Source organism: Falco punctatus, assembly GCF_963210335.1.
Source record: "Falco punctatus genome assembly, chromosome: 5".
Lineage (NCBI taxonomy): Eukaryota > Metazoa > Chordata > Aves > Falconiformes > Falconidae > Falco > Falco punctatus.
The window spans coordinates 10,247,376-10,391,554 of NC_137584.1; the positions used below are offsets into that span (position 1 = coordinate 10,247,376).

At 40.8% G+C, this 144,179-nt stretch overlaps 1 protein-coding gene across 2 annotated transcripts; it reads left to right on the forward strand.

Moving 5' to 3' along the window:
- The first annotated feature begins 23,741 nt into the window (after positions 1–23,741).
- Positions 23,742–74,306, forward strand: HTR1B (5-hydroxytryptamine receptor 1B). 2 transcript variants are annotated; one of them, XM_080388133.1, is made up of 3 exons: positions 23,742–25,582; positions 26,550–65,072; positions 70,236–74,306. In XM_080388133.1, the coding sequence occupies exon 1, from the start codon at positions 24,386–24,388 to the stop codon at positions 25,517–25,519; it is 1,134 nt and encodes a 377-aa protein (XP_080244259.1). In that variant the 5' UTR covers positions 23,742–24,385; the 3' UTR covers positions 25,520–25,582; positions 26,550–65,072; positions 70,236–74,306. The 2 variants fall into 2 exon arrangements, with proteins under 2 accessions (XP_080244259.1, XP_080244258.1); XM_080388132.1 differs by having other exon boundaries at positions 26,550–74,306.
- Positions 74,307–144,179: the final 69,873 nt, after the last annotated feature.

Consider the following 144,179-nt stretch of genomic DNA (forward strand, 5'->3'; position numbering starts at 1 on the left):
TCATGGTGCTTGATGAAAGGGATTGTATTATTTTAGATTCCTTCTTGATGCTATTCTCATGTTGACTTCACTGAAAGCAATGTTTGTCAGTAGACAATTGACAAATTAAATGTGTTCCTAAAGCAAAGCAACAAATGACACTAGCCCAGTTATATTATACTTAAAGCAATTATAATTATTGATAAAATATTTAGGATGCAATGCTTCCTTCTGGCTCAGATTTCACAGGCCCTGAAATCCATCCCATTCTGTGAAGCTCAATTCAATTTCATTTTTTAACTTCACTTGCAAATAAATATTTTGTTGTCCCTTTGAGTGTGAGTCAATTTAATAACCTAATCAAAGATCAGAGCTTTCTGCGTATATGGAGTATAATAAATGTATGCCATTTTCCTGAAAAAGTGTACCAAAAGAGAGTAACACTTCAAGACAGACACTGCTATATTTCATATCTGGACACTATATAAAATAGCAAGACACCCACTCTCATTAGACAGTTCTGTAAAACAAATACCAGGCAATAACATTATTTCCTTGCATCTTCAAAAATGCAAGCTGGCAAGCTCTCCTGGGATGTGATTAGCAGCTTGTCAGCTGGGGGTACTTACAAATGAAATTATTTCTTTAGCTATTAACCTTTGATGACATCAGTAATTCCCACATCTAGGACACAACATGGTCTGGTGACGGACATGGAGGAGGAACGTGCACTGACTCATGCTGCAAGCAGCCACACTGAAACACGGCTTTTTGGATGGGTTTAGCTTCCATGTCAACAGCTAAGCAAAAGCCATGTTTTCAGTCACAGTCAGTAGCTCATGGCTCCTGCAGTCATGCTATTGGGAGATTTTCAGAAATATTCAGGCACCAGCTCCTCTGAAAAACCTACGTATTGCTTTACGTGCTAGAAACAGCTGCAGTCTTCTAATGAGCTGCCCCTTACAGACATTTCTCAGCCTCAGGGAAGACTGACTCAAAGGCACTGCCTTACTCTGCGATTCCTCTGCCATTATTTTCACTTACCCCTTCCCTCACAAACCTTTGCTGCCTGTGTTTTACTGCTGTCACAGCTCATCCCTATTTCAACGGTAAGTGTGGACTATTTTATTTTGTGCCTGCCCAGCAGAGTGGCATTCCCTTCCTGCTTGAATCCTCTGGGCATGACTCCAGTGCAAGGAATGTCTGTTTGCAAATTACCCTAGCACTGGGAGACAATGATATACGACCTTTCACAATATTGGGCGAGGTATTGATGAAAGTCATTGATCCCACGTTTGAGTGACTGTTTCACCCAGGAAGAGAAGTGAAACAAAAAATCTGACAGTGCCTGCAAAAGCCTGTGCCAGTTCAGAGACATCGAAAGCTTTTCGTAGTTCTTTTGTTGACCTTTTGGCCTCAACAGAGTTAACAGGTATCATGATATTGTTTGTCTGCTTTGTTAAAAGAGCCTTCATCTATGCAAATAACTTGTTTGTTTGCTTGTTTGGGCTTTGCGTAGAGAAGAGACAATTGAATTTCAGGAAACCTTTTGCTCATGCGAGCAGCCCTCAATGACAGGGCCACTGCTCCCCCAGGTAGGAAATACTTTGCAGATGAAACAACGGGATCTGTGGGTATGTTTTCTCAGGCTACGTCTGCACATTACATAGACAGTTTTCTGTTTTGGAAGAAGCCTTTCTAGTTTTTAAATGAGTAATCACCTACAGGAATCAGCTGTTACTTCTTGGTGTTTTTTACTGAAACGTCATTAGTGGCTTGTTTTCTTATCGTTAAAAAACAACTAAGGCTGGCTCCCAAACAGCAAGTGAAAAACATATGACCTTGTAAGTCAGCTTTTAATACTTTCAGATTTACAACTGTAACATACTATGTTACCTGAAACTAAATGTTCCATAAAAATGTTTTCATTTCTTTTTGAGCTGCGCTGCGTACACATACCGATAATATTATAGCTGGTTAGGTGAGGTTATGTAACGACAACCTATTTCTGAAGGAGCACGTAGGCAAATTTCTGCCAATGACATACAGATAGTCATTGGCAGAAATTTGCCTATAAATAATGGAATCAGCATGCATGCATGCTAAATTGGGGTAATGAAGATGCTGGCCTTGGCAGCTGAATTCGTGTTAAAATGCAAAAATAACTGTGTTTTGCTCTTAGATCTGCAAAGCCAAAGCGATCTCTGGTATCACCTGGGCAGGGAGATGTGTGTCAGAACAGGTTGCTGGCAGGATGTAACAAAGCAGCAGTTAAGGAGATAGCTGAGAAATTTAAGTATCTGCTCTGCAAAAAATGTGAATATTGAGAAAATATTTTCATACCAAAGCCAAACAAACCAGTCAACACTGATTATGTGCAAGAGGTTTCCCATGCAGGAGATGCTCCGTTGCCCAGTACACTCCATCTTCCAAAGAATAATTCTGTTTTCCCACACATCCATAGTGCTTAGTGACATCTGCTATACTGTTTCTGAGAAACACTGTGCAGCATTTCTCCCTTAAATCAAAAGATACGACATTTCATATTTTTTTCTCTTTAAAATTTATTTTCCACATTTAGTATGGTATAAAAAAATCCTTCTTTCTTAAGGTCAGCAACTTCACAGTTGGCCTTCATAAAACACTTCCCTTTCCTGGATAATGCTGTGCCTCATTGTTCCCCTTGCCAATACTTCAGACTGCAAACTATTGCTCAGGTTACTGGAGCCAAACCGGTCACATCTTTGTGTCCAGTCAGCATTTCCCTTTTAGCCTCATCCTTAGGCTCCCGGCTCATGGTTATTCTTGGTTAGTTGATGGCAATGGAAAAATTAAAACGTTTTAAGGGCTGAAGCATGTCTTACTGGAGTCCTGCTTTCTTTCAAATTCTGCACCTTTAGAACAAAACCAAGCAAGCCTCCCACTGTAGTCCCATCATTTGAACATTCACATGTCTGGAATTAAGCCACAAACAAGCCCACCCAGGTCCATATAGAAACGCTATAATCTATATTCTCTCCCCTCTCCTGCTATTGCCCCCTAACGCTTGATTAAACAGGCACAACAGAAATGAACAGCAAGTTAATCAAGTTTCTCTCTAGTAAATGCAGAGACACATTTTACTTATCATCTAGTTACCAAGGTGCTAAGCAGGAACTTGGGACTCCTGTGCCCCTGAAATCCCTGATTTTTAGCCTTGTTGATAAAAAAAGAGAAAGGTGGCACAAGGCATGGTTCAAGCCGAGCCTCCCCAGCCGGGACACCTCCCAGGTTTCCCATCTCAGAGCTCTGGCTCCAGAGCAAAGCCTGGACTCACCCATCCTGCCACCTACAATGCTTAAGCAGCACCAGCCCATGCAAACTTTACAAAAATTGAGCACACTGGCAACCCATCCTCCTCGGGAATGACTGCAGGCTTCCACTCACCTCTGCCGAAGAAGAAGGAAAAAGATTCCCTGCGTAGGCATCTGCACGGTCAATGAACTCATCCGGTCACCTCTCACATCACTGTCAGGGAAATATGCTGGCACCAAACACACAGAAATTAAAGCAAAAGCCTTTCCCTGCTGGACCAATCAAGTCTGACAATTGTCTTGTGGTGGATGCCAGAGGGATTCTGAATATTTTGGCAGAAACGCTGGCTTTTTCTAGGTGAGAATCTGCCTACATAGGATTTATGCAAACATTTCCTCACTTGGTTTGTAACCACCCCTTCACAGCTAAGCAGTTCATCATTATCGCCAATTCTTTACATAGTTCTGAGTTTTAAATACTACCACTGCCTAAAATAAGAGGAATTTCAATTACAGTGCTCTCTGAAATGAAAGAGGTGGAAGCCAGTTTGACAATTTAAGCTGATAGCTGAGATACTGCCTCACCAGCATTTTTGGCACCTGGCCTAGGGAGGAAGTAACGAGAGGACGGGAAGGGACGAAGAGAAAGAAGGAATAAAGAAGGGTGTGAGCGATCCAGTCCACTTAATATAATGACATATATTCCCTGTAAAGGGACCTTCATACTCAGTGGAAAGAGAGCTGTGCTTCTTAAACACTACAGAGAGTGTTCTCATCCATGGAACAGAGGCATCTCTTCCTTTTCATTGACAGCACAGGGGATTCGGGTGTTTTCAGGGAGTGATGAAGCACTAAAATGAATAGCCTCTCTTCCTTGGAGAGCACAAAGAGGTAGTGGGAAATATCACTTTCACTCACTTGGAATACGGTCCGCCTCATGCTCTTCTAAGAATGGCACCCACTGGAGCAGAGCATACTGCTGAGGGATCATAAAACTTGACTTGGAGGTGTGGGGGAAGAAATCAAATGAGACCAGAGTTGCAAGAAAGCCCTGGAGGGGACACTGATTTACACCTACTCAGAACAGGCACTTCAGAGCTGGTATTAATAACAGGATAAATTATTCAAAACAAGCAGTCCATGGGAGTGGTTGGCAGGTCAGAAACTGCATAATGACAGTTACAAATAGGACTGTGAGACCCTAATGATGATGCTCTGCAAAAAACAAAACAACCCCAAACCAAAGAAAACACCCCAACAGATCACAGCTGGGGAGTCCCAGGTTGCAGCCCTGAGCTCCTAACTGAAGGAACAACATTGCCAGCCACACGGGGAGCAGGTACCCAGTTATACAACTGATACAGCTGCTCAGAGAGAGAACGTGATGTAAAGAATTATACCTAGCATGATAAAAACAATCAAGCCTGCAGGTCACAAATGAAATGTACCTGCTAAGCCAGAAATGACTGCCTTGGCTGGCAGCCAATAAAAAGGGTAGGTCATAACTCTACATGCAGGCAAGGTAACACTCAGGTAGGAAATAGGTATTTCTGCATTCACACCTGAACTGAAAGCACCAGCGTGTGAAAATTGATTCACCATCCAGGCAAGTATACAAAGTGCTTTAGAAAAGGATTCCTGAGCCCCCCGCGAGCACAAGATCAGGCATACAAAAGAACAACATTAGCATCAGCAAACCATCTCTTGTAGGTGCAGGTACAAATTGCTGAATTAGGCACTAGAAGAATTGTCTTGAAAAGTCCTCAAACACCCCCTCAAACTGAAGCAGAAGCCGTGCTCTCAGACTGAAAAAAGTGTTCTGCTGCAGGGAGAGGTGTGTAGGGGTATCAAGCATTCAGAAAGTTAACTAAGGCACAAAACTTGTAGGCATTGCTGGGCTGCCTAAGCATCACGTGAATGTAGCTGAAGCAAGAACATTACAGAAGCTGAAGTACACAGAAGTATAAGAAAGCCAGTACACTTCAAATCAGTATTTAGCTCACAGTTACACCAAATCTAGCAGCACATTATGGAAAATCTAGAATGCCATGCAGCGTTACTGTTCACAACAATGAGATTTGCTTTATCATGGTGGATATGACAAGCTCTCCCCTCAGTGCAAACAGCCCTGTGGAATCAAATGGGAAAGCAGTAAGACCGTATTTGTAAATGCATCAAGCAACGTTTGTCTGAAGCCGAGGGAAACATTTTGCTACAGAACTCAAACTGGCCAGTATAAAGAACTATTAATAACTGCAAAACATGTCATTTAGAAAGCTAAATAAGAATCACTTCTGGATTATACTGTCAAGACCAACATATTCAGGGCCAAGATGGCAAACAGGAATCATTTGCAACTGATCCGCAGGATGATGGGGAGGGCAGAGCCCAGCAGTGGTTCCAGATTTATTATCCTCTGTTGACATAGACTTCTCATTTCCAATATGCAAGAATTAGAGGCAGAACAGAAGGCGCTGAAGCTCCTTTGGCCAAGCTGTAAAGATTGCCAAGTGCCAGCTGTGGTCTGGTCTTTCAGTCCTTTGAATAAATGGCCACAGCTAATGCAGCAAGTCGTCCTGGTATTCAGGACTTGCTTTGTGACCAAGAAGTGATGTGTCCCTTCTGGAATTGAAATGGCCCAAAAGAAACTGGCCTGTGGAAGAAAGGCCCACATGTAATCTCTAAGGAAAGAAGGTTTGCTTGTCAACTACTTTAAATGTCATGTATTCAAACAACGTATGTCATAACATAGAGACAGTATCTTTCAAACCATCAGTTTTCTCATTTTTCTCCAGTAATTTCCAGGTTTCCCTCTGTGATATCAGATATGCTGCAGTTCCTATGCAGGCGGTTGATAGGGACACCATGGATAAATGCTTGATTCTTCTGGAACAGCCATGGCAATCTCTTTCTGTTCTTCTCCCTCACATTTCTAGGGGATTAAAACCCTGGGAAATGTCTGTTTACCTAGTGGGTAAGCATATTACATACCATGAACATCAGTGCCATGACAAAAAAACCTTCAAAATGTAAACTCAGTGAAGGCAAGCTGTCCACAGAAACGTGCCATGCCACTGGCAGGCTTCAGTGCCTCTGTGGACTGGAGTAAACTATGCAGTTTTCAGTGACTTCCCCTGCTGCCTTTGCCATTACTGTCTCTTCTAGTAATTTCTCTCCGATATTTTTTAAGAAGAATTAATCTCCCAGAGCACCTTCCCTTGTTTTTACAAATGCAGATCTTCAGATTCAGTTTTAGCAAGCTGTCAGTGCACTGTGCAGAAGACAGTTGATAAATTCTGTATCTTTATCATAATTTGAATCACTGTAGACTAGTGACTTAATATTTCAATGTAATCCTCTACACATCTACAATCAGAAAATGCGCATTTAGAAATAAAAATTGTTTCAAAGTGCCACCAACTGTTGTTTTTGCAAACTGCAATTCAAAGATTGTGTTTTTTAAATGCTTCTACTGGATGTTATCACATTTTCTGATATATAGCACACAACTTACAAGAACAAGCCTACATTATCCTTTTCCCAACTAGACAAGCAGCACATTCCATTGTAACAGGTCCCCTATGGCTAGGTTTCAAAGGCAACACAATACAGTACACCAGGCACACCTTTTCTGTCATTTGTGAAATCATTTTTTTCAAATGTGTGTGTTTTAGCGACAAGCAGATTTCCAAAACTCTCAAGAAACCTCCAAAATTATCTGAGAGAACCAAGTGCTAAAAGTCTGGTTTGTGTTTTAAAAATGTCTCCTATTAATGATGTGTGAGTTCCTAAGCATTAAGTACATGCTGAAAACACCATGCTCCAGTGCTTTGCCTTCACCTCCTCCAGACTTTAATTTTCACTCTTCTCAAACTTTGCTTTTCTCAGTTCCCTCACCCCCTGCATTTTGATTTCTCCTGAATTAAGCTGGACTCCCCACAAGAAGAAACTCTTCTATGATCTGCTGACAGTGAGCAATGAAACAGTCCTATAAAGTTTAGCAAAAAGGCATAGCGGTACTGATCTGTTGGTGCCATGAACAGGGTAAATAACCACAGTTTGCCAGTCTGCACTGCACATTAGTAATCCAGCTTGAGACAGTCTTCCAGGACACTGATGGTTACAACTTCTGGTGAGCTGATCTTCATAAACTGCAGCTCTAAATCAATTCTGTTTGCTTGCTGTGATCATATGAAATGCATCAACTGTTAAATAAATCAACGTGACCCCAAAGATTCCTTGGCTTTACATCTTATTATTTTGTGGCTATAGGCTGATTAGGCATTTAAATAATTTCCTGTGATAGCATCTGCAGTATTTGAATATGCCAGATTCTGAACACAAACCTTTAGATTTCTCCAGTACTTTAGTTGCCAGCAATAACAATAATTAAAATAATAACAACCCTCCCTTAGTTTTGTTGATACCATTTAGTTTTTTCCAGAGAGGACAAAGTAGGCATTTTACTGGTTTGAAATAAAATGTGTTCTGCAAGGTCTGAGTTATTCAGCTATTGACTGGTGCAAGCATTCATTTTGGAGAACGGTAAGCTACTCCAATGTTCTCAGTTCAAATTGATCCAACAGAATGAGACCCCCTTTGAAGTCTGAATTCCTCTACATTTTTTCTTTCAAAACTGCAGCTCTGAACCCCCTGTAGATGTAGCAGGTAATCAGGGCTGATTGATTTCTGAGTGTGTGTATGGGGAACAGGGAGAGAATCAACGCAGTGACAGGAGAGGATGCAAAGTTCAAGAACGTCATAGGCATGTGCCAAGGAGACCTTTCATAAAAGCAATAGAGTGACTGCGGAAAAGCCAGTGAGAAAAAAGAATGAAGGATACAGCTGAAAGGTGAAACAAGGAAATTGTAGCTTAGAGGAAACTGCCCGTGCGACGACTGGGGGAAGGAGAAGTTTTCAGCAAAACAGAACATGGTTAAATGGAGGAGACAAAGGAGAAGAGGGTGCAGATTTGCAGAAGGTCCCAATGACATGGAAAGTAATCTGCTCAGTTTTCTGTTCTGAGAGATAAGGATCCCAAGGCAGCAGATACTGACAAAACACTAGATGTCTGAGATGTGTGCCAGTTCCTTTTTCTTAAAAAAAAAAAAAAAAAAGTAAAAAAAAATTGAAAGAAACACATTAATAGTTTGATTAAGAAAATCACTGACTTATAATGCCAAGAATTTTCCTTATAAGAGGAATTCTGATTTTCAAGATTATCTCAAAGATTTATAATATTTTTTGACTGTTTCAAATGAATAGAAATATCCAGATCCTCAAAGCTGCCACTGCCTTATTGGTAGCTGGCTTTATCTCTGAACTTTCTGGTATAAGAAAAACAAAACAAAACATAAGACATTAAGAAATGCCTTTATTTTCATTCAGTGTTTTACAAGCGACCATGTTATTATCAGCTGGATAAATCTCAAGTGCTGTGCAATAAGACTTCCTACTTTTGACTGGTCTGACAGATACAGTTTAGACTACATAACATCCACGATTACCACTGCCACAGAAAAGTATGACATTAAATAAAAATAAGGCTGGATTTTGCAAGTAGCATTGCACAAGCAATGGAGAACAGAATGACAATTGGCAAACAAAACAAAATCTTGAGAATTTGCAGGGTAAAATATCAGGTTTCTATGCCCTACACTACTGAGGTCCTGCAATATTCTTTTCCTTTCTGGTTTAGATCTAGGAAAACCTAATTATGATTCATTAAATGACTCTTCTGGTGTCAACTTAGGTGACAACAAATAAAAAGTATATCCTTTTCCTTAATGAGGAGTAAATTTGAATTTGTAGAGCTGCAGCCAAAGCCTACTGTCCATGTTTAACATTGGTTGGCAGAAAATATATCTTTTCAATTTTCCTTGCTTCCTAATCAACTGCTTCAGCATCCTTTCCCCACAGTGCTTTCAAGACGGATATGTCTCACCATTTCATTAACACAGAGTTGAATAGCAGTGCTTCCTTTTGTAACAAATTAGCATTACTGTAGTGTGCAATATGAGTTTGAATCTCATTTACATTAGGATCCTTCATACCATTCTGACAAAAAGAGACATTTTTATAGGGAAAATCTAATGTATGCTGCAAATATTTAGTTGCAGAGGCAACTAGGCTAAGGCAGCCTCCCTGCTTTTTGCTGCGGCAGAGACATGTAGCACCAAATCCTCTATCCTGCCCTGGCACAGCCTGCAAGGCTTTTAACAGCGCTCATCAGCGCGGGCCAGGCTTTCCGCATGTATCGATGGCTGAATGTTGACCCCCAAATTCCTCTTACCAGAGAAAGATTGTGAGTCTTTTATTCTCACTAATGAGGGACAAGACGGGGTGAACAGGTTTGGGATTTCGCTGAGACTCCCACACCACAAAAACACATTTTGCACCACACAATCACATCACCCATCAGAGGTGGTTATCAAAGAGAAGCTGAACTCAAGTGCGTTACTACAGGCTGATTTCCAAGCTTGCTGAAGACTTGAATTTCTGACTCGCCTGCAACAAATGAAGTAATTCCCTATTCTTTACTTCATCACCCTGATTATTACAAACCCACTTCTACTGAAGTGGTCAGGTGTCCTTTAAACCCAATATTAATCTCAAACTGCAAACCTCTTCATTTGACATTCCTCGTGGCTGTTTGAAGAATGAATAAATATCCTTCTGCTTTTCAGAAAAATGCCTCAGCAATTGAACTTCTTATTAAATCCTTAGATTAGTAAGAGCTGTCCTGTCATACAAATACTCTATTAGCATGTAAAAAAAAAGAAGCCACTGAGTGTTCCTTCTAAATGAAAATCATTATTATGAAGATCATAAGATCCACAGGATTTGCCTAGCACAAAAGTAATCTTTAGCAAGTTGCACTGGGTAACTAATAGGAACAACAGTCAGAGTGACAGAATTCTAACACTTCGCTTTCATATGCGCTAAGGACAAACTTTGCCTTGGTCAATGATCTAAACAGATTGGCTTTAGTGCATCAGTTTTGCTTTCTAGCACATTATATCCCCCCTTTATCTTCAGTCAGACCAGTGAAATGCTGCTGTTTCCTGTTCTATGCCTTTTCTCTCTTCCACATTCCCGGCGATCCCTCATAGCTCTTACTTCATTAGTTTGGTCCCTATTTTCTCTAATTCCTGTAATTTTACAGCAATTCATTCTGAAAGCCAAACAGCACGCTGTCAGAATCAGGTCACCCTTATTTTGTTAACACATGGTGTTGGCCAGTGGCATGACAAGGCAGGATCCAAATCATGGTATTTTAACCCAAACGGTGATTCTCCCCACTCCCATCCACACACAATACTTAAAGTGGCAAGTCTGTATCAAGACTGACAAAATCTTCATGGCCTTAATAGCTAAAGCTACCTTTTGAAAATTCAGTCATTACTATTTATTAACCCCTTGTGGCTATGTCCAGATGTCCTGCTGCATTAATGGAGAAGGATCCTCTGGAAGTCATCCAGCCTGACCTCCTCTGAGGAGCAGACCTGTGCCAGCACTGGGTGAGGTCAGCCTGTGACTTTGCCTCTCCAATGCAGCAGGTGTAGACGCAGCTTCTCTTTAAAGCTTGCTTCCTCTGGTTAGTTTATAAAATGGTACGGTACATCTGCAATTTACTAGTGAACAGCTATGTTGCATATTTATATTTTAAAATAAAATGTGCAGCTCTGATTTTATAGCAGTTCTGTTTTGTGTTTCTCCTAAAAGTAAGACAGCTTAAGAACTTCGCTATTCTCAAGGTGAACTAAAAAGTTTTCCAAATGTATCGTAAGAATTTTCCTGACTGCAGTTTCCCACTACTTCTTATACTAACCACCATGGTCATAAGCAATAGACTCTTCCCTTGTTTTCTGTGATTGCCTTTCTCGTATATTTATATAAATCACACATAAACATATATCCATATACATGTATATATTATATAATATATAAAAATCTATTATATATGTGTCAACATATATATATATAATATAAACATATATCATTTTATATCATATCTGATATCTTTCAGTCTTCATACACTAACTTCAAGTAACATAAGGGAAACAACTTGAGAGTGGTGTAGGAAGAACTAATGGGACTGAGAACTCAGACATCACAAAAAGTAGGAATGGGGGTACAAAGAGCTGAAGACGGCAAGTCTGTTCTACCTGTGGAAAGAGGTTAAGAAAGCAGCTTGATGGCAGGCTACAGAGAGCGATACTGGCAGAAGCCATTGGATACCAGGTACTCTTTCCCTGAACAGACAAAACATGGAAGTACCAACTGTTGAACACTGAAAGTATCCACGTTAATGTTAGAAAGAAGACGGAGATTGTTATCAGAGGAAGCGGTTTACCAGTGGAGTAGACTAAAAAGGGATGTGGGAGAATGAGTTGGGATGGGTCAGCATTCAAATGGGTGACCTGCTGAAGACCTCCCTCTTGTGTCCCTGGGGATTTGTCTGGTTTTCTTCCAGTTACCTCAGCTGGGCTGATAAAATATATTGCATGCTTCCCTGCTCTATGGCCTGATTCTCACTCCAGTCACAAACACTTAAGTCAAACTAGGGTTGGTGAAATTGTGTGGCCTGTGATTATGGTAGAAACCCCTAATACTCCTCGGATCTTTAAAAATCTGTTACTTGACTATGGGTTGCAAGAAGCCTCAGATGGGTAGATGTATTTCCCCAACTTTCATGTTGTTTCTGTAAATAGACAGCTCTTATTTCTTAGAACAGGTTGTAGATACGCTCAGTCTGCCATTCTGTTCTACCATCCTGTTATGTTAGCATTATATTGCTTTTCCCAGAACTCTTTGCCATTATAATTGCTCACTTCTCAACAAATTACATTTAATACTTACTTTATTAACATTGTCTGCATTGATCTCTGAATATTTTATGATCAAGAGGATTCCCTCCTTGAAGAATTATGTTTACTTAGCTTTTGATTTCTGCTATATAATTATGACAACATTTAACTATGGTGACCTTTGATTACCAGAGTGAAGGAACTTGCATCCCTAGCAGCCCTTCTACTCTGTCATTTTTGATCATGGATAAGTAGGGAAGCATGCTACCATAGGAGTACCTAACCACATTATTTATCCTGTGTATGAATTATGGTTATGGATAAATGGTAGATGTATTGGTTGTGGGCTTCTTTATCCAAACCTCTTAAAGCATAATTTCCACCAGCCTAGTTATGTATGACCTCCAGTATTAGTGTTTGGTTTTTGTTTTTTCACATTTGTTGTATTTGTTCTTAACAATCTCTTCCCATGTTCAATTTGATCCCCGCCTAAAAAAATTGTCTGTCAGGATATTGCCACTATCTCAAACTTTTTTCTGCTTGCAGTAGGGAATGCTCAAATTCTTTAACAAGTTTCAATTATTCAAAAAATGCTATCTAGTATGTAAGTAGTGTAGGTGGAATTTAACTGCAAATGTACATAGCTATATTACTTAAATGTTAGTGGGGTTTGATCCTTATTTTGTCAAAATCGGGTTTCGGTCCCTGAGATCATCTGTTGTTCTTTTTCTATACTTCCACATTCCTAGCTTTCAGAGTAACCCACACAAACTTTTCCTGCTGAGATACATCCATTTGCAAATAACCTCCATCTGAATATTATATAATTTAGTGAAGCTACTGCTTGTATAATCTACTGTTGTCAAGACGCAAAGACTTAAATTATCTAAAACAGTTGAATAAATATCTTCTAAATTCCCTACTGCTTTCCTTCATCTGGCTGTGCCCACCAAGTGTTCTTTAAATTACAGAGAGTAAAATTGTGCCCTTTAGCTTCAAATATATCAAAACGTTGAAACTTCACCAGAGCCCTAGAAACATTTTATCTAGTCCTCTCTTTTCAAGGTCACATTAAACATGCTTATGGTTAGACATCCAAGTAATTTGTTCTTTATTTCTCTGGTCTTTGGTAAACCTGATAAGCATTTTGATGGAAACTGCTGATACATCATGGAAAGTCAGAGGGGTTGGAAATGGTTAATGATTGGACTCAATGATCTTAAGCGTTTTCCAGCCTAAATGATTCTATGAATTGAATTATAAAAATTCAATTATGAAGGGGTAATCTATGAAAAGCTGTAGTCTGGCCCTTTTAAATGAAAGCACCATCGGGTCCAGAAAAAGGAGTGAAGTACTGAGAAGACCGCAGATGATTTTAAAGTGCGCTTAAAATCTCCAAAATAAGCTTACAGTCTCCCTCCATGAAAGAAAAAGGAGGGTATCTAAACATGCTCTAATAATTTTCATGTATCAAATCCAAGAATGGGAGTGCACATAACCATCAGGTCCCGACAATACCTCTCCTCATATTGCTTCAGCCAGATAATATTAGGCTGTCAACATCTGACCGACCCATGTTTCACTGCTCCTCAGAGGATGAGGTCTCACAGAACTTTGTGTACTTAATGGCAATCAAAATGGCAAAGGCTGAATAATGTTACCAAAATGCTGGTTTTGAAAAGGGAACTACAAAAATCATACAGATCTCTTGGAGAACATGAAACTAAGAACTTTTTTTGCAGGAATTTACTAAGTGTTCGTGATGTAGGAAAGGAGACCACTGCTGAGATCTGACCAGATTCATATTGCATCAAGCAGAAAAGCAACCTACGTTACTGCGTTTGTCACCACTGGTTCAAAGGCCACTGACAGGCCAGCACAGTGGAAGACACGAGTGCATTAACACCTAATGTATATTTAGTGCTAAGCCAGTAAGAAAGTCTGCCTGGCTCAAGCAAGAAACATACCCCTAGTGAAAGATTTCCTAGAATAAATGCCAGTCTTTGCACTACAGCCAAAGGAGAGAGGAAGAGGCCTGGAAAGCCTCTGAGAATTGAGATCCTGTCTGCCATGACCAGGTGCCTAAAGTTTCATTTTAATTGTATACACTTTAGGCAGAGGTTAGGCAGGATCACTTAAAATGAAACGCCTCGTTCTTATGAACAAACTTTAAGTGAGAAATTGTCATCTGGGGAGACTTAGGAGAAATTGATCTCTTAGGAAAAGTAAGGAGCAGATGCAGAAGGGAAGGGGTAATCATCCTCTGCTTCCCAACCCCCCAGTCTTTGGGAACAGCTTTCCTAGCAGGTTTGGGGTGGGTTTCCCCCCCCCCTTTTATCTCTACAGCTCAGAACTCAGAGCTGCAATAGAAGTGAACAATCAGGTGTGCATTACATCTTAATAGCCTGCTCTTTTACTTTCTTTTATTTCTAGCTAGTTGCATAAGGGAAATAAGGGACAGTTCTTACCTTTTTTTAAAAAGCAAAATATCCCAGTTTTCCTCAAACCGAAAATGAGGAACTTTTACATTTTTTTTTAGGTCCTGGCTGATCTTATTTTGAGCTCTCTTCTGCACAGATCATGTCAGTCTGTGGGGATCAGTCACATGTTGCTGTATTGGGTTTGCATGGCAAGGCTTTGGTAGCAGGGAAGCTACAGAGATGGCTTCTGTGAGAAGCTGCTAGAAGCTTCCCCCATGTCTAATGCAACCAATGCCAGTCAGCTCCAAGATGGACCTGCTGCTGGCCAAGGCTGAGCCTATCAGCAATGGTGGTAGCACCTCTGGGATAACATATTTAAGAAGGGGGAAAAAAAAACCCTATGCAATAGAAACTGCAGCCTGAGCAAGGAGTGAGAACACGTGAGAGCAGCAGCTCTGCAGACCCCCAGCCCAGTACAGGAGGAGGGGGAGCAGCTGTTCCAGGTGCCGGAGCAGAGATTCCCCTGCAGCCTGTGGTGAAGCCCATGGTGAGGCAGGCTGTGCCCTGCAGCCCGTGGAGGTCCATGGTGGAGCAGGTATCCACCTGCAGCCCGTGGAGGTCCATGGTGGAGCAGGTATCCACCTGCAGCCCGTGGAGGTCCATGGTGGAGCAGGTATCCACCTGCAGCCCGTGGAGGTCCATGGTGGAGCAGGTATCCACCTGCAGCCCGTGCAGGACCCCACACCGGAGCAGGTGGATCCCGAAGGGGGCTGTGACCCGAGGGAAGCCTGTGCTGGAGCAGGGTCCTGGCAGGACCTGTGGCCCCTGCAGAGAGGAGCCCAGGCTGGGGCAGGGTTGCTGGCAGGGCTTGTGACCCCGTGGGGGACCCAGGCTGGAGCAGTGAGTGAAGACCTGCAGCCCATGGGAAGGACTCACATGGAGCGGCTCATGGAGGACTGTGTCCCCATGGGAGGGACCCCAGGCTGGAGCCGGGCAGAGTGTGAGGACCCTGCCCCTGAGGGGGAAGGGGCGGCAGAGGCAGCGTGTGATGGACTGACCCCAGCCCCCATTGCCCATCCCCCTGCGCTGTGGGGGGGGAGGAGGCAGAGAAATTGGGAGTGAAGCTGAACCTGGGAAGAAGGGAGGGGTAGGGGTAAGATATTTTAAGATTTGGGTTTATTTCTCATTATCCCACTCTGGCTTCTAATTGGCAATAAATTAATTTCCCCAAGTTGAGCCCGTTTTGCCTGTGATGGTAACTGGTGAATGATCTCTTCCCATGCTTATCTTGACCCATGAGCCTTTCATTATATTTTCTCCCCTGCCTGGTTGAGGAGGGGAGTGACAGAGCAGCTTTGGTGGGCACCTGGCATCCAAGCAGGGTCAACCCACCACAGTTTCCAAGGGCATGCCTTGTATCATTCCTGGATTAGACAGTGATTTCTTAACTGTAGATGAAAAACAACACAACAGAAGATGTTGTTAATAGTTACTATTGATATAAAACCAGTTTATTGCAAGCCACTCAAAGCCCAGGATCAGGACCCTCAACTCTATTTTCAAGGCTCTGCAAGCACTGAGAGCAAATATGTAGCCTCTGTTCTAAAGAGCTGCAGTCTAAGATTAGCACTAGCAGAGGCACACAGGTGGGAGAACATTGGCAAACAAAATACTACCAGGAAGAATAATAGGTAGCAGTCATAGCTTAATCAACAGCCTGACTCTTGTCAAGTGTGTTTTGTAGGCATCACAGCAAAGGAGGATTCTTAGGTAAGATAATGAGGATATCGATGCCTGTTACAGAAAGCTCCTCGCAAGCCTGGGAGGGCATGAAGATGTCTGACTGAAATCAAATAAGACTCTGGGAGGGGCCAGCATGAGAGGCTAGTGGGAGGCAGTAATTGGCCTGAGCATGTGAGGAGAAGTGGATAAACTACCAGAGGTTTTGAAAGTCATGTAAAGAAAAATTGTTTGTTACTGAGTTATTAGTAGAGGAATGAGATAAGGGAAGGGATGCACAAGGAAGGGATAAAGAGAGAAGGGGGTCGTGACCACAACAGCAGGCTGTGGAAATGTGTGGTAGCATTTGGGTGGGTATGGTGCAGCTTCCAAGGCTAGAAAAAAGTAACTGAAACATGATAGAAACCAGGCCAGTAGTTTTAGCTACTAAACCTCCCTAGCTCGTTCTTAAGCAGAGGCAGGTTCGTCAATGAGATCACCTCACCTGAGGTTTTTTCAGCTTCTCACATGGGGCTTAGGGTTTTGGAGTGCAGAAATCCACCATTATTTAGTTCTGGTTTTAAACATGAGAGAGGCTTTAAGTCTTGGAGGGATATGCAAGAATGTTCTGGATGTTCTCACTCCTCCTTTGCAGTGACAGGAGTGTAGCAGGGAGGGGGAACAGAAGATCGGGCTCCTGTGCAGAGGTGTGCCCAGCTGCAGGAGCCAGACATGGAGAAGGCAGCTTGGAAGCAAGGAGAAGAAGGTTCATGACTAGGATGAAAAGTCATGAACTTAGGGGATGCAGGGACAGATCTGGACCAAGTCCAAAGGATGTTTGAGAGTGATGAGAAAACCAAGGAGAACCCAGAGACCTCTACAGGTTGCTTTTTTTTTTTTTTTTTTTTTTTTCCTTTTAATAATAGATGAATATTACTCTTGTACTTGGTAAGAAGTTGACTGCTTGGGTATGGAAGCCTTGGCTTGCTCTTAAAGAGGTGAACTGTACACTCCATGTGCCTTTGCAGACCTCCTGGAGCGTAGAGACAGGACTATGAGGAGAATAAGCACTGGGGAAGAGGTATAACAAAATTTTCCCGAGAAAGGAAAGGGAAACCCATGAAACTCACAACTGAAATATAAAAGCTACAAAATAACATTAACCGATTCTGCTTCCACAAACAGACATGATCTTGCAAATGAGGACAAAACCATGTCTCAATTTTTAAAATCCATTAACGATTTAAAGGCTACACCCAGAAGCAAAGTATTTTTAAGATCACCTCAGAACCTCTATCTGGGCATGTTCTACCTGAGACCTGAATCCTTAAGACTGACTTCTTCCTTCTAATGAAAAATAAAATGTACCTTTCTAAATAGAGATCACGTCTATGTTTTACCAATTAAGTATTCCCTTCCCCAGTAAACACACATATGGAGAAATGCAGTTTTACAGGCTTCAATGAGACCTCTCAGTTAAACAATCTTTGGATAATGAAAATTGGAAAATAATAACAGGCCACATCCTTCAACGGCATTGGCTACAGCATCCTTAAATCGTTGGGTCAATGCTGTAGTTTTACTTGGTTACTTTTCTCAGAGTCAGATGAGATACAGTTCTGCTTCCAGCCAGTAAGACATGCCACTGGCTTGTATTTGTCAAAAGCTTAAAGTAACAGAATTTTATTTACCTACCTCTTCTGAGACTTTTGCTTCTCAGAGTCTCTGTCATCTTCCTCAAAGAAAGAGCTACACAGGTAGCAGTGGAGATACCGATGCTTTTGCTAGCTTGATTATTCTTTAGTAGAGTGGATTTCACACTTTGTAGCATCTCAACCAAGTTTCCTAACAGCCTCACTCCAAGACCAGATTATGTTTGATTTGTTTACAGCAACTCTCACTTGTCACCAGAATGAGATCTTCAGCTGTGCACCACCTTGCAAAGTGCTGCTGAGAGTAATGGCATGTATCCTGAATCCCTGAAAGGGCCTCCTGACCTCGCAAAGCTTTTGGATGATGCCATAACCACTTGCTACTGCTTTAGTCTTGCTGCCCTACTCTGTTGATGAAAGCAGGCCTACAACACCTTTGCGGCCTTCAAAATTTCTTCCTTTACTGATTTTCAGCGCATTGTAAACATCCCTCTCTAAGCCTCCTGCTAAGCAGAATAGACAACTACATTTTGCAATTAAGTCTCATACTGCAGGAAGAAACTGTCAACTAGTAAACACTGACATTCTAAAAAGAACTCAAATTAATGGATAATGTGTTTTATTAAATTAGCAGCCCAAATCTGCATGCCAGCAAAAGCTCCTAGCTTCTGATTACCTCCAGGAACAAAGACAACTAGAGCATGCTTATAAATAGTGGCAGTGGGCTTAGCATATGTTACCTCCTTTCCTAGATAAATATTAATTAGCCCTGCAGAAGAACCAGATTTTTAGTAGAGAGAAATTTTTGTAGCTCCCCTTAAATCAATGTTGACATGCTGATTTCACAAGGAAAAGATTTCATTCTTAATTTTCAGCAATTTTACTTCTTTACTGTGATTCACTGCATTGCACAAGTTTCCATCAAGCTTCCTGCATTAGTAGCTTGTTGCTTTAAAATGTGTGGAGACTTTTCTTTTTAAAAACAGAACTCAAATGTTTCATTTCTGAAAACTTGGTATTTGGGACCTGTTTGAAATCAACTCCGGATCCTGAAAGGAAACCCTTACAGATTTCATCCTCTAAAGCAGAAAGAAAGATCTGAACGTACTAATGTGGGCCAAAGCTTTAAACCTGATGCAGGTCCATATCTGAAAGTGGATGACTTATCTTCTGCCAGGTCTCAGCACAGAACATGAGACTTTTCATTTGGATCCCTACAGAGTGTAAACGCAGGGTCCTTTGCCTTCATGCTGAACAGGTGCTCTTCTCTTTTTTTGTGTGTGATAGGCAGGAGTTAAGGGTTATGCCATTGAGTTTCAGTCCTGGTAGACAGCTGTACATTTATATCATACTGTCACAGCTGTTTCCTATGGTTCATTCCCCAGTGGATCTGCATGTATTTCATTGCAGACAGGTCCTGCTGGGTTAAAATCCCTTCAGGTGGGCAACTGGAGACAACCTCTGAACTGTAGGGATGATTATTCAGCCAGACCCTCTGGCAGCAAAACAGGCATTTGCACTGATTTTAGGGTGAATTAGAGGCTCCAGCAGCCTCAGATGGAAACCACAACAATGAGGAGGCAACAGCCCTTTTCATACAAGTGGTTATTTCTTCTGCTTCATAATGAAGCAGGAAAATAATGGGCAGAGTGGAAGGAGAGGAGATGGGGCAGGACTGAAGTAGTTTCCTGTGGAGCATCTCCAGGAACATCATTAAAGAGCGAACCCCTTGTAGATGAATGACAAGTCACCAACCCCAACTGCTGCCTCCATGAACTGCAGTGTGTCAGGGTGGGTGCAGTGTCTGGGTGATGAAATTGAGAGAGGCAGTGTAAGGGAGGACTGCAGTTTCTTTTTGCTTGACCTCAGTTGCCTACTTAGAGTAACTGAATACTCTTCAGAAGGTATCTGAGTCACTTTTCAGCAACTGTGCCTGATCAGCATGAAGAATAAGGAGATAACTTGATCTAGTTTTATTCTCTTGGGTCGAGAAGCTCGGTGTGTTTGTGTGCCTATTGAGCCCATGTGCTCGTTTCTTTTTCTGGGTCCTTGGAGTCAAAATCAAAACCAGGGCCAGCTGTTCCTTATAATTAAATTTCATTAATTCAAGCTGGGTGGTTTTATTTTGACTAGTGACTTGAAAGTGTTGGCATTTAAATGGCCTCAGCTATATTTCAAAGTTAACATTGAGAAACTTCACACATACATTAGTGTTATTTGTCTGTTGGCAAACTCAACAAAATACCACTGTGTTGATTTACATAGTGAAGGTTATCTCTGCTAACAGAAGGACTCAGAAGTCCATTATTTAAAATATGAGGATGAATCTCATGGTGTTACGCACAACTTGCCACCTGAGTCAAGGGCAGAGGTGAAGTTTATATTGTGCACTGAGCCCCGTGTTCAAACATATCTCAAGGATCCAAAAGTCAAAACCCACACAACATCATCTGTAGCCAGGACAGATCTGACTGCAGGATGAAGACTTTCTTTCTGGTACCTGTGTTTGTTTCTATGTGTCTTAGGATGAGGACTTTTCCTTTCTGGTGGTTAGGTTTGTTTCTATGTGTCTGTTCTCTCTCTAATTTATTTATAAGTCATTGATGACATTTATGCCGTACATGGGCAGTTTGTGATGCAATAAACCAGTAATAGGCTTGGTTTTCATTGCAGTTTCTATATTTGGATATTTTAGTACATCAGAATCTAGATATAAGAAGTATTAACAGTCTTATGCTAGCAGAAAGAAATTAATTTTATGCCTGCCTCGGCACAGAAGCCAAAATCTTCAGGAAATAGGATCTCTTCCCATAAGCATCTTTTCAGATCCAGTTAGGAGAGGGGAAGTAAACTATGAAATGCAAGCTTCAGTGTGACAGTACAGCAGTGAGGTATTATCACATGAACGATCATCTATATGATTCACAATATGTTTCTGACTGGAATTCTGAGACTCCAATATTTAGTGATGATCTAGGTAGAACCTAGTTCCTGCTTTCATCGAGCCTTGGCCCGTGGGAGCCCAGCTGTGACACAGGACTATGTGCAGCCTGGCTGGGCAGAGAGGAAGAATCATTTTTCAAAATCTGAGCACCTCTTGCTCTGACACAAATCCTGGGAACCAGTATGCACAGCCTAAAGAGAGCATCAGTTCCTGTGCCTGGGTGGGGACACATCATCTGCGTGGCCCACCAGCAGTGATGCACAGTACCAGGTCCATGAAATGGAACACTATTTGGAAGATAGCTTTACTTTCTTGCTGCAGCTATTCCTAACCCAAGACTGAAGTCCCTGAGAGAAGCATGGGGAATGCTTACTGAATCTGCCTGGGAGGACCAGGTGATCCTTGTGGGAAGTCAAGTGAAGTCACCACAGCTAGACCTGGCACACCCTGTCTGAATGTTTTCCTGACCACTGGCAGCAGTACTACATAACTGAGTAAGAAAAGAGTGAGCACAACAGAAGAAAACAAACAAGGGAGGAGAAAAGCATCTCCCTGCCAAGATAAAGAGGGAAGCGATGAATGATGATTACTGATGAATAATAACCCAGAATTAATGGAGAAGGGCAACAGCAAAAACTGTGCACAGAACACAAACATTTTATAATGAGGGTAAACACTGACATTAGTAGGGTGGCCAAAACTCATTGCCCATTCACATAGTACTTGTCTGCATTACATGACAAGGCTGATGGCAGTGGCTAGGGTTGGAACGTTAGCCTTGGAGGCTCTACAATTTTATCAGAAGAACCTTTCCACAAGAGGCAAGCTGTTCCAAAACTGAAGGACTAGGTTTTCCTTTTATTATTAGTGTTTTAAATTTAAATCAGCCTCAGCTACGTAGCCCTATTTGGGAAGAATCTTGAACTATGGAGGCTCAAGGGCAGCTGCCAACTTAAGCACAACTAAATTAAGCCAGAAATGTTGAGCATAAGTGGATGCAATAGCACACTGTATTAGAAACCAGGATTACAAAATCTTTGCCCATCAAAGGGACGAGAAGAATGTAGATAGCTCTGTATTATTTTTAATGCAGTAAAGCCTAGAGGCTCCAACCAATTACCAGACTCCACTGAGCACGAGGCACCACAAAATAAAAACATGGAAACAGACCAAATTCTATCCCAAGCCCTTCTGGGAAAACAGAAAGGCTTACTGACATTTTCTCTTTCTTTCAGTTTGGTGAATATAGGCAAACTTTGACTACCACACTTTTATTAACCCAAGGCAATCTTCTCCCTACCTTGCTTCTTGAGAGTCTAACTAAAAAGCAGATCTGGGACTGATTTTACAAAATCTCAAGCACCGTCACTGCTTTTTTTACCTCAGGGGACCTGCGAATGCTTAGCGCATCCCAACATCAGGGCACCTTGCCCAGTACTGAAATAGGGAGGGAAAGGGTTGTCCCTGCAGGGCCCTGGCTCTCCTTCGGTTCAATGCTTCTTTTCCCAGAGCTTCCTCACCCCTCTGGGCCACTCCAGCCTTCTCTTGCTGTCCTTCCTTTGCATGCGTCCTCGCAGGTTCACCAGTCCCTCTTGCTCAAGGATGACCAACAGAGTGATGTGGCTTCCCACCCTGCCCATGAGCTCCATCTCCCAGGCAGAACAATGCAGTGCCTGTCCCTGCGTGTGCCGAGTGGCCCTGTAAGGACAGGGGCACAGGGAAACTGCTCACCTTCTCCGGCCACAGAGGAAACAAGCCAGGGGGAGGTGGCCAGAAGAGGAGTGCTGAGACTCCTCAGGGAGCTGAGGCAGGTAACAAGATGTGCAGGTGTGCACAAACATGCCTGCAGACTTCAAACCTTGCTTCCTCTTTGCTGGGTTTGCCGTGGCATCTTTGGGAGGTTTATTCGAGGGCTGGAGCACAGGCACTTCACTGAGCTTGGAATTACCCTGACCCAGCAAAAAGCAAGCTCGCCCTTCCCTTTCCGTGCAAAACTCTCCTGCGGCTGCGGAGAACAAACGCCGGCAGAAGCTGCAGGATCTGGCCAAATGTGTGCTCCCGGTGCACCTCCTGCCCGACCCCCCCCCCGCCCCCCCGCCGAGCACTGAAGGATCCTGCAGGGCACGTCAGGGCTCTTCAGTCACGGATGTGCGTTTCCAAGCACACCAGGAAAAAAACCGAATAGAAAGAAAAGGGAGGAAAAAAGGGTAAGAAAGCCTAAGCCCAGGAGGCGCTGGATCGCTAGAAGTTCAAGTTCAATAAAGCAGGCGATGTGTCCCGGTGGGACATGCATCCCCCGCGGCAGCGGGACCCGCCGCGCTGCAGCGCGCAGCCCCGTGGCTCCCAGCCCCCACCCGCCGGCCCGGCCCCGCTGCGCCCCGACCCTGCCCTTCCCCGCCCGCCCGGCTCCGGCTCCGGCACCGGCACCGAGCGGCACCCGCAGCGCCGCCGTCGGAGGGCCCGGGGGGGCACAGCCGCCCCCGCGCGGCCAGCGGGCTCCGTGGGGAGCGGGGCATCGCCCGGCCCCGCGGCGTAGCGGGCACGGTGCAAGAAGGGACGGGGCCAGGCGGAGGATCAGGGGGACGCGCACCCTAAGTGCCGTGGGGCGCCCCGTCGGGCTGCGCCGTTGCGGAGGGCGGCTCCCCCTCCGCGCTGCGGTGGGGCCGAGGCGGGGGACGAGCCCGGGCTCCTCCTGACGCCTGCGGAGGCAGGGGCGGGGGACGGCGGTAGGGCGGTGCGCGGAGCCGGGCCCCCCCCGTCGGGCGGCGGGTGGGTGCGGGAGGGCGGGCCGGGGGAGGCGGTGGCTCCTCCTCCGCGGGCAGGCGGGCAGCCCGCCCGGGAGCGGCACCGGTTGCTCGGTGCCGGCGGAGCCGCGCCGCGCCGCCCGCTATATAAGGGGCGGCGGCTGCTCGCCGCTCCCTCACACCGGCCCCTGCCCGTGGCCGCCGGCGCTGGGCCGAGGCCGGGCCCCGACAGCATGGCCCGCGGCGGGGCACCATGGGAGGTGGTCTCCCCCCCTGCCTCCCGCGGACCCTCCTCTTCCTCCTCCTCCTCCTCCTGCTCCTCCCGCACCCGCGGCGGCGGCTGCAAACTTGCTGCGGCGGGCTGCGTGTGAAGGCAGGGCCCGGCGGGGCGGCTCCGCTGCCCTCGCAGCCCCCGCCGTCGCACCCGCAGCCCGGGGGGCGAGGCCGCTTCCCGCGGGCATGCGGCGCCGCCGCTGCGCCCGTCGAGACGCGGTGCGGAGCCGCGGGCGGCGGGGCTGCGCCTAGGGGTGGCCGGGGCGGGAGCCCCATGCCCGGGGCTGGCGCTCCGCGGGGAGGCGGCGGGGAAATGAGCTGGAGGGGCGAGCGGGCACGCCTGGCCCCGGGTTTGCCCGGCTCCCTTGCCCGCGGGGCGTGAGGCTCCGCGGAGCCCGCTCGGTGCTCCCGGAAGGGCGGGCGGGAGGTGGTGCCGGCGCGGGGATGCTGCAGCCCTCCCCCGGCGCCGACGGGGTCCTGCCGGGGTAGCGGCCCCGCCGTGCCGCGCCGCGCCGAGCCCCGCCGTCTGCGGGGGCGGCGGCCGCGGAGGGATGGAGCCGGCCGGCCCCTGCCAGGCGCCGCTGCTCCCCGCCAACGATTCTTACCGAAACTGCAGCGCCAAGGAAGGGATCTACCAGGATGCCACCCCCCTCTCCGGGAAGATCGTGCTCGCCGTCGTCCTGGCGCTCGTCACCCTGGCCACGGTGCTCTCCAACGCCTTTGTCATCGCCACGGTCTACCAGACGAGGAAACTCCACACGCCGGCCAACTATCTCATCGCCTCGCTGGCCGTCACCGACCTCCTCGTCTCCATCCTCGTCATGCCCATCAGCACCATGTACACTGTGACCGGCAAGTGGACGCTGGGCCAGGTCGTCTGCGATATCTGGCTGTCCTCGGACATCACCTGTTGCACGGCGTCCATCCTGCACCTCTGTGTCATCGCCCTGGACCGCTACTGGGCGATCACCGACGCCGTCGAGTACTCCACGAAACGGACTCCCAAGCGGGCAGCCGGCATGATCGCTCTGGTGTGGGTCTTCTCCATCTGCATCTCCATGCCCCCTTTGTTTTGGCGGCAGGCAAAGGCCGAGGAAGCTTCTCGCTGTGCGGTGAACACGGACCACGTCCTCTACACCGTGTACTCCACGGTGGGAGCCTTCTACTTCCCCACTCTGCTGCTGATAGCCCTCTACGGGAGGATCTACGTGGAAGCCAGATCGCGGATTTTGAAGCAGACGCCAAAGAAAGCGGGTAAAAGACTCACGCGGGCTCAGTTAATCACGGACTCCCCGGGCTCGTCCTCCTCCGTCACGTCCATAAACTCCAAGGCCCCCGAGGGATCCAGCGAGACGGGCTCTCCCGTGTACATGAACCAGGTGAAGGTGAAGGTCTCGGATGCTCTGTTGGAGAAGAAGAAGCTCACGGCCGCTAGAGAGCGGAAAGCTACAAAGACTTTAGGGATTATTTTAGGAGCCTTCATCGTCTGTTGGCTGCCCTTTTTCATCATCAGCCTGGTGTTGCCTATTTGCAAGGACGCTTGCTGGTTCCACATGGCCATCTTTGACTTTTTCACGTGGCTTGGATATCTCAACTCCCTCATCAACCCCATCATCTATACCATGTCTAACGAAGACTTCAAACAAGCTTTCCACAAACTCATACGTTTCCGATGCACAAGCTGAACATTTTGAATGTGATGTGTTCTGCGGGGCTGCCCTCATGCACGCCCGTGCCCGACGCCACAGGTAGGTGCGCGCCCCCGCCCCGGCGAGCCGCGGTGCTCGGGGCGGGAGGGCTTGGGGGGAGGGGGGGAGCGGGAGCCGGGGGGGGGGGGAGGAGGCAAGACCCCCCCCGATCTGCTGGTGTGCAACCCCTTTGCAAGCGGCGGCGAACAGCGGCGATGCTGCACGCTCGTGGCATTTCAGTGTGTGTGTGGTTCCCCCCCCCCCCCCCCCCAGCTCGCAGGGAGTGACTCACGGCAATCTGCTTTTTATTCCACCGATTAAACCAATCTGCCTCCATTTCGTATGCTAATGCCCGTGTTTAGACCAATTAGTGCTAAACGGCACTTGCTTTCCAACCCGGCTGCCGAGCGCCGGGCCGGGGCACGGCCCCCCTGCCGTGCCAGCGCCCCCCCGGTGCCGCCCCCCCCCGCCCCCGGCAGCGAGTCGGATGCAGCCCTGGCTCCAGGTCGCGTTTGGTTTTGTTTTTTTTTTTTAATTTATTTTGTGGTTTTTCGGGTTGTTTGGTGGGTTTGTCTTTTGTTCTGTTTGTTTGTTGGGGTTTTTCTTCCTTGCTTGGGTGTGGTGTGGTTTTTTTTTTCCTGGGTTTTGGTGGTGCTTTTTGTTTGGGTTGTTTTTTGTGGGTTTGTTTTTTTTTTGTGAAACTAAGGAAGATAGGACAGGCCCCAGGTTAAGGCTGCTTGTAAAGTTCAGCCTACTTTCTGGCCTCCTTACGGCTGCGGCTGCTCCTGATGGAAGCAGAGCCGGCGGGGAGCGGGCATCCCGAGAGGAAAGCTGCCTCTTGGCCACCGTGGAGGACTCGACACCTCTCCGTTTCTCTCCGTTTCTCTTCGCAGGCGAAAGGCAGCGCCTCGCCGCGCCTCTGGCAAAAGCGGCTGCCAGCTCTTTGCTGAACTCAGCGCCACGTTCTGTACTTGCCTTTGTTGTGATACTTTAATAATTCTGCCAATCTTTTGCTTTTTGTCTGCAGAATCAAGTTGCTATTGTAAAGACCCACTGCTTGAAACTTCCCCAAGCCCAGTTGCCAGACTCATGATGCTGCAAAAACGTCAATACATACTGCCACCAAACTGCTCAGCTCTGCATTTCAGTGTAATGACTCTGGCAGAGATGCTGTTCCAATAGTCACGCAGATCAGTTGCAAAAAAAGAGGGCAGCCTCGAATCAAGGTCTATAATTCATCTGGACTGAAGAAAAAGTTTGAGAGTAAACTCCATTTATTTTGCAGGCTTAACTTCTTAATTTGTTCTCCGGCCGGTTGTAGGGGTGTGCACAAGAGCACAGTTGTCTCTGTCTGTGTTGGTAGCATAGTTGTACTTCTGCACACCTGTAATTTCTTTCTTTCAGTGGAAAGAGTTGCTCCCCTCACTTAGGAGGCCAAGAGGAGAAAAAAGAAGCATTTAAAATAGGAGCGTTCACAGTAAATTCTGTAAATGACTCCTTCAGCTGAACATATGTGAGAAGTGACAGTGTGCAAAAGTTAGTGTTTCAAAACAATAGCAAATGCTGTAGAAACAAGACTTGTAGACCTGTTCAACTGCACTGCATATCTGTAGTCTGTCCTCATAGTTGCCTTTATGAAATAAATACTTCTTGCTTCTACTCTGTAACACAAGAGCAGAAATCAAGAAGTCCAATGACCTCTTCCATAAACCAGCTGGGAATAGAAGTAGCAGTTTGATGTTGTAACCATGTTTTCCATTTTGTGTCAGTTGCACACCCTTACTGCATGAACCACTGCGAAATTTAGAATTCTCTAAGTAATTACATTATTTAGTGTATTTCGTAAAGTGAAGTTCTCTTCTGATCTGTTTCGGAAGAGATATCACCTGCAAAATAAATACCCATGAATCATGAATTAACTGATGCTAGTGAAATTACTCTCATCCCAACTTCCCATTTTTTTTTTTTTTTTTTTTTTCTCCTTCTCCGATCAGACCTTAAGACAGGTCTATGCCTATTCAGCAGTCAAAGTTAGAGTTTTGGAATATGGTCCACCTGCTGTGATAGAACTGCATTGATTGTTCTTCCTATGTGTAAATGAAAATGAGTATAAACAATAAAATGCTTTACTGTGTTCTCAAGAGTGGTAGCAATTGTGTGACTGAAAGGACTATTTATTGGCTTACCTGGTTTCTCAGTATTGACTTTTTGGGTAAGGCTGATTTGATGAGTCACTCAAGAAAGCGGTTGATGAAGGCTGAAATGGAAAGCTTTGATCAGTGGTCAGATTTTTAACAGGCAGATTTGCTTTCATCCTGACCAGTACTGTTGGGTATAATTCTTACTACTTTGATATAATCCTAGATTAAATTTTTAGGTGTGTTTTACAAATATTTTTTCTTACTCTATTAACTCCAAACAAAACTTATTTTAGCACTTAGATATTGCAATCGTTTTCTTGTAAGACTATGCATGTATTCTAGATGGGCGCTATTATCAAGATTGGAAAAATCTCACATGATTGATCTACTTGTTATTCTTCAGTGAATCATTAAAGTAATAAGGATTTATCTAATTGAATAGTAAAGAAAGGCACCTGACCCTCTATGCCTCTGAAACTCCCATTAGCTGTAAAGAGGAAGACATAGTCACGAGCAGGAAAGAAGTCTCAAGATACAAATTAAAATAGTGGGAAATAAACACTTTCAGTAATTTGAAGAAATCCAGAAAAGCCTAAAAATTGCTACCTTTAAAAATATATATATATCTACTATACTATGCTTCTAGAAAGTACCCTCTCAAACTGTTACAGACAAATGTGATTGGAGGAATTTTCTAACACACTATCATACTTAAGTGCTTATATTCCTTCAAAATTTTAGTTTTTTGCATATATGAAGTGAAAAAAGCAAGGAAGATGCCATCAAACAATGCTTAAGCTATTCTTGTTTGTGGTTTTCCAATCTTGAAGAATTAATTTTGTTTACCCCAAATTCTCCGTGAAATCACTGGGCTTCTTACATGTCTAAAAAATGGAGAATGAAACCGTAAAATGAGTATTTTCAGCATTGCCACAGAGAATTGAGCCTTCTGTCAGTTTTACAAAGTTACGTGACTTGGAGAGCAAGAGTTTCAGGAGTTGGACTTTCCTAGTCCTCACATGGCTGGAGTATACCTTCATCTTCAGCAGCTGGCAGCAAATATTCCTGGCTCCCTGTTGTGATGTGTGGATTTTGCCGAGAAGCTAGTTCATCAGGAAATTATCCTTCCAAGTTTATGCTGAGGCTCTGAACTTTCTGCACAAACAAGCGTTTCAGGTAACCATGCTCACTGTTGGGAAGACAGTTGGTGTGAAGGCTGCGCTGAGTGACTTGGGGCTAGAGGAGAGGAAGCTAACTGGAGCCCTGCTGAGATACCTGCTAGTTAAAGGCTTTGTGTTACCCCAGCAGCAGCATCTAGTTCAGAAAAACGTTCCTGCAGGGAGATAGGTAGAGTGAGGACATGCATCTGTTCACAGTGAAAGAGAAGAAATGTAGGGCAAACATCACTCAGTGCTGGAAAATATAAATATGTAAAACGTGTTCTAAGATTCATGTAGTGTGGTTTTGGACAGGAAGGGTGGCCCTCGTGAGCTTTAGTTCTTTGTGACTGGCAGAGTATGTCCTGGTTGAACTTAGGTTTTAAAAGATGTTAGGGTTCAGGGATGTCGTGGTGAGGTTTTGACTCTGGAGAGATCTGAGGACGTTGCCCTCCTGCTTTTTCGCTCCCTTGCTGCGCTTGCTTACTGTGCTGTGCCTCTGGAAGGATGGAGCATCTGAAGTTTTCAGTAGGAGAGGGCTGTCCTTCTGTCCACCGTGTATCTGTACTCCCGTGGAAGGGGCTCAGAGGACCCCGACTCCTGCCCTTGTTTTGTCACGGGAACCTCTTCATGACTGCAGGTAAACTCCAAAGGTGCCTCAGCCCATGCTGTTTCAGTCTTTCATTACAGAAGCAGCACGGCTTCCTCTTACCTATTTGTTGTGTCGGGTTCAGACACTGTTAAATGGTGTTGTTGAGACAAATCTCTCCTGAGTGCTGAGATCTGAAGCTGATCACACATTTGCAAACCTCATGCTTCCCATGTTTCATGGTAAGGGATGCGTGGATGATAGTGTTGCTGACTGCAAGCGCTGCGAGACATATGACTGTTCAACAGTATCTGCAGTTGTGGGAACAGCTGTGTGCAGCCCCATAGCTGCACTATTTTCCTAGTATGCCTCAATTTTTCTTGAGGCATTTCTCACTTCTCCAGGTAATAAAACACAGATGCAGAATATAGAAATTGAGACGGGCAATCCCTTGCAGTGAACCTTCATACAGCCATGCAGCAGCCTACAAAGTTCTACCTCCTCTGCATGCATAACAAGAAAATGCCTTGACTGATGTGCCAAGGCTCCATGGGACAAAAGGGATTTCAGCTAACGTTCTGGATATTTATACCATATTCACTGCCACAGCACAGCGTTTGAGGAAGCTGGTCTGGCCTTTAGTCTCCAGCAAGGCCACGTAGAGTAGGGATGACAGTTAACAGCCCGTTTGGAGTAGCCAATTTCCATCCTCCTCTGCCTGCAAAAAGCCAATCTGACTTCCATTAGCAGAGCATTCCCATGGCTTTATGGTTTACAGTTGCTGCTTCCATGCTCTTTTGCTCAGAAAGCACTGGATATTGTCGGAAGTAAGCACTTTTACCTGAAAATCCAGCCCAGTCTCAAGCTATTTTTTCAGGGAATAAAATGGCAAAAACAAGGAGTAGCAGCAGTGGAGAACAATCATTATGATTTGCAGCAGCAAAGTGTAAGCAGTGTGGCTGAGGGCAACTCTGTACACAAATGATGAAATCCTATTCAAACTGAAATGTAGCAGAGACTGAAGAACAGGTTTCTCCACCAAAGAGAGCCTGTAGCAAAGAGGGCCAGGGAGTCCTCCAAAATCTCCAAGCCTTGACCTGGCTTTAAGGAAAAAACCTCAGGATTACAACTCCTGGGTCTCAGGACCACAGCAGACAGGTGGGCAAACAGTTTCGGAGAGAAGCAGCATACCCAGAGACATGTAGGAACGTTACAGGTGTGCATTTGTTCAGTAAAGTGGATGCTAACTTCATTTCATGTGTTAGGAACCTTTCTGTGTTTAGGGGAGTGACACATATTTGAGATATATCCTTAAAAACCTGTCTACATCAGGACAGAAAGGTTTGTGGTTCATATGAAGAGGTTTTTTACATACTCCAACAATTAGTACCTAAAACTAAATACAGATGCAGTTTTAAGTGAACTGTCCTGCAGCAGTGAGTCTGGCCAATAATAATAATGAGCATGAGACATTTAAGCCCAGAATAATCATATAGAAAAGGAAGCAGAAAATGAAACCTTTTAATCAATCACATATTAAGCTTGAAAGATGTAATATAACAGGCAACTCAATAGGTGAGGTGAAGAGGAGATCCACAGGATATCAAATTTACAATATAGAGATCAAAATCTCTTACCGAGTCATTTTCAGGAGCTGCGGAAAGAAAATCTTTGCTGTTCTTCTCCAAGATCAAACTCCTTGCAGTCACCCTTATAAAGGAATAAGACTTTTTTATTGTCTTTATACAAATAATACTTTGAAGGCTACAAAATAGATTTCATGGCTGCAGGGCTTTCACTGAGTTATCATATGTTCTGTCTTTTAGGCTGAATGGTCACAGAAAAATAGGAAAGGCAGGAACAAGGGACGATTATGTAAAATAACTCCTTTTCGTCATCTTTCCTTATACAGAACCAAGGCAAAAACTAGAATAACAGGAAAAAAACAAGATCTGGAAAATTCAGGCATTAATGAGGTTACATTAGATTTCAGGAACATCTTTGAGGTAGAACAGGAGAAAAATAAAAACATTTCCAGAATCCAGAGAAGTGGAAATGAAATTAGACATTTCCTTCCATCCACATACCTCAGGGGTTCCACAATCCTAATATTGGTTTCATAATGCTATTTCTAAAAATCTTGATATTCCCAGATATGTTGAAATTAACATTTATTAATGCATTCATAGCTGCTTTTATATTAAGGCATACTCTTCCCGAGCTTATTCACTCTTTTTCCGGTAGATTTCAATTTTCAATTACTTTGTGCTCTTTTCTACCTGTGCACTGTGTTTAGAATAGGAATCTCATTTGGACCCAGCCCTCTAAAATCCAGTCCCTGAAAAGATGAGAAACATTGTTTTCAAAAGGAACGTTAGAATTACTACATTTAAGAGAATAAGTGCAAAAAGACCCAAGCAACGTCCCTGTTCCCTATCTACAGGAGAAGGCTGTCCTTCCCTGAACTCCTTTCCTGGAAAAATCTGCTGTAGATTTGAAAGAAAAAGATATGACATAAGCCAGACCATAAACCAGGCAGACATACAGAACAGCCAGGTGCCTGGGCAGCAGAAGGAAAGCATCAGTGCTAAGCTCGTACTGGGATGGGTCTCTCTGACCCACGAGGGACATACCAAACCTCTGCATTTACTGGAGTCCAGAAAGATTCAAAGGATCCGCCAGGGAGCGAAGGGCGAGAAGAGCTTCAGGAGTAGTTTATAGGTAAGAGATGGTGCAGCTCTCTCTCCCCTGAGGCTGGGTGGCCCTGGCTCAGGGCAGCTCAGACACCAGAGCCACATGGCCGTGGATCTGGCTGCTGGGAGGGGTGTGTTAGGGGAGCCGAATCCAGTAGCCTGGTAGAGGTGAGGCTGCACAGCGCCATGCCCCAGACCCAGCCAGGAGTGAGGCTGGGCGTGTGTTCCCAGGTACATGTATACACGTGTGCAACACGTATGTACACATTGCCAGCCTCACAGACAGATCCACGCAGTGCTCACACCAACACAAACAGCCCTGATGCCCTCATAGTCCTTGCCTCTCTGGCTAATAAGGATGGAGGTCCACTAGTAAGAATATATACATATAGGTATATATATATACATATGTACAAAGTGGATCCATCCAGCAGCTGGGATCAGACACTGGATCCCAGCATCCACAGTCGTTTGTACCTGGACATATAAGCCCCCAGTTCTGTAGCCCCACTCCAGCTGCTGGTATAGACCATCGTACACACAGGCACACGTGCATGCGTGCACATACACCCACTGAGGATGCTGCAGTAGGGTGTGCATGCGTGCGCGCACGCACACACACACACATGCCTGGCTCCCAAGACACTTCACCAACTGTCCAGCTACTCTGACTTGAATTTCGCGAGTGATCACACACTCACTCTTGCTAGTATCTCCAGTTTTTGCACCACAGACATGCAGCCCCTTGCACCCATGATCCCACTGCAGTTAGTGGCTCTTAGACGTCCAGCCGCACACATGCACACAAAATCCTCACCCAGGAAAAGTTAGGAACAGAGTTTAGTAAGAAGACACAACAAGAATGCACTGATCAGGCACAAGGTATGTCCAGGCAACCACACCAACCAGCCTTGTTTACACAGGGCCAGCCCCTTTTATCCCTTTATCACTCCATCATGTCATTTGTTCCTACACTTATTCCTCCCCAAACCACCTTGAGCCCTCCCTTTCCCCACCTCTGGTTCCTCCACTAAACATCCCACCATAAGTCTTCTGCTATCCCTGAATGCTCTCCCCTTGCATCTCACAATGTGTCCCATACCCATAGGTAGTAGTCTCCCGTGATTCGAAAGATGCTCCTGTTGACTCATCGTGATGGGTTTCATGCCTGGACATGGGCTGAGGCTCCCCTGGGACAACTTTGAGAAGGACCTAGACTGGCTCTACCTTCCTCAGTTCTTAATTTGTATCCCCCAGAACCACCTGCCGTTGTGCCCTGAGCTCTTCTGGGCTTGCGGAGATGGGCCTTTGGTGGCCCTTTGGCCCTTCTGCGATGGGTCTGGGAGGAGCTGAGGGAGGGTGTTATTTGGCTTCCCCCACCTGCCATTATCTCTGTGCGCCTTTGTAGGGTGCAGATAAGCTTTTTAACATGTAACCTAACATTTTATCTCTTTCCAGAAAAATTGAGAAGGGATATAGCTGGCAGCCACTATTCCAGATTTTGGAAGCCTAAATGTCTAATATAGATTAAACTAATTAGAATTTCAGAAACTGCCCATCAAACTATAGCAAGAGCATTACAAAAATATGCTGTGAAGTCTTCATGCTGAAGGAATGAATAGATAACCATAGACTAAGTGTGATTGTTCAGATGTCCACTAGGCAATCTTGAACAGCTCACAAACAAGTATTTCAGAGCTATTCTCTGTTTCAGGACCTTGAAGAATAACAGTATCTGTGTGTTATATCAGAGCTAGATCTTGCACATCCCAAGTTTAGATCTTACATATCAGACAGTTCTGAAGTGCCTTGGTGCAAGCTTTCTGCACTTTGATTATTTCTGCACTAATGGAAAAGATGATCGAAGAAGTCATCGTGGTAAGTTAATCAGTCTCTTTCATTTATATAATTGTGCTTTGGCTAAAATTTTAACAGAAGCTACCACTGAAGATTGCCAATAAGGCACTGGACAAGTATTGGTGCCTGGACAATATAGTCACATACCTAAGCATACTTCTGAGCAGTATGTTTACAGATAACTAAATCAAATTACCAATAACTTCCTTGTTTTCAGAGTAAGAGGTGATCTCTGAAGTCTGTGATTCAGGGCCTCACAGGAACCCTGGGGAGAGGCACTGTCCTCCTCTTGGATGACAGCCGAGTCCCACAGATGTGCATGAGACATAGACTGGTCAACATTTTCACCAGGCAGGTTGGAAAACAAGTGAGCAAAGGTGAGTGATGCTAAAAAGGGCAAATAATCCCACCAATGAATGCACAATGAAATCACAAAAAGACTTCTTCTTTTAGACACAGTGAGGACACTGTTCTGTGAAAACAACTGCAGTCAGAGAAGCAGACAAAAGATGGCACATAGAAAACAAGGCAGAAGACAGCATTGTTTCATCTTGTAAATTCCTGTGTCCTGCATCCTGCATACTATGAGAATATGGTATACTATACTATTCAGACCTGCCTCTGAAATAATACAGTAGAACTAGAAAACAGTGAGGAAAACAAAGAGTATTATCAGGGTGTGTCTGAAGCCTCTTTGGGACACAAGCAATCCGGCATTTCTTCCTCTTTGCACTATGCGAGGACAACTCAACAGCAAGGCAAGGGAGAGCAGGCACGTTCAGAGTGCCGCCGTTATTGTAGCAAACAACACATTTCTAAATGCAGTGCTGCTCGGTCTGGTTCCACCGTGCCTGAAAATCCCCAGGAAGCATTTCTGATGCTTTTCTTGTTTCTAGTTGTATCGAGGAATGTTGATTCCCCAGCCCGTGACCCCTAGCTATTCTGCCAGTTTCCCGGCCACGACTCCTCTACTAGGTGTTAATTTGCAGCTAAAAAGGGACACTGAGTGGTGCAATAATGATTGCATTCAAAGGAAGCATCACACAGGTCTTTCAGTGTGGGCATCCAATGAACGAGGTTTCTGGAGCTGGTGGACAGCTTTTGAAAATCTGGGGCCCAATTCCTGATGCTCTGGGTTGTTGAGTGGGTCTCTACACATACAGAAGAACGGAATATTTGAAAAAAATGATCATCCTACAGTTTCACGGAACTGGGAACTTCAGGGTGTTGTAAGGAAAGAAGGCTCACACATGCTTCTCTGTATTCTTCCTCATATATACAATTCGAGGGCATTAGCTTTCATTTATGAAGGAAGGATTTTATCTCCTCTGTCTTTAATTAAATCACTGGTTCATAAATTGGCACTGCTATAACTCAGCTTCACAGAAAGCAGTTGGGTGTCAACACCCTGTAGGATACCCTTGCACAACTAGTCTTTTAAACTCTTGTACTTATTTCAATTAAATAAGAGTTAATCGTTCTGGGAGTATTACATTTTGCTATAGGAACAGTGAACTGATTTCTGCCTGAATGACAGGTTTCAGTCACACCCTTCAGTTCCAGTACACAAAATATTCTGAGAGTTTTGTCAGCAGACATAATTGAGTTCCTTTAATCAGGCTTAGAGAAAGATCCTAAAGGGATTCCACCAGGCTTCTTCCAAGCTGCGTGGCTACTAATTTGTTTAATAGAAGGAGGTTCTTCACATTCTTTCAACTTCCTTTATATATGGGATTTTTGCCTGAGGAATGTATGTGGATTAAATCCTTGAATTGTCTAGAGACAATACCCCTGCTTAAAGGGTGAGAATTCAGACCCATCCTTAAAAAGACAGTAAAAAGAACAAACCAGTGTTTCCCCTTGCATTTAATGAAGCAGTTGTTCCTAAGCAGAGGAGCAGCACTGGGGTCTGTATAGCTGCAGATTAGTTTTATAGGAAAAAAGTGACATTTTAAATGCTTTTAAAGTAATCTTAAGTGTTCTTTTCAGTTGTTTGAAAAGCTGAAATTTTCCAACACACCTTTTTCAAACTCAGGCTTTGTACCCTTCCCTTTCCAAATGTCTTATGTATTCCTAAAAAATTGGTTATGAAACCAAAAATTATAGGAAAGGAATATCAAAAAGGACGGTCAATACTGGCAAGAAAAATGGTATATTCTCTAAAAGATTACCTGAATGTGGCGGTAGCTCTTTTTCTGAGGGACCTGCATTTATCAACATGAGTGCTTCTAAATCCCAAGGAAAACCTTCAGGGCTAAAAGACTCATTTAGCTCAAGACTTCACATTCTCTGATCTACTAGATTAGTAAAGAAGTACAGTTTTTCAGTACTGTTGCAGAGCTCATGTTGGCAAGTATTGATTTCCTTTAATATCTGAGATTACTGTAATTTTGCTTTCATGTAATGCATAAAAGGCTGCTGGAGGGAGTGGAGGGGATACCGGTCCCTTTGGCTGAGGGACCATGTGCTCCATTTGTGACCAAGTATCACTATTTGCTAATGATTTTAGGCCCATGACTGCCGGTAAACAATGATATTACAGCTGTAAGTCAGTCAGCTTTCTGGCCAGAAAGCTGTGGACTTTCAGGAGTAAACCCAGTCACACATGTCCATCAGTTGCACTTGGTCTATGCGTTACACACCACAGAGGGGATGACTTGACTGCTCAGCCAGCCAGCTCACTTTGCTGAGTGGGACTGCTGGAGTTCAGGATCTGGTCCACAGAGCCAGGCAGCCCCACACAAGGCTGGGAAGGTCCTATGAAGTGCTGTCAGGGGCTGCAGTGGGACTGAGGGGGCTACTCTCCTGCCCCCTGCCATGGTAGCCCATCTTGGGTCAGCAGGGGTGCCTGAGATGGCTCCTGCTGCTGCTGAAGAAGAGGTGTGACCAGCTCCCATTTCCCAAAAAGAGAGGCACAGGGATTTGGGAAAGGAGCTGGCAAGCAGCCCAGGAGTAAGGAAGGTAGGGGAAAATGCTTTTTAAGTCAGCATCTGGCAGAGGCAGGGCAGGGTGCCTGTCTGAAGGACAGCTGATGTTTAGTACCAGCCACGTGTTTGAGTGTCTGGACACTTATTTCATGATGTTTTCATCTAAAGAAACAATAGATAAATAAATACATTTTTATTGCCTGACCTCTGTGAGCATCTTAACAGCTTGTTTTCCCATCCTCGCTGCATATAAGAAGTTTCATGAATTTAATTTTTCCTTGAAACGCTGAAATTCAGTGCAAGGCAATCTCTCAGCATAACTGCTGAGACCAGCTGCCCCAGGGAAAACCATTTTTGCTCTGCTCCCTGTGTTTAATCACTCTTCACCTTCACAAGGAGAGCTGAGGCTTTGCTAGCCCCAGTGGTTGCCCACGCTGTATTTTGCAGTGCTGCTCCCCTGCGCCAAGCCGTGTCACCCACCACAGCACCTGCCTCATGGCACTGCCCCACACCATGGCTGCCCCGGGCCCTGTAGCAGTGTGCTGCCCAAGAGGGAATAACGAGTGGAGGTAGGAGCAGAAGAAAGGCTGGGTTGGTCTTGACCTATTAAGTGTCCCTGAGTTACTCTGTGCCTTAGACCCTCTCTGTTAAGAAAGACAATGATGCTGGTCTTCTTCCTTTGCAGAAAAAAAAGCATTATTATCATCCTATACTCTTCAGAACATGTTTGTGCCAGTCCTAGGAGAGACGATTTCCAAGAGAGTAGGAATTCGTCAGAGTACTCACATGATTTGGCCCTTAGTGTTTCAGAAGCAAAATGATGACAGTTGCAGCCTCCCACCCCATGCTCAGTTGCAGAAAACGTGATACAGGATGACAGACAGGATTTTTAATCCTTTTGGCTCTCAGATGGTGGTGTTGTCTTCTGGCCTGTTGCAGGCCAGTCCTAAAGGTTCAGAACCCACAGTGCTCTTTTCAGTTCCTATCACATCCCTCTTTTTTGTATCTGAGAATGAATTCTCTGCCGTGAGCTGCCTTTTTCCATGTTTCAGGATACAGTGCAAAATGATGCTGAGAGCAGCTGGTGATTTACCTACAGTGTGACAGAGAAATAGCAAAATACAGGTGATATCAGAACCCAGACCTGTGCGGATTTATATATCCTTACTGCACAAAGTGACAGAAAACACAGGCCTGCTTCATTACCAGGAAGAGCAGTCTGCTGGTCCTCTAGCTTGCAACTCCATGGCACTGCCACCAACCTTCAGGTGTGAGTGCCATATGCTGTCTCAGGGCTTCTGGGGTCTGTGCACACTCTCGTCTACGTTGCTGTGTGCTACAGAGCTTTCATAACTATTTTTCCGCTGTTGCCAGCTCTCAAATCATCCTTAAAGTGTCCCAGGATCCTGATTTTGAGGAATGGAAAAGCTGGAGGGATAAAATGTGTTGCCATTAGAGTTACCTTTAAAACTCTTTCAGTCAAGTTAAAAAAAAAACAACCCAGAATTATTTTTATACATATGTCAACATTAGACAATAGAGTGAAAGAAGCTTCACAAGAATGCATGCATGCAGAAGTGCAAAGAAATAGTTCCACATGTACCAGCCACTTCTATTAGCTTTAGCACTCTTCCTCACCTTGCACATTTCAGCCAGGAGTCTCACAACCATTCTTGCTGAGGGCTGTGATCTACTTGCCTTTTGTCAAACTCCAGAAGTCTCAGGTCCCACTTTTCATTTGTGTTCCAGACATGGATCTAGACTTTGCAGTCAGATCTAACTCTTTGGAGTTAGACGAGTGCCTGTCATTCCCAGCAGTTGCTTGATGTCCAACTCAGCCAGGAAAGAGTCCTGACTCCCTTGTTACTTCCTGACAAAACTATTATCTATTCCCTCTAGCTTTGTCAGTGCTACTCTCTTTTGGTTACTGAGCTGGTGTAGTTCTTTGCTTGGTCTAGAGAGTAAGTAAAGACAGTTCACTGGGACTTCTGTGCTTGAGTAAACCACTAATGAGTCATGAATCCACTGAGAGTACGTCCTATTCAATAGGGTAGCCTGTAGAAGGAAGCCTTTTCATTCATTGATCCTTATTTTTCATAGATATACATCAACCATCATACTGCGCACAAACAAAACTTGATATGGTAGAAGAAAATCCATGCAACCAAAAACATGCAGATGGATTTGCATTACTCAAATTGTTAGCTATTTTTATTCATTCAGCATTAGACCAATAGATCTAAGATGTACCTATAGTATTTCTGGTATTCATTGGTTTACATACATGTTTAAAACTGGTTGTTAAACAGGCAGGCTGAATGTCTTAATTGAGGGATACTGTGGCAATCTTAGAAGATTTGGGAGGACAGGTGGGAAGAAAGTAAAGTAATTCCTTTTTCCTCAGTATTGTGTGGCATCACTCACAAGCAAGAAGGAGGAAAGCTTTCTTCCAGAGATGAGACATTCTGCTTTGAGATGAGTCAGAAAGGGGCTCTCAGCCTTTGTCCTGTGCTCTTCCATGCCCAAGTGGGTGTGAGTGTGTGGAAGGAAGGCCTGTGCCAGATGTAAGAACCGTCATGACAAAATCATTCCATTTTAACTCATTAGCAGCAGATAAGTTTCCAACTACATCTAAGAGAATATGATGTACAGCATAGCTCCTGTTGAATTCACTCAGGGAGAACATGTATTGTTAAGTGTAATCGTAATGATGCCATTATCATTTTATATTTTGCAACTTTATTCCATTATGAAAACCTATGTTTCTCAAGTAACTTTCTTTTAATCTATAATCTTGTCTAACAATAAATCTGGCTAGTCATCTGACATATAGCAAAGCATTCCTTACCCCAGCTCGTTACAAATCTTAGAACTGAGGCACTGGACACCTTGAAAAACTGCCAAGTTACCCAATATATTATGTTTCTCTTATCTAAAGATAAATCCCCACAGATGTTCCATAGCAGTTTATCATGAGAATAAGAAGAGGAAGAAATGTTTTCTTGGGAGCAGTAATCACAGAATGGTCGGGGTTGGAAGGGACCTCTGGAGATCATCTAGTCCACCCCTGCTAAAGCAGGTTCTCCTAGAGCAGGTGGCACAGAATCACGTCCAGGCAGGTTTTGAATGTCTCCAGAGAAGGAGACCCCCCGCCTCTCTGGGCAGCCTCTCCCCATGCTCCATCACTCCTCAAGTAAAGAAGTTCTTCCTTATGTTCAGATGGAACTGCCTGTGTTGCAGTTTGTGCCCATTGCCTCTTGCCCTGTCACTGGGCACCACTGAAAGGAGCCTGGCCCCGTCCTCTTGACACTCACCCTTAGGATATTAGTGGACATTGATCAGATCCCCCCTCAGTTTTCTCCTCTCCAGGCTACACAGCCCCGGCTCTCTCAGCCTTTGCTCAGCAGGGAGATGCTCCAGTCCCCTCATCACCTTGGTATCCCCCCCCCGGGCCCTCTCCAGCAGTTCCCTGTCTCTCTTGAACTGGGGAGCCCAGAACTGGACAGGGCTCCAGGTGCAGCTTCACCAGGGCAGAGCGAGGGGGACGATAACTTCCCTCGACCTGCTGGCCACGCTGCTCCCAATGCCCCCCAGGGTCCTGTTGCCCTTCTTGGCCACCGGGACACACAGCTGGCTCATGGGCAGCTTGCTGTCCCCCAGAACCCCCAGGCCCTTCTCCGCAGAGCTGCCTTCCAGCAGGTCACCCCTGGCCTGTGCTGGTGCATGGGGTTGTCCCTCCCCAGGTGCAGGACCTTACACTTGCCTTTGTTGAGCTTCATTAGGTTCCTCTCCTCCCAGCTCTCCAGCCTGCCCAGGTGTCACTGAATGGCAGCGCAGCCTCCTGGTGTGTCAGCCGCTCCTCCCAGCTTTGTACCATCAGCAAACCTGCTGAGGGTGCGCTCTGTCCCTCCATCCAGGGCATGGATGACTAGTAAAATTCTCTAACCAGCAGTAAAAATCTGGGAGTATGACTGGTGGGCTCCGTAATGGCTTTTAACTGAGACCAGACATGACAGTAACCAGTAACTTTGGGGTAATGGTGCATTTGGGGTTAACTGTGCACTCAACCTCGTCTTTGAGAAATACTGTAAGAGTCATAATGTCACCTCTGATCTCGATAGCTCTTCTTGCTTGCCAACACTTTATTTATTATGACTGCAAAATCTTTTGGTGTGTCCAGTCTCTTCTGTACGTTATTACAGAGGTTAGCCCAACTGGGGACCAAATTTTAAGTGGAGATTTTAAGGGCCACAGTAGCGTAAAGTCAAAGGTCCATCCATTGGAAAGCTGTTGATCTGGTGTGCCAGTTCGTGCAGTCAGTAGTGACAGGAGAATGCAATGCCAGAACTGTGTTTAGATCCCCCGACTGCACAGCCTGCATGGCCTTGCAGCTGTTGTCAGCTGGGGGCACAGTGTGCGTTCTTGGGAAGAGCCCAACTCTTGAACCTGGAGTCACAGAAGGAAGCCAAAAGGGCTTTCCCTTCTCACTCCTAGAAGAGCAGTGTTAGTAACAATCTGTACAGAGTATGAAGGTGGAAATAAATAAATAATAATAAAAAGAACATATTTTCTAACTTTTAGTAAAGAAAAAAGAATCAATTACAATTTAAAGAATCATTCAGGATGTTATCTGAAAATAATTACTTGGACAAGAACTTATTGCAGCCAGACTACAGACACACACCAAAACTAAAAGATGAAGTATTTTATCAGTGAGTAAAACATCTTGTTTTGGAACTCATTGATAGCACTCAGGTTTTGCTAGCTGCTACACCCCCCTCAAAAACTATGATAGAAGATCTATGGAAGATAAAAAATTGATAGCAAAGAATTCATGTTCTGGAAGAGCATCATACAGACAGGAATGGGTGACAACATGTGCCTGAATGAACCTCTGCCTGTGAATCAAACCCTGATTATGTGCAAGCAACAGATGGCTTATACAATTTTGTTATTCTTTTTTAGTATCAATACTTATAGTTTACTTTTTTTCTGCTATCTCTTTGTATTTAGCCTTGGCCAGTCCTTCCTTTCTATCTTTGTACAGACTTTAAATTATCTTCCCATCAATTTTATGTTAAAATACGCCTATTAATAAAGAACCCTCTTTCAGTTGAGTTCTTGATTTATTTAATTTTTTTCCCATCAAATATAAGATTATTTTAACTTGTTGTCTCATGTTTGTATTCACCATTTGGTTTTGTAATTATCAGCTAGAGGAACAGCTACTCCCACTGAGTCAATGGAAGGCTTGATTTGTATCACTGGAAAGACGTCATGTGCTTAAACCAGGGAAAATACTGAAAACTGATAGCTGGTCGTGGGGAATGGAATTCTGATGGCTGAAATGAGTTGATTCCAATGAAGACAAGTAATAAGAGAAGACTTAAAGTGTGGGACAATCTGATGGTTATTGGCTCTGGGAGAGGTCTGGACCTCTGTACCCCAAGGAGTTGAATGTGGTGGCTATTAACATGTCACACAATAGAAAATGTCAGTTAAAGTGTGATCGAGAGAAGACTTGTCACTGTCAGGAAGTCTTGGTTCCTAGCAAAAAGGCTGCCCCTTCTCGCACAGTGTTCTAGGGCACAGGTTTTAATTCTAACCCAAGTTTTAAATACACAAATCCATCGTAGTCCTATTGATGTCACTGGTGAAACTCTCACTCACTTGCATGGTACAAAGCAGGCTCCTCAGTAAGAGTATGTCTGACTCTTCTTTGGGTAACAAGAAGAAAATATGTACCACAGCTGGAAATGTCAGGAATGGGGCAGGGGGATTGAGATTAAATCAGGCCATTTATACTGTGGCTGGTTTACTGAGGCATTTGTATCATTCATTAATAATCCTTATCACAGCCTTTGGCTTGGCCAGTCTGGTATCACATGGCTTGTAGCTGAGGTGGAAAAGATGGTTCCACACTCTGCAGAAAAGAGCAAGCAAGCAAGCTGGGTTTGGATGTTCAGTTGCTAGAAATCTGGCTGCAGATATCAACGGGTATTTGAAATTGATACATTTAGGTGGCATGTGGAGGGGGAAGTCTGAGGTAAAGTTGATGACATGAATGTGGCCTTTAAATATGAAAATATAGTAAACGAGAAAGGATTGATCAGTTACAAAGCCCTGAAAACACTCTGAGCAGCTTATGTTTGTTTTTACAGAATACAAGGAGAAGAATGGCATAGTCAAAACAATGAGCTAAGAAAACTAACTTTGCAGCTGACAGGCTAGAAGCAGTGCAAGATGGTATTTGTCAAAGCCAGAGAAAAGAATATTGTGGGAATCAAGTAATGAGATAGTGAGTGATGCGGTTATAAGTTTCTGCTGTGAAGAAGTGTTATGCAGAGAGAAGTGCAAGGCAGGCAGGGATAAGGAGTTCAAATCTAAGATGATTCCTGATCATAAGTCTTTGTGGCATTTCCCACAGTGGTAAAGCTAAAGGAAATGGGAAGAAAGACAGGATTTTGCTTTGGACATGTTGCACTTAAGCTCAAGTCTGAAGTCAGAGCACTGAGAGGAAATGTCAGTGCAACAGACTGTTGGTTTAGTTTGAGTTAAATGAGAGACATCTATGGATGGGTAAGAAATGTGTTGGTCAGTGACCTCAAGAGGATAGATGATTTGTTATTTACCAGTATGGCTTATTTACAGGCAAAAAGCAGAGAGGGAATAAGACTGCAAAGCTTCTGCTGAGTGCTGTGTCACAGAGAAGATCAATGAGCACCTTCAGAGCTCTGCTGTGGGAGCAGTTGCAGAGTGAGGAGGTTAACTGGGAGAAGAGCAAGTTAAAGACACCAAGTGAGAATCATCTATTGTTGATGAGAAGACAATAATAGGATGGGTTAAGCACTAGTTTTGCCATTTGACCAGGAAAATTATTAGAGGCTGTCTAGAGAGGATTTTGAGAGGAGCACAAAAGGCACAAATTAAGCTGTAGGGAAAGTGAATCTCATCTAGCTAGGTATTGCAGACAGAACTGGAAAGATGGACCACTCATGATGAAAATGTTGGAGCAAAGAGTGAGTTTCACCAAGGCAAGAGAGACTAAAGCATGGAGGCAAAAGCACTTTTATCTGTGTTGTCTCTGTTGCACGTATGCTTGTTTGACAAAGGTTTCTTTCCATGTGCACGTGTCTCTCTTAAATGGAGATCTTAGATACTGCTTTAATGCACATAATAGTAAGGCTACCAAAAATCTGTTTCATACCTCAAGAAACTATCTACCTTATATCTATATGTGCTGTCATCTGCACAGAGTATTCTCAAAATTAAAAAAATTACGAAGATATGTCACCGTTCATTTAAAATAAATATTTAATCTCTCAAGTTCTATTATATCATTTCACTACTGACGTAATCTAGATGTGGCCTTAATGATGGGTGGTGGACATATCCTAGTAGCACCATAGTATCAAAGGCATGGAACTTCAAAGGATACCAGACCTGTGAGGCCATACTACTGAGGATTTTGGTATTTGCAATGGCAGCCTTGTGCCCTGTTCTGCACAGACAGAGCTTTATCCTATCTTTGCCACTCCCCTACCCTGTCAGAGCTAAGTCAGCAGGCTATCTGCAAGGTCTCTCTGCTCCACGAGGCTATGAGCAGACACTGCAAACTGGCCATGCTTCCCTTTGCTCTCCATCTGATAGTGCACCTAGCTCTCCTCCGCAGAGGGTCAGAGGTATTGCAAAGGAGCAGTGCGCAGAAGGGGGGCGGCTTGTGCTGGGGCAGGGAGTCATATGGGGCTGGGAAAAGCAGAGTCCATCCTCCTGCTCATGACCTTCAGCACAGGGTCAAAGGCTTGTAGGAACAGTAGCTCCTCCTCCGTCACCAGTGAGCTCCGAAGGGCAGGGAAGCTGCGTGAAGCCCTACTTATTGCTCGTTCAGGAAGTTCAATAGTGTCAGGAAAGTTGCAATACCTTTTCCTTCTTTTTGTGTTGAAGTCATGAAAGAGTGAAATGCTGCCCTGAGAAGAGTCCTAGCTCAATAATTCTCAGCAGGTTGGTTTCTTTTGGAGTGGAGACACCACATTTTTTTTTATTATTATTTTGATTTGTGTATACTGAGTATAAACCTATTGGCAGCAAGCTTGTCTTTCTTAAGTATTTTTTTGTGAAACCCTTAGAAGTAATCACCACAGCTGCAGGAATCTACAGCTTGGAGGCTGAACAGTACCAGCCTATACAAAGAGGTGGTGTTCCTCTTGCAGCTCCTGCCTACAGAGGAGGTGAACCTATCATTATGCTTTTGCTTTGGGGATGACATGCTTTGTCTGCCAGCTGCGTCTGCTGGGATGGGTAGCACAGACCTACAAGGTGATCATCTGGACCATAGCGTCAGAAGACTCAGGAAAGGTGAACAAGGTATCACATGGTGCCTGTTCCTGTGAAGTCCCTGTGGAGGACTGCAAACTGGACTGCTGTTTTGTTTGACTGTTCACAGGGGTGAAAGCAGGATTCCTTACGCACCCTCCTCACCACTGTTTCTAAGCACAATCTGGCGTCCAAATGTGCTGTGAGTGCATAAGGAAGAGCAATGAAGTGAATTGGAAACTGGACGTCAACTCCATATGCTGCATTAAGTTTGACCTGACCTAAACTGTAAAGAGCTACTGGCATCCTAAATCAATCTGTTCCCCTTTTAACAATCAGTTCCCTGCACATGTCTATAGAATCATGTCTATAGAGATATAAATGGCCTTATTCTGTTTCTGATTTAAAAGAACAAGAGCTTCTGTGTGTCTGTTTCACAGGAACAAACCAAGTTTATAGCTTAAGTTGATAATATTTAAAGCATCATTAACAAAGACAGTAGAACTATAAACCAGATTTAGAGGGATTAAAATACAGGTTTTGAGGAACCCACCTTTCAGGCCAAATATTTTACAAGTACAGATTTTGAGGTACTGGATTGTCTGATCCTACGTGTGCTTCTGGCCCTCAGGTCCTGCATTTTTGGATCTAGACACAAGACAGTTCAGTGGGTTTTTTTTTTGTTGTTTGTTTATTTTTTTTTAAAACTGTGATTTTTCATTTAAACAGTGACTGATTGTGAAAAGGATATGACTTGTGTCAGAGCACTCAGTGAGGTGTTTCTCTTGGGGATCATTTTGAAGCACTGTAGGAAGTACTGCCCTCAGGTAAAGCTGACTCCCCTAAAGTCCAGATGCCACAACGGATGATGTGCGTGCCTATTTCAACAGAAAGCCATCTGGGTCAGCTTAATCACCAAGGAAGGTTGTTCTTAAACAAGTTCTGTAGGAGGACACCTGCCCAGGCCCCAGGGGTGTGTGTTTAGGATCATTTTTAATTTAAATTGATTTGAAGGAGAGCTAATCAGAATCTGAAAATATTTGATGGTGATTAAATTTAGAATTCATGGATAATTAGCCAGGTTAAAAAAAAAAAAATAAAGCTGTCTGCAGATGCTGAATTCAGCATGTGTCAGTAGAGCTCCAAAGGCACATCCTTCCTATAGTTTTAAGAGCTGCTTTTCTGGGGTTGTCATGCAGTATTTTGGGAAAACACTGCCTGAGCACAAAGTAGGGTGAGTAAAGATAAGGCAGAACATCAGGGCTGTCCTTAGAGATATCTCTTATTCCTCTGGCCTTGTGAAGCCATCTTTACAGAGCTGTTCAACTTTTCAGAAATCCATTGCCAGGTAGAAAAGAACAGTTCCTACTGGGAGTTTTGCTGTGCTCCAAGAAACTTCTGTCCATTTCCTGAATAGTGAGGACGTTCCTAATTGCTTTTAACCATCTCTGTCCTCCTCCCTGCTTTGTCACCTTTTCTCTGCTTTTGACTCCTGAGATATCGGAAGAGCCTCTCAGCTCTCAGAGGAAGTGCTGGAGCTGGTACAAAGATCTCCACAGACAGCACTATTTGCAGTGTACATGCTTTATTGATCTTTACCTGAAGATTCAAGCTGCACATTCTCAAGCTCTACCTCCTGTAGTCTATCTCTAGTTGTTTATATAACTACAAATTAAAAGAATTCCTGTCACAGTTCCTGTTTTTGCCCCCACTATAAATGATTGTATTTTTGTTTAGATGGGATGCAATTCTGACCATGTTGTAGTCGGCAAGCAGCACTACAGTGGCTGAACTGCTGTTCTGATGGACTCTGTAACAACCTCTGTACAGGTATAGGTGTTGTGGAGCTAGCTAGCCCCACTTTGAAGCTGCTGAGCCTTTACACTGCTCTGGTCTGCAAACTGCTTCTTTGTCTCTGTGGTAGAAGGAATCGGCAGCATTAGCTTCACCAGAAGAACAAGCAAATAAATACAAAAGGCTTTTTAGATATGATACATCCATATACCGGGTTGAGGTGGCACTTAAGAAAGTGAGGTATCAATAAATTACCAAAATAAACATGATTTCCCTGCCTGATACTGAAGAAAAAGGGGTTAATTCTCTTTTAAGGTGAAGGTGAAGTCTCTTTAGTTACATGGGCAGAGGAGGGGCAGAGGGGCAATAATGACCCTGTCTGCAGGGTTAGTGGTGCTACTACTAGAGGACTGCCTGTGCTTCAAAAGCACAGTGAAGAACTGGGGAAAATCCAGACAGGAGCTGCATAAATGGTTTGAGATCTGCAAAAGCAGGCTTTTTAATGAGAAACTAGGGATGCTTGAAACATTTTCAATCACCAGCTCAAGGCTCATTACTCGAGTAGGCAGACGTTAATTTTGACATCCCAAGGCTGAGCGAGCAGAGCCTGGTTTCTTACACTGTAGAAGTTAGGTGGAGCCTGAGTAGCAATAGCAAGGCAGCTCTGGGGTTTGGGCATGCTGATCCTCCTGTTCCTGGGGAACAGGCGAAGTGGGGCTGATGACTGCTGCTCCAGAAAGGGTCTTTGTCTTGCTCCAGCAGTATTTGTTATCCCCTGAATGATTCCTTCTCTCAGAAGAGGTGGTTTTACACGGTCCTAAACATATAGATGCTAATGTCTGTGACGTTATTGTCTTTTTGGCGACCTTCTCTGTGTTGCCTTTGGAAACTACTTAATCTGTCTGAGTGTAAAGGGACGTCTCCACAGCTCCGAAGGGGACCAAGGTGGTACCTAGGTCTCCCAAAACAGCTGGAACACGGCCAGGGCATACCCAGCAGAGCAGGCCTGCAGCATACCCTAAGGAGTGAGCTAGTCCTATGGCGTATACTTAATTTCCTGGGACCAAGTTTTATCTCTTCTAAGACATTTCTCCTTTGAAATATTCTGAGGAGCCCCAACTGATCTTGTCTTTCTTCCTGAAACTTATTCTTTTGCTTCATTATCTAAGAGATCATCTGATCATTCCTCTCAATTAAAATAAGTGTTTTTACTTCAGCTCCTTGGAGATGCAAATGTCTCTTGCTAAAGCAAAGTCCTTGACTAGCTAATTAATAACTCCTTGCTTCTATGAGCGGGAAAGCTCTCCCTATACCTCCTCCCTTTTTGACTCTGACATGGTGAAATGCATCTTAAACTTACTTTATATTCTCTAACCTAGATGTATGACAAACATATCCAATACAAATACCTAATCATGGTAAATAGGCTCTTGACTGAAAGCAGACACAATGGTGATTAATCACTTTGGGTAATGGGACCTCAAGAAGCTTCTACTAAGCATGTGTAGCAGTCTCCCATTTCACAGTCACATCCAAGGAGGATAGAGAGTGGTGATGGACTCGAGAGATTTTTCAGTGACTCTGTGAAGGCAGGCAGCTAGCTATTGTAGTGGCACTACAAGCAGAGTGGAAAGTTCAGAAATAAGGTTTTATTGTTATGTAATCCATAACCAGTCTTAGCAAACAGCATTATAGCATCTTACCAAGCTTTGTTAGCTGAGATAAATCAAGCCAAGTATAAAAGCAGCTGCTCCTCTTAAAAGCTTTGGTGTAAACTGGGTACTTTATGTCATGTCTTTTATTCTTTTCTCATATGGAGATGTTTTTCAGAATTAGCAGGCGTACATTTCAGTAAATGTGTTGCTGGAACTACCACACTGAATAGTGCTTATTGTTAATAGAGGTGCTAGGGTTCTCTTTGTGCTGGGAGTTTAGTGACATTGTTAAGTGCTTTATACCATCGTCTATGTGCTGTTTCTGTCTGTGTGGTATTGTCACAGGGGAGTTCAGATTATTAAAGAAATATCAAGATTCTGATGTTTTTCTCCAAAATTTTTTCTAACAAGAATAGACAAAATAGATCTTGTCTTAACGAGTTGTGTACCCTAGTGCATCAGTACTCACCTGTGCTGTTTTTGGATAACAAATTACCATCACCTCAGGTTTCTCTGGATCTTTCCTGAGCTGAAGCCTCTTATTTCTTTACAGTCTTACCAACTTCTGCAATGTAAGCAGCACAACAACAGAATTCTTAAAGGAAGTGGAATATTTGTCTTTGTTCTTCACAGAGTACTGAAGCAATTTCTGTATGAACTAGCAGAACCATGCAGCAAGCTACTTAAGAGTCCCCATTTGGTAGCAGAGACCACTCCGACCATAGGCAGAGCAGGCAGTGCTGGGGTAGCCAAACAGCCACAGCCCATCTGCTCCTTTCACCCATCCTTAAGCTTTGCAAAAGCAACTGACTGCTGCCACCAGGGAAGGGCTGGGGGGGGATTTCATGTGACCTCCTTCCTGCAGCAGTTACCCTCCTGTGACAGGGAGCCTGGCTCCTTGCTCTCTGCTGCTTGAGTGAGGGCAGCCTTGTGCCCCAGCTTCAAAGGGACAAAGTTCTGGGTGCTGAGAAAGTAGAAAAACCACGCAGAAAAATCTGTCTCACACACATGCACATGCATGCATGCATGTACTTACCCGCTCACACTCCACACACACCCCGTGCCTCCTCCCCACTCCCACTCCAGCTTTAAACCCATTGGTGCACGCCAGCATACAAACAACTTCTAAAGGTATAATATAGCTGCCTAATTATTAAGCAGAATGCATATTTTTAAAGGCTGAATCTTGTGGAGGTGTAAAAGACCTATTGACATTTTTTGTCCTTTTTTAAAAGAGCAGCTAAGTTCTGTTGACCTTTCTATGTGATTGAATTAAAAAGTTTTAAAGCCCCAGAATCTGTTTTTTTGAAGTCAATCAAAATTTTGGCATTTCAATATATCTGGCATTTCAGTATCCTAATTTTCATCACCATAAAGATCAATACTACCATCTATCTCTGTTTATGGTATTTTATTTCCTCCAGAAGTTGGCTTGAGTGTCAAAGAAGATCTCCAGATGTCTGTCAAGCAAGACTTCAATAAGAAATATTGCAATATTTGGAAAATATTTGTTGTGACTGATTATTAGATATCAGTGATTTTGATGCAACATCCTGACTTCATTTCTCTCAAACCTCTCACACAGCAATAGGTGCAGGCGCTCATGGGCCTGATGGCAAACATAAATTCTGTAGCAGACAAGTTGCCTCAGTTATTGGGTTTTCAGATGACACAATTCTGAGAGATGGTTTTCTGAAATAAAATGCCATCTGCTTCTACTTATTTTTCCTTGTTTCCTTCTCTAAGAAAACACTGAGAAATCATGCTTGTTCTGAAGGGTAGTCCCTTTGAGGCCCGTTATTTGACTCCGTCTGTCTAAAAAGAAAAGATATGAATTTGTTAGTGAGTTACCAGAAAATGCAACATACAGCACATCCAAGGAGCCAAATAAATGCACTTTCTTTTGGTACATCTTGATGTAGCTGAAAGTTTGTTTTTTGAAGTCAGATTTACCAGGAGCTTCTGGGGCCACAGCCAGGAGCAGCTAACTGTTGTATTCTCAAGTGATCTTCCCTGTTTTCTCTAAGCGAGGTGTATTCGCATTTCATAACACTACAGTGTGTATTGCAGTCTCCTTATTAATGTGATAGAGGGTAAGACATGTCTTGGACAAAAAGAATCAAAATTAAAAAAGGCTTTCAAACTTTTCCGTCTTCATACCAGAATGGGAGCATTTCACAGCATTTTGACAACGGTGGCCAGCAGCTAAAACATACATACACCAAATCAGCATCAGGGCTTTAATAGCTCAATATATTTTGATGTTTTTCAATATATTAGATTATTATGAGGGCACGATAATATACCAACATTGTTCTCAATTAATACCTAAGAAAGATACCCCCTGAAATTTGCTCTTTCGATACTCAGTGGAATTTTCCAGACTCTGCCTTACTCTGAGGGGAGGATTTGGTTGTCAAAGGGCCTTTGCAATGTGTGCTTTTGCTTGAGAGAGCTGCAGTATCTGCTCAGAGATCACTAGCTGTGGGGCAATATTATCACACAAATACAAAGGGATCGGGTTAGAAAGGGTTGTCTAATCTGTGGTGCAGTTCAAACTGCAACTAATGTTATAGATGGTTTCAGTTTAAACGATCTTGATTCTATGTTAGGTTTGGATAGCCATAGGAAAGCTAGTAAGTTGAGACTGGTTATTCATCTCAACTTACCTCTTGAATGCTGGAGTCTCTTTAAAATAATCATCATCATAATTTAGATTTGGAGTTTTTCCAAAGGGCTAAAGGGTTTGCCGTTTTAAAATGACATGATAAAATTGGAATTAAGTCCATTATTTCTGAATTCAGAGTACAATGATAGCAAATTTCTGTATTCCATGAAGTTCTTAAGGTCCTTTGATATTCTAATTTAAGTTTACTGCAATGAAAATTAAGGGGCAGACTGTGTGTAAAATGCTGGATAATATTCTAAGTGGGAGTATGAATTTCATGTCCCTTACAACTGAGATGCATGAGGTGCAAGCTTCAAATTATAGGAGAATGTGCCTGGGAAGAAAGGTAGTGTAAGATACTCTGCACTTGCTGCAAAAAGCTTATTTAGCGAAGGACTATACTCAGCAGGACGTTATGAGGCACTCTGTGCAACAACAGACTTGGCAAGTCCTTGGCTGTAAAGAGTTCGCTCCTCTCGCCTGCAGCCCTCTCACAGGCAGAAGGAGCTGAAATTGGAGAGCACGCTGGGCACGCGGGGGCAGAACCCCAGGCATTGCAAGGAGCCCCGTGGCTGCAGAAATTGTCCGAGATTTAGAAGGTGGAGGCTCAGGCTGAGGAAGTTCTGATTGTTTCAGCGTCGTCAGCATGTGCCTGCCCTGCACCAAGCAGGGGTGCCCAGGGCTGCTGGTGGCTGGGCAGATGGTGTCTCCAGACCTGGCTTGGTGAAGTCATCCCTTTCCTCAAGAACAACCAGCACCTATAGGTCAAAGGACGCTCTTTAGTCTAGCCACTCAGGTGGCATGTGGGAACTCAAGATCCAAGCCCACAGTGCTAAATATTTAATACCCACCATCATATTTTGACACTAATTCTAGTCCTTGCGGCCAGGCTCAGCAGAAAGGCTGACGGCAGAATGGACATGCACAAGGGAGTGTCCTCTCACATCTACAGACAGTCAGACCAGTTCAAGGACAAAGAACTTTGATGGGGTGGAAAAGTTTGTGCTGTCTCTGCATCTACTCTAGATGTTTTGCAGATAAATAGAGTTCACAATCCAGCTGCTGTCAACAGATTTTACCAAGTACTAAATCTACAGTGCTACACTGGGAAAAATGTATTTATCATAGACAAAACTGAGTTTCTGAAAAACGTTTATTAAAAAAGACTGACTACAACTTTCAGTAGGCTTGACAAGTTTTCATACCCTATTTTTCATCTTTACCAAGTGCATTAATAGCTTTTAAGACTAAAGGACATGAGTGCTAGGCATTTCAGCATTGCATCAGAAATGGAGAAAACAGAAATTTGCGGTTTTGTTTACACGCCTGGATCAGGAATAAAAGTGCAGTGAATAGGACTGCTTGAAAAACCTGGAGTTTCCTCCCAGTCCAAACAGATTCGTAAAGAAGTTTGTGATTAAACAGTTGAAATTCAATTTTACAGCTGATATTTCTCACTATAGGCTAAATATTTGAATGGCCGAGTGTTCCTGAAAATATCTTCAAATCCAAAAAACCTGAAGAAATAAATTCTCAGGCTGTATTAGTATGCGTTTCTCACTACCACTGTCACCAGTCCACCGTTTCTGCTCTTTAGGATTTTTGCTTGCCTGATCAGATACCAGAAACACGCCATGTGGGCAAATATCCAGTAACGAGCTGCAAAAGTGAACAATCTGTGAATAACTCAAGTTGTGAATCGCTAGCTTATGAACATTTACAAACAGCAAAACCGAACTCGAATACTAGGTCCAAACCTCTCAAAATCCCAAACCACTGACAACACATCAAAGCAGTGAAGCAAGTGGCGAAAAAAATACCATCTTTCCTAAAATCTTCCAGATGCAATCACTATTCAAAACCGATGGATGTTTTTATTAGGTGAATTTACCTAATTCTAAGCAGCCACTGCTGTCTTTCTGCTGTTGGCTTGACACAATATGACTGGTTGCCTAACACAACCAAGAAAAATAAAAATGGCCTCAAGTAAAATATTTTTTCCCAGCTGAGCCCCACATGAGCTCTGTCTGATCTTTCTTTTACTCAAGGGAATGTAGTAATTTTCGTACACGTAACATTTTTCATTCAGGTGCAAGACACTTGTTTAATGAGTTGCCCAAGATGCACCAAGATGTAGGGTTGGTTTTGTGCGTGTGTTTATTGCCATCATCACACCATTTTGTGTATTTATCCAACTACAGGCATTTTGTGTACTTATACTACTACTGTGAGACAGTTTTCAGGAAAGGAAGTAGCTGGTTCCTGGAGCAGCTCGCACCCCAGGTGAATTACAGAGGATTATTTTAGCAGTTTGATTGACTGAATCAGAATGGATTGCATCCAGCATGGTGTTTAAATGCTAACCAACAGCCATTTGGTTTCACGTTCCTCACACCAAGGACACTGCCCCTGCAGAGAGGCAGGACTTCTCACAGCTTGGAACTAAGGTCCGCTTTTGTGCGATCTCTATGGGAATAAGGAAAATTTGCATCTGATTTTGACAGTGAGCTTTGCCTAAAAGGTTATGCATAAAGATTACTGTGTTTTCACCTGTGTGCTCAAAGCAGATAAATGAGCGCGTTCTCCACTGTGGCAGATCTGGTCTCAAACAGGGATAAAAGGAGTTTGGTGGACATTCCCCGTAGGACCCATATTCAACTTTGCAGTGACATAATCATCAATCTCATCCCACCAGTCACACCTGGTGAGTTGTTCAGAGGGAGAACACAAAGGCATTTGCGGAACAGGGCTAAATATTGTTTGCGCTGTAAGAGACTAAGAAGACCAGTAAGGTTGTACTTGCATATTCCAAACACCTCCTTCCTGCCAACCAGGTATGATGTATTGTGTCCTTCCTTTGTTCTCAATAACACTCTGAATGGCAACTTTTGAGAGGACAGGCACTTCAGGGAAGCTTTGCAGCTGTTTTTCCTTCCTTAAGTCTTGCGGAGAGAGATTAGGAATACTCTCACATATAAGCAGCTCCCTAAAATACAGGCCAAGCCAGCAGAAACTATTATTAAATTAACCTCATTCCTCTCTGTGGAGCCCTTCACTCTGAGCAGTTGAGAGCATTTTACGTCTATTATATTAAAATCTGCTGTAAAGAGTTATGTTACAGTGATTTCATTTTTTCAACAAACCTACTCACCATCTGCATTTGGCAAAACTCGTTGACATCCGTCTTTGTTGCTTAGCAATAAATACTTGTGCTGACTCCAGTCAAAACGACTGTTCATTACTTTGTCATTCAGACATTTTACACAGCCTTTATGGCCTCAGAAACAGTTTATTTACGCTGGCCTTCTTGGAAGAGGGAGGGGGGAAGAGGAGGGGGAAGAGCTCAAAAACAAACGTGTAGAATGAGAGGAAAGGCACATAGATCCTGAAAGGTGATTGACACAAATAGCCAAGAACCTGTAGCAGATCCACAAGCTCGACAGAGGAGAAAAATACCTAAAAGATATTAATGTGGTACTATTACTATAAAATATTAAAACAGTTATAGAGCTTGCCAGATATCAACAATCTTGAACACTGTTAATGTATGTTTTATAATGGCATTAGTGATCACATTCCATTAACATGTGCTAATCAAGATACACTAATCAGCAAGAATATCTGATATAAGATGTGCTTTATGCTTATATTCTGTGTCTGTATGTAATCAGAAGGTGTTCTAATTTGAGAAAAATATGTAAAAATTTGCATTTCTTTAGAGTTCTATGGTAACTGTCGTTACTCATACTTCAGAGTTATTTGAATTTGGGAATAACTTTTATAGTTAGTGTTAGCTCGTAATCAAACTGTGTTAAAACCTTTGAAAAAAGCTTTTATTTATAGAAAGTTAGTAGAAGAAATGCCTAAAGCTGCATAATTATAATTGTTTTGCTCATTTAGCAGTCACTATGGCCCACTGTTGTTTAGATGTCTAATTGTAAGATATTAACCTTTGGCACAGAAGAGAAAAAAAATTTGACTAGAAGGCTACAAAATGACATATTAAGAATTGAAAATGAAATGGGTCACTTGTTATAGAGCATGTTACATTTAATAGATGAACAAGCAAACAAATATGACAATGAGTCATCTGAAGTCAGAAAACAGCATACTGTTGGAATGTCAGATGATTTATAAAATGCTTAGGTTTTGCTTTTATTTGTGGGCACATTATACAAGTAAGTTGATCATTTCACATGGGTAGCAGCAAAAATGCAGAAAATATTCAGAATATGTGATAAGAAAATCTGTCATGGACAGAGTATCCACTGCAAAACACACAAAATACTTGGAATATTTTTCAGGAAATGGCAAAGAAAATTTCCCAAAGCTGAATTTCACTCAGCCATTGAACTGGGGACTCAAAATCTCCTTTTGCTTCAAAGGTGATGACTTTGATTCTGATCTGCCAATAGAATTTTTCACTTTCAGTCTGAGGCAAAATAATAAAGTTGTAAAGAACTATGAACTGGGCATTTAGTATTTGGGTGCTGGTGAAGTACAGTGACCTTAACAGATACTCCAGTCACATATAAGAGAGATCGTGCCTAAAGAGCTGATCAGGCATGTTTAAAGACCAAGCTGCTGTGCAACCCGCAGGACCAGAATGAGAGATTGGAAAGTGAACGTTGTTACAGAAGTCACGCTCTTCCAATATGTGCAGCAAGCTGAGAAGGAAATGTCAGCCTGAAGTCAAGATGTTATTCATGTTCCCTACTTGGAAGGGACAATGCCACCACGTCAGTGCAATACTGACCTGAATTGCTTTGCAAGGGACAAGATCATGTTGCCCAGACGCTGACAAAGAAATCCTGATTTTGAACCTCAAATGGCTGCTCCTTCTCACCAGGATTTGCTTCAGGAACCTGTAAGTCAGCAGTGCATTGTGTTGCATGGGCACGCTTGGTCTGCTGAAGCGCTGTGAAAAAGGGAATCTTTATAGCTGTCTGAATGGATGTTCAGTTCAAACATAGGCAGCCGTTAAGTGCTGCAAACTTGAAAGTCTGACCCTCAGCCCTTTTGGAAATGTCTTCTATTGAATACAACACGCTGCTGAAATAGAAAGTGAAACATAAAGGGAGCTGTGCTGAAACAAGAGAAAACTTTTTGCTTCAATATGAAGGAGGACAATGTAAAAGCAACTGGACAGAAGAGAAAAAAACCCTAATGAAAAAGTCACATTCTGACAAAAAAAATTATTTGAAAGATGACAGATGACACTCTGAGGAGTCAGAGTCTGGTAATAACAAGAAACCTAAGGCTCCTTTTTTTGGCAAGACTAGTATCCTTCAATACCCAAGAGAATCTGTAAAAGTTTTCTCAAGGAAAATGCTGACATTTCTAAAAATTCAGTCAATGAAGGCAAAACAGTGTATTCCCAGTGAATGATGGGTTAGGCTTTGCACTCCTGACAAATTCAAGATCAAGCTGAATGACCAATTGCCCTGATACTGACTTGGAACAGCTCCATCTCTGCAGCGCTGATTATATTGACATTTCCCTTTCCTCCTCTGCTCCTTCCCTCTCTCTCTCTGCAGGATGTATTCTTCACTTTGCCTGTTTCTAGTTACTTTTCCACTATTTTTCAATAGGCTCAAGCAGAAACATTAAACACTGTTTTGAGGAAGAAATAAACCCCATGTCAAATTCTGAATCCTGCATCGCAGAGACAGTTCTGAAATCACATAGAAAAAATCACCCAAGTCAATCTGAGGTGGTCCAGAAATTTATTTATTTTTTTTGTGTGTTCAATAAACTGGAAAAGGTCAAATTGAATCATCTAATGTCCTGATCTGTATTTCAAGACTGCAAATAAGATTAATAAATGCTAGTGGGACCCTGGGTTGTGGTGACAGAGCTAGCTCAGCCCCTTTTCAGTCACCTGGAGGAAGGGGTATCATGCAGGTCCAAGAGGAGGTCAGGAAGCCAATGGTGCAATTTGCAATTATTCACCTTTCCCTGGTTCTCTGGGAAGGGCCAGTCCCTCTCCTTCACCCGGACTCCTTGGTGCAAACTCATGGCACTGGGGAGCAGGCTGGGTCCTGGTGTCCCCTCTTTTGGCCATGGATTTGTCGTCAGCAGGCTCACAGTTGAGCTCCTTGAGTAGGAAGCACTACCTTGGGGTAGTAGAATGCTGTAGAGGATTCAAATAATGGCAGAGAAAACACCTAAGAGGAATCTTAACATGCAAGTTATGCCATCAGAGTGCCATGCCTATAGCTTTTTTATGTTTCTAAAAGATAAAGTAGTCAACACGTATTTGTAGCACTCAGTGGAATAAGTCTGTGAAATAAGGAGACTATATACTGCCTTTAGTAGTAACACCAAATCAGGCACCACAAAGAGCAAGTCAAAGGGGATGTTGGGAACATGGAGTTGATTAGCTGTCATTCCTTGACTATTTCTTTTCCATTATGTATTTAAATTCTTAATTTTACAGTGGTTCACAGGTGCAACAATAGAGCTGCAGAAAAATAATTATTCCCCAGCGGAGGGTAAAGCTTCAAATTCAACAATTTATTTCCTCTTTGAGGGATACTTTCCCCATACTTTTAGCAACAAAATGGATCAATAACTCACTGCTTGCCAATACAATTCACACTACATTTGTACGTTTCCCTAGAACCAAGACGTCCAAGATAAAAATAAATGGCTGTTCTCATCACTTCCTGTCCTGCTCCCAAAAAGAAGTGCTTCAGGGATTTAATTTCTTATCCCTGGCTTTCCCAAACTCTATTGATGGGAGTGTCCTGCGATGGGAAAGAGCCCTGTCATGTAAGCTGCAGTGTGTTAAGGACTTCTCCAGCTAAAAGCTGGTACTAGAGTTATCTTCTAGTTTGTTTCTGTTGTTTTGTATTAAATACCAAATGTCAAACATAATATGGAGCTTAGACTACACTCAGCTTTTTATGCCATTTAAATGCAACAAACTGCTCCTAACAGCCTGCTTTGCAAATGCACTTGACACCCTATTAAGTATTTGCCGTGTGGTTCATGATGTGTCCACGCTTCAGAAAGAATCAGTACGTGATGCATCTGCTGACTTGTTTTAGAGATTAATATCTGCGTTACAGAAGAGCCTGGGTTACAGTGAAGGGGGAGGCCACACTAGGATTAGTGTACGTAAGCATTGCCTTAGGTCTTCAGAAGGGAAATACCTTTGAGTTAATGATTCACTGTCCCAAAACCTCAGTGGGTTGATGGAAAACAGTGTACATCATTAGTGTTGTTACAGTGAAGTTCAAATCCAAAATGTAGAACTGTACATTGAACCACTGTTAATCACCATAACATTTAGCACCATGTGTCTGGGTTCAGCTAGTGCATACTCACACTGTACATGAAAAATGTGGTCTAATTAGCTTCTAATAGAGATGTAAGATATGCCAACAAAGCACAATACTCGCATTTATTGTGTAAAATATTATGTAATTAGATAACCCTGGTAGTGAAGGCTTGGGAAGAAGACTCAGAACTAAGAAAGCAATAGATTCTGATTTCAGGACGATCCAGTTTTATTTGGACACAGTTGTTACTTGATCTCTCAACTCTGTACATTAGTCAGTATAACTGGAAAACCCATGAAAAGCAGGGCTTTTCAGAACAGTTTGTTCAACTCAAAGAAAAAAAGTTCTGGTTAAACACACCCAAGTATGACACTGTGTGAGCAGTCTCTCTTCTTTCTGTCAGTTCCTTAGTCGTCAGAACTAAAGCCGTGAAAAAAATAATGCACAACACCAATGTTTTTTTTAAAAAAATACTTATTAATAATTACAGCTTTAATGAATGGCGTGCTGAACATTTCAAATACAAACTCAGTGGAGCAATCACTAGCAGTTTCCTCTTTCCACCACCACCATTAGGTCAAGGCTGCAGCGTGGGAGAAGGGTTTAATTTTTGGAAGCGAGTGGGAGCCGAGGTTCTGACTGCATGGTCCTGCATGCTTAACACGTGAGGTTTTGCTGAGAGTGCAATTGAGGAAGAGAACCTGTTTCAGAGGATGGCTGTGACAATGATGAAAAGGAAAAGGAACACCTAAGGGAGAAGGGAAGATAAACTGGACAGACAGAGTGGGACACCTTTGCTAGTTTCAACACTTGCCACAGCTGATGGGTGTCAGCTGACCAATACACAGAAACGTCTATGGCAGCATCTCAGTTCAAGCCATTCATTACCAGCACAGCTGCTAGCGTTGGCTTTGTAAAGAACAGCATACTGAGCATGCCAATTTTGACAGGATTTTACTGGAAGATTTCCTTTTAACTTTTGATCTACTGTGGTTGGGCTCTAAATTTTTTATGACAGTGTATCTAAATCTCCCCCTCCCTATGTTGGCGGGCCTCCCAGTGTGCACCCCAAACCATCTTTTTGAGTCCTCCTTGTGTTCTTGCCTTTCTTTTGACTGCCTAGCCCTTATTTTTACAACTGCTTATTCAACACTGCATGTCAGATGTCTGTATCTTTCATTTAACTTTTTCTTACAGTTCACTTCTGTCAAAAGCCTATAAATCTAACAAAGACAGGAGACTCTTATCCATTTTTTACTTCTAATTTGCAATTTTAATTTTTACTTTGGCGTGATTTTGATCCTACATGTAAACTGCAAAATCAAAATTAATATAAGTTAAAAAATATAATTTGCTAAATCATAATAAGCACATTTTGATTTACAAGATCGGGCAAGTGATCTGAAACTATATTACAGTTTCCAGCCAACGTTAGACAAACTGCTTAATGACTTGCTTCTAAGAATATACAAATTTTTTTGCATTAATGGAGGATTTTCACCTTCTTGACTTTGTGAATAAGCTGATATTGACACAAACATGTCTCAGTCTGAAGGTAATCAAATGTGTAGTGGGGTCAAGTTCACTTACATCCTGCTATGCTATACCTAGCAATGTTAAATTTGGGATTAAGATGCATGTCTGCCCCGTTCCTTTGCAGATAAGAATGCTTTCTGTCCTTGAATGCTGAAATGGTTCTGTGGCATGAGGTAGAAAATTCATGGTACAAAAGATCTCAAGAAAATAATTGACTCAGTGAATAATTTATTGAATTTACTGAAGATACTGACCTAGATTTAATGTTTCCACATTCAGAACATGGAAAATGAGTTAAATTGCTATGTTGAGTTAGCCTAGAGTGAGACTGTTGCAGCATGATTAATTTACAAGTGTGAGTTGTTACTCAAGAAAAGCCATTTAGCTATTAAATGCTCTGCTTGGGTTATGCTGACATTTTCTTCACTAAGTTGATGACCTGTGGCCTGATCTTGCAAACCATTAGTGAAGACAAGAGCTGTGAAAAAAGAAATCAGGAGTGATTAGCAGGCTTAGCAATAGGTATGGATTGCAACTCTGGATCTTCTAACTCTTCACTTTTTCTCCATCACCTTCAAACAGATCTGATACAAGGTCCCAGAAGCTTGGTATCTTGTCTCCACCACTTCTTCTATATTCAGGTTGCAGAGGCCATTAGAAAGTCTGGTGCATTGAAATTTAAAGTACCTTACTTGAGTGCTAGGCTACTTCTCAGAAGGGTGGTGGGGTTTTTTGGCAAAAAATCATCCAATAACAGAAAGTTCAGAATGGAAAAACTTAATGAATGTCCAGCAAGGAAAGCAAGAGCTGGGGATGGACAACATGACATTTGGGTAATACCATCTTAGAATATGAAATAAAAATAATACCGAGTTGAATGTAGTTTTCTATTCATTGTGTAGGCCAGTGTAGTTTCTTTTGACAGAAACCCCTTCCTTTAGTGGACACCAAATAGTCAGGTTTATACAATGTCAAGCCTTCCTAAGAAGAAGAATATATCAGATAGAGTACAAAGCTTCCAGACTAGAGAGGTGCTGCACCTGTAGGTGTCTGCCTGTGTAGACATACCCTTCCTCACCAGAAAGCATTTTGCCCTGCCTGATTTACATGAATCAGGCAGCTCTTGGGTATGTACAGCAGTCACTGAGCCAGACTTGCCCAGCCCCAGGCACTTGAGCATGACTGTTGGCAAACATCTCCAGAGAAAGAAGCTACTTGCTGCAATCTGTCAGCTGGTTGAAGCTTTTAACAAATATTATTTTGCAGAAATGTTCTCTTCAGGAAGAATGTCATGAAGAGGTCACGCTATTTTCAAGAAAAAGAAAAAACGTGTCAGCCAATGCTGGCTGCAATGGAAGGGGTTTAAGTGGTAGGGGATTCAAAGATGGATTGTGGTGCTAGTGAAAGGAAGGGTGGAAGCGAGTAAGATCAAGGAAGAAGTTTAAGGGAGCTAGCACAAAAGTGGTGGGGGAAGCAGTGAGGACCTCAAGGAATGCAGAGCAATTGGATGCTTGCCAAAAAGGAATCTGATTGGCGTTCAGGCTACAATACCACTGGGTTTTCAGTCACACTTTAAATGGCTACTTGCAACGCACAAGTCCATAAGCAGACCAAGAAAAACAACTCTGTATGTGCTAATAGCTCCAAAATGAGGGTGATTTAAAGAGGAAGAGAGGATAGTAGAAAGGGCTATGTGTTGTGACAGGACAATGGGAAAGAGAAAGGAAAAGGCATTTTCATCTTCTTTGCTTCAGAAATAAGTGGGCAGGAATTGGAAAAAGGATTTAGAAATCCCGCAGTGTCCCCTGCTTCACAAATAATACCCCAAGCACGCACTCACAGCGCCATTAACTCCTGGAAAAGCAGGTCCCTTTCAGGGCAATGATAACAGGAGATTCAGGGAGGTGTTCAATTTGCAGTGGAAGACGACTGGTTCTAGGCATCTACTTATAGGTGTTATTATTTCACAGACAGATGTCTGAGCTCTTTTCAGAATCAGTGGAGAGAGCCCAGGGAGTGAACTTCTACCTCAGGGTCAGCTGAGTCACTCACTAGACTCATTGATTTTGTAGGATACTGGTTTTGTATGGGAAACCGGACACTTAATTTGCTTGTAGATATAAATTAAAGATCTTAAGGATTGTCGATGTAAAAAATGCATTATCAAGTCAGACTCAAGATAACTATCTCTTCGGGGATGTTGAAACCTGTTAGAATGTCTGCAAAACTTATCAAAAGCAGGAAAGCAAGAGTTAAGGCAGTCTGCAAGTTCCTTTGGCTCTGCCTTCTTTGTGCAATATTGCTATGCACCAGCAACCTGCATATTTTGTGCATGACCTCTTCTGAACAGGAACTACCACCTATACACCTGTCTCCTCCACAGGCAGAACACCAACCTCTGCTGCAGAACTGCAGACCCTGTTTTACCTGTGTGACTAAACCTGTCACAAGCTGAACGCAGTCATGAAGGCAGTCCCCACGGTCAGACTCTTGGCTCTTGTAACCAGCAAGACCTGCAAAAAGAAGTACTGGGAAGAAGCCTACTGGGTCCTTTCAATGTGTGAGAATCTTTTGTTTGATTGTATGTAAGGCAGTCAGCCTGAGAGGATTCTCACCAGCCAAGGGGAATGGCATGTCCGGACGGATCATTTCCATGACCAGACCTCTGACACTCAGCATCTTTTGTACCACAGAACTGCTGCTGGTGTGTCAGCCAAGCTGCAACACTTTTCAGAAATGGCTGAGGAACCCATCACTAAGCACCAGCCACTGAATGTCTTTTGCAAAGCACATCCTTTTTAGTTCACAGGTGGCACGCACAGAAAGAATTGACTTGAAAATTACGGCAGTTCTGCAATTTCTTCAAATTGACATAAATCAAGGAATGACTACTTAAAATAACCAGCTCCTTACTCCAGTACATGATCAGAGCTAGAAAAGGATATTGAAGTTGGGAAGTGAAGAGATGTTTGGATGTGCTGCGATCACAGTTTTCAGCTATAAGCATGGGAGTGCACACTCTGAGAATGGAGCAGATGCTTCCAATTATCTGCAATAAGGAGAAGAAGGGACATCTGAAAATGTAGCTGGTATGAGATGGCTGCCAGAAGACTTAGATAAGGAAGTAAAGCATGCAAAGTGTAACATTTTACTTTCATAACACATTAAGTTTAAGACACTGCTCTGCAAGTTGAAAAATATGTGTGTATTCTGATGATTGAAACAATCTAACTGGAAATCTTATTGTAGAGTTTTTTTCCTGTTTTAAACCATGTTGTGAAATATTAATTCCTTTGATATTCTAAAATGTTATTCAAATTTAAAAAGATTTATATGCTTAACTGTGGCTACTGCTTGTTCATATAGTGCTTCTACATGAACTGAAAATAGGCTCTCCATAGAAGAGAACAACTTGTAAAACACAGAACTGTACAATGTAGGAAAGAAGACACATACATGCAGTCCTTTCATTCACCCTTTTGGAATTACTGCGTGCCACATACCGGGGCGTGTATCAGGGTGATGTTCAGAAAATCTGGATGATCTGCCCAGAACACGCATATGCTGACCGGCAAATTCATATCTTGTCACTTTTTACTTAATCTATACTAGCTCAGTCTGCCTGCACTCTCTGCTGATGCTATGTTTGGTTTTTTGTTTTTTTTTCCCCCTGAGCCTTGTGAAGGGGACAGGAACCAGAGACAATCTTTCTCGTCAGTGCAATAACTTGTGTTAAGCATGTGTTCCAGCCAGACCTTCACACCTGCCCACCGCTCTGCTAGCCTGGCTGTTTTGGGCTTGTCCATGTGACACACAGACATGTGAGGTGCTATCAGAAGACACAATGGTAGATGCGGACACACACGTTTTCGATAAGGGTGCCCTGGACAAACCAGCACTGAGCTCAGGATCTGTCCACATCCACCCACGTAGCCAAGCACTTTGACCATGTCAACAGTATGTGCCAAATGAGCCTGTAACGAAACTACTCTGCATCTGTAATTAACTGGGACAAAAAAAATAAAATAATAATAAAAGAAGTGCAAGGAACTAGCTAGACGTGGAAGCAGCAAGCTACATCTAATTTCCTGGGAGAGGCTCGCTGTTACCTAGCAATAAGCACATTGCATGTCTTTATACTTATTTTGCTACATCTGGGATATCTTGAAATGCACAATGATCAACAAAACAGATTCAAGTTTTCAGCAAAAGTTTTGTGCTCTTAGCCTTTTTTTATTATTATTATTTAAAATGGATCCATCTTGGCTGTATGGAAGGAACTTTTATTTCAAACTGCCTCTGTAAAATGTACGAGAAAAATACCTCAAAACTGAAATTATTAGTAAAAATATGAACTTAACATTGGAGATAACACTTTCCTGATAAAATAAATATAACTTTTTTAAAGGTCTTCTTTCACTCCACTGCTTTTAGATGTGATTACTAATTTATATGCAGTACCTGCACACACTGGAGGTTATCCACACTTCAGAGGCTACTTAAAAATCCTGTAGGAAAATGCTCTTTTCTTGGAAGTTTGTGCAAACCCCTAAATGCTATTGGCTGAAATTAATTTGAAAATCATTGTTTTGTGACTATATGCACCCAGTAGTATGACCTAAAACTCTGTCTACAGACAGGAGTATTGAAATTCATTTAAGGTAATACATTCTTTTTTCAGCAAACTTCTTACTCCGAGTCAGATAATAATTCTTACTCTTGGTGTTCTAAAATTGGCCTTTCCTGGCTAATTTGTGGTGGCCTATAGAAAGAGCAGATAATGAGTTCTACATTGTAATTAGATGCCTCATTTCATTCTTCCTTGAGAATCACAGGAAGCTGCTCAACAATGATAGGGAATTAAAGGAATTCTAAGCAGCTGGGTATCATCTCTTCCTCCAAACACTGATCCCCTATGGGCAAGTCAAGGAAAGGTAACTGCTTGCTGATTTATATGGATGGGCAGAAGTCTTGGGGCTTATTATTCAGACCTCACTATTTGGTATCAATGCCATTTTGTACAGAAAGTGAGTCCAACTCAGTAGATTGGGTACACCATATGCAAATAAGATCCTATGTCCTCATTTAACTGCTTGGGACAAGCAGTTCAATTCAAGGAAGCAAATTTGAAAGGATGTGATTAAAAATGTTTAAAGCTTCTTGAAAAACCTTGCAATAGGCCTTTTAAAATATATCCTCATGTCTGAAGTTTTTTGAACAAAGCAAAGCTCAACAATGGGTGCTGCAAGAGGCTAGGAATTCAAATGCACGGTCTACTAAAAGTGCTGCCAGCATTACACCTTAGCTTTGTAGGCTTCATGCACCAGACTTTTCTGCTTCACAAGTGTACAAAATGTACACCTTGATTTTTTTATTCATTTCCCCCTAAAAGACTGTATCTCAAGAAGTTTAAAACAAAAAAATATGAGAAAATGAAAACAAAATTTAAAATATAACCAATGACATTTTAACTTTGATTTCAATTAAATTATAAGTGGTATGTAAGTATATATATAAGGCATATATATATAAGTATAAGTGGTAATTGGAGTTGAATTCATTGGCCTTTAGTGGTATTTTGGACATCCCGAATTATCTGAGACACCTGCACGTGGTTTACCAGATAATATAGGACCTATGGGAGACTTCCATCCTGGAGCCAGGAGGTAGGAAGGATGACCTAGGATGTCTTAAAATTATGCTAAATATAGTTTTCACTGGTCAATCTCATCCCTTTTGTCTAGGATTACCTTTGAAAGGCAACTACAAGTAAAACTCCTATATATCTATTCATGTCTGATTTCTACCATACATAGCTGCTAAGTACCTATACTAATATAGATTAGTAAAAGAGCGGGTACAGAACTATCAAATTTTCATCTTCAGAATCGGCAGGAGGTACATTATCTTCTGAAATTCTGCATAGGGATATTGCATAGTTAATATTCTTTAATGACAATTCTGCATGTTGAATAGAGGTATGGCATGATTCACTATATAAGTAAAGGTAATTTTAATCTCAGCTGGACACCATCCACATCTACTGTTAGATGACAGACAAAATGAAAAGTCTAGGGAGGATCCAGGTGGGAGTCCTCAACCAAAATGCCAGTTATGTGGAGAATGTACCCTTCTTGTTCTTTCAGGGCAAGGCTAAAATAAAACAGGAGAAGAAAAAGTAACTTTAGTGATATCATTCACATTTGGCATACAGATGAAGGGAGTTCTTTTCTGTTATGCATGTGCTTTATTTAAAATGACATCATGAGCATGTCCCAGGTAGAGGGATATGGGAAAAAGCATCTTACAGTATATTTGCATATTTTGAAGAACATCAGCATTTCAACCTAGTGCAGGTGTTTCAGTGTGGTTTGTCAATATGTTTGCGTCAAAGATGTATCAACCAATTTGTTAGAAGAATTACTCTCCTACAAAGCTGGCCACAATGAAGATATCATAAATCCATATCCAAGCTAAGAAGTAAATATCTGAATTTAGATAGAATTTAGATTTAGACTTATCAAAGACAATAAATAATAGCAAATTAAAAATTAGCAACTGAACAGATTTCGTCTGACTGGAGTGCAAGTAGAACACAGCGCAAGTTGACAGGCAACCGATTTTTTAACATGATACCTTGTTGCTCTATTCAGTCACTCAAGCAAAGGAAGTGTTGAGACCCATTTTCCCACTTTCTGGCTTGACTACTAACTACTGCTAGCTTTCTGAATTGGATGTTCATATTCAGGTGGATAGATCATTTCTATCACACAGGGGTCAGGGTAAGGAGCAGTAATACTGTTAAGTGGAAGCCTAGGATTTGTTGTCATAGACAACTTAGACTGTAACACAGCTTGCTGCATAAAATTGTCAAACTCAATAGGAATTAACAGTACACACATAGTACTATCCAAACTCAAGATTTAAAAACAACTAAAAAAACCCTCAACAACCAGTTGTCTTCTAGAACCTTCTAAAGGGCAGAGCTGGACTTCTGACAGTGCCTGTAGGACCAGGTTTTACTTTGGGTAAAATATGAAGAAACTAAAAGTACTATGAGAGGATCAACAAATTGAATACTAAGATACTGTGATGAAAATTCTCTTTGTGACAGCAGCCACTTGTATTAACCATTTTGTTAGTCTGTGCACATCTTCAGTGTGCAGATTAATATCCTGGGTGGAGAATCTGTCCATCCCAAAGACTCCCCAGGTGGTTCTTGCTGTAGAATCGCCTGAACTGTACAAGATAATACTTGACAATAGACAGTAGAAACTGTTCCTTCAGGTGCTGAAATGATTGTGTAAGACAATCTTATGTACTTAATGAAGATAGTCAGGAAACACTTTTTATTTAGTTGAAGGTACTCAATAAAGATGGATAATGCATATGCTGGAGTGGCTACTCAGGACCATGGTTCAACTGGCTATAACAGTTGAACAGAACAGCAGTTTGGGGACTGACTCCTGATCTAGCTGAAGGTGCTGCTGGAAGGACCCTTGCAACAGAGGCTCTTATTATGATCCAGACTGCAACCGCCCTGCTTGCTTGCGAAATTTGTTTTTCCCACTTATTTACCCTATGCCAAAGGTTTTTCAACACTCAGACCATGAGTGTCTGTGCTACTCTGCACCTGTTCTTCTCTGACAGCACGACAAAGTCAGTCTAAGCCTAGATCATGTAATATATGAGCCAGATGTCAACAGGCTAGCTCAGGCACTGGAGAAATAGTTGTATTAATAAGGTGCCTTCCCTGGGCTAATGGTACTCCTTGGCCAGATGAATAGACCTAGGGGAGTACCATGCTAACGCAATTAAGGAACTTCTAACATCCTAAGCTGGCTGCTTAGAGTAACCTGAGAATTTTTTCAATACAGATATTCTCTCTGAGACACTGAAAAGATGGGCTATGTTTTATTCCCTTGCAGATATTTTTTCTTTCGTGTGTAGATTTTTATTACTTTGGCTTCAAAGAATCAGGACTGCAAGAGCAAAAGGCAACAGCAGCTTTACCCTATCTAAGTTAACTCTATTCCTTTTCCTTCCTAAAAAGGCAATTATCATCTTCCTAACACTATCTGAAAAACATCACATACTTTCTCTTGATAAATATTTATTTGCATAAAGGCAAAAAGGCAGAGGGAGTTAACAGTACTGGTGAAATGAAAGCCTTACATTTCAAACATTTTGACCGATATGTGTCTTCTAATTCTATATCTTGAACTACACGTTACTCCTGGTGGTAATTGTCTTCCTTGCCAAAGGAAGAAGCAGGCCAATATCTCTGTGTTTACAGCCAGGAGTCTTGGAAAATTTAGTGCAATGATAGGCTTACACAAGGACTGTTTATTCTTTAGAACCATCTTCTTCTTCCACCAAAATTAAGACTGCAGTATGCCATGGTAGGGGTTGGTTTTAAGGACCACTGTGAACACAGTGTGATGTTATCATTAATGTCAGTGCTATGTTTTAACTACCATACAGACTTGCAATGAGTAAGTTATTTTACACTTTTTGTCATACGCCATTTTTTAACAAAGGGGGGAAAAGATCTACATTATACAACTATATTGTAAGTGATGTCCAGTACCACTGCAGCACTTTCTCACGTAAGAAAGTAATTTTTGATCTGAATTCATGGAAGAAGAACAAAACAATCTGCTTGTTTCCTATCTTCAGGCATATTTTCCAAAATTAGCCTTGAGTTAGTTAGGCCAGAGTCCCTGCCCTGCCTTTCTCACTAGACAAAGAGCACAAAGCTAAAGGAAATAGTAAAAGAGACTCTGACCTTATGGGACAAAAACCAGTTTTACTATCAGGTAACAAAGATGTTCCATACAGTTGGAAAGATGTGACCCAAAACGAGAATTGGAATTGGGGTGAAAGATATTGAAAGGTGAGTCCTTGCCCTCAAGGAGCTGGTCTGTATGGAAAACCCTGACAGTGGGGGATCTGTTCTTAAGAAATTCAGGCTTGTGCAATTTTTATGAAAAGGAAAAGGCCCAGAAGGTTTGCCATAAAAAGACAGCACAAACCAGATCCAGCCAATAGGTTCATGAATCAAAAACTTTATACTGAGATAAGTTTCATGCAGACAAAGCAGGTGTTGAGGAATTCCATTTACCCACAGCTCTGGAGACCCCTCAGCTCCTTGCGAGACTACGACGGGTACAGAGAAGGAAAATGCTGTGGAGCTCCCTTTGTCCAGGGTTGTAAGGGCTTTCCAGGTACCTGTAGGACCATGATAGTGTATAGATTGGGGCTGTGGGTGTTTTCTTATCCTTAGGTCAATGTCCTTACAGAAAGTTGCAACATTCTCAATCTGAGTGGCAGAGGAGAGAAAGAACAGGAGGGTGGAATGGTCTGGTCACATCCCTGTCCAGGCATCCAGCTATAAGATATAAGAGACAGGAGAAGGAACAAAGAAGGAGCAGCCACTCCTCATTGCTATGGGCAGCAGCCCGCAGCCCCCACCCCCCCACCCTTCCCTCCCTGCCCTCTCCTCTAGGCCTTGCTCACCTGGATGTTTGCCTGCCAGCCTGAGCTGTTGTAACATCCTTTTGTACCCATAGTAAGCCCCCCATGTCAAAAACTCCCCTGTGACATGGCCACCACCAGCCTTCTACCTGCGGTGACACAGCCACGACATGGCAAAGGCTGATGCCTGGAGTTAGTGCTGCATCACTGTGACTTGCCTATTATCTTCCACCATCCAAGTGAGAAGAAAAAAATTGATGAATAATAATTATAATAAAACCTGAATGACTGGTAGTGCTTGGGGTGTGGGGTGTGGGAATTAAGTAGCTGTAGCAGCAATTTAAAAGAACAGCTCAACAAATGCTGAATGAGAATTAAAAGCAGAAAGTTCTACCTCCTATTCAGTTTTATGCCTACAGTTCTAAAGATTTGTGTGGCACTTACTGCTGAGATTTGTGGGTATGGAGACCGAATGCTGGAAAAAAAGATGTTTTTTGAGTTGACTGAAAGTAATATTTCACAACTTTTGAATTAAAGACGTGTCCAATATCATACCATGCATCCATGAGTGGCTGACAGTGCTGAGAAGGTTTCATTGTGCAATTTCATTTCTTTTCCAGAAATGAACCAAGGATTTTGCCAGAGTCTTTCATATGCTTCATACTTCAGTTGGACACAACAATGAAATACATGAATTGGCTTCCATCTACTTGGTTCACTGCAGGCTATTACATCTTCTTTAATCGACAGGGCAAAAGGCAATGGGCACAAACTGAAACGGAGGAGTTTTCATCTAAATATCAGGAAACACTTTCTCACTGTGAGAGTAACTGAGCACTGGCACAGGTTACCCAGAAAAGCTATGGAGACTCCATAAAAGCTGTCGTCAAAAGCTGTCTGGACATGGTCCTGAGCAACCTGGTCTAAGTAACCCTGCATGAGCAAGGGTTGGACCAGATGATCTCCAGAGGTCCCTTCTGACCTCACTTGTTCAGTGATTCTGTAATCTTTGGTGCGTGACAGTCTTTGATTTCCCCATGTTTAATTTCTTACTAATTATTTTAGTTTAGCAGATGTTAAAGTAAAAATGGAAACAAGGAAAACTAATTATGTACAGAATAGAGGTGACCTTTAAATAATCAAGTGCAACTACAAATGATAATAAACTTCTTCCAGGGAATTACTGCAGATCTTTTAAATGTTTCAACTGCTGTTTGTGTCAACTTTACCTACTGTTGACATTCAGAGACAGGCAAGCAGGGAAGTATTTGGAAATTACAGGATCCTGTTGGTTAGAGATAGGGTAGAGGAGCACTTAAAACATGCCCCCAAGCTCCCCCCCCACCCCGGGATGCAGTATCCAGCTTACTCAGCTGGCGTGCAGAAGGCTGTTATTTAACCTCTATTCCCTTCCTTGCTGTGTTTAATATTGACCTGAGAGGAGACGCTGGGTGTCAAGGTCATCCCAGCTTCCCCTTTCACCATTGTTTTGCTTCCTTTGCTTCTAAGGATGCCTTGTCTAATGATGTCCAAACGATTGCTGAGTTTCAAGAAGCTCCAGGTATTTTGCCTGCTATTGACTGCACTGCACTTTGTACACTCTACATTAGACAAGGCACGAAATGCATTAAGAAAAATCACTTGTTGCTGTTGACTACCACATAATGGTTCCACAGTATACCCAGAGAGCTCATGTGATCAGGTGCTGAAGTGCAGTGTTTCGCTTCCAATAGCTTGTGATTCTGTGATGATCACCGTCTCAACCATTGTCAGAGGCAGCAAATAATAAGCAGGTGTTTTATCTCCCAGCTAGTATCACACAATTCCATTTTCTGGTTTAGTCGGTGTTCTTTTGTCAGAATGGGATAGGACAACTTTTAAAAAAAAGCAAGCAAAAATAAAAATGAGAAAGCAAGCACCATCCAGTGCATTACTCCCATTCCTTAGCTGCCTCTGTTGCTTAACATGTTAACTTTATCTGCTGCTGGCATACGGAAACAGTCTCTGGAAATGTGGTTGCTGTTCAGGAAGCAAGGGCTGTATAAAAATAGTCACTGTGGTAATAAAATATGGTAGACATCTCCCCAGATGGAGAAAAACATGTATCTGCTACCCAGAGAAACCTATGGTCCTATACAGTTGATTGCTGCTGAGTTGTATTCGAGAGAATTTTAAAACTTGCTTATCTGCGTACAGAGAAGTAATAATGTTTGTAGAAGGGCAAGGGCGGGACAGGATATAAATAAGACCAAAACAAAACAGAAACCTACTGAACAAACTATTAGCCTGTTTTGTTTCTTTTTACTTTAATTGGATTCTCATTTTCCTCCCCGTTTATGGATGATTTAGCTCTTGGGGCAGTTTGGGAAGACTGACATGGTGATGTCACCAAGGGCTGTGACCTACTTGAGTCATACCTCCTTCCTCTCTTTTCAGAAACTGGTACTCTTTCAAAAGGAAAAAGGAGAGTAATGGGCCTGTCAAGTTTTAATGATGCAGAAAACAATAAAGAAAACATGCTTTAATGTGATAGTCTTTGTATTTTACACAGGAAACACACAGGCAAAAAAGAATTTAAAAGATCACCTTTAAGGCATCCCATTCTAAGGTTTCAATAAACAAGTACACTGCTCACTCAGAAACAAGCTCTTTGATTATTTTTCTAGCTCCCAGAGAAGCAGCAGTAAAATCATGAGGACCATTATAAGATGTGAGTAAGAAGCAGCACCCAAGGAAATGAAAAAAATATTAGATTGTTATTATCTATGCTTACAATAGAAGTATTGCATAGTAGATAAGAGCACTGGAATGATGCTTTTTTCCTATCTTGCATTATATCTTTCTGAACAAAACCCCTGTGTAGACAACAGAAGCTTGTTCTAATAACAAAAAATGTTGCCTGAAATGAAATTCTTGACATACCAATCATTCTCAGTAGCAAAGCCATTTTTCATTTAAAACATGTTTTGGAATAGGCTTTAATGAATGTCTCAAACCAACTCATCTAGCTTATTTTCTCAAGAATGGAAGTATTTAAATAAATTTAATAGAAAATCTACCACAGAGACACCACAAATATCCCCTGCCAAATCAGATTATGTTTTTTTTAAAGGACAAAAGGGTGCACACTTTCTTCAAAAGTACTTGAACATACATATTTCTTAACTAAAATAGATGATGGTTTTGACTACAATTAACTGCCTACTGTGAAAACTCCTCCCATTGCACCACAATCAAGGAGAGAGTTTCCAAAGTAAACATGCTTCAGACTAAATACTGTAAAAGGAGAAACTTTTTTCTGCTACAGCTTCCTTCTCACTCTGAAGGAACCCTTACAGACTAATGTAACATAGTTGAATAACTCCTTATATAATCATTTATCTCAGTCGGTGAATTCATTTGCTATTATAACAATGGAAAATTTAAAATCATAACTTACAAGTGATTTTACTAAGGTCTTTGGTTTAACATTGCTAAAGGTGAGTTTGGTGCATGTTCTGTGATACCTGTGCTGGGTATTGCTTTGCAAGTGCACAGTAATCTTTCTCATCTGTGTTGTAGTTAGATCAAACTTTGTAACCCAGCAGTGGACAGCAAGTGTAAAAGATCATGTTAAGGATCTTTTCTTAAGGTAAAAAAGCATCAGTAGATTATAATGATTGAGTTACTACTTCTGTAAATGCTATTTTAGACACATATGCATGTACGTGTGTCCGTGCACATGCACACATATTTATTTGCTGGTCAACAGTACTGTTACTCACTTCACCCCAAAATGGTCCATTCTGTGTTATCAGAACTGTATGTAAAAATGTTTTTCCCATAATTTGTTCTGAAAGAAAGAAAAAAACCCGAGTGCATAAAAAAATCTCGTTTGATTTTTTACATGGATAAATGCTAGTTACACCTTATCTAGCTCCTAAAAATTCAAAAGAAAAATATATAAGTATCAAAATACATAGGTATTTCATCTCACCAGAAAAGTTAACCCGTATACACCAACCAGTCCAGAACAAAGAAGTGGTAAAGAGTGATCTCTAGGTTCAGCTTTGTTTTCAATCAGTGGGTGCTTCATGAAACATTTGAAAACATGAAAAGAAAACGGAAAACAGAAGTGGAAGGCTTTTTGACTTTCAAGCTAGCTCAGTGGTTTTCAGAATAACAGAAGCAAATTCCATTCATCTCATTCTATAAAGGAAATCATACTTCCTATATTCCTTAAAAAAGAAAGAATTTTAGCTTGTGAGCTATAGCCTTGTTGTAATGTGTGTCTCCCAGACAAATGAATGCCTACACGTGGTCTTTCTCAACACTTGGGCATTCCCCAGGAGGGTGAGAATCCAGCAAAGACACAAAGGAAACTGCCCTCTGGCTTGAGGCTGGCAGAGGGCACCCGGGGCAGTGCTGACAGGCAGTGCAACACCTGCAATGGTAGCTACAGCCTCCTGACTACACAGCATTCAGGTGGCTGTGTTTGGCTCAGAGCAACATTTAACACCACCTTTCCCTGGCACGTGTTGAATAATAAAAGCACCATTAAGACAAAGTAGTGGGACTTTTAATGACAGAGAATCTATGCCAAATATAATGATCAAACCAGCCTGACTAGTAGACTGGGGGAAAATAGGAAGGGCAGCAGGCAAAGTAGAGGTTTCTGCAGTAGAGATCCAAAAAAAAAAAAAAAAAAAGAACCTAAAAATTCCAAGCAATTTAAAAGGGGAAATTGCTTTGTGTCACATTGCACTTACATTTTATGCTGGAAAATAAAACAGGTCCCTGAAACACAACAGTTGGCTGTAACAGCAAGTTCTTCCTGAGCAGAGGAAAAAAGCCAGATGTCTTATAGACAGGCAAGCAGCTGCTTTCCAGCCATTTAATTGATATTTTATATCCAATACCTAGCTCAAATGTGCCACGCAGCTATGATCTATTTGTGTCACATGGCTTGTACTTACAGGTTGGAATCTGCCTTTTAAGTTATTGTTACAAATCTGTGTTCAAGCCTCCTTCACCTGCCCTGTTTTATACTCCATCTGTCCTCCTAAACCAGAGAGCAAAACAATTACATTCCTCTATTTAATAAAATGTGTAACTCAAGTTCTTATTCATCTTTATTTAAAGGACAAAACTAGTTACACCTCCCTTGACAAATAAAATTATTATAACTTTCATCATCACTGGAATAACAACATATTACTTTTTATTGGTTTTGGCTATTTACAATCTGCCTCAAAAAAGTGAAAATATCTAACTAACTGAAGTTAATTCAGTCCCATACACCATATTCAATTATTAATTATCCTTCTAATTGGAGACATGCACAGAAACACAGTGGGAATAAAGTGGAAGGAAGATTTAAGCCTTGCACAAATCTTTGTGTTGACCCTAGGCAGCAGGTTCATTGCAAGGGCTCCACCTCAGTGACCAGCCTGGTAGGTTACAGATTCTTGGAGGTCAGGAAAGTTCTGGTGAGCGTGCTGCTTCCAAGCATATGTGAAACAATATGTAGATTTTCACAGTTGTGGCAAATGATAGAGTCCTCAAAGACTTTCATACAGTTACTGAATGCTTCCGAGTCCCCTTCTACAAACAGAACTTCAAAACCAAGAAGTAAATGGTATTACATCATCTGCTTCCTTTAGAAATACTGTTTTATATATGCCTTTTAGATACACTAATAACACAATCTGACATTACCTTAAATTTCAGGGTCACATGACAACAATTCATGATAGCACTTGATCTCATCTGCTCACTAATCTGTCATCTGTGATTAATTTAACATCCCAGCCACTTAAGGAGCATCCAAATGCTTCCAGATTTAAAATGATGCTAATAAGACAAAGGTAGAAAAGTAGTTTGCCAGAAAATGTATTTCTCATTTTCTTATCAAATATGCATTTTTTCCCCAAAGATGTGGTGTCAGCTTGAGGACTTGAAATGGAGAATTTAATGGGATTTCTTAATGTAAAATCCATTTATAAGGCCTTAGTTCCTCAGCATTAGAAGCCAGATCCATTTCTGTAGTAGGACTTCGCACTGACTTTTAAGATCAGAGGTGGATAAGGTAATGCCTTATGCAGTCGCTTGGTCACATACCAAGTGTTTTCCATCATTACAACACACTCATATTTCCCTTTCAGAGACTGGCTTGTTCAGCTGCACTGCAACTAAACCATCTTTTTGAGAGACTGGAAATACAAAATAATGTCAATGTAATTCATAAATACCTTTAAAATTTCCCTGAAAACATTTACTGCACATTGTATTTCACAAACAGAACATCTGCCAGTCTGGCATGGTACAGTAACCCTCTAGGTATCAGCAGTACTGTGAAAGCTTATCTCACTTCTGTTACTATGATTTAGATGGGAAATGGCAGTAGCAGAATCCTTCAAAATCTCTCATATTTTTTAGGTGTATCTACCTGGTGAAAGTTTTTGCTGGAGTTTGGAGCAGGCTGCCTCAGTGACAGCTCGGGTATGTGTTACTGAATTGCTCTGTTTCAGTCTATTATCAGTCCTTCCACCCTCTCCCTGAAAACAGCATTCAGCCATGGTGGTGTTTTAGGGACTGAAATACCCGAGAATAGTCCTTGACCCAGGAACTGGCTCCAGAAATTACCTAATGGGCAGTTCTGGATAACAAATATAGCTAGGGGGGGTGAGGGTAACCAACTGCTTAAGGACAAGTCTTAAACAGAAAAAGAACAAACTCCCTATGAAATGTTTCAGGTAGTTCTAAAAAATGAAGTTGTACACTTTTTACAAGATGATGTGTCAGCAAATCTGATTCCAATTCTAAAGCCCTCTTTGTCACACAGATGTTTTGTCAAACACACTAGTGGTGGTGTTACTCAGCAGGACAGTTACAGGATGCTACCATTCCTAAGCAGGAATAAGCTACTGCATAACTATAGGATGGCATATTTTCCATTGAGTTAGCAGTTCTAAAGTTAAAAAAAAAAAAAATCAGGACTTTAGTAGATCAGAAGCTAAAGAAGCTAAATGTATAGGTTGCTCATGAAGATACCTACAGTCTGAGGCATCACCAAAGCTCACCAACATCCAATACCAAACTGCAAGGGACAGCAGGAGGCTGGGTTGTACCAGGGTAGGAAGGGAGGGCAGGAAGGCCAAGGAGCTGGAAACTGGTTTCTTTTCCTCCAGGTTTATCACCACAATGCAGGATGGCAAGTGCTTTTTCAGAGCTGCATGGCCTTACCAACTCCTGTTCATCTCAATCTTCTATAAGCTACTCACCCCTTTCTGGGGAAAAAAAACCCAACCAAACAGCCACCAAAAAACCCAAACCAAATCCAAACCCCCCAGTTACACAGGCACTTTTGTGCCTGTGGTTGGGTAGATGTTTATTATTGTCTAAGTACAGACCCACACACTTTTTCCTATTGAATTACATCTTTGTTTATCACAGATCTTTTCTCTAAGTTATGAGTATTTTGAGTTTTAATCCCCTCATTTCCTGTGTTTTCCTCCTAACCTGCATTTCCTCCTAACCAGGTGTCATTTTCGAATATAATAACCACTCTCACTTTCTCATCACCCAAGACATTGAAGAAAATATCAACTAATTCTGGAACAAGGACAGATTTCCTGAAAAAAAAAAAAAAAAACCCAAACAACTACTCAATGCATTCCCGTAATTTGTTTTCTTTCCCTTGCAGCATTTTCATTTAGACCATATGTTCCCAGCTTACTTAAGGAGTATTCTAGGAGACAGTGTCCAGGGACTCACTAAAATCAAGAGATGACATCTACTGCTTTTCTGTAGCCACATGAAGTGTTACCCCATGACAGAATGGAATTGCTTTGGCTTGACATGATTTTTATTGATCACTTCTTTCCCTCTGTACTATTTTCTAAATGCTCACAACTAGTATGTTAATTATTTTCCCCACTATTTCTACAGGAATTGAAATTAACTATCTGGCTTATAATTTTAACCTCTCTCTTCTATTTTGTTGTAGAGATAGGCACTCTTTCTACCCTTTTCTAGACTTTCAGAATGTCATTCTGAACCAGCTGACCACAAAATATCCCATTTACTTGCATAACTTCGCTTTCTTTCCCCTTTCTCCTTGCTCTTTTTGTCACGGTGCCAGTTTCATGATACATCTGCTCACCAATGACCAGTTGAGTGAAACAAGGAAGGAACTGAACCTACCAGCCTTCCAGGCATTGCATGGCAATCAGCTTCCCTCGGAAAGGAAGTAAACCCAATCTTTCCTTAGCTGCTTCCACCTGTTAGTGCACTAACACACTGAGAAGGAAATGACACCTATGCATCACATGGTTTTACTCTCTGCTTTTGACATTTTTTGGCCTCAGATGTTCATCCATTCATCTTTTTTAAAAGTCCTTTCCTTGGTGAGTGATCTACAGCTCCTATACTTCCTCCGCGCTGTCATAACTTGCAATTTTGCATAGTTTCTTTTGCATATTTTTGCATAAACTTGCATTTAACATAGTTCCTTTAAAGAACTGCCTACTGTGCTTAACTCTCTCTCAGAATTGTCTCCCACAGGATCTCGCTTACTAGTTCTCTGAATTTCTATAAACTGCTCTGCTGAAACACATTGCAGCTCTTCCTGTTTGTCATGAATTCTGTTGCTTCATGATCGCTCACGAAGTGCCCAAGTTGTTTTTAACTGTTACTTTTTCCTTAAGGCTTTACCAAATTATGAGAATCAAATCTGGAAAATGTCATCTCTTTGCTTTCTCCAACTTCTAAATCAGAAAATTTCCACTAAAACTTTTCAAAAATTAGCCAGACTGCCTGAGGGCAGCTGTATTCCTTCCCCAGCGTGGAAATTTTTTGTAATCAAAGTGGTGTCACCGATTACTGGGGTTTGGATAATTCTGCTCACAAAAGACTCATTTTGCTATTTCCTTGATAGGTGGCCCGCTATTGACTCCTATCAGAACCTCAGCAGCTTTCCTCCTTTAAATGTTACTCAGGAACTATAAGGCAGCCCATGTCCCTCTTTGTTCTGAACCTCAGAGCAAGTGACACCTGCGTGTAAGGTAGCACTAGGTAGCACCTACATCCTTTTCTTTGTCTACCTATTCTGAACAAGTTATACTGTTTAAATTAGTGTTCCTTGTAGATGGATCATCTCATCCGGTCTTTAATAGGTTTCTTAAGTCATAAATTTGAAATTATTTATACTGCTACTTCCTCTTGCTTCTTCCCCATGTGACTGGTGTTCAGACATCCCAGGGACAGGTAAGCAAACCTGATTACTGAATACAGACCAAGACTCCTGGAGAATATCAGACATCTGGCTCTAAGAAGCACAAGGACAAGCAATAATGTCTGGTAGGACTTCCTTGTTTTCCACTTATGTGGAAGAAACCACAGGTCACACTCCTGGACAGTCTCCACCAGGACCCAGTCCAGCTGCAGCCAGTCTGCAGCATCTGAAGCAGAACCTGTTACAACCAGCTCCACATACAGATTCAATCCTTATGCCTAGTTTTGATGCCTGTTGTTTGTGGTGACACAAAGCCCTGTGTTAAGTTCTACTCCACCTGAGAATGACAGAATATTTTCTGCTAAGGACAATGTGAAACATCTGGAGATAAATGTTCTAAAACTCGCCCCAAATCCCTGAAAGTGTTGGACCATCTGGTAACCTGAAAAGGTATTTGATGCTAATTTATAATAAATCCCAAAATATCAGATAAATCTCAAAGATTCAGAGAATATTAATATTGTACAAGAAAGATTAATGAGGTGACAATATTTACAGGTTAGCAGTCTGCAACTTTTATAATAATAATGGAAAAGAAGCGGGATTAAAAAATTCATAGGAAAACAACCTCAGCACTGACTGTTAGATGTCTCATATATATATATATATATATATATGAAAAAAACTACATTGATGACCAGGAAACGCTTTTAAATCAAAAGAGGGTTATACTGGATCAGTCCTAGATTTACACCACCACCACTGTGAGCAGAAGCTGACCAACCATTTGATTTCACTTACTGGCACAATCTGGGAGTCATTCCAGTGACACCAAGAGAGCAAAGAGCTCCAACAGCACAAAACTACACCGAGACTGAAATCAGATCTAGACTGTGCAAATCCGACTTGCAGATCAGTATCTCAGAGCACTTAATGTCACATGGTGATCCTCAGCACTGGGGGGAAAGGGAGGTTACTGGCTTGACAAACAGCCAGTGACTCAGGGAGACTGACAGATTTCATTTCCCTTCAATGACTTTTGGAGAGGAATCTCCCTGCAAAGCTCAGTCTCCAACAGCTAAGAAAGGAGTCACCTTCCATTTTGGAATACCGGAATATCACCAACCCATGTAGCAAAAGAAATAACATGTTATATCCGTTTCCAAATATTGAGTTTGCTTAAATGTTTATCTGGTTTTACATACTTTCTTAGAAGTAACATTATTTTGAATATTGTACCAGAGAAACTGCTAGTGATCACTTTCTCTTAAAATTTGAGAATTCTTTCCATTCCTAAAGAAAAAAAAAAGCTGCGTACACAGAAAAGCTTGTATTGTGCCTTCCAGTGACAGGTTTGTAACTTGTGACTGTGTTTTAGTGTTTTGAAAAGCAAGTAAGCACTCAGCGTTCTTTGACAGTACTGATTTTAAATAATGCATTTTTTAAAAATCTGTAATTTTGATAATAATTCAATACTTATACCTGGCAAAATGTAAACATAGTCTTTTTTTAAAGTAGTGATTTTTCATAGCTGGAAATTGCTGCTCACAAATCTTACTGTGTATTTCCCAACTGTCTACCAGAACAACGCAAAACGGATTGAATTATTTATTTCAGAGGTAAATTTGAAATATAAATATTGTTAAAATAGCCTCAGAAGATTCAGCTCACATTTTATTCGCTAGGTACTAGGAATTACATTAACAATATAGTAAGCAGAAAGAAATCAAATATTCTAAAAGCAAAATGTATCTTTTCACACTCAAGACATTTGAGGTACCTGATTAGCTATAAAAGGCCTCCAGTGAAGCTAAGTTTCTGTGTGCTGTGGCTGCTCACTGCAATCTAGAAGTTACAATCCATCACCTTCCGTGCGCTTTTACTTGTGATTGAGAACGTACAAAACAGGTATGTGCTGCTGACATATCTTCCAGGAGTTTGGTCTCACCTTGTGGAGGTGGCCTCATTCTTGGGAGGCCTCTGAATGCAATGTTGCTGGATACCTCTGTAGTAAAAGTACCTAAAATATGCCAGCTTCCATCTCAGACAAAACAGAAAATAGTGCTTTGCCCTATCAGACCTGAACAATGGCTATTATTTTTTGAGATATAATATATATATTTTAATTTAACATGACTTCAGGAACCTGCTCACACACACAAAATTCACACAGGCAGCAGGATACAAATCAACATTAAAAACATCACCACTTCATGAAAAAAACACTTGTCATGTTTTTATATGCAAATAAAATCAACATTTTCCTGGCAGCTCTATGACAAAAATAAAACTATGTAGGGTTTTGTACAACCCAACAGATGCTATGCCAATTTGAGTAATGTTGTCCTTCTCAACAGCTGAAGTGTAGCAATACAAAAGAACTTTGTTCAATAAACAACTCTTAACACATGCTCATGAGGTGGTGAATGTATTGGAAGATTTATTTCTACCCATCAATCCCATTTGGAATCGATGTAGATGACAGAACAGGCTCTTTTTTGAAAGGTATGTGAAAATCATTGATGATCGGAATTCTTAGGGAGATGCAAATTAAAGCCTTTAAGATGCCCAGCACATTAGACATCTGAACTGTCTAATAAGACAGTAATTCAACAAGAGCAATAGAAAGTGAATTTATCTCTGGGGCACTGCAACAAAGTGTGAATGACCATCTTCCAGATATGACTTATTTCTGTAGTCAAACATTTCAGTCTGGATTTCCTTCTGGCATAATGCAAAAGCACTCACTTCACTGTCATGATGAGTTCAAGATTTGGTCCATTACAGAAGCTCCCACCTCTCTGTGGTTTAATTTTATCACCAATAAACATTTAAACATATAAGGCCTTAGATAAGCATATAAACACTTAAAGTGCTCAGATCTCTCTTTTTTTCTTTTAAATGAAACTGTTTCAGCACTATAGCTTAATTTCTTATACTGTGACAACAGAGGGCTTTTGGAATTCACAAAAATGTCTGCTTTTGAATGTAACAATGTTGTAATGAAGTTCAGTAGGATCTGTAGGACTGTAAATCCAACTTAACGTTGGCTGCTGTAAAAATAAATTGTTTAACATTTCTTAGGTTTACTCTCAAGTCGTCCATGCAGAATACCCATTATTTATTACAGAGACCAGTCAAATTCTTGAAGAACATCATATGAGTTGGCCATCTCTGACTCACTCCCACTAAACTGCATAAGTGTTTGTTGGAGCAAAGATTTCAAGATTCCATTCATAGACTGCTTTTCCCCACAGACTTCATAATTTACAGTAATATAATAAGGATATAAAATTAAACTTGAAAAGACAACCTTTGGAGCAAAAGACACATTTGAAACTGGCCAAAACCTTGACCTCACCTTTTTTTTTTTTTATCATGACTTTAGGCTGTCATGATCATTTGATATCTGTGAAGTACAGCAGTGTTTGAAAATTGATCCAACAGCACTAACCTGATGATAGATTGTACACATATCGAGCCACATATATTTGTATATCACTTTGCTTTTAGAAGGTATTTGCCAATTACCACCATATATCCCAGCAGATATACAGCAGAAACCAAGAAGGAAAATGCAGCAGGCATCTGACATTTTAAATGTCATTAACATTTCACAAAATCCACCATTTCCACTAAAAAGGAGAATGCATGTGAACACTTGTTTACCTATTTTTCTATGATTTTGTGAGCAGCCATATAAGGTTTCAACCCTATTTTTCAAATCTTAAACCTATGTCTAATCCACTGAACCTCAGCGTGGAAGCAATTTATCCAGTCCAAACCTGAACATACCCTCTGCCTCAGATGCCCTCTTTGCTGTCAGTAACTCTGCTGTTTCTAGGCATCTTCTTCACTGCATTCTTCGGCCAAGTCTGCACCAATAAACAAACAGGACTGTGGGATTTGTCTGGGCACTGACATGAATTGTTCACATCATTAATTTGTTGCATGCTCCAAGGTTTTGCCCCAGGCCAACTAGCTTTCCTCCCAGGAGTGATTTTATGTTTAGCACAAGCCAGTGACCATGTCCTGTAGGCAGTATGGAGGCTGCTGCTTTGTTTTGGGGTGTAAGAGAATTCAGTCCTGCGGACATGCTGTGCCAGGTTGCCTCAGGGACAGAGGACAGCCCTTAGCCTGCTTAATTTACTACTGGAAGTGTCACCACATTCACAGGCAGTTCTTATGCTTTCACAAATCTATCAAAGTTCATTCCTTCCAGGAACTAGTGGAAGCGTATAAGCTATCTTCCATCTTCAATACAGCACCCGCCTCACCCTATTACATCCTTACTAAGAGTCTTTATCTCCGCAATGTCTATTGCAGTAGAGCTCCAAACCAACCTTCCCAGAGAGAAGCTGGTTAAGAAGGACTTGAAAAATAACGATAACCCTTATCATTAACTCCTAACTTGTGCTTTTGAAGGCTCTCACTATTATCAGTGGACTACAAATCACTTCCAAAAAATGTACCCTGCAAGCCCAGCACTGTTTCTAAAGGGACTAACCCTTGGGACCTGGCTACCTAGCTTAAGGTTTTCACTGTCTGAAACAGCGATTGCCTTAAGATGTATACATTTAAAGTATCCTCCACTACTCACAGCCAGAACTAGTGGTACTAGTTGAACCTCAGTGCACTGAACTAGTTAATACCTCTAAATACTCTAAACCATTAGGATCATAGATAGGGTGCTGGTGCTTGCTGCTTCTATATTATTGAGAATGGACCAGATTGCCAGAAGCAGTTTGATTAGAGTTACTAGTCTTGAGGAGTCCTTGCACAGTTACAAGAGACCTACCTCAATTCTGTGTTATCAAAAGTAATTTTTTAGATGAGCAGAAAATAATGCCTAAGGTGCTACCACAGTACTCAAAACCTCCAGCCTCTAGTTTAAGCAAAGAAAACAAAAAAACCTCCATTCTGCTGAGGGTGATAAAATGTGCCAAAGCTACTAAGCCCAGGAGAGGATGTAATTTACATAGAACAGAGACTTAGAAATGATTTTTCAAAAAGTTATAACCTGAACTGTCAAACCCCTGCAACGTACAGGCTGCAGAGTCATAATTTCAGAAAGTGATTTTAAGATGCTGTAGTTACACTTCATTTCTAATATAATTCTATTTCTTTGTTCATTTCCTGCATGACATTTACCACACAAAGTCGTCGTGGGATGTATAGTTATAATTATGTATCTACTGGTGAATTAAGTGCAGTTAGACTCACAGAAGTGTTTACCCAAAAGAAGTGACTTTTTTATAAAGGATGATTTAAAGTGTTATCCACAGAATTGTTCTTTTTAAGGGACAGTGAATCTGGTAACTGTTCCCTGGCTTCCTGAATAAGTATTTTAAAGAGTTCTTGTGTCTTGCTTGTACCAAGCCCAGTACTGAAAATCCTGCCATCTTCAGCCTCTGCATGAAATACAAGCCTGTCCTTTGCAAATAATTCTCAAGCAGATGAAGAAATAGAAAAAATTGAATGCAAAAGACATTAGTTATATGAGTAACAGGAAATGTACTTCTGTGTGAAATGCACAGATGCTAATTATCCATACACAACATACTATCCAATTTCTACTAATGCTATCTGTAGCTGGAATCCTCAAGGCATCCCTTTCAATTGTTACTTTTTCATTCTGTTTTCTAGAAGGATATATAATTTATCTGTGCCATAAATAGTGTACACTGATGCATTGTATTTTCTGGCAATGATTAAATATTTCATTAGCATCTCCTTTACTCATTCTTTAGAGCACCACTTTGCTTCATCTGCTGCCAAAGCAGGTCTTAACTAACCTCTATCACACCCTTTTCTCCATAAATAAGGATTTTTTCTGCAGACTGTCCTGCTCCACTGCTCCCTCAGCCCTCAATTTTTCTTCCAAACAGTTCAATTACACCTCAGGCCGTAGTCTAACAAGTATTTCTTTAAGCGACAGTCTCATTTAAGCAGCTATTGTTCCATCCCCTTCATTTATTCCTACTCCAGCATTTTGTGCAGCCACGCAGTGAAACAGTTCAGCCAATGCATTGACATTTCCCCACGTTCCTTCTAATCCTGCTTAGCCCCCAACTTGACTCACTGTGCAGCCGCCCAGCAGTTAGGCCAGCATAAGCAGGAGCAGCACGTGAACAAGAGCTTGGTGGCCAAGGTTTTGTAACAGCTGGCTCTCCTACCAAAGCAAACACCCAAAGTGCACCCTTCGCTACTTATGCTTTACTCACATTTCAAATACTATCGTATTGGAATACGTTAATTATTATTAGGGCATTTTGCTCAACAAAAAACAACGCAAAATAGGTCTCCGATTCATTGTATAGGGGAAAGAAACACAGGAAATACTCCCCTCCCCCCCAAGTATTTAAAAAAATCAAGGGCTGGAAAGACATCTTATGTTATCAAGTCACAATAGTGGCAAACTCCTCATGGTGACATCTGAATTCCTAGCCAGCATGAGACTGGGTTGGAATCATGGCAAAAACATATGATCTGGGATGGGGACAGGAATATCTTTAGTCTCCATCAGCAGTCTCTTAATCTGATCTTGTTCCACAATAAGACTGTCTCTGTGTGGGCATTTACACTGCCTGCTACAGCTCAAGGTGGCCCTCACTAGGTTCCATAATTATGGTGCTCACACTGATAGTTCTATTTTGCCAGAGAAGTGGAGTTGCCACTCCTCAAGTAGGATGCCCTTAAACCTGGGATGACGCAGAGAGGCCCCAAGGAAAGATGCACACATGTATGCACAGGGCTTGTTTTAGGCAGAGTCACTGATCTCAGTAGTTCCCTCTGAGGTCTGCAGAGGCAAGACTGTACATTTTTGAGCTGCCTGCCAAAATCATGACAGTGAGGAAAGGTGAGGCTGGGGAGTGTGTTGGAGAGGCATGGTATGACACTGATCCACACTGGAAGCCTTGTCAGACACCTCTGAGAGCAAAACTGGTGATAGGCATTTAAGTCATTAGTTTGTTGCTTCTGTCCAGAAGCTTTTAGTATTTAAAGGCCATGAAAAGCTAAAATAAAAGACATAATACATTAAGGGTTTAGTACCCCACAAGGTCTGGAACCAGATTTTCTTCTCCCTATTCCCTAATTCTGACAACATAAGTAACTGCCTGCTGTTGCCAGTACCTATAACCAGCTCTGCAGGCAGCCACGTTGCATGAATTCCCTTTCATAATCTGATCAAAGTCTACTCTAAAACAGATCAGGCTTTCACACAGCTTCAAGTGAAAGGTTGTTCCTGCATTACAATACTCTGACAATTAGGAATGTCAGTTGAACTTCCCACCTAGATTTATTCATGGTTCTTTAAACATGTATATGTACTTGTGTCAAAAGTATCTTTAAGTAGCTCTTTTCAATCCCTGGTGTCTACCTGTCCTCCTTAGTGTGTTTATGGAGGGAAAGCATATCCTTTCTTTTCCTTGGTTGAATAATCCAAGCTCTTCTACTCTTTCCCCTTAGAATCCCCATTTACCCAAGCATCACAATAACCTGTCTCCGTACCTACCTTGGTCTGAATTCACCTTTCCTGAACACTTTCAGCTAGAGGAGTACAGATCCTGAAGAGGCAAACAGTCAGGATTTTGATGAGTTAGGTATTATCTGTCAATCTGTCTATAATCTAGCATTTTAAACACAGTCTCTGTGGGAAAGCAGTAACCAACGGAGCTTGAAATTTCTCCCCTACTTCCCCCCCCGCCCCCATCTGCTTTAAAGTAAAAATCACCCTTCTGAATCTTTTGAAAGAATCCCAGAAGGCTAGCATTCCCTCCCTCCCCCCCCCCCGCCCCATTTCACTATTGCTTATGAGGCTTTGACCTCTCTTCAGTGCAAGTTTTCTTGATCCTCCCCTTAGCAATATAAATTATACTTTTTTGCTAGAGTGCTTGGTCCAGATCAGTTTTTGAAGACTCAAGCAATACAATTTAGGAAAAACTACCCATCTATTTCTCTAGGTTGGGTTTTAATGAATATTAAATTTAGCAATAGTTTGGACAAGAGAAAAAAGTTCAAAGGAAATTAAAGCCTGTAGAATTCTTATCCCTTTTTCTTATCTGTTATCCCCTTACTCATATCTGAGCTCACCCCCTTTAAGCAACAACAGAGGTCTGGGATGTGATTTTGCTGTAGGTGCTTTGACTACTTGCCAGAGCTGTAAGCAGAGGAGGAAAGTCTTCGAAGTTCAGTATTTGGACAGCCTTGCTGAGACCCAGCCATCTGACCTTCTGCTCCAGCCTTCTGAAACCACAGAGCGAGCAGAGATACATCTCTTTGCAAGAAAAGGAGCCAATGTTTACACACAGTAATGAGTTAACTAGTTAACTACCCAATTTCCAGCACAGGGATGGATTTATAGGTAGGAAGGTACAGTCTGACCGTGTTCCAGGAGCACAGCTTTATGTCCAGGAGTATCAGAATATAACCATACTTTTTACTAAAAAAGCGATCCACTCATTTTGAAGGCAGAGCACCACAGACTTGGTCCTTTATATTTCAAAACAAAGCTGTCATTGCAAATATAAACCATGACATTTCTTAATTTTTTTTCCTCTGTGAATTCCAAAGCAGCTAATCAACATGATAAAGCAATCTAATTTAGCTAGGTGTACTAGCTAAATGCTTATTTTTCTTTCTCTTTTTATTTTAAATCAGTCTTGGTTGACAACTAGTTTCTCCTTTATCAGAGTAAATACATCAGATGACATTTCAAAATGTTATAAAAGGAATGAAAATGACTTCAAAAAAGTCAGAAGCAAAGCTTGTCTATCAAACAATCAACAACTAAATCTGCCCAGAGACAACAATTTGAAAGGAAAATCTATAAACTAAGATGTGTGGACATGGTTTCAGGTTTTGATTGAAAGTCAATCTATAAACTCAGCAGAGCAATTTAAAAAGGAAAATCAAATTCAGCTGGAATAAATACTGAGTACTGTCAGTACCCTTTAAATTAGAAATAGCTTGAGTCACTAATTTTGTGTTTAGATCTATGTTTTACTTTTTTGGTTTTGAAACTTTTGTTGATATGTAACTACTTTTCTATGAATTATTTCTCTGCATTCCTATGCATACTCCATTATAAAAACCATTCTGATAAATGGTGAAAATAACAATTTTAACTGTAACAGCAGTCAACATCCATGCTCTACCTGGACCACTAGAGTGCAATTAAAAACCAACCTGGGACTGTTTCAGTTTCCAGCTTGAATAGGAAACTGATCTGAAGTTCATAAGAGTTACATATCATTCCCAAATCTGCAGGGTCTTTAAGAAGCAGGAGGAAAAGTCTGTAGTCCCTTTTAATATAAGGGACCATTGAAACAACTGCTTTTAAAAATTCCCTTTCCTGATAACACCACACAGCTCCATTAACTGAGATCACTTCCATGCTGACAATGAAAACAAGGTCAGGGAGTGAGTTCATACTCCAAATCACTGATTGTCCAGAAGGCTTGTTCTCCTGCATCGAGGTAGTTTTGGCCCAGGCCAGCTAGCAATCTCTGGGCATAGTTTAAGGGACACAAAGGATCAGGAACTATTTCCAGTGGGTACTAGAAGCTGTCCTGGGTTTGGCCTCCTCCACGCTGCACAGTCCTCCAGCACTACCCCAGGGGGGTTAGTACTACCTAACATCCACGTGCACTTCAGCCGTGGTGTGGGAAAATACAATACTAAACCTCAAAGCATTGCAACAAAATCCTAACATCATTTCAGTGACTGAGGTTAAAGTAAGACAAAATAACTCCCCACCTGAGAAGGTCAGAACTTACATCTCAGGTCTGGAGGGGCCCAAGAAGAGGCCCCAAGACAAATGTGTCACATCTACCCTATATACTTTGGCATCAGGGCCAGAGAACATTGATCACGTGTTTATCAATCAAATCAAAGGGAGTTCCACTAGATAAAGTATATAAATAGGTCTTCAAAGCTGGAAAGAGTACCAGGGAATTTATGAGGACAAGGACACAATGAAGATTATATCCTATGTCAAATAGCATTCTCACACTGGAAGAAGGTAGATTCTAGTCCCAGAGAAGGGAGTAGAATCAGAGATCATCTGTCCTTTTGAGACAATACTCAAAAAGGGACACAGAGCATCTCTTAAAATACTTTTCCTCCAACACTCGCTAGTCTGTAGTAAATATGATCCTATTTGCAGGGACCTCAGAAGAGTGAAGAGAAAGGAGGGGAAGAGACGTAGAAAGAAGCATCAGTGTAAGGGCACATTCCCCTACTGCATCCAAACAGATCCACTCTCTTTTAACTCAGAGTCACAGTTGAACAGCTCCAGTGTTTTCAGCCTCCTCCTACCCCAAACCCTTCACAGGCACCATTTAGCATCCATACTCAACTCGCTCAAGTATGCCTGTGTCTCCCTTTTACTGGGGAGCACAGAACCAGACTCAGTGTCACAGCACTATCAAAACCAGCCAGCTGCAATAAAGCTTTTACCATCCCACACCAGGTTAACTTCAATAAATAGCTCCCACACCTTGCCCCAGCACAGCCACCAATCCCCCACAAGGTTTCAACAGTTATCTACTGTCTATGCTGTTTTTTCACCCTCTTCAGGCCAGTCCACCCACCTTCTTGCCTCTGCTGCAGCCTTTTCCCTGTCTCACCTATATGCAGGGCACTCACCCTCCTCCCTCTGCTTGTCCCAGGTTTCTCTTCATCCAGCACTCCCCTTCCCTACCCCTCAGAGCTATTTAAGCACTTAGCAGGAACCAGCCACAGCTGCACGTTATCCACATCAGCCAGCCCACCGCCCCTGAAGCCAGCCCACAGCTGTATGTTATCAATGCTAATTAACCTGCCTTAATTCCTTTATAATTCCTCTACAAGCCAGCAGGCCAGGTATGTTTCAACAGTGCTGAGCAGAAGGCAAGGATCACCTTCCTCCACCTGCTGGCTGTGCTTCCCTCTTCATGCAGTCCAGGATGCTGTTGGCCGCCTTTGCTGCAAAGGCACGTTGCAGGCTCATGGGCATTTTGTTACTAAGAAGGTCCCCTGGTTCATTTCTGCACAACTTTATCAGACTTAGAGCAAGATGAGAAAATGATAGTTTAGCAAGTAGTTAAGAATCACAGAATATTTGCATCTAATAAATGCTAAACCTGCCGCTGAACCAAATGTTAGAGCAAATAAGACACTGCCTTCTGGCTACATTCATCAAGTCTCTGTTGTGGCCATGTAATGCACCATTATGCAAAGACAGGACATAGTTTGGGATCTAATCAGAAAAACACTTTTCCTTGAATGAGAAAAAACAATTGCACACCAGTTGTTCCTATTCCATGAATAACATTTCAAGAAGTATTACTCCATGAATTATATTCTTATTCCATGAATAATATTAATGATAATAGATAGAAACCTATAAATCAGATTGAAAAAATCTTGGTGTATTGTAAGAGAAATCACATTTTTTCCATTTCTGATAGTGATTAAACTTACATAATTCTCCAGGTAAACATGGAGATCTTGAAAAATATTCTTCCATTCCATAATGAAAATAATTTTTAAGAAACCCACAACACTGAATTTTCTACTCATTAAAGTTAAACTTTTCTTTCTTTCTCCAAGTCCTTCATGACTGCAATAAGAATAAATCAAGATCCAGATCTGATAATTCTTTACAAACCACTAAAGCTTTGATGTAAAGGCTTCAGAAAAGTCAGTTTGTGAGCCTTCAATAAGTCAATATCTAATGCAGCATGTCAGGTAGTGATGCTGTAGTTAGGAAACTGTAATTTTAATGATTATAATATGAACAGTTGGAAAATAATATTTAGGGAAATACAATCTAGTTGTTATGGAAAAAAATTCAACCTAAGGGATAGTACAGTGTTGCTTGAAATACCTAAGTGCTTGTCCGTATATAAATTATAAGATTAAAGTAAAGTCAACATGCAGTTCAGGATGCTAACCTGAATAAGTTAAAGAAGATTTTGACTTTAAAAAGCAGCAGCAGCAGCAGCACCCATGCTCCTGCAGACTGAAGGCTGGCAAGGCTGCTAGCTAGATATGCCTGTGGTCATCCCAGACCAGAAGTCCACTTTGCAGAAGCAGTGGGAGCCACAGCTGTTCTTACAGCAGCGTGAGCACTGGCGGCTGAGTGAATTGGCCAACCCGACCAGAGGCCTATAAAAGAAGACATAGTAAGTGACATTTTAAAAGAGATAATGCTAAGCAAGTCCTACAGGTATACAGGAAATAACATGATAAAGCATTAATTTGGACAGCAATTTATCCTCAAGTCATACCAAGTGATTCTGGAAACTGTAACAGCTGGGATGAAATTCATGTTTCAGTGTTGCTTTATTTCTTAGCTAAATTAGTATCATTCCAGACTTACACTTGCTATGTGTCATCTACATTTATAAGACAATTGCTTATTTTCCCCTCACTTTTTAAAAAGTTTTTAACAGTTTTACTCTGCCCTGCGTTTGCAGAATGCCTCTGCCAACCAAGCACTGCCGCAATCTAAATAGTGAATCCCAGCCATAATAAATGAAACGTGACAAGCTGGTGTGGTAATCGTGTTGTATATGCAAAACCACCCTTCCAGACTAGCTCTCATATATTCATACAGTCTTCAGGGATTTGATGTTTTGCAGACTGAAGTTTTTCTCCATAAGAGCAGAACTTTTTTGTTTACCCCATTTCATTAATGTTGCAGGTCTCACTGGTAACTTGGTAACATCATACAGTGCAAGAAAGAGTGGTCACACAAGCATCAGAATAAAAAATGCAAATAAAGTGAATCTGTATTAGGGATTACATAGAAAGATTTGTTCTCACGGAGTCATTTGAAATTCTCAGCTTCCCTGATTAGGAAAGTCCTGGAAAGCATTTACTGGAGAAGGAGAAAAAAACCCTACAAAAATAAGGGGGTGGGGGGTGGGGGGGTGGGGGTAGAGAAAAGAAAGGAAAAGGCTAAATGTTCAGAAATTCATTGTATAATGATGAAGATAACAATAATGATTAGTATTTCACAGATATAGCCAATTCCCAGAAAGTTAAAAAAAAAAAACCAAACCAACAGTCAGCAGTTTGGGATTTTTTTTAAAACCAGTCTAGTGAGTCCACCAGCACCGACTTGCGATTCCAGTGGATCATGTGCCTTCATATGAAAAGCAACTTTTATACAGAATCGAGTAATTTTAAAGCCCTTTACATCACACAGAAATAGGAGATACTCTTCTAGGTCTTATAACTGTGTGTTAAACTAGTGGCTGCCAGAAACAGGAAAGGGATGGTTCACACAGATCTGTTCCTATGCCCTTCAAACTCCCCTTAGTGGTTGGACACCAGGATGGATGAAGCATTGGCTTAACCCAGTATCAGTTCTTAGATATTCCAATTACTCCAGTCATAATTAGGACAAATGCAACACTGCTGTGTGCACAAGTTTGTCCACCATTTCCTTCACTGCTCCTACTTCCCCGGCATGTCTCCAAAATGAAACATCAGCCTTTGTTTGACCTTTACATGTCTCCTCCCAGTGCTACAACAAAAAATGTGATCCCTTTTGCTTATCTTCTTCCTCTAGAGGATTGTCCATACCAGCCATTTTGAAAATGTACTGTAATGTGGAAGGATTTACATAATAAATAAACATGCTTTGTTCCATAATGTAGATGTTATAAATAGTACCTTGGCTTTGCTTTAAAGCATGAAAAACTTATCTTTCAATACAATGTCCTCAGTGTGCTTCCAAATGCTGTGCTCTGTTTCTATGCTAACACATCATCAGATTTTTAAAAGTATACATTCTTTTCACAGCTAAGTCAGTTGTTTCTGATGACTAAAAGTAACCTCCTGAACTTTATGACAAATTATAAAAAGTTTTTTAGATCCTGGGTAACACAAATGTATGTTATTAATACTTGTCAGACAGTTGAAACTTCATTTGTAAAGTACATTAATCATCCTCAGAATAGTTATTTATTGTATATAAAAAACAGAGGCAAAATATCTTCTCTGATGAAGTCAATGGAAAAATGAAATGAATAGGAACATTTTCCATGGTCCCTTATAAACTTGATAACAGGCTGGATCTTCCCCAAGGGATTTCTACAAGGCTATGCCCTGGTAAGATACGAAGTTACATGGAATGAAATTGCAGGGCCTAATTAGAGCAGAGGGTTACTCAGGAAAACTTTTATGCTACATTCAAGTCTTTGGGAGGATCAAGATTTTTCAAATGGGTATAATTTTTACAAATTCTCTTGAGTAGTATTTTTGTTTAACTAAATCTGCCACACAATTGTTAGGATTTGAAGACTGAGCTTAGCTCTGTCTTCAGTGGAGGCTATGTGCTGTGTTTCAGCTTGCACACACAAACAGAAGAAAAATAGCCTCTGCAATTGCATTTTTTAGAGATCTTAAGCAATGTATAGCTCCTAGGAGAAGTTGTACTGACAGTCCCTGAGCACGAGGCATCCCTCAATTGAGGCAAAACATAGTCGGGGAGAACGCCAGCTTCTGTTAGCTGCCTACCTGCATACCATTTCTCCACTCCTAAGGAACATGAGGTTTTATTTCTGTTATGGGAAATAATCTTTGCAAGCTTAACTCAAAGAAGACAGCTAGAGTATTGCCAGAAGATTAGAAGAAGAAAGAGCCTCGAAAGATAGGCTGAACAGAAAGAATCGCCCTCGTCCCTGGGATGTGCCCATCCATACTTAGCAAAGACACTGTCAGGTTTTAGCTTGGTTTCGTTGCCTTAAAATGGTCCCCAAAGACAGCTCCTGTTAAAGCACTTTTTGAAGAATAAAAGCCTTACTTTGAGAGCAGTGCCACCTACACAGGCTTGAAATAAAGGGAGTAATGGCTCTTCGGGGTTTGGGAATTTTTAAAACACCTTTCCTTCCTGTAAAAGTCGTAGTTTCTTTCAACACCCTTCTTAAACATTTACTGGGAAGGGGAAAATACTAAATAACAATGTAAGTGAAGCTATTGGTGAATTTTAAGAGACAAGTGAGTGGGCTGTTGTGATGTTAAATGCCTGATGCACAAGAGTTTGTTCATTTACTTAATACAATGTACATCCAGACTACATCTTACAGTGTTTTGGAGAAAGATGTAAACCCCAGGAAAAATACAGATCAAAAAGTCCCATAAGTGAGAAAAATAAGTTCTCCAATACTTAATCATTTTATTCTCAAACATATAAAGAAAAATTGGAAATAACCACATGAAAAAATAAAAACAAATGGATCTTCATTAGCGAGAATATTTTCATTTTTAAAGGACATAAAGGTCATAAAATCTTCCACGTCAGTAAGGGAAACAAAATGAATATTTGTGAACACAGAAACATAAATGTTTTGAACAAAAAATTAAGTTCATAAATTTCAGTCCTTGCTAGTCCAGTTTCCCAGTGTCAAAAAAGTATTTAAGTTCATTCTAACTTTACAAAGAAAAAACTTTACAAAGAAAATGCTTTGTGATATTCTGAACCATACCAAGCATTCAGTATTGCCGTACTCAGTAAAAAACACATTGAAACATGAATGTAAGACCACATGTGAACCATGTTTCAACTTTATTTTAACTGCATTTCAAGCTTTTGTCCTAAACTACTCTTACTAGCCTTGATAAATGTCTCCCTGAAAATTCCCAGTGCTGTTCCTGTGTGTTCTGGGTCTGGCTGGGATGGAGTTAATTTTCTTCAGAGCAGCCCCTACAGTGCTGTGTTTTACTGCTGTGTTTTAGGTTTGTGACCAAAGCAGTGTTGATCACACATTTTTAGCTATCGTAGGCTGGGGGTGCACAAGTGGTTGGGAGGGGACATGGCCAGAACAGCTGACCCAAACTGAGTAAAAAAAAAAAAAATGTTCCATCCCATATAGTGTCGTGTTCAGCAATACAGCCCAGGGAAGCAGCCATTGCTCCAAGAGCGGCTGGGCATCAGTCTGCTGATGGGAGCTGGTGAGTGATTGCCTTTGCATCACTTTTTTTTTTTTTTTTTTCTTTCTTCTTCATTTATCAAACTGGTTTTATCTCAACAACTGAGCTTTTCCTCACTTTGGCCCTGTGATGGTCTCCCCCATCCCTCTGTGGGGAACTGAGAGGAATGGGTGGAGGCTTAGCTGCCAGCTGGGCTGAACCCACCACGCTATTTTTGTCTCTAATGAGGAGGACGCTAGGTCTTTATCAAAGCTGCTTATGGCTTCTCAGGAGGGAGCACAGAAGGTTGAATTTGGTTGCTCTAAAACAAAGAGCTGTGATGCTCCCGCTTCTGGCACAGGATCTGGGGGAGCCAGAGGGAAATGGAGAGCCTTGAGAAATCCAGCTTGCTGCTCTTGTTCTTTACAGACACCTGCAGGGAGGTAGGCACAGGAATTGCAGCTGTTGTTGGAAGAATGTGTTCCCATCTTGTGTCCCCATCCTCTTCCAAGGATAACCTATTTTGCACACGCTCTCACCCTTGTACTTGCAGGGGCATTGGCAGCAGCCAGCCTGGCTTGCCAGGGTTCCGAAATGGGATAAGTAGGCAGCAGTGCCTCTGCCGTGCTGCTGCCCCAACAGCCCATTCTCCTGGTGAGCAGTGTGTTTGCCAGGGCTTGGAGCCAGTCTTGAGCTTCAGGACGCCCTTAGTAGATGGAGTAATCTTCCACTGCCTTCAAGGTGCCATTGCCCTGAGAATAAGGATGATGCACCACTGCCCCTTTCTGTAAACGCTGTAACAGAGATGACTGTTGTCATTCAGGGATTCCCCTCCTCAGAGAGCATATTCTGTTATGAAAAATGAGCAAAACCCAGTCTAATCCTTGTAACCGCATGAGTCCCTCTTGACATGCATCTTACTGGCAATTTTATGACTTCTTAAGGTTTTGAAAATGGTTTGCATTTCCCGTTGGAACAACATTCATATCTTTTGGGTTTCAAAAATGGCACACTACCAAAACCATCTCTTTTAGATCAATAATACTGTTTTCATTTCAGATCTCTATTCCTATCTGCCATCAGAAATGACCGGAGTGCCCTGGATCTCATAAAGCTTTCTATTGCAAAAACTTCCTCAAAATCAATACCTCATTGCAAAAATGTCTTTCTAGACAGTCCTACATTCTCCTGGATATTCTTAAAGTAATAGGAAAAGGTTAAGAGTTTCTGTTATTTGCACTGATAGATGAATATTTTGGCACTGGTAACATACTGTAATAGAGTTGTTCTGATACTTACCTGAGGTATTAGTGAAACACGGTTTGAAGGGCTGAGTTTGTACTTCTGACTAACTTATTCCTGAAATTGGGATGTCACTGAAGGCTCTCCAAACTGGTGAGGCAGAAGAGGAAGAAGCAGGACAATAATTCCTGAAAATGAGACACAGGCTGTGGAAATTTCACAGTGGTCTGAGAATGACACCAAAACCATCCAGGTGGCTGCATTTAAAGGAGCAGCTCACAATTCAGACCGACATGCAGAGAGAACAGCTGAAGTACAGATAAACTAACACACAACTTTCTAATGCAATTTCAGCTGGAACGAGCAAGTGATTGCAAAAGCCAATGATTAATAAACAAATTCCTGAGACAGCCAAAAACACTCAAAAACTGAAGGAATTCAAAGGCAGACTTACTAATGAGACTATTGGAGCAATAATGACTTTCAGCAACGTGGTTATATTCCTGGGGTTTGTAGTGGCAGACTTTGACCAACCAGGCGTATCTATATACAGTAACACAGGAACGTTTCTTGTAATTTTTATATCACCACCTACAGATGATGCTTAGTATATTTAGAACAAGATTCTTGAGCCCTTGCTGTTCTCTTTTTCATCCTCCCACTTCTTTTATTCGAGTAAGAAGGGAGAGATGGGCTAAGAGATACATGAAGAGGATCACAAATGTTTCAAGAATGCAAGAATTTAAAAGGGCCTCCTGTGCATTCTGTAAAAGTGACTGGCAGGCTAGTCACCAATGAAGCCACTGGATTTTTAATGCAAAGCTTCAGACAGAGGCAGCCTTAAATTCCTAATACACATTCTCTTCCCCCCTCATCTCAGAGTGCCTCTGGGTCTAATTGATACAGCCACCTTCAGAGCCAGAAGTGCTTGTTTGTCTTTGGCAGATGTTGACAGTGGTTGCATCTGCTTGGCTTAGCAGTGCTCCATGTCCTACTGTCCTGGTCCCATGGAACATGCTCTCAGCCATCACCTAACTCAAAACCAACAGGAGATATAGGTCATTCCCCAAGCTGTTTAAGGAAGAAAGCTCAGATGAGTGCAGAGGTGCAGAGGTGAGCTGCGGTGTTGTGGGCAGCTGGCGCACAGGTCTGTGGGGTACACTGGGGAGTGCATTTGTTCTGCTGCACAGACACTCTTCACTGCACCCTTTGTATGCACATCACTGGTGACTAACCTCCTCCTTTCCATGCCTCAGCCATGCCAGCAGAGGGAAATACAGCAGCCTGGTGGAATAGATTGAAGGAATGCAAGAGAACTTATGTTGGCACGCAGGAGCTTCAGCTTCTCATCCTCTCCAGGCCTCCAGAGTGGAAACCAGCTGGAGCAGACAGTCAAATGAATTGTCCTTTCCCTCCCCAGATTTGATGCATCTCTTGAGGGTTTTTTTTTGTTTGTTTTCTGTGGGTTGTTTTTTTTACCCAACCCTCTCTTTCCTCCCTTAGTTTTAGCATGGCAGATTGTATTGGCTCACATGCTTGGCCCATGAGTCTCTCACATTTCCTTCCCTCATCCAGTTGACGAAAGGGAGTGATAGAGCGGCTTGGTGGGTACCTGGTGTCCAGCCAAGGTCAATCCAACATATAGATGCAGTTTTGCATTGCTGCAGATCATCTGTTTGGAATTGTTTTGTGTTACATAAAGTCTAATGCAAGCAAGGTGAGTATTTCCACTCTTCTTGAATCCTCATGGGCATGAAACTGCTTAAGAAAAAATAGCATTTTGAACATTTTAACATTAGAGAAAAAATGTTGAGACACTTCAGCTAGATACCTGTGTCCTGAAGAACTGCGTGCCTCCAGAAACATAGCTCTTTTGTGGCTTCAGCTGTGCACTCTCCCACTTCTTCAGCATCCCTAGGTCCCTGTGCTCAGTACATGGAAAGCATAGGTGCCTGAGCCTGCAGTGCAAATGCCACTCCCGTAGCTGCTCTACACCTGGGACTGGCTCCAGGCTACCAACAGCTGTAGCACTGACCACTGCGATATATAAATCTCCCCTTGGAATGTCTCCCTAGTCTCTTGGGATGGTAATTCACCTCCTTTGAAACTAACCTCCTCTGAAAATTAATTTTCTTCCTGTGGATCCTGGGGGACCTCTTGCTCTAAACCAGTGTGTTTCTGCAAAAGGAAACTTTAGACTTGAAGAAACTACATTTTATGAGGTAAAACCATTTTGCTGAAAAAAACTGCAATCCATGCAGGACAATGTTCTATTCTTTCCTCCTACTTGACTCATTCACTAGAAAAAAAATAGAAACCAGTTAGAAAGAGTTGGATATCTTTTTGTGAGAAAACCACTTGCAAGCTTCTTGAGAGCAGGAAGAGAAAGCATGATTGAAGAAAGTGTGCTGCCTTTCTCACCTCCTCTGTAATACGCAAGACTGGATTCATGTTGCCACCTACCAGCGCAATTTGGCACTAATGTAGTTTACAGATTTCCATTTTGTTAATTCTATTTGTCATACAAACCCTGTGCTCTTGTCCACTTATGGGAGGTGAGTCTGGACAAGTCTCAAGCAAGGTGCAAGCAGTATTAACATAAATACCATTAAAATTGTCATCAAAAGCAAAAGTGTTGTTCTGTTTGCAGCTCAGAAGCCACATTACTTTTCCACTCTCTCAAAGACCCATTTGCACTACTTGCTTCTCCCTGAGCAATGGCATCCACACAGCTGCACACCTGTGACTTCTCACGAGCTATCTGAGCTGTTCTTCCTTTGTGCTTGAGACATCTGCTGAAACTGTTTAAATTTGGAAGCAGAACATTCTACCAACAATAACTTTGAATTAAATAACATGTATTAGCAGCCACAGGCTCATCAGGTAAATTCTTCTCTGTCACCAAGATGAATAGCACTAGAGAATTACTCTAAAATTTCAAGGTGCATGTTGAGTCTTGTTCATTTCAATCAATTAACTCAGGTCCCTGTTAACACTAGTTCCAGCTGATAAATTACTGCAGCTTTGGGACTACAGCAAAGGCTGTGCCTATATTTTATTTTTAAATTATTTGAATTAATTAATATTGTACAGATTATGCAATGACACTCCAAGGAATTCTCCAGCTGGGCAGTTACGGCACATCTGACTTCCAAAGCCTCTAAAATAATTCAGATTAGTTATACTGGTATTTAACGAGTCATCATAGTCAGCTGAGATGTAAAAAATTCAAAACACTGACATGTCACATACATAAAGAGGAGCGAGAATAAAGCAGCCGAAATTATTAGATGTCTATTGTTCATATGCTAATTCACAATAAATATGAACATTATTACGAATAATACTAGTCATTCTTATTATCCCTAATAAGTATAGCATCATTATTTCCTGAACTTTCTTTAGAATAAATGTGAGGGAAAACTTTAATGAATTCTCCTTAGAAGTCAGTTTTGGTGGCAGGTACTGTTCAAAAAATGTAACAGTTTTTTTTTTTTTCTCCAACATAAAGACAAGGAAACAAATGATTCAGAGGAAAGAAGTAATGAATTTTCCTGTATCTCATAGAGACACTCTCTACAGGCTCCAGAGTCATCACAGAGCACATAGTCAGCTCTTAAAATATAATATACACAAGTACACATATTTACTCCTGCAATTTATGAAACAAATACATAACTGCTCTCTTTCTGGATGTTCTCTAAAAGTTTTCTTAAGTCCATGAGGTGAGCTTTGATCATAAACTTGGACTTCTGAGTACTTTATGGACAAATTAGCTAATTACAATGAAAACTAATTTGGCAAAATATTTTTGACACGTTTTGTGAGATACAAAAAATAAAAATAAGCATTTTTATTTTTAAACCAGAACATGCTTAAAATGCTTAGATAAATAACATTTTCAAGGCATATTGGATACTGAAGGTGAAAACAAACAGCATCAGTAGAACTGCAATATTCCATATTCATGCTTAAGGGTTTTTATTCTTATTGCAGTCTTACTTTTTCTGACAGATCTTACTTATGCTTTCTCAATTACTAAAAGAAGAGGCAAGACAAGAAGGGGACCATGAAGACACCTGCATAATTTTTCTTCATTGGCTAACCAGAGCCCCCAGTGAGAGCAAACATTCTTCTCTGTCTTAAGTTTGCTGTTATATCTCTACATAAATCTTCTAGATAATCACATATGGCACTATCCTGCAAGATGGCAGGTGCTCTCTGTGAGATGCTCTGTTTTCTGAATGCTGAGTGGGAGTTGAGAAGTGGTTTGGACTGTGTTACACTATGATGAGAAACTGAGCAAGAATTGTTTATTTTCATGTTTACATTTCTGACATAGTTGAAAAGGGAAAAAAAAAGTAAAATAGGCAGGGAGGGTTAATTAAGCTCAAATTCTTTCAATTATTTGACCCCTTTGGGAGGAGACAGTGTATTCCTCATAAAAATTCAGAGTATGTATATTTTTTGGTTTTTGTATATTTGTATATAGAGGCAATGGGTATGCTTAGCCTTTTTGCAGAAGTCCCCTTCCAGGAGGCTCTTAAAGAAGATCTAAGAGATCTAACAAGAAAAGTTCAGAACAGTCTGTCCAGATGAAGTACTTTGGGGACAATTAGTTCCGGCAAGAGACAGAAGAGGAAAAAAAAAAAAAACCCACCCCACTGGCTAGGAAACATTTCCTCTTCTGTACTTTCCTAGTCTTTGATATAAAAGCAAGAATTACACTGAGTAAGATGAAAACATGTTCTTAATGTTCTGGTATCCCTGGCAAGAATGGACCCAGCACAGAGACAGCAGTCCAGGAACCCAGCTGACCAAACTTTGTGATGCTGAAGCAGGTAGCAGGTGCCAGCAGGTTGGAAAGCTACATGGGGGAATAATGCTTTCTTGTTCAGTCATCAAAAGGGAAATTATTGCTAACAAGCTAACAGTTGTTGTTCTATTTAAACTATACTGGCAAAATCATATTTTCTGACACCTATTCCCTATATTACATCTAAACAACACATGAGCAGGCGATGCACCATCCACTAAGTTAAGCAAGACAGCTGTAAGTGCAGGCAGTTTGCAGATGATTCATTTTTATGGTACATGGCAATAAGCAGTGCTCTTTTTAGAAATGCAATGATTTCTGTTGACCTTGTTCAGTGGGCATTAATATAAGTCTGAAAATAAAAATCCTTATTAAAAGCTTGTCCCATAAGCTATGGCACTATAGTTGGTGAAAGACTTACATGGGATTTTATTGGGACTTTAACGTGCAGTCTGCTATAACTTAGGCTCTGGCTGTCAGTGGGGGATGTCAGATATGCTCTGACTCACTGGGAAAGTCAAAGTGAAAGCAGCAACTTCAACATTGGGTGATAACAGTGTGCGATAGCTTGAATCTAACAGCTGGTGTTAATTAAGACAGAGTTGTATCCCACCCTTCATCAATTACAGACAGCCACATTGCTGGCCACAATCTCTTTCCCACTACTGCTCTAGGGGTGCTGGGACAGAGACTGACCATCTTTCATACAGGCACAGGGGGAAGACACGAGGCCGAGCAGGTATGTCTCTTTGTGCACTCGTGCAAGCCCCATTATAGTCTGTCTAATGAAGTCTGCAACTGGTTTTGGTTTCCTCAAGCCTCTGACTCAAAAATCTCTAAAAAAAAATCCTTCCTGGCTTCACCAGTTCTCAGATCACTCTCTCCTGGTTTCACGTGTCCTTTACCATGACAATAATGTGGAGAAAGTTGCCCACTAAAAATGAAAAAGCTCTTTATTTACCTGAAACTCTAGTTTTCTGAAAGTAAACCTCCTAGCAGGCTGCCTTCATCCTTTAAAATGTGGGTGATTTACTAACGTTTTCAGTTGTTTAAGACAAGGACAATTCTTACTAATTTCTCCATCAAGTGGTGACTACGTATTTGTCTAATTATTGCAGTTGTCAACTGTAATCCAACAGACTTCTTTTAGAAGCTCACATTGAAAAAGAAATGAGCAAAAGTAAAATGCAACATAAAACAAAATCCCCACCAAAAGAAAACGGGAATCTGCAGTAACTAACAGGACTGTAGGCAAAGATATACTTACAAAATGAACAATTCATAATAAATAATTTTTAGTAGTGAATAAATGAATATAAGAGCTCTCTGAGCCTAAAATACAGAATAATAGTCACTCTTCAGTTGAGACCCCTGCTAAACTGTTCCTAAATTATGTAAATTTCGAAAGCGTTTCATCACATTCATTTTGATCTTGATTTTGCACAAGTACAGGTTTAATAGAAAACCTGTTCTTTAACCTAAACCAGTAATTTACAAAGGAGTTCTGAATCAATCAAAATTAAATTCTAATAGACTTTTAAATTTAAATTTTAAATGTGATGAAGAGTTTGCCTTTTCAGCTTTGATGATAGGGTTACATGAGCTCCATATAAATGGTTTTAACTGAAATTTGGAACACAGGAGCAAGACTACGGTGTAATTTTGCACTTCATGGAGCCATTCAAAGTTTTTAAGTCTGTACAAGGTACAGTGAGTATGAAAAATGCCAGGCCTCTGCTATTTTCTGGAAAGTCATATATACTCAAAGGGGAATTCCCTCTGTTCTACCTCTTTCTTTTCCGACTTCTAAAAAATTGAGATCTGAGGATAAAAATCTCCATACCTATTGGAAAACAAAATTGAATAACAGAAGCTGGCAAGCTATTGGGTTTTTGGGTGTCACAGTAACTTAGGCAGGAATTCTAAGGGTCCAGATCCTGCAAATGCTTATGTTTGAGTAATGCAGATTTCTCATGCACTCCTACAGAAGTCAGATGCCATTAAAGAAAACTTGTCAGCAGAACTCGTTCAGAGTATCCAGCAATCCTCACTGACCCAGGATGCCCAATCACAATACAGCAAATCTTCGAATAAGTATGAATCAGGAATGTGTCACCTCTTCATTATCATAAAATGTTGTAGATCTTTTTAATTTGATTGATATTTTGAAAGGCAATAGGAATTTATACAGTCTTCAGTTGAATCAATGTCCTGCTCAAAAATGTGTTATGCTTAGAGCAAATTGGTGTTCATAGGAAACATGAGTTACGCGCTTTTTTAAAGAATAGTAGTCACGGTATACAGAATTGAAGGCATGTAGACAAGAGAGGAAGAATGGCAGAAAGAGCAACTCCTTTTAGGAAGATAGAGGGAGAAAAATGAGGGTGAATAAAACTGTAAAAACCTGCTGGAGAGCATGGGAGGTGACTCAGGCTAAAGCTTTGCACCAGGGTATGCTCATGAGTATGTAGGTTTTGTAACATTCTGGTGCATTTGTATTGAAAACGATATTTAAAGACAGAATTACAACTGAATTAGGACAAACAAAAAAGGCATGTTTATGCATTAAACAAATGTTTGAATCTGCTTCACTGACATGATCCCACTCTGGGGAAACAGGCTTTTTGGAAAGAAGGAAATGATGCCAAACATATTTTACTTCTGTGATGGGGTTTTGTGTGGACTGCTTGTATCACCAAACTGGATTGAAAATTAAAAACTAAGAACCACCCAATGGTGCAAGAATATCAACAAGCCAGTGGCAAACAGTTTCGCAGTGTCAGCAGGAGCTGATGCACCACAGCCATAAGCAGCTTAGCGTAGGAACTCCAGTGTGACCTCTGCAGAAAAACTGATGCTGCCACTGCTAAGATAGGTTTGCGTAGTTCTGGAAGCAGACTATGCTAAGGGGGCAACAACTCAGCTGTTGGACTCCCGGGACTACACTTATACAGCTAAATAAAACAGGGTGTGGAGGAAGCTTGAGCATTATTCATCCCTACTGCTTGACTGAGCACATACTGTCCCCTTGGTGTCTGGTGACAGACACTCAGACACATAGCTTAGACCAGGGGTCCTCAAACTACGGCCCTTGGGCCAGATACAGTCCCCCAGGGCCCTCAATCCGGCCCCAGGTATTTACAGACCCCGCCGGGGGAAACCAAGCAGCCGCAGATGGCCTCCTGCCACTTCATCCATGCCGGCCCCCTGGTTAAAAAGTTTGAGGACCCCTGGCTTAGACTAAGGAACTAGCACACTCTGAGGCAATCCTTGGGCTCAGTTTGAGGACCAGTCTGTTCCAAGGACCTTTGCAAATGCAGTATAGACAACACAGATTTGGGTCCCTCCACAGTCCTTCAGTGCAATCCAAATACCTCTAGTTTCATCTTATGAAAAAACCAGCTCCCTCAGGGCTTCTTTTATAGGCGTTGGGGGGGCTTGGCCAGCCCTGCCCAGGTCTCATCAGCCACTGTCCCATGAGCTGCAGGCGCCTGGTGGTGACTTGGGCACTGAATGGGAGCTGTTATTTGACCAGTGCATGTGATTTCTCACAGTGATAGTTTGGACTAATTACACTGCAGCTGTTTTAAACTGCAGTCAAAACAGTACTGAAAGCTTTAGTTTCTACCTGTTCCCTTCCTGAGGGATACAGAGGAGAAGTATTACAGAGAGCAGCAGCAGTTACATTTCTTTATTTCAAAGACAAATTGTGTATCCTTTGAAACACAAGAAAGTGAGAAGAGATTCTTTCAAGGCTCTGCTTTGTTCTCCTTGCTTGATGTCTTTCATGGCTTACAAAGGAGGTGACAGTGTGCTGTAGCATGAAAGTAGCAAAGAAGAAGATGAAGGACTCTCTTCCAGTATGTTGCTGTACAGTCTGTGGGTGGAGCACCACAACCAGGGCTCGCGTCACACATCGCCTGCAGCAACATTCGACTCTATAGGTATGTACAAAATATGTACAAAATGTACAAGTGGAGAAATAACTCCCAGGTAAAGAAGAGAAAGTGGTAGTGATTGATGACTTTTTTGCTTCATGTGCTTCCCTCTGAGAAAATATTTCTTCTCATCCTGTAACTCTTCCCCTCTTCTTCTTCTATTAAGGAGAAACTAGAGATGGAGATAAGCTGAAAGAATCAATCTGAATATTTTGGTGTAGAGATGTCAAAGAAAAGGTACAGACATAGAACTAAACATTTTTGAGTTACAGTGGCAACACTTTTGAGTTATTTGGGTCTTTTGACTGAGCCCATGCCTCTCTTCACCTAGCATGCCCAGCCCCAGGCAAAAATGAAGCTTCCTAGAACTGGTTAACTGGAGCATGTGCTAATATAGATTATCCATTAATAAGTCAGTTTAAGACCACTCACACTCAATATTACATCAACGTAGCTCTTATCTTAACAAGTTGCTATCAAAACTTGGATGCACTTTGCTTTGTGTCAATACTCACATGCTCTGGAAGGACACTAACCTGTTGACCTGCTCAGTTTGAGACTGGCTATGGCTGAAATTCAGATTCTGAAGCCAGCTGAGTTTCAGGAATCCACAAGATCCTTCCTATCAGAAACTGTCTTTCTCACCTGGTCTAAGCTGTTAGAAATAGTCTGATCTAGGAAGTCTGAAGTCGGTAAGGCTCACCTCCTTTGCTGGCAGACAACAGAATTAAAACTAAAACAATTGCTTTTAAGCTCTGTAGCTCTTAAAACAGTGCATCAACAGTGTCTTCCCCTGCCTAGGCTGCTTTGGGGACCCCACCGACACAGCAACACAGGCAAGAAGGTATAGTTCTTCTCTTACTGCAGACAGAGATGGGTCTTTGCTGCACAAGGAGAAATCCAGCTCAGCACTTCTGCTTTTAATGCTATCTTTTTCACATATGTGAAACTCAGCAGAGAACTGAGTTTCAAATCCTGATTAGTCTAACAGGTACCAATGAACACAACAGTGCAACCATGTTCTCCAGCTGAGTACCTCACACTGCTTAGTATCATTAACTGGACAGGCTACGTCTGTCATTTCTTTTACAGATGAAAAAATATAGTACTGCCTCTGAGGATGTGCAGTGAAAAGAACTCTTCTGTAGAATATGAGGTTGTAAAGTCAGTTACTGCTACAAAACATTATACATATGTGCAATCTCTATTTTTTATGTAAGAAATATTTCAGGTAATTGTCAAATATTTATCAAACCCATGTACTTTCTCTTAGACTATCCAATATGGGAAACGTGCATACTAAAGTAGTAATATCCATATTGTTAAAGAGGTTTCTCCACCCTACGTATCCTGTGGCACAGGCTTTAAGTTCGATAAGGTAGTTTATTTGAGTGGTACAGCAGTAGCCTGCAGGGAGGGACTCCACAGAAAGGAATTCCTGGATGATTATACCTTTACAATCTAAATTCCCCACCCCTCTTGTGACAGTGCCAACCAGCAGTGACAGTAGCATCTAGGGGTTTCTTGTTCTTCCTTGGGCCCCTGCACTGTCTCTGAGGCAGGCCGTTTCTTATCTCTAAGGTTTCAGCTTCTGCTGCTTCAGACTGATGAGTGTAGCGGCCTTCCTTGCTTCCTTGTCTTCCAGCTCGAACCAGCTCTTGAAGCTCTCTTTCATGGAATTAGGTAAAATTTCAGAATACCTGGATGAAAGTTCACAGCTTGCGACCTAAGGCTTCAACAAACCTAGCTACTAATGCTAAGCCGTTAACTCCAGACAGTTTCAGTCCAATCTTCCTTAACACATATGCTTTTAATCTTGAAGTCGTTGTGATGAGATGGCAAAAGGCATCAAAAGCAGAAATGTAATTAAGTGTCTCTCAAGATCACAAATGCTTATCAAGCAATGCAAAGTAAGTTTTTTGCATTATTATTGGTACCATTTCAGTGGCCTGGGATGAAAATAGTCCTGTAGGTGTAACAGACCTCTATGTACCATGTACATATTATTATAGCTGCCAATAGATGGTGTAGCTAATAGAGAAGAATTATTCCTTTAATAGTATGTCCCTGGTCTCCTGTGATTTTGGAAACATTACTGTTCTGCATGGTCTGGAAGATAAACGAAGTAATAATGTATTATTCTCATTTAATTATTCTGCTATTCTTGTATTATTGTAATTCAACACACATTTTTCTCTTGAAAGCTAACAGCTTAATACAGGTAGGGATTTAATATGCATGCTTTTTGCCCTGGAAACAGTCTTAACAAGAGAAAGACAACATAAGCTTGAGCTTATCTGCAGAAACGCAAAAAAAGGAGAATAGGGGAGTGTATTAGGGTAGTCACAAAATTAAATTTTGCATTCTTACTGTGTTAACTACAATTTGAAAAAGTGAAAAAAGAATGCAATCATGGTCCTGATTAAATCAAAAGAGGAAGGATAAATAGTGTGAAGAGTTGGAGGGAAAAAAGAGTGAAGAAGGATACCATCCAAGACTAGTCACTAAAAGCAATTAAAAAAATTATATTATTTTGTGGCCAAATAAATTCAGTTGCATTTTTTCACACATTATTAAGTGTAGACATTAATACTAGTAGAGGGACATTATTCTGATTGGGCAGCACAGTCAAGCAGTCGGAGAGCTAATTGATATGTCTGCAATTAAATGGAACAGAATGATGCTACCATTATTGGTGAGGACAAAAGGAAAGGCAAGTTTAGAAGTCAAATTCCAATGGCCAAATTTCCTTTTGAAATCAGTGGAAGTGTGACCTCGGCATCAATGTTGGATTTCGGCTCCAGGCTAAAACTAAGAGTCTGATTGGCTTTACTGGGTAATGTGTCTTAGGGAATTGCATCGCTGGGGGAACCGTGCATGTGTAATGTGCCTTCATCATCTGGAGCCTTGCTTAGATATTTTTAATAACAGTTTTAGAAAATATCTAACACATGTATGGATAGCCAAAAGGACTAGGGATTAACTTCTCATATCTGCAAGAGAGGCAGTATGCATTCACTGCAACCCCCAAGTGTGAAGTAGGAGACTGAAGGTGAGAATATAAACATCCTAATCTCTGTTCTGAAATACTTTTGCTGCACAATGTCACTGATATTATAAAAAGTGTGCTGCTAAAGCTAAATACACGAACCTCTAGTTATGTACTTACAGATTTTTAGACATGGTGTGAACACCATGGTACACCCTTGTTTAGGGACAGGAGGTAAACAGCCGAATAAATATTTAAGTAACAAATATCATTATGTTTCCCCCCAGTGACCAAAAATATAGGTTTTAGGATTTGAAATGTCATTGAATTTGTTCTTTTTGTGGTTGACACTCTCAATGGAACAAAGTTCTTTTGATTTCATTTTTTTTGTCAGAGCTGCATAATTAACCAAACACTCATACAGAATTGTAAAGGTTTTATCCTGTAGTTATTTCAGGACTAAAAGTTGCCATCTATGAAAAAGATTACTGTTATTGATTACTCGGGAATAAGCTGCACACATCTTTTTTCTAGCACAAAGCCATTACCTGATTCAAAAGAATTAAGATATATGTATGAGATTAGAGTTCTTCATAGGCCTTTTCTGCTAAAGGCAGTTGACTAAGACATATAGTACAATCTCACAGCACTCTACACTTATACTCAGCAGTGGAGTTCTGCTATACTGTAAGTGGAATAAATCTAAATTTTCTCTCCACACATTTGCCTCCTCCCTGTTTAAATACATTTATTCCTTTCTGCTTTGCAGGAAAACACATTTTGCACTGGAAGACTTCGTATGCTCCAGATATAAAATGTGCCTTATGCAAAACACAATTACAGCTGGCACACACCACCTAGTTCTGTGTGCTGCTGTTCCGTGTCTACACTGAGCAAGCACCCACGTACTCCAGGAAGAATGGTGTTTTCTTTGCTGGGCTAGTCAGTCACAATCCAGCATGAGCAGGCTCTGTTCAGCGAGCAGACCAGTTTCTTTTCCAGTGCTTTAGTTTTAAGAGGCCTCTGGGATTGCCAGGGCTGTTGAGGAAAATTAAGTACTTTAAAAAAGGAATTTGTGGCCCCACAGTCTGAATCAGACACAGACACTTGCAGCTCTGGAAACTGTTTTATTAACTATCACTTTCTGATGCTCTCAGGCAATATGCTCTTCTTAGCTTCTTGATGTTTCATGAAGCTGAATGAATTGCTGATTAGTAGAGCATGACTTTTACCTCTCATTTAATGTCTATGTCTAGCTTTGGCATTGCTCACGCCTGCCCCTCCCCCCTCCCCCCATCCCCATGCAATCCACACCCCCTCAAAAAATGTTCTGACTGAAGCCATAAGGCAGCAATCTCATTCTCAGGCAAGTTTCAGCATCTCCTTATGGCTCCTGAGGAACTTCACATTTCTTGCCAGGCCTAAGTATGGATGGGAGTGTGAGAGTAGGTGTACAGGACTTTTCAGCCAACCCTGCCTGCAGGAAAAGCTGAGTTAGTCAGAGGTGCAAAGAAACCTCACGTGCTAGGGAGGGCTGAGGGAACAAGTTTGTGTGCAGAGGTTGGGTGTACTATTGAGAACCCAGCAAAGCAAGCTAGGAGATTATTTTTATACGCATTGTCTAAAGCCTGCAAAAATACAAAAGGCTTGATCAGAGCACAGGAAGAACGTTCAGAGTTGTTTTGAATCTGCTTATTTTTGCTTCTAAAAATTCTCATTTCAGCCCTTTTTCACAAAGAGCACTGGCTAAATTTTCAGGTTGTTTTCTTGGTAGCTTAGTTTGGCATCTGTTGATTTCAAAAGATTCACTGTTCTAGGTAAGAAAAGAGAGAGACAGGAAAAAACACAATAAATATTAAATTAAAGACTGAATCATGGTAGCACAACACAGCTCTCCCACCTTGAACTGCGGGGACTTGCCTCACTTTAGAAGGGACACTATCCCAACGCTGAATTCCCCAAAAGGACATTACCTATGCTACTGTTCTTGTCTTAAGGGAAGCTCTTTTAGACTATAGTCTATTGTATTTCTTCTCAGTTCCTTTCTTGTCACAAGAGAGGCTGTAAGCTGGGAATGGTTTACTTTGACAACATAAGATTTATGAGCCACGTGCATTGTAGGAAGCACACTGTTGACTGTCATTTTAAATTGAGTGCATGTTGAGACCAGTTTGCATTTATCATTTCTGCTAGGTTCCTTCCTCACCTGTCACAGTAAATCTGTTACAGAAAAATTCTTTTTTGAATGGCAGTCAGGCAGGAATATTAACATTGTTTACTAAATGATCCAAAGAAGAGCTCTAAAAAAAGCAAAAACTTGGTAGCAGTTTGCTATCCCTTTCATCCTTGGCTTGAAAAGTTACGATGGCCAAGACACATTAAAGGTATCAGCTTGCAGAAAGTAAGAAGTAATCACTTCCTACGCATGCCTTTTCGTAACCCAAGCCATTTAATTTACATATTCACTTACAGCTCAACTGGGTCATAAATTACACGTGGGCTACTTTATTCAATTGTTTAAAGAGTAATTTATTTCCATATTTTATTGCTTCTATATTTAAGGCACCATTAAGATCACAGGTTATAAATCATCAAAATATCTGTTGTAAGGACCAAACCCTGCAAATGTCTTTTCAAAACAGTTTTGAAGGGTGATGCCTTATCACTTCTCTATATTCCCAAATATGAAACAAGGCTTCAGTAACATTGTATCTATTTAACAAATAAAGCAATCTTCTGTGTCCAAACAGATCTTTGCACTGCTTCCATTTCTAATATGCAGCGCACTCCTTTCCATATTTGTATAGTCCCAGTCCTCTGTATTTCCAGTTCTCCAGGTAGAGTTTGCACCACCATTCTTCATCTTCCCCAGCTGTAACATGGACAAGAGGTTCACCTGACACTGACCAGGCGCCTCTACAAAGCCCAGAACTCAAAAAGTCACCATAAAAGCCAGCCTTGGTCTTCCTTCTGACAGCCTGATGTAGCTCTGAAGGAAATTCCCTTAGGCAGTAATTTAGAAGTTGTCTTACAGACACTCATCTTCAACCATTTTCAAATGTATCAAATAGGCAGAAATATTTTTAAATGGAGGCATTAATATTTTCACTACAATAAACTTAAATAAACCTGGTAACAGCAAGTAGTGTATTGTATTCAATGTACCTGTCTCCTTTGTCCAGCACAAGCTCTCTGGAAAGCAAGAACTCTCCTCTGGCATCGTCTGAAGCTAAAAGCACTTTGAAACGCTGAGTCCCGTTTTCTTCCTGGAAATTAAACCGCAGTAATAGGTTTCTATTAATGTAAAAGTAAATGTCAATAGGGAACTGTCAGCTTATAGGAAAGGGACTTAAAGATTTAACAAATTTACCATTTTTTCCACATTTAGCATACATGGGGGTATTTCATATGGGTTTTTTTTGAGAGGAAAGAAAAGGGAGGAAGACACAGTAAGGAAGTGAAGACTACCAGGATTAAAAAGGTTTCAGAAGTCAGTGAAAAGAGAATGACATGCTCTTTTACAGCACCTTTCATCCTACAGCATGCAAACCCGACCTGTTTGAAACCCACCCTTGCCAAGAAGCAGATAAATTCCTGCCCTTCTCTGAAGAGAATTGGAACTCCTCATGTTAACCCCCTTCACAGAGTCTGACTCCATATATAACTTATTATTTAATATAATTATTTGATAAAATGCCAAAATGGCAACTTTCAAACAGTGCAAGAGGGCTTCCTGTGCCTCTCACAAGCAGCATGAGGCCTGGGATGGGATATGACTGCTGTACAATCTAACCCCTCCACCATCATGAGAAATGATGAGCCATTAAGGTCTGGTGATGTTAGACGTTGGGAATTCAGCTTCACCCACCACATCCCAGGCAATCCAGGAACCTCTGAAGGGCAGCCACCTCTTGCCTGTGATTTGCTTACAGTGTTCCCCATCACCTCAGCTCTCAGAAGTATGAGGTATGGCTGCTAAGGGGCTTTGTCCTTGTGAAGATTTTAATACGTATTTTGCAGAGCAAGAAGATGACAAAACCACAGCAGAAAATTTCCCCACCTTGTTCATTCAGCCAGTCATAAATATCCTTTGCACAGAGGACTTCCACACGGAGTCAACAGAAATGGAATCGGTGTACTTCAACAGTGTATTGAGACGCTTGTAAGGGGAAAATATCTGGACAAACCCAGTTATATCCTTCAAAGAATCTAACTTCACAGTTGCTTCAAGGCTGGTCCAAAACAGATCTAAATATTATGTTGGTCAAACAGAAGAAGTACTTTTTTTCAAGGCAGCTTAAAATCAAGTTGCATCATTTTTTTCCTGCTGCAGTGCTCAAAGGAAGAGGTTCAAATAACTCATTCTCACTTGTTTCCTTAAAACGACCTCGCATAGTGGACTACATTCTCGCTGGTGTGCTGTTACTACATTATTGATTGCACCTCACTAGTCCAGGCAAGTTCACAGAACTAAAAGAAGGCAAGCTGAGCAGCTCAGAAACACGTGGTAAATTGAGGTGTACACAGCACTTTGATTTGAAGATCCCACATCTTTCAATCTGAGAACCGAAAAATTGCTTTCAATAGAAAATCAAAAGTAGATATGATTAGTGAAAAATAACCACATAGTAAAAAAATCAGGTTTTCAATCATAAAAGAAAGTCGTGAAGACAATTTGTCAAGGTATAATATTATTAATATTTACAATTCAAATATAAAATTTGAAGTTAGAGTTATAATACTAGAAAAATATTTTAGAAAAAGCATCAAGGCCTTTTATCAACTAATTTCATATAATTTCACATTCCTGCCTTCTTGATATACCTTGCCACCCTTTCTTTTTCTTGGTTGGTGCCACCTGGAACACACAGCACGATGTTAATTTTAATGGGCTTCTCTCAGAGTATAATGTTTCCATTGGAATAATGAACGCCTACAGATAAGGCTTGAGTCAGTAATGTAGTCACTTCTGAATATAAAATAGACAAAGGAGGTTTGATGTAAGTTGGGAAATATTAATCAAGCCCTGTGAATCAAGTATTAAACACCACCATTACTTTTAAACATATCAACACAAAGCACAAAATTACTGGTTTACAGGACTCAAGCAATGACTGCGTGACTTTGGAGGAGGTTTGGTTATGTGAGATTAGAAGGAGAAAATGCAGTTGTTGAAACTAAATTGTACCTTGAAGATAACATTTTTTAAAAAAAAATCACTAACTTATCTTTGCTAGAGTGGATCTCAAGTCAAATGTCTGCTGAGAGCTTTACAATCAATCAAAAGTAGATCTTGATGAAAAGAAGATGAAAATAGCCCATGGTTTGCTTCAGATTTGTTGCTAGCTCTTTCTTTTCTACTGAAGGGAAAGTCACACATGTCCTTAGGAGAGAATTCAAATTTTTCTCTGATGTTGTTGGGCTGAGAAGAAAAATGGATATTGAGACACCATGTTCCTAAGTTCTACAAATGCCATGTGAACTTCAAATACATGGTTTCCATTTGTCATCTGAACACCAAAAAAAAGAACATCTCATACTACCAAGGACTGCTGTTTGAAGAGAGAATGTAATTTGACACAAGGTATCAAAGTCTGAAAACACAGAGGATTTGAGGGAGTTCGGTTTCTCAAATCTTTTTAACTTTAATGATTTACAGTCTGAAAATTTTCAATGACTGACCAACACATTAATTGAGAGTGCGGTTTTGGAGTCACCAGATACATTTCAACATAAGTTTTGTTTTATACTGAAATAGATGAAAACAGGTGTCATCATCACTGCCCCCTCCCCCTCATTTTTAGGAAAGGAAATAACCATTTTTAGCAGCTGTGTTGTTAGAACCTGCAGCTGCTTACTAAAATTAAATTCTTGGCAGTCACATTGTTAGTGTGATTAAGAAATCAATAAGAATCCAATAATATTGCAACCAGCTGCAGAGCATTTCAAGGTTCTCACCTTTGAGACAAACCAAATCATAGGTTAAAATGTTTGTAGGCAGTATGGAAGCTGGATAATGCCAGTAATGGGAGAAACACAAAGAAGCGTCAGGTTTGTGAAGTTAAATGTGAAATAACCGTTGTGCCTTCTTGTGATTTTATATATACTGCTAACAGGAAAAAAAAAAACAACCAAACAGAAACCAAAGGAGATACTATTGAAAGATATATGAGATGGGCACATAAATAATGAAAGCATAAAGAGAAGGGACTAAGGGAGGGAAAACAGTAGAAAAACAAAATTAATGCACTAATATTTGCTGCAAAAATTTGGGGAGGTCTTTCTTTTGTGGGCATGAAGAGTAGTCTCAAGCTGAAGTATAAGAAGCAGAAATCTTGGAGAAAACCAAAAGTGCTTGGACAAGACTGTTCTGAAGGAATTCAAGTGTGACATTGCTGAAATGCTAACTGTGATATGTAACCAGTGCCAAAGGATGGAAGGTGAAAAACATACTATCAAACTTCAAAATGAACTTTTGGAGGTATCCTGTGACTGACAGGATATTTTGAGCTTTGAAGTGGGGAAAAACTGTGTAAGTAAAAAATAATTCAATGTGTATACATGGTTAAGTACAATATGGATAAGTATGATACACTTTAGAGGAGGCAACGAAATGTTCGGAGCAGGGAGTCATGCACATAAATCTATTAAAGTTTTGTGAAGGCGTCCATAAAAGTGTGAATAAGGTTATTCATGGAGTATACACATGCACATAACTTTGATTTCTAACAAGGTCCTTCCCCAAATTATTTTCAAGAAGCTACATGGGCATGGGAAAGCGTCTTTCAAAGGTTCTCCCACTGGTGGGAAGACATACGACAAAGGGTAGACATATATATAGCAAATTGTCACCATTGTGGGCAGCTACCAGCAGGATGATCAAGAGATTAATTCTGTAGCCTACACTGTTAAACATACTCCTTAACAACCAGAGGAATAAAGATGATGATATAGTGTCATCACAAAGTTTACAGATAAAAGAAAATAATTCAGGGTAACAAAAATTTGAAATGTCTATAAGATTTGTTTGATGATCTTATAATTCTGGCTGACTGGCAATAAAATGACAGATGAATTCAGTGCTGAAAATGCAAAAGATGAAAAAAGTATTGAAAAAAGCCCTAAATAAATATACATAATAATTGGTTGCAAATTATCTTTGGAGGAATATCTAGGAGTTTTTTTAGGTAGTTCTCTGAAAATGTCATCTAAGTGATGATCAAATCTGCAAAACCTGTTAGGAATTATTAGGCAGATCATGCAGGAAACATTCCAATATTCCCAGTCAGATAATGTCACTCCAAGCTGGATTTCTTTGTGCAATTATGTAAACAAAAGGCCGTCATAGCTGGTGAAATTGAAAATTCTGTGAAGTTAAACATGTCTTAGCGGCACATTTCCTGCCTGTTGGCACTGATCCTAAGGAGCGCATCTTCTGATAGTGTACGCTAAAATTAGTCTATAGTAATAGTAGCAGGGAGAGGTATGCTGGTGATAAGGTTAATTTGTTTTGAACACTGTGTTTCACTAAGATGTAAATATGTCAAGCGGAGGAAGAGATCAAAATATCCCTGAAGAAAAGGAACCTTTCTCTCCATCACACAGTCTGCAGGGACCATCCATGCAGCCAGGTTCCCTTCATATAGAAATAAAAGCCCCTTTAAGCAAGCAAAACTCAGCCATAGTTAAGAGGAATCCTTCAGAAAGTAGAATTCACTACATTATGTTGAAACACAAATAAATTAACTAAACGATTGGATGTTCCCTTTACAATTACTTTTCATAAACATACATGAGGAATAAGGCCCCCTTGAAATTATACATTGCAACGAGTTAGTACGAGTAACTGATTTGCTTAACGATCTTTGTGTTTTTAGTGATTAATGCTCCTTACTTTAACCAGAGCATCCAGACGGGATGCTCAGGAGGTTAGTGCCTTCTGAGGGAATCACCCATTTGGAAGCAGACTAATTAACAAGTTGCCTTCAGGACTGCGGTGTGGTAAAGGTCTGTGGGAAAAGAGATGAACTTTTGGTCTATTTAGAAAATAATAGGCAAGCTTTGGGTTACCAATGCCCAGAAACCGCATATTTCACAGCCAAATATAAGGTGAGAAAAACTGCTTTGAATTTAACCAGACAGTGTTAGTTCAGCCACCAAAGGGAAAGGTAGCTGTGAAATGTAGGGGGTAGGGCTGAGGGGAGAGTAATAGCAGGGGAAAATAAGAAAGATATTTTCTCCTATAGATAAGTGAGTGAGACAGGTTATTTATCACCAGTGGTAAATGGAAGGGCTGCCAAGAGCAGAGAGGAAGATTACAATATGCTTTAAGACTAACGTTCCTCTCCAGTCTGGGATTTTTAGTATCTCATACAGTTGAAGCTTTCCTATGCTTGGTGTTGGTTTTTTTTTTTTGGAGGTGTTTTCTAGCTCTCCCTTGAGGATCAGGAGGATGAGTGATTGTCTCATAAGAAACTGGTAATTCCTTGTTTTGTGTGCTTTATGAGCTCCTTGTAAGAGTTAGTTCTGGTGGATGGCAATGATAGCAATTTTTCCACGCTTCTCACAAGAGTATTTGGTAGTTTGCTGGAGCGCATTACGCTACAGTTAGACCCATTTGTAGGATGTTGGTAGTTCTGTTACAGTCAACACTGCAGCTGGGGACAATGCCACTCTACCTGTCCCTGCAAGACTTCGTAAGGCCCTGTCTTTTCCTCCCTAAACAACCTCTTGGTGAGGAGGAAATAGGGGAATACAGTAAGATACATGGGAACTTAAAAAAAAAAAAAAAAAAAGAAGATTGAGATATTCTTTTATTAAAGTAAGCTAGGAAGTGAAACTCAGCTCTATTTATATGTTAGTAGTGTAGTCTGTATAGATAAATAATTTGCATGGGGAAGAAACAGTCTTGCTTTTACATGAAGACAGGCTTTGCACTAATTGTTACTGCTCAAGAATGGACTCTTGGGGCTAAAGTAGTTTGATGGAAATGTCAACTCAGTGCTCATCAGCACTAAGCAGTGCAAATGAGATGTAGGAGTTGGGAAGAAAGGAGCAAAAAAAAAAATATCTTAAAACTGTATAAAGCCCAAAACATCTTGAGTACTTTGTGCAATTCTGGTCTATGCGTCACAGAACGTGTGCGGTATGATTGTAAATGATACCAAGAAGGGCAGCGAGAATAATATAGAAAGAAACTGAAATACTCAACAACTCTTTAGCATGGAAAGAGACATAATGAAGGAGGATAAAACAGTCAAGAATGACATGGAGGCAGGCAATAAGGAACAGTTAGTTATTGTCTTCACAACCAGAACTGAAGTGTATGAAAAATAATTAATATTTGGCAAGTTTGACATCTTTTTGATGCTTATTAATGGTGCACAGTTATGTGTGCTGGAGATGCTGCTAGTTAACATGGGTTCAAAGAGCCTTTGAAGAATTCATGGGAAAAAAATGTCTTAAAGACAAGAATGTCATTGATACATGAAGCTCAGTAACTGCTTGGGCTTCAGACTGCTAGAAATCAAAAGACTGTCCCTGGGTACTGGATTAAATTAAACTTCTGCTTTATTCAGTAAATCCATTTTTTCTATCAAGTTTCCCTTATTTAATCAGGATGCCCACTGAATTATGTCAGGGACCTCAGCAAGTGCCTTGATTTCTTTGTACAGTCATACATGAAACTGATGATGGCACCTCACAGGTATTTCCCTAGCAAAGGCATCGTGAATATCTGTTAGGTAATATTACAGGAATTGCTTTGAAAATAACAAAACATTATTGCAGTAGTCAATCATAGTTACCCATATCACTGTTCTCCTTACCAGCTACTACGATTATCTGATTACACAATAATCTGAATATAAATTAAGAAATTTTAATTTTGATCAATTTTCTGTCCTTTACTATAGCAGGAAGACTCTGACAGGGAAAGTAAGTGTTTCCGGCTCTTGTAAATTTACAGTGAGTCTTGAAAAAAGTAAATATTTTATGTGAAGTTCTTGCTCTGATGTCACACGATTCCTTAAGAACTTCTGCTTTTATTAAATAAAAAATAAGTTTCTCAAAGCTTGAAAAATGTGCCAGGTAATAAATAAAAAGAACCTAGTAAAAACTACCCATTATTTAATTTTTAAAATTGTATTGTGAGGAACAAAGAAAATGTGAATGTCATGGGGTTTAGTACTGAATAAAATGTCCTTAATCCACAACACATTATTGATACTACTGGTAGATTCATTTTTTCCATTTAATGAAAATTCCCAGCAATGACAACAACAACAAAAAAACCAACAAAAGTAGAATAATGAAAAAAAAGGTACTTTGCAATGAGTTATATCAGTGCTTCTTACATTACACATTATTCCTTTCATGACTGAAAAAGAGATACAGTAGGGATATATATATATATAAAAAAATATACTTGTGTAGGTCTTATGAGTCACTGTATAAAATACATGGTCTTTTCATTGTCACTTGGCCAGAAATGCAACACCCATGTACTCCAAGGTAATTTAATATCTGTCCATGTGTCTCAAGGCTTAATATAATATTTTTAACATGCAGATTGCATTGCATTTTGTTATATACCATATAGAAATGCATAACACACAATATGGAAGTACATCAAATACGTAACTCCTACACTAGGCTGTATTCACACCAATAAAAGTTTTTGCCTTTAATTTCATATAAGGAAAGATATAGATACAAAACACTACGAAACTTTTGTAGGAAAAATATGTCAGCTTTTGCTCCTCTCCATGGCCCACAAGCAAAATGATATTTACAGCATATTTAAGCAAACATGGGTGTTGGCAAAAGCATCACACCTGCTCACAAGACTGTTGAATTAGTCAGAGATGCAAGATCTCCCTCTTGGTTGTACAGCATGGAGTAAAATGTCTGTAGCACCAGAATTATGTTTTTGATATCTGACTAAAATCTAAATGATAAGGAATGCATTGTTATAATTTCTCCACTCAGACCTACTCATGAAATAAATTGGCTTCCCCATCAAGTTTGCTTCTATGTTTCACTCTGCAGAATTATATAGCACAACATCAGAAGAAAACACGTTATTCACTTGGTCAAGAAACTGGAACCAAACAGTATTAATGGTTTGCTCCAATGTCCCATCTGATAAATTTCAAAGTTAGAGGAAATGTTTATACATCGGGCAAATTGAAAAGGGGAACTGGGACACAGACTGCATAAATACTTCGTTGAAAAAAAATTAGTTCCAACTCTGCCTTCAAATCCAGACTTTTCTATGTTCATGATGCCAAGAGGACAGAAGGAGGACAGGCTATAACTGCACTTTCTCCAAAGGTAGCTTTTCTTCCAGTGGTACAAACAGGTAGGGAGTAGGACAAAAAATGCCTGCTGTGGAAGGATCCTTGGAGATAGCTAAAACAGAAAAGGGAGTGAAGGATGTAAGAACCTGCTGACTTGAGAAGGAAAGGAGCATACTGAGACCTATGTGACATTTGTGGGAAGCTTTCAAAATAAAGGAAATGGAAATGGGTCACAAAAAGAGCTGTAAGATTGAGCGCCTAGTGCTTATTAGTCCTTTTAGTTCCCAGCAGCTATGAAGTATAAGGTACAACAAGTGCTAAAATGCTTTTAGCAGTAGCACCAGTACAACCATTGCACTGATGTGGCAGTTCTGGCTGTGGGGTGAGACTTTGATGATCATCTGTTCAAGTATTCAGTGACTTCCACTGTTTCATGTTGGACACTCAAGGGTGCAGATGCAGAAATTGTTAGCCATTCTGGCGAAACTAATTAAAGAGTTGCAAGCCTCTTGGTGATTGCATTCATTTTTGATTTGGCAACAGCTGGAGAAAGTTTATATCTCACAAATGTTTGCTACACACTAATTCGTTAATCATTATTGAGCTTGGAAGATTGCCAATTAAAAAAAAAAAAAAAAGCAGAAATTTCAACAGCTGAAAATAGATTTATGTAGTCCATGCCCTGTTTTTTTTCGTTGCAGTGTGGAATGTCATACTGGTATAGTCTTTCTGTAAATGCCCTGATCAAGGAAATATGGTCAAGAATATCTTCCCAGGTCAACTCCCTGGAAATTTCATTAAACATGCCCAGCTGTTTAAGCAAGCAGTGACTTGTTCTAGGAAAACTTAGATTGGGCAGGTTTTTTGGTACTTTGTCTACACATTATTGGTATCTTGGTACCTGGTATCTTGGTACCTAGCCCTTTTTCCTAAAAAATAGAAAGAGTACAGGGATCTAACTACATTACCAGTTGTAACATCCAATGGCATGACTAAAAATGAAGAAGTTTATTTTTGGATTAACAAAATACAATAATCCATAAATGTGATATGGACTATTTCCAGCCCTGATATTGCTTGCCTGTAAAAGTCAAAATGCCAGATGCCTGACTTGATGGTAAGAGGTTGAACTTCCCTGTTCCCCCCTCCCCTATCCTCACCAAATCTCCTGCTCCTGTAATAGCTGAATGGAGTTGCCTGAACTTCATTACTCTATTCTGAGAAGGAAACTGTTTAACACAATCCCAGATTTTAAACCAAACAGCACTGAAGAAACTTCTGCCTAGTTTGAATCCTATAGCAAGTAACTACTTTGTTTATTGTATTAAAATCTGGACAGTTCTTAAAATGTGACAAATTACAGATCCAAGTCTCTTCCAAAGAGCTTTCACTTTGCAAAAATAAGTAGTAAAAGCAAAGTAAGGATTGAGTCTCTCATCTGCTTCTCTTTATAGCTATTTTTCCTGCTGTAACATCCTATGAGAAGTACATTTTTCAGGGAAACGAGATAGCAGATTGTTCAACCAGGCCAGTACCTCACAAAAGGTGATTTTTCCATCTGCAGAGAACCACCAAAGGCTGGGGACTTGAGATGGCTGTGAAAAATTCAGATTGTCAATAAGACTTTCGCTAGAATTTAATAAGATCCTTCAATCAGCAACAAAACAAGGGGATCAATGCAAGGATTCAAGGTTTAAAAATGTTATGGCCAGATCAAGAGAATATTGAAAAAATCAGTTGCATTTTGAATAGCTGGAAGGGGGAATTATATGTGCATTTACACAGAGAAGACACAATCTTAGCAAGTGCAACCATTGTAAAATATTATCTTGCTTTTTGTCCTCTTCTTTCCCTAAACAACTTCATCATCCTTTCTTCAGCTATCAGAAAAACTCTAGCCAAGACTGAAAGCCAAAACTAATTTCTGTAGGATCAACAGGGCCCAAAAGAATAATGAATGACTTGTACCTGCATCATACAGGAAAATTAAAGAGAGAACGAAGTTTTCTTTGTAACTCTCAATAAAAACGGTGGAATGAACGGTTGTATTGTAGCCCTGCCATAAGACCCTAGGGAGTTCTAAACTTATAGAAAAGCAGTTTTTCTCTTAGTTCTGCAGGTTGTAGTGTAATTTCCATAGGCTTAATTTTTTTTCTGAAGAACTATATTAATTCCTGCTTTATTTGATGTGAGCTTTTTTTGTTTTGTTACACATGGATGTGAAAAATATCACTATGCTTAAACGTAATACAAATATAATAGGGCTAAAGCCCACAAATGTCACAGTTAGCAAATACTAACATCAGTATTATGTACAAGATATCACAGTATAAGTATGCATGTATTTACTGGATCCTGAATACTGACAGTAATTAATTACTGTCAGTATCACTAATTAATCAGCTACAATGTTTGCATTAAAGAGACTGGTGCAAAAGAAAATATTTCCATGACAATTTCATACACACATATTTATTCACAACAGACATAAATCAATATAGATAAGATTTCTGCATTAACAGGCCAGAATTTTGTCTTTTGCAGTTAAGATCCTCCCTTATGAATATCTAACCTAACAGCAACCCGATAAAACATCAAAGCCCTGCTTTGAGCAGGAGGCTGGAGAGATGACCTTCTGACATCCTAAATTATTCTGTGTTTCTGTGATTGTAACTGCCCTACATATATACATATTTTCAGAAAATCACAGTCTCAACAATCATGAACATTGATATAAAAGATGTTGGTTTTTAGAGATGTCATATTGCTTTGCTGAGGCGTTCAACCAAAAATATAAAGAGACCCCAGGGACCCTCAAGTAGGTCAGAATACTTGATTCTCTTCTCACTGCCCTCCTTCTGTGTCATTCTGAAGTACAGCTACTTTGATCGTATCTTATGTCTTTGATTTTTCTGAATAATAAACATGACTTTGAAAAATACCCTTTATAGAAAAGTTTGATGCTGTTGTATATAATATTTCATTCCACCCCAAATGATCAATTCTTGTTAATTTGAAATAATTAATTCAAAATAATTAAGATGACTGTGATGGCTACAAAGACATGACTATTTGAAAAGTCTACATACTGCTCATGAATCCCAGTGTAAGATTATGGGATATGTCTTTCCCATGCATCATCACAAGATAAGCTTCACTTTACTTGTATTGCTCCATCAATGATGCCAAACTGAGTATAGAAGGTCATTAGTCTCCTCTGTAAATAGAAGCCCCCTGACAAGATGGCCAAACTTTCCAGCCTCAGCCTGGAGCCACTGGTGGCTTTTGTCTGTCTGCTAAACTGAAGAAACCTCTGGAACAGCTTTTCTACTTCTATTTATAAGGCTTCTCAACTTTCTTTCTAAAGGGATCCAACCTCTTTAGTCTATACTAATAATGCACATATTCAAGTTCAGGGGCTCTTCAGCTCTTTGTACCACTTTATCAGCATCCTTTAAAACTGGGATTTCTATAGGCCCCAGCACAAGACTACAACAAACATTTTAGCACAAGCATCATCAGTGCCAGTCACAGAGGTATATATGGTTCTCGTTCAGCCTCCCTGGCATCTCCTTGCAAAATAGCTAGCCAAGATTAGACTAATTGAATTTTCAAGTGATTTAATACTTCATTTTTGCAAAAAAATATTTTTTGAGAAGAAGTTGGCTTTAATCCAAGTCTCTTTCTGTGTGAGTCTATGAGGCTACTTGCTAAATCTGATGTTATTGCCATGTTCATCCATATATTTTGACAGCCACACTTTTTACAGGCTTAAATCACTAAAAATGTTTTGATATAGGAAGGTGTTGGTGGCCATTAATCAGTATACCCAAAAAGGAGAGGAGATGACATCGGTTTCTCACTCTTCCTCTGTCCTTTAAATCACAGTTAGCCTTCCAAAGCAGGATGACAGAGTACAGCTGCTAACTTACTGGGAACAGACCCACAGCTCTTCTTCTGGCCAGCCTAAGCTCCATGTCTCCTAAGCAGCACTGTCTGAGGACATGGCTGACCACAGGTGTTAATGCCTTGCTGGATAACAACACCCCTACATCATACAGACAGTCCTCCCCTGAGAAAGGAAGATACTAATGAACCAGCTCCCAGCTACGAGTGCTGCCCTAGCAGAGAACAGGCAGCATCAACGTGGGGGAAAGAAAAGAGGTCAGGAAAAACAAAGAGAACTTTGTGGTGGTGGTAGGAAGAAAGGATTTAGGGATGGAAGTGCATAAACAGATGCTGGCTTCAAGGGAAGATATGTGGTGTATGAAGTGCTACAGTTGTTGGAGGAAGTCCTTGTGCTGTATACCACTGTGGGAGTGAGTAACAGGTGCCTTGAGGAGAGAGGGGTGGAAAGGAGGAGATGAAGGTACTACCTGCAGTGACTTCGTTAGGTAAAAATTACCAAAAGAGATCTAAACCCAGTAATTTTTGACATGCTGAAGTGGCCTTATCTGCTTGCATGGAATTTTCACAATAACTCATACAATTGTCTGCTAGGTTCAGATCTTTTCCATAATAGTAATCATAAAAGACAAAAACTCACACGGCTATTTGAGCTGATACGTTAAACTTTTACTTTTGGGACTGAAATTTTCAGTCAGCAATTTTTAAAATTTATGGAATGCTGTATAAATTAACACTGGATTGAAGACATTCCACCTCTGCTGTGCATTTGCATTATGTGCATTTACTGCAAACCATATAGGTTTCATTCCTCTTTCTGGATTGTGATACAACAATGTTCCCGTGAAGTGTTCAGTATGCAGAGCAGTGGGTTACCATTCTTTAATCTGTTTTGCTCTCTCCTACACGATTTCCCAAAGAAGTGGAAAGAAATTTACTTCCTTCACTGCTACCATTTAGAAAGCTGATGTCACATTAGTTTTTGTGTATTTCCAAGTTCATTCATGCTGAGTGAACCTTTTATCTTTTAAAACATTAAAGGTGCAACACAGGGTGCATGAAGCCAAAGAAGCAGCACTTGATAAATCCTAAATTGCTGGCATTTAAAAGTTTCAGAGTAACATTCCAAGATGCTTCAAAATTCACAGAATAGTTTTAAATTACCAGTTTTGAATCCAATTTTCACCTCACATATGCAGAAGTTTGATACAGTAGGACAGAAATAAGTCTCAAGAGGCAGAAGAATGAATAATTTCTTTTTTCCTCCCCAAGAAAAACAGAACACTAAAAGATATAAGTTAATTTTCTCCATATTAATCCCATGCTATTTCCTTTTCTTCTAAAGAACCTTCTACTTTCCTTTAAAACATAACAACATTTTAAAGTGGCTCCAAATACACGAAATAAGCCTGTAAGATTTGAAAATTAAACAAAAGCCACTTTTTCAACAGGAACCCCTTTCCCCTGTGTCCCTAGTCCCTTCAAAATTACTGTGGAAAACAATATTTCTTTTTGGCGACACTGTTATATACTCTATCAAAATTTATTTAATGCTCCCACTGAGTTAGGCTTCAGCTTGCTTTCTCTTTCAAAGGGCCTCCCCATGCGCTCTTGCTTCATGTTGGAACATGCTGTCAGCTCTGACTTAAAAGGTTAAAGTGCTGTTTGTGAATAACCCATGCCACCTCCAGCTACTGGGAGAGAATTCTGTTAGTCAGAAGATACTTTCCCACGAACACCAATCCCAGATGCTTGCATCTCTCCAGCCACCTTGGCAGTGGCACAGTCCATACCCACTCTACAGCAACCAGCCCCACGGGCATGCCATTTCCCTCTTCAGAAAGACAAACTGGCATGAGCAGGGCAATACACCCTCCAGGTGAATTACAGAAAAAATGAAACATAGAATGGCTTGGGTTGGAAGGGTTCTTTAAAGGTCATCTCATCCAGTCCCCATGCAATGAGCAGGGACATCTTCAGGTAGTTGCTGAAAGCCCTGTCAAGCCTGGCCTTGAACGTTTGCTGGGATGGGGCATCCACAACCTCTCTGGGCAACCTGTTCCAGTGTTTTACCACCCCCAACATAAAAAAATGTCTTTCTTATATCTAATCTGAATCTACCCTCCTTCAGTTTAAAACCATTACCCATTGTCCCGTCGATACAAGCCCTGCTAAGAACTCTGTCCCCATCTTTCTTATAAGCCCCCTTTAAGTACTGGAAGGCCAAAAGGAGACTTTATCCTCTTCTGCAGCTCCCCCAGGAGTCTAATGATGATTTAATTGGTTTTAACATATGATCTGCCTCAAGCAGCAGAGGTCAAAACATCAAACGTAATGAAAAGAAGAACCTGCTGCCTCATTTGTGTGACCTGAGAAAGGCAGTGAAAACAAAATTACATTTGACTGAGCAGAGGATAATAAGATCTGTGAGTTACAAGTGGAGTGGGAATTCTCTATGCCCTGTCCTGATAAGGGCAATTAGAGAGGCATTATCACAATAAAACCAAGTGTTCTCCAATAATCAGGTGCACTTGTAGTGAATGTGCTGGTGCTGATAGATCACAGCCCAAAGAAGGCAGAGGCAGATAAGCTGGTGTCTGAGCATCATCTGAATAAACATTTTCTTTAAAGAAAGAGAATTTGAACAAGAAAATGCATCAATTGAATGAGATCATTTAGAAAAATAATTAGGCTCCAAGAAAGAACTGTACCAAATGTGGAAATAATGAAAAATAAGATGAAGACTAAACATAAATAAAAATAAGTATAAAATAAAAGTCTTTGACTAAGCAGCATCTTTTGTCATGGGATTGCCTATGCTTCTGGGATACTGTACTGCATGGAGTGTCAAGCACTTTAAGCTACTTGAGAAACAGTTGCTTCCTGGTCAAAAAGTGCTTTTGCTGCATTCATTTTCAGTTTGAAAGAGTTTGTTAAAACTTCTGCTTTTACAGTATCTTGAAAAGAAGGATGGAACTCATGTTTGAAAAATTATCTATGAAGAACTGAAATGGTTAGACTGTTGATAATGCCTTTCCCAGGTGGCTTAGGGAAGCCATGAGAAGGCTGCCGCTAGCAGAGCATTCTTGGTATCAAGATACAAAACTAGAGACATTTTTGCTATCTATGACAACTGTACAAAAATTGGCAGATGATCTCTGCCAAAATTAGCATGCTAACAAGAGAAATACTAAATGGTCTCTTTCATTAGGTACTATTCATCTTCATAGTTTAAGTCAAATTATGGGTCTTGGCACGTTGCTACGTAGCACAGGGCACGTGTCTCTCAGGGCACAGGACACTCATCTTCTCCAGGAAGAAAATATCCACACACAGTTTACACAAGCTCTGTTGTTGCTTGCCTCCTTTTGCAAGGTTATAGCTTTACCATCCATGTGGTTTTCCATGGCAGTGGAGTTACTTCTTTAGTTGTGCAGTTGTATTTATAGCTCTCCTCCCCACTTTCTCTTCAGATAAACTGAGACCCTCCCATGATTAAGAATTCCTCTTTCCCACTCCCAACCCTGCAGCTCCCGACATGAGAGAGGACAGGAGTAAGAAACTCAGATCTCAGCTTCTTAGAGTCTTCAGTTTTCAAACTCAAGGCCCAACTCTAAATGGCATTATGAATATTCACATTCATATTCTTTGTGGTACTCAGGATATGCAACCAAAACTGTTCTCTTGCATATTAATCACATAAGAACCCCGTGTGCGGTGGAAGAAGAAAGTGTAAATTTGAAACAAGAAGGACCTTTGAAGACAGGACAACTGCTGTTTCAGTTATTGACAATGTGAAACAGAATAAAATAGGTCAGTCCTCTGCATAAAAACCATAGCTCTCCTACTTCAAGTGGAAGACTTCAGTTCAAGTATTTAATGAAGCAATTTCTTTATTAATATTAGGCCTAATCAGCAACTAGATTCAAGGACTACTATACTAATGAACACTGAACACAACCACTGTCTTAAGGAATGATACTAAAAGTAAAAGATAGAGAAAGAAATTAAATAAGGCGGTGGAAATTCAAAGGAAAATAAAAATCAGAATAAAGGGTGGTTTTCAAGTGGTTAGAAAGTCAAAAAGGGAGCTTCAGGAAGCAGAATCCAACCCAACTGAAAAAAAAATAATAATCCCAACATTAAAAAGAGTAACAGGTGCAGATTGAAGCTACAAGATCAAAAGGAATTGGAAAGGCAGTAACTAAGGTCATCAAGAGAAAACAAGATAGAATTCACACTTTCAGAAGAAGGAAGCCTTTCAGCAAATAAATTATTCAGATGGGATACCAGGAAACAGTCATTTCAGAGAAACTGAAGTCTATCCCAGGAAATCCTTGCTCCTCCTGAGTAGTTCCTTACACCTTCAAAAGCCCCATTGATTTCAATCACTGGTTTCCTAAGGAACTCTAGTGGGAAGTACTGTATAAGGTGATTATCATGAGCTACCCCCTAGTAATTTGGGTTTTTTCAGTTCTTTGTGTTTAATAGAAAAGAATGACAGAAAGACATTTGTGCAGAGAATACATAGCCGTTGCTGGGTTAAATATTTGTGTTTCTGAGACGCAACAGTTCTGTGCCCAAGTATTCCACCATTATGCAGTTAACATTCCTACTGGCTTTGCTAATCAGAAAATGAATGAGAAAATACAGCCGAGCATTATGTTAACCTCAGAATGTCTTTCAACTGAGTGATGGAATGTCTTTCAACTGAGTGATGTCTAAAGGAATAAACTTATCAAATCAAGGAAAATGACCAACTCTGATCTTATCATTGGATTACTGACCAGCAGTTTATTGAGATGTGATTGATGTATAAAAGTAAGATTTGAGGAAATTATTTAAAGATATTTGTTTAAATTTCAGATTTTAATGACACCAACATTAATCAAACTGTTAAACTGAAAGTGTACTAAAGCCAAAGTTCTACATCAGGAGATAAATAATGCATAACTATGAAATGATTTTATTATTAAATGATCAGTCATTATTACTGCTGCTCTCACTAATCCCTTCTGAAGAGGTTTTTTCCTTTCTTTTCAACAAGACAAAGTCACAAATACATAGTATGCACCAAACTTTCCTCTTTCACCCCAAAATCAAAATCACAGCACAACAATGCATGAATAAAACTTCTGGGAGTATTTGGAAGAAGCTTCATAAGCTTACTAACTGCTTTTAGTCTGGAATCACTAATAACGGACTCTATCCTAAATATAATAGGCAATATCAAACGAGAAAGACAGAAACTAAAACAAGGAGAAAAGGATATTACTGTAGTGCAAAGAAACAAGAAGGAATGCATGGTGGCTCGTTATGCAAAAGGATATTCTGAATGCAGGAAGAAAACACTTGTATGTTATTAAAAGTGAAAAAGATACAGCAGCAAGGAGCTGAGAAGTATAACTGGAACAGTGAGAGAAGAGGATGAACTGCTGTGCAATAAACCAGAAGCTCAAATTACGTGCAGGTCAAAGTGTCAGATTTGACAGTGTGACCCAGCTTCATGATTATTTCCATGACTGGTATCAATACCCATCAAAACCTCCAAAATATCAATAAACCCCCCTATCGGTAGCCATTTTAATTATTATTCTGGTGGTTATTTTGGGCTGTTCTTCCTTCTAAGGTCTCTTCATCATCCAAACAGTGTTCTTGCTCTCTCATAGCAATTAATTTTAATCAGAAAAGAATGAATGACATGTACTATATATTTGCTTTACCTCACGAGGTTTTACATAGTTTTTCTAGAATTCCAACTCCAGATCAAGTCATAGTCATATAGAAACAGTTAAATGGGTCATGTGAAATGGGCAGTGGTTTCTTCTTCCAGTGTAGTTTGGCATAACTAGCTTAGACAAGGCACCATGAAAAACCTGTTAGAATTCAGAAAGGAGCCTCCTCTCACTAATGCATGTCTCAAGTCTCAGAATGTCTAGACAAGGATATCCCCAGCTGCCTTCAATGCAAAGATGTAGAGGTATTTTTCAGAGACATTCTCATTGTGCTGAGATGTGAGAGTAAACGAAAACAAATACCAACTTTTGTCTGAAAATCCTAGGCTTGTGCTGTGATTTAACTAGCTTGCTTCTTGCAAGAAGAAAATTCTGAGAAACAGAGAGCAAGAGATTGAGTTCCTAACAGTCCGGCGTAACCTTTAGGCAATGTATCTTTGGAGTCACATTTCTTCTTCTTTTAGCTATCAAAGTCTATTTCTGACTTTATCTATTATAACAGATAACTTTCAACTGGTTTAACATTACAGCTAGAAGATGGCTGACCCTCAAATATGTGATGCCTCTATGCTTACTATGAGATAGTTCACATCTATAACAGAAGTTCTGTTACTGAAAATTTTAATTTGTCCCAAATCATAATCCAGTAAATCACAATAAAGTGCATTTACAGCATTAACTTAAATCATAAAGTCACAGAACAATTAGGTTGGATACCTGATTTTTCGGAGGTGATCTATTCTACCACCCAACTCAAAGCAGAACTATCTTCAAAGTTAGATCCAACTTTGAAATTAGATCAGGTTCTTCAGGGCAGAAATCTGGTCTACACAAACACTTTTTGAGGCAGCAATTTACAACAAGAAATACTCTGCATCTTTTTTTTTTTTTTTTATAAATGCCCTTACCTGCTAGGAAAGCACACTGTCAGTCCAAAACAGAAAAAAACCAAACTGGGTAATCAGTAATAATCACTCCATATTTCTGAATTGTAGGATGCACTCTTACTACCTCCAGTGTGGCATTGCAGGATATTACCTTGCTTTAAGCAAACTCCATCTAGACTTTCAATGACATGTCCAGAAAATTCATTCTCCAGCTACCAGAGAGGAACTCTCTTTAATATTCTTTTAATATCTTGATTTATTTTATATGTGTTTTTCTACAAGTTTTGTATGTGCAATTAGAGATGTGACTTCCCCCTCCACCACACAGGCAGAGAATACCCCTGAGTAAAGATGTGGGTCTTAGTAGTATGCACAGTGTACAAGCCTTGTGTTCACTTAGTGCATATATCAGAGGCACCTTTGAATGAAAAGACAAAAGGGCCTTAGTGAGCAGCAGAGACTAAAGTAGACATGAATATATCTGCAGTTGTCTCCTTCCAAGTCTACATTCATTGCCTGGGTCCCACTTTGCTTCAGAGATATATCCTTCTAAACACAGCATCAGTAAAATCCAAGTGATAGATAACCTCTAAACGTGAAATGTTTTATGATGAAAAATAACATCTGCAAATTACTATAAACCTCTTTTTACAGTGGTAATACTCTTGTACAGTGGTACAATAGAAAAGCTTTATTTAAGATCCTTTTGAGCTCCCTTTATATATCTTTTTTTTGTCAGCTGTATAATTACCAGTTTCTTACAGCGTGCAATCAGCATTTGTTGCTTTTAGTGAATTATGCCTCACATCGTTGTACTGATCGTGTTACTGCTGTCTCCGTTTTGTTCATATTGACCAGAATTGATAGGAAAACAACCTTATTTCAGGAAGAGGTCCAGTCTGTCGCTGATTTATGTGGAAAATTGTAGGCACTCTGGCTTTCAGGGCAACATCAAAGTTTGTCACTTTCAGTGACAGATTGTCTGAAGCATAATTTTGACAAGGGGCAGTCAGCAAACAATTCAGAATGATAGTCAACATTTTACATATGACACTTTATATTATCACAAATGAGGCACCCTTCATTACATATCACAAATCATCTGTTTTGCCTTCTAAATCAAAGGTCATTATCCCCAGCTATTATTAATGCACAAATTTCACTGAATTTTAGAGAATAACTAAAGTAAAGCAAATCCGGTTCAGAACTGAATCACTGAAAGAATTTAATGAAAATGACTACTGAATATTACTGGTTTACCAAAGATATTTCAGCACCAAGTTATAAGCTTCAAATGAAATTTACGATCCAGCATGTCAAAAATGCTGAACTCAGAAGAAAAAAGGCTTTTTCTTCACACTGGGTTAACAACTCCTTTACATTTTAATTAAACATCAGGAAACCCCAGGAAAAATGTACAATTCCCAAATTCTATATTCACGGCTATGAGGGAAGTCGAAGGGTTTATGGAGTGTGCAACAATGCAGTTGACAATATGGTGTGTCACACAGCAGCATAGTTGAATATAAAGCGAGAGAGATTCCTAAGAGGTATTCATTTGGGATTTGATCTTAGTTGCTTAATAAGAAAACTCAGCATGTTTCCTTCTCCTTTGTTCAGCTGGTCTTTGCATGCCTTTTTAATTGAATTGGCTATTCCCTGCTCATTGCAGAGGCATTGGGCTAGATGACCTTTAAAGGTCCCTTTCTACCTGAAGTATTCTATGATTCCATGATGCTATGACTTTGAATTTTTTTTTAAAAAAATTATTTTCTTCTACTTTCTCCAGGCCCAAATTATGTATACTTGCCAGATGATTGACAAATAACAGTATTCCATACCCAGACCTGTGGTGGTCTTGAATATTAAAGTATTTGGACCACTCTGGACGAGATTTATGCTGGTAACGTATTGATCTTGATTACTAACAGACTAACTTAATTCATGAAGCTGCTAACAGGAGGTGGTGTTCGGTGTCAGTTTAACCGAGTGAACCCTCATTTTCCACAGTTACATAACATAGCTATAATAGGTTCAAGAAAATGTCACTCTATTTTAGTATCATGTCTCCCAAAATAATTGGCATCAGATGTAAAAAAAAGAGTCTAAGACAAATACAAGCATATAATGGTATTTTTCCTCATACATTATAACAAGATGGAAGGCTGCTCCTCTCAGCTTCTTCTACGACTTTAATTGCTTTTTGAATCTGTACAAACTCTTTGCACTCATGATATGTTGAAGCTATGAGCCTTATGCCCTAGGAGTGTGTGGTGTGAAGTAGTACCTCTCCCTGTTCATTAAATCTTTCACCCAGTAATTCACTCCTGCCTCCTACCAAGTATGAACAATCTTCCTGTTTGACTTCTCCATGATTTTGCTGGCCTTAATCATCAAGTGTTTCACAAGCTACAGGGTCCTGGCCTTCTCTCATACCACTCCACAGACTTGCTTTTCCTTCTGAATTTTCTGTGTATCTTTTTTCTTTTTGATAACCATGGGCATTGTTCCGGACAGTTATGTTGTGAATTCACAATGATATGATCGTTTCCATTCTGCTCTCTTTGCCTCTCCTAATCTGCCCTTGGTTTGCTTTTTAGGTCACTGTTGATTACTGAGCTGATGTTTGCATAGAGCCGTATGGGTGTGTGGGGTGGAAAAGCATCTGGTTCGTTACCTGCTTAAAGACTTCTCAGTATAAAAGAAATAACATATTACAAGTAAAATGATAAGCAGACAGATGAACAGCTATATGAGAACAGGTGACCATGGGGACTGTAATGAAGACCAGAGCTCTTTGGTCACTGGTTGATGGCCGTTAAGAGAACTGCTTGGGCACAGCCTTGAGAATTGCCCCGAACTGTATAAGGAGTGGAAACATGATTATGAGCATTTGGGAATATTTCAGGGTTTCCAGAAGAAGTTTGTGGGATTGTGTAAAACCTATTATGGAATGTTTCTGGAAAGGGCCAAAGATGAGGAAAGGGAAGGCATAAGTCATATGGCCCATAGCTGTATGTGCCAGTAATTTGCTACCAGCCAGACTTGCATTTGTCCATTGGATTTGGCTGCCACTGTAAAATCTTCAACAAGAACAGTCTACTATAATTCTAAGATCTCTTTCTGGAACGGAGACAGATAGAACAGATGCAACAACCACCTATTTAAAAGGCAGGATTTTTTCCCCCTCCATATCTTTCATGTATCTATGCTGAATTCCACTTGCTGTTTTATTTCTCTGTCCGTATCACAACACCCTTCTGTGACTCTGCAATATGTTGTAATTTTTAACATCCCACTTAACTTCATGCATCTGTACATTTTGCTGCACTGAGAAAGCTGTCCATCCATTGCAGTCTGTAATTTTGGGGGGTTTTATGAGTTACTTATCTATGCAGTGATCCTCTCTGCCATCCCAATAGCACTTTAGTTTCTTTTTGAGTCACTTCTCAGAGAACAGATATTACCTGGGTTCTGCTTGATCACAATATCCGTGATTGCTCCAAACAACTGCAGATTTGCAAAGCTGTATTGACTCTTCTCCAACACACTTATCCATGTTTCCTCATTATTCTTATTCATTCTTTCCCTCCTTCCCTCCTTCCTTCCCTCCCTCCTTCCTTCCTCCTTTTCCTTCAGTCTCTGAATCATCTTTTGGTGATTCTCATTTTATGCCTATATTCCTTGACAACTTGGGTAGTCCTTTTTCATACTTCATAGATTTTCTTATTGTATAAGTGCAGCCTAATTATTTTAAATATCTTCCTTTATTCCTCTGGAATCCTCTCCTGCAAACTTTTCCCTTGACTGAGATAAAGTTGCCTAGTAGTATAAGCACTATTGACTTTAGGAAATGCTTTTCTGCACTCTAATGCTGAGCCCTTTAAGACCTATTTTTTAAAAAAATTTCCTCTGGAAATTTAAATCTGGACAGAACTAGTCCTCCTGTTTTTATTACCATAAAAATTAAACAATCATCTTGTGATCAGTTGATCCAAATACTTTTGCCTATATTTAGAATGTTACAGATGAATCAGTTATCTAAAGTAGGTCCAAGACAGGGTCATCTGTCCTTAGTTTATGACTCATTGAATTAAAAACTGAAAAATCTTGTTACAACCAGAAGTGTCAGACCTTAGTATTACCAGTAATGTGTATTGCTTAACAATTGCTTCTGATGTTAATATTTCTCAAAAGGGTGACAGTTCTAATAGCATTTCTCTCGGCAGAAAAATTAGCCTGTACTATAGCCAGATCTGATAGTGGGGCTCAACAGCAGGCTCCTGTCACTTGCTACTACTGCAAGATCATTTTTCTTTATTCTTCCCCCAATTTTTCCAGTTCAGGGGGATTCTGTTTTAACTGTGGAAATGCTTCCGGTTTTGTACTGCCAATTAAAGACAATAAAAGAGAATACTTAACCCGCCGGTTCATTCTTCATGAGCAACCCACAGTTCATAGTTCAGTTTTGGTCATTGCTTTCCAGTCCTGTTTCTATAAGCCCACCCTGTACTGAATTTCACTTTGCACAACCCTCCTGTTAGTTCTTCCATTGGGCTGCCCATAATCTTGCTGTTACTTTACAAATACTTTATACACTGGTGTGTTTAACTGACTACTGCCTGTTGCATCATTGATTAGGCTCTAATTGCGTTGCAGCCTATTCACCACTGTTATCAATATTAGCACTGTCTTCCCCATTGATCTTTCATTTTCTGCTTAATGATATTACTTCATCCACTGTCACAATTAAATTACTCTTTGTTTTGGTGGAGGTTTTACATCCCTTTTAAACAATGTTCCATGATCAGCCGTAGACTGGCTCTAGCATGCTCCATTCACCCTCAGTACTCCTTTGGCTGCAATCAGAGGTAGGTGATGCAAAGAAGTTTAATGTGGATTTTAATGATCTAAGAAGCTTGAATAAAGTGCTTTTAAAATCCAGGTACTGACTAAGCACACTGCAAAAAAGATGACAGAGTGTTTTAGAAAAGGAAAGGGAAAATTTTAGCAGTTATTTAAAGTTGTGAATTTTTTTGACTGTTCTCAGGTTAGAAAGAGACTGCTCCAGAAACAGAATACTAAGGTTTTGCCCATTTGTTCTTTACTGCATGGGATGGGAAAGCTGGGTAATGAAGTTCAGCAGGGAACACATTTTTCCATGTCAGCTGTGCCAATGACATTCTGTAATTAGGAGGCACTTGAATTATGGATTAGGCCAAACACCAACAAATTTAAGAGAAATGTTTCTATTGATTTTAAAAAATATTTAGATTGGTCTGTAGCAGCCAGACTGTAAGTTTGAGGCAGCTCTTGGCTGCTATGAATATTGATTAAGGAGAATAGAAGCCAGTTTGAAATGCATCTCAGCTAACCTTCTGCACAGCTTAGAGTTCTGTGGTCTCAAACATACGTGTGTCTGAATAGGGTTATGCATAATATTAAGGCTAGAGGGTTGCCTTTCCTATTAGTTTCCTAAAAAATACAGTAATCCTCTACAGGTTTTGACAGTTGAGAAATACATTACTTCAACAGTAGAGGTTCAATTCTGTATTTTCCTTTCAAATTTATAAATCCTTTCAGGTTTATTTCATAATATCTTGAAAAATAGTTTTAAAGGGTTCACTGTTTTTCTGAGGGATCAGACTGTAGAAAGATGTGATATGAATGATGAGAGTCTAGAGAAACAGAGAAAGAGAAAAAAAGACCTACCTGAGAAATTATCTCTTTTCAGATTCCCCAAACCTACTCTGAAGTATGAGATTTGCTCTTGAAGCCCATACAGCAATTCCGTCAGAAGTCCAGTTCTCAATTCCTATACTTATTTTGGTTTTTCTTGCACATACTAAATGATGCTGTGAAATGTTCTCTTCCCATAGAAGTGGAATCCCTCAGTAAAGAAACTTTTTTTGTTTAAAGTCTTCAGTCATTTTTTTCAGTATGAATTGTATGCAGCACAGAGAACTTTAGAAAGAAAACTTTGCTTTGAATTGAAGTAAAATAAGGTCATTATAAGTTCTGTCAGGAACTCAACAGACACCTATCTATACCGTGGCATACCTTTTGGGCTAACCCTTTACTGAAAACCCTCAATAAGAAGCCAATAAATGACACAATTATTTCAAACATATTTTAATGCATTGAGTTGTAATCTTCATTAATTAGTACTGAAAGGTTATTTTCCTGCCATGTGTTTTAATTGTGAAGGGAAATTATGGCCTGTAAAATAAGCCTGATGGAAAAGTTATTTAAAATAAATGGTAAAAAAATAAGAGAGCAAGAAACCTGATTTTTTGATTTGTGAAGTTACGTCTTGGGCCTAAAAGTTTCTAGTTTCTGACAGCAAAAGGCAAATTATATTTTTCTGCCACAAAACCAGGATTAAAGCTGATAAAATTGTTTTTAAAAAGAATGCATTCCAACCGTGCTGCATACCAAGTGGACATGAAAAATTTATCTTACAACTATAAGCTACACATATAAATATCTGATACTCCTTTTAGCACAAGAAGCTGCACAATATAATGAATAGACTCTTTACTGTGATCATGACAAATATATTGTGGGTTGTTGACATATTCAGAGCTAGAAGCCTGACTTTTTACAGAAATAACTCATTGCAACTATTTGAGTCACAAACTAAGGAAAAATGGTTTCCTCCAGGAAACCTCCTATGACCCTCGAATCCCTCCCAACCTTCTCCAGTTCAGAAATTCCAGCATTTAGCCTTGTGATCCCTGCCTCCTGCAGTACCTCCTCCTGCCATGCCGTAACTACCATTTCTCTTCATCATCGTTTAAATTGCTCCTACAGCTCCTGGTTGCTGGATGGTGAAGAGGTATCTCTAATATAGCTGGTTCTGAACCGCCCAGATAGTGACAGGCTTGTTGGTACCAGCTCAGACAGGCGACAACAGCTATTCATCCAGTGGGTGAGGGAAGGGGAGGGAGGAACAAACCAGAGATCTCTCTCCTCCTCCCTCTGTCTTCTGTAAGAACCTAAGGGAGCACAAAAGCTTTGTGATCTCTACTGAACTATCACATACAGCTGGAATTATTCGGTAGGTTCCTGAGTTTCCTGGGAAGTGAGGGCAGAAGATGAAAGGGACAGACAAATAATATGATTTTAAAGGCGTTATTTCCTTACGAAACAAGGTTACAAAAATCAGTACTTATGTTCTCAGTGATGATGCTGTTAACTAGATGCCAAATAGTACATCCAAGCCGTCTGTTTTAAGTAGACTTTACAGAATCTGTATTGTAAAGAGAGTATCCAAACATCAATGCCTAACTGTTCTCAAACATGACAACTTTTAAGGCTTACTGTATTATTCAGGCATAGGCTGACCTAAAACTGTACATTTTATGCAGATTGAGAGAAATGTTGGACACCAGTGGGCTCTTTCATCCAGTAGAGAAAGGCATAACAAGAATCAATGGCTGGAGCTTGCAGCTAGACATATTCAAACTTGTAATGAGGCAATTTTTTAATTGCAGTGGTGATTAACTATCAGAGCCATCAAGTTAAGTGATGATATCTCCCCAGTTGTTGAAGTCCTCAAATCAAGACTGACGGCTGTTGTGGGACGTAAGCTTGAGCCCATTACAAGTTATTTGGCTTAATACAGAGCTTAACTATGTGAAATTGTACTGCTGGTGTTATATTTAGCTCAGGCTAAGTGATCTAGTGATCCCTGTTGGCCTTCAAATTTATGAACTGATGGAGTGAAGCTGACATAAAAAGTTGGAATTTGCAAACAGCCAGAGTTGAGGGAATACAGGATGCTTCAGTTTGGTGGTTGAAGGGCAGAGAGAAGAGTGGCTTGAGCTGAACTGAGACAAGTTTTATGCAGAATTTGAGCAGTGCTAAAAGAGAATGGGAAAGAAAAAATAGGTTAGTCAAAAGACTTAATTTACGATCTTTTGCTGTAAGATTATTTCGTTTTCATTGTGGACAATTGTGAAAATATTTAATTTTTCCTTTAAAACATTGACATTAAATATTTTGTATTAAAAAAATTGGAGTCAAAATTTATTTGAGTCACAAAAATTGTGATTAATTGCTACAAAATTTCAACTAATGCCTGATTTTCATAACTCCTTTTTTTCTGAATATACAAGTGTTTTCAGAGAAAACTAATACACTCAGTCAAGCAAGCAATGCAAGTATATTGATAAAGAAGGTCAAAGGTGTAGCAATAAAAGTTATCATTGTATGTCCTGATTGAGAAAGAAAGGGTGGAATGACAGAGATTACTATATAGGGAAAACTATAAAAATGGTTAGTATGACCACTAAAAAAAGGTACCCTACAGAAGATTAAAACTGAAGTCAGCTGTTAATAAAATCTTAATAATATTTCCCACATATTTTCCATGCATATGAAATTAAAGAAGGCAGAGGTGAGGAATGGAGCAATTGATACTTGTGTCAGACAAGGTAAATTCATTCAGAATAACATATTTATACAAATTAATATAACAGTTGGATAAGCAGCTAACCAATATTTATATAACTGAGATTCATCAAAATAATACTCATAAGATGTTTAACAACTTTTTGTGATGTTTTCTTATTTATCTATAACATGCTACTAATTTATATTCAAAAACTTTACAGAAGAGAGGGCAGATTTACCTACTAACAGAAAAGGTTTTTCAACACCATGGTGGTGAGCATCTTTCCTTAGCTGCCTTTCTTCCATGGTTCCCCTGTGGCAATTGTACAGTATGCCACAGTCCTCCTCCTACCACTGACTTTCTTACATGGGCAGCTACATTCCTCCAGGTTTCTTCATGGAAAAACAGCCAGCTTTATTTCTGGTGAGTAAATAAAGAATATCAAGGACTATGAGGATGGATCCAGAACTTCCCATTTAGCTGCTGTACCTATAAGAGTCTCAAGAAATTTACCAGAAGCCATCAAATGTGTAGATTCACCAGCTCACTCACAGCTGCCTTGAACCTTGACCGTACTGGTACAGACATATCCTGCTAACTTTACTTCCAAAATGTCTTTATTTCTACTCAACAGCAGCAAGAATTGTTCTCATGTTTTAACAGATAAATGAATTCTAGACAAAAAAACATGCCATGTCAATAGGTAGATTCAAATATTGTTAAGGTAGGACAAGCGTGATCATGTCAGCCTTGCTTGTTTTCTTCATAGATTTTGATTACAGTGATCTGTGTGCTATACACACAAAATATCTAAAACTTTAAATCTCCCATAGCTTTTAGGTTATCAGTGAAAGCAATTGCACTTTAAACACACAGCAAAAATAGCAAGAAGAAAAACATTACAGCAGAACTGAGAGAGTTGGTATATGAAGTAAAAAGGAAAACGGGGACACTAAAACAAAAGATGTTCTAGCAATGTAGAATATTTTTTCCTACTCTGTTTTCCATGTCTGACCTTTTCATCCTGTAAATATCAAGGAAGAGATGATGTAATTAAAATTATAACTAATGCTTAGACTGAGAAACTGCACTCTAAGATTGCATTAATCTTTTCTCATATTTTTGAGATGTCTATACATGCACAGACAGAAAGACACACATACATACAGCGAGCAGTAGGAGTTTTTTTCTTCCCTTAAAGTGGATCTCATGTACATTTTGCATAGGCAAAGAATAATGGGTACTATTTAGTTTTCACACAAGCAAGAAAGCTAAAACTCAAAGCTGAATTAAAAACCCCCACAACATTTTTCTTCTGTAAGTTACCCTCAGATCTTTACAAACATCATGGAAACACTTGCTAGGGCTCAGAACAGTCCTGAAAACTTTAGATGAGTTTAGCTTTGTCTTCTGCTTATACAAGGTTTCAACTTAAAGCTTTACCTTTCTGGTTCCAAGTTCAGCACTGATATTGACGTACTTTGAAATGGTGCTGCCACAGATCCCTTGAGGCTGCCCCTTCACTCTTCAGGTCATCATCTGTCACATGAAGGTGGAGGCGATGGGGACAATGGAATCCTCTCAGCCCCAGGTGTCTGATCTGTCTATTTAGTGCCCCAGGAAAGGTGAGACCCTTGTGCCTGACCAGTCTGTCAGCATCCCGTTACAGGGACCCTTCACTGAACAGTCCCACTAGATTGGAGGGCAATTTGACTGCCTTGTTCAGGGAAACACACCAACAGCTTTAGGGGGACCCCTCAGCAGGTCTTCCCACTTTGATTAAATGTGTCACCTGCTGCTGGCAACTGCTAGCGCCCACAAAGGGCTCACACCAACAGTTTACAGAATAACACTCTTTATTATGAAACCGTGACAAGTTAAGACTTGTGATTGCTGGTGATAGGGACTGCCTGCAAAAACAATCTTGAAGTTATGTACAGCCAAACTATATACAACCAAAACCTTAACTACTATTGACAGCTAGAATGAGTTAGTTATTTAGCGTGCATAAGTCAAAGTTCTTACCCAACAGGCACCCCTATGGGGGAGAAGGCAGAAGAAGTTCAGCCTGTCAACTGATCCCAGAAGTTGCAATGGAGTCTTCCCTAACTTCTCCTCTCATTCATTCACTTTTTATACTTTACTTTCAGGTGGAGCTTGAGTGACTCTAGTCATACATTCTTTCATTATCAACTGGTGTTAACTGCTCTCGCTTACATTTAAAGACTTAGTAAGAAATAGAAAACACATGCTTGGTAAGGGGTGGTTGTGCCTTGGAGGTGTGTAACTTTGGTATGGAGGTGTGTGTTAGTATTATAATGAGATTATAATGAGCAAGGTTTATCTAAGGAAAGTAGTATTGCCACAGTTGTCGGCCCAGCAATGGACATCTTCTCATGTTTTCCATTTGACAGCTACTGTGCAGCTTATCGGCTGTGTGGTACCATCAAGCTCCCAGTCCCACAGGGAGTACACTGGCTGCAGTGTCTCCACTCCGCTCCACCCTCCACTGTTCCTCTAGGATAGCAGGTTGTGTTTCCTAGCGAACCATGGTGGAGTAGATTCCATGCATGCCAACCATCTGAAAGTGGCATTTTTTTCCCTAAAAAGGTTGTTACAATACTACAACTTCTATTAGCTCCCAGTTTTCTAGAATTTCCCCTCTTCAAGTGATTTTTCCACATCATCAAAACAATTTAAAACCAAACCCCCATTTTTTTTCCCTTTCCCTCAGTTCTCAGAAAAAAAACAAACCACAAGCAATGGTGAACTTGCACTAAATATAACCTTGAGTAGAAGTCCACTTGGAAACACTTAATAGAAAGCTGTCATACATTATTTGAGCTAGCTGTTGGCATCTTTAATCAGTGGTGTCTATTAAATCATACTTAAAATTGTGTCTAAAGAGGAAGGGGGGCATTTCAGAGGATAGAGATCAGAGATTTCTGAGAAAAAAAAAAAGCATTATTCTGTGAGACCACTTGGAGAAAGACAACACTGAAAGTCTTCAGAAAATTACTGCTGGTGGGTTTAATCTGACACATTGTAGAAATGAATCAAATTATTCCAGGGAAGAGTGGATCCAGTGAATAAAGACTTGAGATGAATGCAAATGTCTTGCTTTGGGAAGATGGTATTTAGTACTGCAGAAAGAGAAATCTACCTGCAATGAACTACACTGCCAAATGAACTGCAAGCCTAACTAGCAGCCCACTGTAAGCAACTTTTAAAAAACAGCCTTTCCTTAGGACATGCACTGCTAGGTTGTCTGATTAAGAGCAAGATAGCATTTCTCCTTTTTCTAATGAAAAATAAAAGTTTATACTCAAGTCACTTAAATGCCACATCTTCTGCAGCAGCAGGACTGACTTGCTTTAAGCCACTTGCTGCAGGAGATACTGCAAGCACGGCTTTGGCAGGGGCTTCTCCAATGCATATCCTGACCTCAGCAGTTCAGTACACACAAAAACTGAGGAGGCAAAAATTTCCTCTCCTTTTTCATTCACTTCTTAAGCAGATGCTGTCCAGTTTACTGAATGCCAGGCAGATACAGTACAGGTGAGAGACTCTGCTCCTTGCTCAATTCATCCTCTTGAACACTATGAAAATCAGCCAGCAATATAAAGAAAAAGGGTGGTCCGCAACTCTGCTCCATGTGCGAATTCACTCTCCTTTCATAGCCCCATGCAGATCCTTTTCATTCTCACTCAAGATGACTGCAACTTGACACATCTCCGTAAGAAGAAAAGCTGACATTTATATGCATCACTAATCACTTTCTGCTCATAAGGTTTCTATATGTCTCTCACTTTGACCTGCATTTCAACTAAACATTGGAGATGTTATTAAAATCAGACTATGTCTTTTCCTCCTAAGGTGATATTCCTGTTACACACAGCACAGATGTTGCCATGCAGTGCAAGAGAGCCCAAGAGTCAATGCTAAATCCACATACCCTGTTTGGTAAGATGCTTTGTTAAGCATCTGAGATAATAAGTTAAGCAGTTTGTCTGGGAAGCTAAATCCCACAAGTTCACCTCTCTACCTGGTATGAAATTTATGCCCCTTCTAGCCTTCGCAGACCAAAACGTGATTCCAGGCTGTGTTGTGTTGATGTGCCACTGGAACTAAAGGTTTTGTCCCTGGGTCAGCAAGGCAGGAGTCACCCTCTATTCTCCAGCTAAATACAGTAGTAGGCTCTTTGGTGGCTCCTCACTTTTCAGGATCCCCTTGACCACCGAGGTAAAGCAGTCTGAGAACACGTGTTGAGGGTTTCCCGTTCAAGAGCTTTGTGTGTACAGGTCAGCCCAGTAGCACCAGTTGCCTCTGGAAGGTGGGCAGCAGACAGGGAAGGAGAGTGCTCTACCACCCCACATCCCACCAGCCACCACTGCAGTGTGAACTCACTACATACAAACTGTCAGGGTTTTCCTCACGGCAGTGTCTAAACTACTTCATGACTGAATACGATGGCTTGGTGTACACCAGCATGTACTGGACCAGTCACCAGGTCAAGCTGAAATCAAACTGGGCAAGAAAAACTCCTTGCACCATAACTCTGTGGGACATGTGGTCTTTGCAGGGTGCTCTGTGTGTGTCACCAAATTTACACACCCATTGAGATCAGGGTATCAGAATAGTTTGGGTTGGAAGGAGCCTTTAAAGGTCATCTAGTCCAATCCCCTCATGTAGTCTAACCCCCTAAAGGGGGTAAAAAGTCTGTGTCATGGGAGTTTTCTCAAGATCTACATTTAGGACAAATGTTTCACTACAGACCAATTTGGTAATGATTTAACTCAACTGGAAAAAACCCCCAAGTTTCAGTACCCAATTTAAGGTCAAACCAGATTTGATGCTGCTGCATGATCACTTTATTTGGGTGGTAGGCTTCTTAAAAAGCCTTAAGTTTCATGGGGGCTTCTAACACAGATATATTTGATACTTCTTCGGTGGCTCACTTTAGTTGCTTAACTATTCTTCTCATAAGGCCAACATAATTATGTACTGCTTCAAATGTAGGCCCATCAGTGCACTAGGAACCACAAAAATTACTGCTTTAATTTTATACTTTGTGACAAATGGGCACAATGCCAAATGTATACGATTGGTTGGCCAAAGTATGATTTCAAACTGTTTTCCAACCATCCTGTTTTACCAGTCTTTCAATCAGATCTTACGCAACATGCAGTTTAGTTGATAATATCTCTCTGGCAATTCCCTTGCATTATTTTGAAATTTTAATCTCTTTTTTTTTTTCATGTTACACTTAAGGATATTTTTTTTGTTTTGTCTCCAGGTTTAGAACATGATATTATGTATTGTAAGTACTGAATATAAATTAAGTGGCTGCATTCTGTTCTTGAAGATTGTATTCTCACTCTGTCTATGGGCTGCCTGTCTCAGCTTTTGTGAGTTCCACTTTTTATCTGTCAGTATCATCTATTTTAGCATCTTAATAATGGAGTAGCCTGTAATCAACATAAGGGATACTTTTCTGATAGTTGTGGATCATTTTTCACAAAACTGAACTTCTTAGCCTTCTGAGAACACTCTGATTTCTAGTTGCACAGTAACAAATGGAATGAAGTAATTCCACATACATCAAAATACTCTAAAACCAGATGGGCAGTAGCAAATTACAAGGACATAAGAAAGGAAGGAGCACAGTTTTTTTCAAAAAAATATGTAATCATTTTTGCTAGACAATATATTTTCACTAGCAGATTCAGGAGCCCTTTGAGCAGCCTGAAGCAACATAGATCTGTAGATATATAAAAGCAACTGAATGTCCTTTAATGAAGGTAAATAGTGATGATACACCCTCCCCTAAGTACCAGGGTTTTCCAATTTACAGACATATGATTACTGACACCAAACACAAAATTTCTGTTCAGTGAATACACATCTTTTTCTTTGAAAGGTTCTTATTCCACACTTACAATAGTCATTTTGTCTGCATGCAGAAAAAGAATAACCAGGAAGACTGGGCAAGTGTAGCTTAAGGGAGAAGGTTAGAAAGAAGGTCAACATGAAAGCTTCTAAACACACTGTAACAACTATTACTCCACAGGCTCACACATCCCGTCTCCTGCTTTTGAGCATGGCTGGTTGCAGAGAGATGGAGATGAAGCAGACAGAGGTATAGAGCTCTTCTCCTTGTAAATACTTCCAGTAGCACAGTGATTTCCTGAACCAGAAGGTCTATTCAGACACACCTTTTCATTGTCATAAGT

Excerpts from the sequence above, each read along its gene's own strand:
- HTR1B (XM_080388132.1), top strand. The coding sequence starts at position 24,386 with ATGGAGCCGGCCGGCCCCTGCCAGGCGCCGCTGCTCCCCGCCAACGAT.